At 44.5% G+C, this 144,179-nt stretch overlaps 1 protein-coding gene across 1 annotated transcript; it reads left to right on the top strand.

The window, feature by feature from the left end:
• The first annotated feature begins 59,839 nt into the window (after positions 1–59,839).
• On the top strand, positions 59,840–143,717 carry LOC144257725 (pyroglutamylated RF-amide peptide receptor-like). The gene is made up of 6 exons (XM_077805811.1): positions 59,840–60,182; positions 129,200–129,358; positions 133,131–133,192; positions 136,593–136,828; positions 138,352–138,449; positions 143,311–143,717. The coding sequence occupies exons 1-6, from the start codon at positions 59,840–59,842 to the stop codon at positions 143,715–143,717; spliced, it is 1,305 nt and encodes a 434-aa protein (XP_077661937.1).
• The last annotated feature ends 462 nt before the right edge of the window (positions 143,718–144,179 follow it).

Genomic DNA, 144,179 nt, shown 5'->3' with positions numbered 1-144,179 from the left:
AGGTTCTCTTGTTTGTTACTTCTTTAATGTTATTTCTTTCATTAGCTATTGCAGATGTTCCAAGTGGAGAACTGTTTCTCTCAGCCTTCCCAAAATAAAATACGTATTCCCTCGCATTAGCATGCCCGCTGTAGCATGGTATCTCAGCAGACCGTCCATTATGGCATTAATCACCCGATGCCGTTACTTCGCCAGATGTTCCCTGCAGATAACAACTGAATTCCTGGGTCATATTGCTTCATTAATCCACAAATTAGTAATTGCAATAACAGACCTGATAAGATTCAGGCCAGAGAGTCATGAAGGAGTAGGAGGTTTTGATATATGGAATGGGGCAAGAGGCTTCTCAGACCATGAGTAGAGGAATGAAATGGATAATAGCAGAGATGCTTTCAGTGCTTTCAGTGCTGCATGCTTTATTCCACAGGAACCGCACATAGCAATAAAAGATATTAGATCCATTAAAACACACCTCAAAAGAGCCCCCAGATTAAGCCATTATATTCACAAGCTTTTTGCATGCATTTTTTACCATGATACTGTATTCACTTACTTATGGGAGGCAGGCAGCGGAGTCTAATGGTTAGAGAAAGGGAACTCCTAGTTTCTATTTTCATCCTTTCCACAGATGTTCTTGGGCAAGGCAATTCTGTTCTTTGTACCTCAGTTGCCCTAGTTCTAAAGCGGGGATCCCACCAGTTTTGTAAAGTGCCTGGAAGTAGTCGGATGAGAAGTGCTACATATCAATTGGTGGATGGGCACGAGTTTGAGTTCTCCTGGGTTGGATCAAGAGGGAGCTGGCTGGCAGGGCGTTCTCCACGAAGCACCCGCTGTTGGAAGCAGACATAACTCTCCCCTCCCTACCATCTAGCAATTGTCCCATGGGCACCTCAGCTCTGATCCAGAAGAGCACTTAAGCATATAGACTCTGAAATCAACGGGACTACGCACATGCTGGAAGTTGTGCATGTGCTTAAATGCTTCCCTGGACCGGGGCTGCTGCTCTCCAGCTGAGGAGATAGAATGGGCGAGCCCAAGGTAAGGAAGGGAGGAGCTGGGGTGCATTTTCCCCTCCCACCTGCACTGCAAGTTCTGGGTCCAAACTCGGCTCCGTTGTGCTTCCCATTTCGGTGGCTCCCGAACCATAACGAAACAAGCCACCCACAGGGTCACAAAGCCATGGGGTCACAAAGCCAGTCCCCAGCACCCACCCTGAGCAATGGGACTGTGTGCTGGGAAATTCCACAGGAGTGGGAGAGGGAATGAAGAATCCTACCTCTCTAGGCCATCCATGCATAAATCCCTGGCCTTCCTTTCTGGTATCTCAACCTTGGCCCAGGTCCTCAGCTCCCTCTAACAGGAGTTAGGCACCCAAATACCTTTGAGGAGCTGAGCCCTTCTCTCTTCAGGGGGTAAATGTCTGGCAGTTCCATGCAGCCACTGATCAACCACCCCTAGGCCTCAATGCACGGCAGTGAACTCTGGTGCCTGGCAGGGCTCCCCAGATCCTCACAACATCCCTGTAAAGCTGGAGTGAACCCCACACCTCCCAAGGCAACGATGCTGGTCCCCTGCCTGGGTAATCCCCGCAGGTGGGACCATCCAACCTTGCAGCAGACTTCCCTCCCATTGCCTGGTATGCGCTCCCACCGCATGGAAGAAGGAACATATGGGGAATCAGGCATGAAATGCTAGAGCCAGTGAAGTCAAATATTGGGTTTATTATCCCCCTTTCAGGAGGGCAGTATCAATAGGGGAGTTTATGCAGAACTCCATTTACATCCCTGGGGTGGAGTTTTAGGCCTGGTCTTCACTGTGGAGTTAGGTCAACTTAAGGCAGCTTATGTCGTCCTGAAACGTAGCTCCCGCCGATGTAACTCGCCCACGAAGCCCCCTGAATTAATAACCTCACCTCCTCAAGCCCTTCAGTCGACGTAGTGAGGTCTACGCACTGTCAGTGCAGACACTGTGTTGCTTCCATCGACTGTTGCTGCCTTTCAGAAGCTGTCCCCCAATGCCCCACGCTGGCAGTTAAATTGGGGCAAGTTCTCCTGGTGACGGCGTGTACCGCTGACCCAAGGAGCGTAGTGTGGACATGCAAAGCCATTTAAGTACTGCGGTGGCTGTACGTAACTTAGGTTAACTTAATTCTGCAGTGCAGACTTGCCCTTAGTGGCTGGCAGTTTCCCAGCACTGGAAATCTGAGTGCTTTCAGTGGTACGAGGTGATAATGAAACAAGTCTTCTCTGGGAGCTTAAGACAAGCAGCAAAGAATTGTGTTAATGCCTGTCTGTCTCCATGTAACAGATGCCTGCCAGGGGAACATGAGAACCATGTACCCAGTGTAACATTGCTCAAGGCTGGCACTGACGGGATGCTCCAGTGAGTTTGAACGGCACAGATGAACTCGGTGTGGGGAGAGTGCCATCTGCTGGTGAGCAAGGGCATGCTCTGTTACAGAAATCAGATTTTAAGACCAAAAGGGACCAGTTATGATTATCGACTCTGACCTCCTGCATGACATAGGCCATAGAAGTTCACCCTGCACACACACGTTTATTCTATCCCCAATGTGGGCGCATGGGGCCCAATCCTCAGATGCTGTATTATCAGCATTACACGACAAATGCAGATTTGGTTTGACTGAAATATTTTGCAAACTCACGTTAAATTTGCTGAACATAAGAACGGTCACACTGGGCCAGACCAAGAGTCCACCTAGCCCAGTACCCTGTCTTCTGACAGTTGCCAGTGTCAGGTGCCCCAGAGGGAATGAACAGAACAGGTCATCGTCAAGTGATCCATCCCTTGTCGCTCATTCCCAGCTTCTGGCAAACAGAGGCTAGGGACACCATCCCTGCCCATCCTGGCTTATACCCATTGATGGATCTATCCTCCATTAATTTATCTAGTTCTTTTTTGAACCTTGTTATGGTTTTGGCCTTCACAATATCCTCTGGCAAGGAGTTCCACAGGTTGACTGTGTGCTGTATGAAGAAATACTTCCTTTTATTTGTTTTTCAGCATACACACTCACTACAGTGACAGGAGAGGCATTAGTCAGGTCGCCGGAATAATTCTTATCTCAAACAAGTGCTGTCTACACCGGGGTTAGGTAGCTTAACTATGTCACTCAGGAGGGTGGATTTTTCACACCCCTGAGCAACATAGCAACATAACTTTTTAGTGTAGAAATTTTGTGCTGATTCCCACTGCACACGGATGAATGTCACCACATAGGAATGTGCCTATGATTATATGATTAATTACACAATCCTATTAATTAGTGGGAATGGCACACATTACTAAGACAATACTTCTCCCCTAGTTTTTCATAATGGATTTGTTCAAGTTTCCTTAGGGGGAACGCCTTACCCCAATTTATTATACAAATCAGTAAACCGAGCCACAGCTGGGAAAACAATTTTCAGCCAAAAGTTTTTGTGGCAAAATGTTTTGCAAGTTTATGTCAGTTTCTCCAAATTCTTTAGGTCAGAAAAAAATTAAAATGTTTTGTTTTGGCATTTTCAAAACACAATGTTTAGATTTTTCAGTTCAAAAGGACTTTTCATTGCAAGTTTCCTGTTTTTTATTTTAAAAAATCATCAAAAATATTTTAACGGAATGTTTCAATTTTTGTCTAAATGAAATATTCTGTTTGACCCAAACTGAAATTTTTTGTTCGGGACAGGGAATAAGCAATGTGAGTATAAAGTCCATTTCTACAGGTATAACTGGGTGCACACTGGCGATTGCACTGGTATAACCATTTAGTACATAATTACAGCTCTAACCAAAATAATTATACAAAGTCCATCCATGGACCTCACAGCGCTTTACAAAGGGGCGGGATCTGTATCATTGCACTCATTTTACTGATAGGAAACTGAGGGACAGGGAGGGGACTTGCCCATGTTCACCCAGCAGGCTAGGGCAGAACAGGGAATAGAACCCAGGTCAGTGCTCTATTCGTTAGGTTACACCCCCTTCACTTCACAGTGGTGCTGATAGAAAACATTCTGGCTCTCGTTACTTGCAGCCTCACAAGTATTTAGGGCCGGATCCCAAGATGGTCTAAACTGGCCCGCACTGATTTACACCAGACGAGGTCTGGCCCTTAAAGTCACTTGGGTTTACAGATGGGACTCTTCTGGCAGGGTTTCTGTTGTCAGTGAAAGACGGCTGTATTTGTGTATTTTGTAGCCTTCTTTCCTTTTCCCTATGCTACCTGCCCCTTCCACACAGAATATCCATCCCAGACCGTCCATTCAGATCACCAGCTTAATTCACACCCACTTTTAGGCCCTTTTAAGCTGCCAGAAAGGGCTACAGGGGCCTTATGTGACAATCGAGCCCCTAGAGTGCAGCAGAGAACTGCCGAAGGAAGCTCTGTTGTGAAGCATACTGCACATTTACTTGCTTTGGAATGTTGAAACTCATTAGGTCGTGCTGTCTTGTCCCATCAGTAATACCCAAACTTGTCCAACCTGAGTGCCTAAAATGCAGTTTGTAACTCTGTATTTTGGCACCTAAAATTAAGCCCTTCTTCTCAAAGATGCTCAGAAACCTAGGGCTACCACTGAGATCAGAGAATTCACTACAGTTTTTTGGACAGTGAGTGGGAGGCAGTATTGTCCAGTGGAGCAGGCCCTAGACTGGGACTCTGGACCTCAGTTCTTTTCCTGGCTCTGCCAGTGACCTGGGGTGTCACTTTGGGCAAGTCACTTCCCACCTTTGTTTGTCTTACCATGCTATGTATATTTAGATTGCAGGCATCCTGGAGTGGGGATAGTCTTTCACTATGGGTTTGTACAGCACCTAGCACAATGGGGCTCTTAGGTGACACTGGAATACAAATAATAACAATAAAGTACAGTAGTAAAAACACACCTAAGAGATAGATCCTCGTGTCAGTTACCCCAGGGCCCTAGACTTCAAAAACTCAAGTACAGACTTTCATGAATTAATTGCAAGAGACGCAATTTTAAAGTAAAATGAAGCTTGGCTCATGATCTTGCGATAGAACTCTCAAATATCAGGATTTTTTTTTTCAGCTGGCTGTACTAGAAAAGTAACATCTAGCCTGCCTGGTTGCAGATGAAACATTGAAAATGTGACCCGAGAGCACATGAAAGGCTCTGGAACCAGAAGGGAAATAAACAGAACCCACATTTCATTAATAAAAAAATAGCCTCATTATTAAATAAGCCAATCTCATTATTTTTTGGGGGGTCTCACTCGTGATTTTCCAGTGGCGAGGGTTGGCAACACTGCAAGTACATATGCAATTGAATCTCCGGTCTGGACTCCGATGGCAGATGGGGATCTGGAGAACGCCGATACTTCGGCTCCCCATGCATCACTGTGACCACACCCATATAAGCCAGAGCTCTTCTTAATGAGCTGTTTACTGAAGACGGGCAGCATCTGATTTATACAACGTTAACTCTGACAAACCCCAATAATGAAATGTGTCATGCAAGTGATTAAGGGCTAGATTGTGACTTGGGTATGTTTACACTACACACTAAGCCCGGGGCTTGCCAACTCAATGTTTCCAAGGCTGTGCTTGAGTGTCCACACTGCATGGTAAACCTGGGTTTACAATTGCTGGGCCTGGGTCTCTTCGTTGTACTAATGCGTCCATATTGTACTATGTAACCCTTCTGACTCTGTCTGTGGCTTGAGCCACGTCAACACTGCAAAATGACAGGGCTTGGACCCAAGCCATAGCTCTGACCCATTCTTCTATCATGGTCCTAAGACCTGGGTCCTGAGTGCTTGCTAACCAGAGTCAGACTGATCTGTGTGTGGATGGAAGGGCTCAAACTGGAGCCTGAGCCGCGGCTTAGTGTCCAGTATAGACATACCCTTGGACTCCATGTATATGCAAAAGAAAGTAACAGCTCCCCTTGGGCCTCTGCCTGGGCTACCCAGACCTTAGTTGTGGTGCAAAACTCCATGCTATATGGTCGCTTACTCCCACTGTGGAGCAAGTGGATGGGGAGGGGGCAGGAAGGGGCAGGAAATAGGCAGAGTCTTGCCTCCACCTCTTGACTTGCTAGTCAGCATAACTGAGCCAGCTTTGGTCTGGGTATCATAACGTATTGCTGGAATAGGCCAGCAGCAAGTCACTACATCTGGGGGACGGGGGGGAACTCACAATAAGGGGTGGCTGAAACTTCAGAGTGGAGTAATTTTGACAAAAAATGCCAGGTGTTGAAAATGAAATGTTTTCCCAGAAAGATCCTGCCTTCGAGGACATTTTCCATTTGTCTGACAAAAACCAGGAGAGGCCAAAATGTTCTGTGCATTTTTTCGGTTTTGGGTAAAATAACAGAAGAATTTGGTTTTCAAAAACAAAAAACATTTTAATCGAACACTCAACATTTTACTGAAAATGGTTTTCGAAAACCAGACATTTTTCTCAAAAAGAAAAGGAGGACTTGTGGCACCTTAGAGACTAACAAATTTATTTGAGCATAAGCTTTCGTGAGCTACAGCTCACTTCATCGGATGCATTCAGTGGAAACATCCGATGAAGTGAGCTGTAGCTCACGAAAGCTTATGCTCAGATAAATTTGTTAGTCTCTAAGGTGCCACAAGGCCTCCTTTTCTTTTTGCGAATACAGACTAACACGGTTGCTATTCTGAAACCAGACATTTTTATGTTTCAGTTTTTCCCACGAAAACCAAACATCTTCCTGGGACATTTTAATGAAAATCAAAATCAATAAATAAATAAACTAGAAAAGAAAATTGTACGTTTCCCATGAAAAACAATTGGCATTTTCCAACCAGGTTTAGTCAAGGGGCATCCTGGGCTATCCCTGGATAAGTTCAGCCTACGCAGACCTGTTGCTCAGTGACACGCAGCTGAATGCAGCCTGCTTGAGAATATGAATACATTTAAGGCACACTACGTTGATGCTACACACAATCTACATTGACGCTACAACAGCCCGCCTAGATTTTTTAACCAATCCTAAAAATATCCTTCTGTTCACTCTGCGAGAGATTCTGCTTTCATACCGCAGTCCATCAGCCAAATTCAACAGCCATGAAGAAAAAAAGGAATCATTTCTTTACCTTGTCAAAATCTTCTCCATTCCTGAGGCCAGGCAAATCATAGGGCTGTCCCCTGAGGACATGTGTCTGTCTTTGGACACATTACGACATGGCCTCCTAATGCGTGGTGTAACAATGTCACTAAAATACTCCTGTACTCTTGGGAATCAATATGATGTCAAGCAATCTTCTAAATAATGCAGTATCCTTTCCCTCTTCATAAGATTACCTAGCAAATTAAGGCCCTTTACTGATTTTTGCCTTGTGTCTGGAGCATAATGAGGTGCTTGTTATGTCCATTTCCCCGGCAAGTAACATTGCTGGAAACCATTTTGTTGCACAACATTTCCCCTCAAAGTCAATGTGGTTAATGGACTTTCTAGAAGTTTAAGGGCCTGATTCTCATTCAGGGACCTTTACAATGTGCTAGCAGTAATTTACTCCCTTTTGAGAATCAGGCTCTGAATACATAATCACAGTGACTAAAAAGAAGTTCAGTCAAAGTAACCCACAAGGCCTTTCAAAATGTTCCACAATGTTCCACTGCTTCTGGGAGCTGTGCCGGGAATTGTGGGATACACACCCAGAGGGCAGTGGAAGATGCTTACTTCTCTAGTGTAGACATGGCCTAGGAGATTTGCTGGAACTCCCGATAGTAAACTCATTCCCCTATAATTCAGTGTGAGTTCTTCTGGAGAAAGGCTTTCAAGATCTGACTCAGTGAGTTCCTATACATTGCTTATGGACGATTGCAATTTTGTCCCATGGCCCCATTGCCATTGTACTATGCTGCACTTGTGCCTCCCTCTGGGGCTTTATCCCACAATATATACTTTTCTCCAGGAGTGTCGTGAGGCTTACTCAGTGCCCATAAAACACTTTGAGAGCCTCGGATGAAAGGAGTGTAATATATTATTGAAAAGTATCAATGAGCGCTATGCACACAGATCTGGGGCATTGTACACTCCTTGGTTAGACTCTTCCTAGAGTTTTTACATTTTATATATTGGGACTGAAGTATAGGGAGATAGAAGCTGGGATTTTCGAAAGTGCCTATGGGAGTTAGGCACCCAACCGCCCATTGGACTTGGATGTCTAACTCCCTTCGACAATCTCAGCCCAAGTGACCTGTCGTGGATATACAGGGTGTCTGGAGCAAAGCAAGGAAATCGAACCCAGATCATGTGGGTACTAATACAATGCCTTTACCACAAGGCCATCTGTTCTCCAAGCTATGCCTATTACAGACCACAGCCTGTGCAGGGAATTATTTTGATACAGGAATAATATGGTGTATATTTTTGCTTTGCTCTGAATTTGTTCTATAACCTTGAAGGGTTGATATGAATCTATAATCACACATTAACACTTACTTTATATAGTCACATTTTCCTATTTGGAATACATCATGCTATACTTCAAGGCAAGTTACTGTGCAGATCCTGAGAGCATACCTGACATAAACTAAATTAAAAAGCATTGTTAAACTTGGACGAGCACCACTGACTTCAGTGGAGTTACTTCATGTTTACGCTGGGATAAGAATCTAGCTCTTTGTCCTTATTTTGTCATCCATATTCAGTTGAGCAACCAGAAGTTTCAGTTCCTATCATAAATCAAAGTTTGCCAAAATCTTTATTAGCAGGTTTTTAATTTAACATCTGAGGTCTGTTGCAAATGACCAAGGAATGATTCAACAGCAACCGACTGATTTTCAATTGTACTTTTTTTTTATTTTTTCTTTAGCCTAGATTTTCACATCTTTTACTCAGTATGCAGAGAGATAGGTGGGATCTACTTGCCATAAACTCAAGTGAATCATAGTAGTCAGAGATTTGAAGCATCAGTGGCAACCCATTTAACAAACAAACAAACAAATAAATAATACCTAGCTCTTATATACTGCTTTTTATCAGTACATCTCACAGTATCATTCACCCCATTTTACAGATGAGGAAACTGAGACATAGACAATGGGAAATAACTTGCCTAAGGTCACCAGGAGAGGGTGGAATGGGTCCCAGGCCAGTGCTTTATCTTCCACACCCCACTGCCTCCCCTCCCCTCTTCCCAGGGCAAGATTGTTCCCAGTAATATTTTCCAACACAGCTTTAAGTAGATCAGATTCAACCCTGGTGTAAGCAGGAGAGCTCTCATAGACTTCAAGCGATAGGTCCGATAACATTAGTGATGGGTCTTCCAACTAGAACGGGCTGGAGAATGAGGGGTGAGTGTCTCCACAGAAAATGTTGAGTTTTTGGTGAAAAACAAAACAACCCCCACCCCCAAAAACCAGAAATATTTTACACCAAACTGAAACTCTCCATGAAAGGACATGGTCCCGCATGGCAGTCACATGACCATGGTGCATCATGGGAGATGTAGTCTGGCAGAGGAGCCTGGCCCAAATATGAGAATGGAAGCGTGAAGTAGCTGAACTACAAATCCCATGAGGCATCATGGCCGCATTTCAGAATTTAAATATGTAGTTTTTGGCCAAAAACTGAACATTTTTTGGTTGTCAGGCATTCCGTTTTTCTATGAAAAGTTAAAATTTCTGCAGAAAAGAAAACACTTTTTGGAGAAAAAAAATCATTTACACAAAATTCCAAGTTTCCACTGAAAAATAGTTTTAACAGTAAACTTTTGACCAGCCCTACTTCCAACGTTTTCCAAGGGGGGGTTCAGATACTACAACGAGTGCAAGATAGATAGGTCAGTAGCTAGCTAGATGCCTAAATAAATAGACAGATTGACCACGTTATCAGGGAATGCTTCCTGATATTTAACTGGTAATTTTTTCTAATTCAGGAGTTCTCAAACTTCATTGCATCATGACCCCATTCCGACAATAAAAATTACTACCTGACCCCAGCAGGGGGGACCGAAGCCTGAGCCCACCTGAGTCCCACTGCCCCAAGTGTGTGTGTGTGCAGGGGGGCAAAGCCGAAACCCAAAGGCTTCAGGCCCAGGCAGGGAGCCTGTAACCTGAGCCCCGACACCCAGGGCTGAAGCCTCAGGCTTCAGCCCCAGGTAGTGGGATTTGGGCTTTAGCCCTGGGTGGTGGGGCTCGGGCTTCAGCTTCAGCTCCAGGCCCCAGCAAGTCTAAGACAGCCCCGATAACCCCATTAAAATGGGGTCCGGACTCACTTTGGGATCCCGACCCGCAGTTTGAGAACCCATGCTCTAACTATATCCTATTACCCTTAGTGGTCACACTTTGGATTCAGGGTGTATTTTTATATACAGTTTATTAAGTGTTAATAAAATGATTAATAGGTGTTTTGGTAAATGGTTAATACACGGTATCAAGTCTACCATATTGATATGTTGTTGATAACTATTTAACACCATCTAGTGATATGCTGATAACTATCAGTAACACATACAACCATGTCTGTAGCATGTTTGTAACATCTATTAAGCAAAAAGAAAAGGAGTACTTGTGGCACCTTAGAGACCAACAAATTTATTTGAGCATAAGCTTTCATGAGCTACAGCTCACTTCATCAGATGCATCCAAAGCTTATGCTCAAATAAATTGGTTAGTCTCTAAGGTGCCACAAGTACTCCTTTTCTTTTTGCGCATACAGACTAACACGGCTGCTACTCTGAAATCTATTAAGCATTTATTCACCCTTTATAAACTACTCATAAATGTAGCTATACTATAAAGTGCGTTCTTCTTAGTTAAATGCCTTTGTGCCATAAAACAATTCATCTCCATTCTTGGTGTCTTTAGCCTTTAAATACCTCTATGGGCAAAGTGTAAAAACAGACAGTTTTTATGTTCCGTTAGTGGGAAAACTGGCCCGTTACCTCTGAGAAACTGTAGCTCCAGGAAACATCTTCCCATACTATGGCTTGGCATTTCCAATGAGAAGACAAAGGGTAAAATAAGGCACAGAAAGGTTAAATGAGCCACCCAAGACCACACAATAAACCAGTAACAGAATTGGGAATAGAACCCAGGGGTCCAAATTCCCAGTCCCCTACTCTAATACTTAGAGAATCTGCTGGTATGGACACAGCATTTCAGAAACATTTGAACTATGGTTATTAACATGAGTCACATTAATACAAATCAGCTATAGGTAGGCAGGGTTTTATCACAGGTTAGCTAATGAGAATTAAACACATACCATTTTCCCTAGTGAAGACAATGTGTGGGGGTGTCCTGGCAGAACATCTTGGTTGAGATAACTGGGCAGTTTGTGACAATCCTGAACTCTCTCTCTCTCTCTCTCTCTCTCTCTTTCTCTCTCTCTCTTTCTCTCTGTTGTGGATAAAGAGAGGTCATCAGTTTCCAGAGCTGGCACCTGCCACAGGTGTTTAAAATAATAAAATAATAAGAAAAGTTTTCCAAAGAAATTACAGCCTTTGTAAATGCCAAATTAGAGAACTCCGCTAGTGGTGTCATTTATACTGAAAGAAAAGGAGGACCTGTGGCACCTTAGAGACTAACCAATTTGTTTGAGCATAAGCTTTAGTGAGCTACAGCTCACTTCATTGGATGCATAAGCTCCGATGCATAAGCAAAAGCTCACGAAAGCTTATGCTCAAATAAATTGGTTAGTCTCTAAGGTGCCACAAGTCCTCCTTTTCTTTTTGCGAATACAGACTAACACGGCTGTTACTCTGAAACTTGTCATTTATACTGAAGATGCTAATAGCCTGCTTTAGCTAATTGGGTTCAGGTTGGAATGGCAGGTTTTATCTTTCTCTAGTGGCTTTTCCTATACTTCATGGTTCAGTAGACATTTTGTTTAATAGAATCATTTTAAGTGCCAGATTTAATTGAATTTATGTTAATTACCCAGACGTCAACTGTTCACGCTTGGAGAACGGTAGAACTAATTGCCAGATTGATTAAGTATGTGTCTAGAGCTCTGGCTAGTTTTCGAGAGCCGGTTCTCCTCTCTGAGCACGGCTCATGCCTCTTGACAATTTCCTGCAATATCCTGAAAGAACTCGACTGCATTAAGGTAAACCTTATTGAATTAGGGCTAATACCTTTGGGGGTCCATTGTATTAAAAATGCAATTGTGTATGTGTTACTGGGGAATTATATGCATCTCTCTAGTAGGAAGGGGATGCTAATATACTTCCTCTGTTAGCAGCTCTTTAAGTCCCCTCCCTCCCCCCCACCCCCCCACAACCAGGGAGAGGTGCACTGGGACCAACAGCCAAATAAAGGGTTTTTGGATAAATGGCCTGGTTTTAAACAGGCTCATGGCCTTCTTCCCGACCCAGCAAATGGACAGGACCCCTGGTCCACAGAGGGCCCCAGTTGTTAGGGTATGGTTGGGCCTGCTGAGGCCCCATAAAACTGGGTGCTTGTTTTGAGCTGAAATTGAACCTGAAACCACCAGGAATCCCCTTGGGTGGCGATTTGAAGGACTGCCAGAATCCATGGTAGGGCTGGGGTGAACCCTGGTAAGCTTATTAGCAGGAGTCTAGGTTCTTGTATTGTTTTTAATATGTTTTCTCTGTAATGCTTTTACCTTAAGAATCAAACAGGCTTGCATAGGAAGAGCTCTGTGGTAACTTGTAAGTGTTGACAATCACTCTCTTATCAGACTCTGAAGAGAAAGCAAGCAGGTGTGCTTGGCCAGCCTGTCTCTGCTGGGAATAAAACAGTCACGGCAGGGAATGGTGCAGCTTGGAGACACCCCAGTGTGAAGGGAGCGAGATGTAGGTCTGCACCCAAAAAAGGCAACCTCTGGGGAGCTGGCAGCCTGAGAGACGGAGCCCTTGCTGGACCAGTGAGGCGAAATGTAGCTACAGTTGTCATGCTTTCTAACACAGCCAGGCAGCTGAGAGTATCTTCCTTGTAAGTATGCTGAAAGCTCTGTACTTCAGGAACCCAGAGCGAGACCAGGGACATAAAGCTTAAACCACCACACGACAAGACGGCTCCAACAGACACTGCCCGAGCAGATCCTGTGTGCGCTCGAATCACAAAAGAGAACCTTCCCAACAGGAGGCCCTCAGGTGACTAATTTTAAGGAGTACCACAACACACTACAACGCTGGACCCTCTCCTCTTGTTTTCACTCAGGCTGAACAATTCAGTGAGGCTAGATCATTTCCTTTCTGCAACATGATCATTTAGGGCCAGCCCTACAACTAGTGTGACTTCATTGACCTCCATGGAGCCACACTGATTTGCACCAGCAGAGGATCTGGCCCTTAAAGAGGCACCCTTATTATGAGGCAATGGAGATGTGGAAATTCATGGACTGGGTATGCTAAATAGTTAGGTTTCACTTCCGCAGTTTTCAGGGTCTATTCATTGACGCTTATGCAAGAGACAAGAAGGAGTGTTACGTTGCATTCCTCATGAGACATCTTTGCAATAGCTTGGCACATCATGGTCACGAGTCACTAACAATTGGGTAGCACCGTTAACTAGCCTTTCCATGATGGCTCAGTTCAGAAAAGGACTTTGGGAGACATTGTTTGATGACATTTGCCGGCATAGATCGGGAGCTAGAGAGCCAAAGGGAAGCACAGAGTCTGTCCTGGGCCAGCAGCCTAATATTGAAATTAACAAAACAAATGTCTTTAGATGTTGACCTTTTAAAAAAATTACCCTGGTTTTGAGTAAAAATTAACACAAATTTCAGAAAGCCAGGACTGTTCCTCACCCCTGTGTGGGAAGTCAGCTGGGAAGAAGCCAGCTCATATCAGTGAATCCTTCTAGACAGGGAGACCAGTGGAAAGAGACACACTACTAGTACATCATGGGGAGTTGTAGCAGACAAAATCTAATAACATGACTGGCCGCACATCCTCTCCCCACCCCCCATGCCAGATGAGGTCTCCTCTTTTGTGGCCCATTCCTGCCAGGTGCCCCTTGAGGGGTGCTGTATCTCTTCAGAGTCTACTGAAGTCAGTGGGGGCACTTCAGCATGCCCCAGAATCCGGCCCTATATTTGCAAGTGAGCATTTCTATTCAGCACTGGGGAAAGAGGTGAATTAAAAGGCATCCAAGCAAGAGCAGGACTGCAATGCAGGAAACTGAAAGGCGCCCATGAGCGCCCAGAGCACGGGGCTAATGGAGTTTAGAGACTCATTAAATGAACAGTAATGGGGTCAAAGCCTTATATCGGGGATTCCAGTATCGAAACAGTACCATGGAAGGGCAGCAGTGATGGCCATATGGTGAGCAATAAGGCCCTGAAGTCAGTTTGATGAAGGCAGTGAACCAAGTCAGATGAAAGAAGAACCAACACAAATGAGCTTTGTCCCCTCGCAGTTCAAGCAGAAACTGAAACAAGCCCTTTTCTGCCTCTTTTAGCTCGATTTTTTTATGAATTGGAAATTTATGAATTGGAGAACTAGGGCAGGGATGATCTCTGTGCTGGCAAGTAGTGTGGTCCAGTAGTTAGGGCACTGGACTGGGAGTTGGCAAACTTGATTTCTATTCCCATCTATGCTACTGGTTTATTGTGTGACCTTGGACAAGACACTTCCCCTCCTACCCATTGGCTGCTTAGACTGTAAGCTATTCAGGGCAGGAATTCTCTTTTACAATGTGTCTTACAATGAGCAGGGCCCTGATCTCAGTTGTGGTCTCTAGGTGCTACTGGAATATAAAGAAGTAGAACAATGTCTGTACAGCAGCAAGCTACATGAGGCCTCAATCCCATCTGGAGATATTAGGTCCTCCCTTAATACAAAGGTTTAATAATAATATTAGAGCAGAAACTAACCTATTCCATTCCATTATAATACATTCTGGCTACGTCCAGCCCAAGTGCCATTAAGTTAATACCTGTCTAAATCCTTTTTATCTCTAGAGCTCCTACTGCTGCAGAATCAGCTTCCCTGTTTAATTTCTTGCAGAATCAGCTTCCCTGTTTCATTTCATGACAATGCTGTGTAAAGTTCACTAAAGTTCATTCTCTGTGTAAAGCTCATTTCATCTACGTTCATTTTCAGGCCTGACCCTTTTGTATTCATTAGAGCCAGGGAAAAATCTCAGACCACCTAGTCTTCCAGTTCCCAGTGGTTTTCAAACTGGGGTATGCGAGCTCTCATCAGGGGGTACATGAGAAAAATCCTGTAATGGCAGACAACTCACTTTATTTAGTAAGACTTGGCAATCTATATTATGACCCTATTTTAGATGGGTGTTTACAGTGGAGTACATTATTTGGAAGGGTACACAGTCTAAAAAGTCTGAAAACCACTGCCTTAAAATATTTGCTTCTCTCACACACAGCAATAGCAATGCTGAACGCTAATAATACAAAACCAATAGCAGCAATGATCCTGCTTTGCAACAGTCTCGGTACTTGTTCCAGATCAGACATTTCACTGTATGGTGTTGACTGAATTCTGTTAAGGCATCAAGCCACTCAAGGTGTTTGTGTTTCAGAAAAAATGTCTTAAATTCCTACTTACCCCATGCCTTGTTCTCCTCCTACTTTAGCTGATGTGAATCAAGTTTCTGCACTGGAAAAAACCTGCCAAATTCTGCTCTCGGCTAGGCTGGTGTAAATCTGGAATAACTCCAATGAAGTCAGGAATTGCTATCTGAGGATCTAGTCCTCTGAACGTCTGGGCATTGAATCGTGGATGGGGATATGTATCACATCATCACTGGTTTCACTTAGCCACTTTTCAAACTGACTTCCTAGCAACATTTTCTGGAGTAGATCTTCAGCTGGTGTACATCAGTACAGCTCCCACTGATTTCGATGCTGATATACACCCACTGAGGACCTGGGCTTATGGCTTTTTACAAGTGATGGATAAATCTGCACGGGCTCAAAGTTTGGCTTCAGATGAGATAAGGATCCAAAAGTCTGCATGCTTTCCTGAACCTTGACCAAACTCCCTTGAATGTGGAGGGTGAAATCCTGGCCCCACTGAAGTCAGTGGGAGTTTTGCCATTGTGACTTCAGTAGCATCAAGATTCACTCAAATACCCAAGATTCAAATCCTCATCTGGAGTAAATTGATGGAACGCTGTTGCATTCAATAGAACTATGATGATTTACACCAGTTGAGGATCTTGTCCATCTAGCTTTTGAGGTGGAGTCTGAAAAATAAAGAAACAAGGATCGAGATAGATTTCACGGGCTTGAATGTCCATTGCCTTGCACAGTCATCTACAACCACCTATTCTGATCTGATAGCACTTCCCAACCCCGTTGCCCAGATAAAAATCTAAGTTACTCATATGCCCCCCCACCACTGAGCTATAAATGCCTCAGGCTTTAAGGGATCCTCTTTTGACAGACGGGCTACTGAGGCACAGAGAGGTAAGTGACTTGCCCGAGGTCACCGAGGACAGCTAGGAACTGAAGCTGGGTCTCTCAAGTCCCAGTCTAAATGGACTAGCCAAGTTACTGGAGAATCTGGTCCCAAGACTCCAGAAGAGGATTCCACCAGAGACCATCTGGAGCCATGTCCTAATTAACTCCTTTGTAAGGATTATGCTAATAGACTTTCTTATTACAGGTGGATTTCAACCGTGAGACTACAAATACCAAACTTCCCTGTTTGCGGATTCGGCAATGAATCCATCAGAACCCTCTTCCATAAATGAATGAGGGGCTGAGAAACCTCACAACGAACTTTCCAATCATGAATCCTTTCAAGTCTTCTCAATATTTATTCAGTGGTGGTTGTACTTTAATTGGTGGTCTTGGAAGGTTATTTCAGAGACCTGCAGGAAACTTCTGCTTCACACACCAAAGGCCTGAATGATTCCCAGGTGGTGTTGATTACCTTGGACTGCTTTGTGCCTTGCAGGGAGCATTCACCACCTGGCAGGACTGGGGTCCTGAATTGCTCATAAATTAGGACTTAATTGTGCAGCAGAATTTCTGGCCACTGACCAGGCAATTTGAGGTCTGTTTACAGCATGCCCAAGGGAAATCAGACTCCACAGAAAGACTAGAGTGAATTAGCATTTGGTTTCTGTATAACACATCCCGATTTGCACAATATATACCCATGGCTGTTGAAAAGAAGTGAAAGCACAGGCTATACCATAAGAGTACGGAGTAACTCAAGCTCCATAGGAGCTAGTACATGTGGGAGTGATAGCTTTTGTGAGATGTGAGACCAGATACTAGTAGTGCTGTAGCTAAGGCGCAGAGGTGGCTGCATTTCAGTGGCAGGTGGAATGACTCCATTACTTAGAGGACCTGATCCTGAAAATCTTCCATATGCACAATCCTTATTGTCGCCAGTGGGAGCCACAGGATCAGAAAGTTGGGAGGATTCGTTTTCATGCTTTGCAAAGTGGGTAGAGATGCATTGAGACGAAGTGCCTAAATGAAATGGTTACTTTTTGTGACTGCGTTCTGAGACAACTCTGCTGGAGAAAAAAAACAAATGGACTGAAAGAGAAAGGCGGGTTTCTGTTAAATAGAATCTATCCAGAAACCTACTGATCAGTAGATAAACCCATTGATCTATCTGCCTATGGAGAACTCAGCACTGTAGTGACAAAATAATCCTCATCCCAATACAGAAGTAACACATGGGCTCAGATCTTCTCTCCTCCCCAGGAAGCAGCTGGGGGATTCTTTCTATCTAAGCCATTTACATGGCAACCATCACAAGAGTACCTGAGCACCTCACAAAGCTTAACATGTTTATCTGAACACCCCTTGGAGGTAGAGCAGTGCTATTATCCCCATTTCACAGATGGGAAAGTGAGCCACAGAGAGGCTAAATGATTTGCCAAAGGGAATTGAACGCTGGTCTCACAAGTCCTAAGCTGGTGTCTTAACAACTGGACCATCCTTCCTCTCTGTCACTCGTCCTCCTCTTTGTTGTGAAGCTAGGAAAGCGAAGCTGAAGGCATGAGGTCTTCACTTTGTTCTGAACCTGGTGAGATCTGTGGCTACATCCACGGCAAGGGAGTCCTAGAGCAATGTCTAGACTACAGGCCCTCTGTCAGCATAGCCCCTTCATATAGGCGCTCTGGCAGCCAGTGGAAGGAGTTCTTCTGCCCACACAGTAATAGCAACGCCACCTCCCTGGGTAATATTAGCTCAGCCGACAGAAGCACTCTGTCGCCTTACTTGCATCTAGGCTGGGGGTTCTGCTGGCAGAGCTATGTAGCCGAGGGGGTATGAATTTTCGCAATCCTAGCCTACATAGCTATGCTGGCACAACTTCCTAGTGTAGACCAGGCCCTATAGCCTGGGCCATGCTGCTGAGATGCATTGTAAATGAAAAGAAGAGGAATCCGATCACCGCTGGTCCCGGTGGGGTCTCTCTCCCTGCCTTTGTTAGCACATTAATTGGATCGCTAGGGAATTTTTCTGGGTCCTCGTCTAAGACTGAGACATGGGAAATGAAATACCAAGTGTTTGGCTAATAATGAACAGTTAAATAAAATTCACCAGTGTATTAAGTTGCCAAACCTGACCTTTCGTAAATAGTGACCTGGCATTTGCATCCAGTCCTTTGTTCCAGGCTCTACAGAACCAGACTCTTCTGTGGGATTGAGACTTAGCCAGGGTGGGTTGGTTTTTTATTCCTTGCTGTTTGCATAAAGATTCAACTGTCATCAGCGTTACTGCAGTTCTGATTCAGACTCATTTCCAGGCTTATTTCATCCTGGCTGCCTGCTGTTCTCCCTGGACAGCAGTAAATCAGCTTGATTGGTTTTATTTTATTGGTATAAATTTATGGGATTGATAATTTTTCCCCAAGTTTTTTTTTTATTCGTGTGATAAATGCCCGTCTTATGTAACTGATTCCCTGGAAAGAGGAGACAGGAAATAAACACTCAGCAAGATCTGTAAGGCCCTGTTCCAGCAACTCCCTTAAGCACATACTTAACTTTAAGCATGTGAGCCAGCCCACTGACTTCCTCCGATTCATTGTGGCAGTGAGAAAAGTAAGCTGAAGTTGTGAGTTCCCCACTTGACTTCAGTGGGATTGCTCATGTGCCTAAAGAGAAGCATGTGTTTAACATGGGAATGTACTGATTACAATTTATAGTCTCTGGGGATGGATGATTCCAGTCAGTAGCCCTCCAAGGAGGAGGAAAAGCTCATCTTTAAACAATCAAGGATGGTAACAAGCATTTCCTTTCTATATTCCAATTTCCTGATCCAATTTCCATTAAAACAAATGATAAACCTCTGATCGACAGCTGTGGACATTGGGTCAGGTCCTCAGAAGCCAGAATGGGCTCCTGGAGTTCTTTTGTTGGCTCCCCATTCTGGATTTCCTCTAAACAGAGGGATCCCAGGGTGCATTATGCACCAGGACATGCAAAAGTGGGATACAGCAGAGTCAGAGGTCATGAAATCCCATCTGTAAGAGCCTAGATCATCTTCTCCCCAAAGAAGGGAAGATTCTTCCATGTGGCAACTCTTGTGCTTGGCACCAATGTACCTGCATGCCACTTCTTCTGAGAGCACTCACTTTAGACTCCCAGTGCCTGATTCTGATCTTACTGACACCGGTGTGAATCAGGAGTGACTCCTGTGAAGTCAGTGGAGTGACTGATGTAAGGGGGAGGAGAATCGTACCCAGCCCCATATTCTATTTGCCAGATAAGTCTAATGGAGTTTGATCGCCAGGTGTTATTTCCAGAGGGCCGATATCAAATAAGGAAAGGTAGGGTGGATAATTTAACAAGTGGAGCTAAAAGGAGAATGAAGCCAGACCGTCACACACAGCCAGGGCCTCAGCTGGTGTAAACCAGCATAGGTCAATTAAAGTCAGTGAGTTACACCAATGGAGGATCTGGCCCCTGATTCTTAACTGACACCAGAGGGAGTTCTGTGCATAGAATAATGGCTTGTCTACATGGGGAAATTAGTGTGCAGCAAACTTGGGTGTGAATTAACAGAGCACTTGCTACTCCACACTAGTTCCTTGTATGGACACTTTTACTGGACACTTAGGTATGTCTACACCGCAATGAGGCACTCGCAGCTGACCTGTGCCAGCTGACTCAGGCTTGCAGGGCTAAGGCTGCAGGACTGTTTAATTGCAGTGTAGATGTTCTGGCTCAGGCTGCAGGCCGAGCTCCAGGACCCTCCCACCTCGCAGGGTTCTAGAGCCCCAGCTCTGGGGCTGTTCCACTTCACAGGGTTCTAGAGCCCCAGCTCCAGGACTCTCCCACCTCACAAGCCTAAGTCAACTGGCATGTGCCAGCTGTGGGTTTTTAATTGCAGTGTAGACATACGCTAAAGGGGCAGGCCACCCTGTTACACTGCCCCACTACATGCTAGCTTTAATCAAAACAGTGCAACAGTATTACATGCATCAAGACTGTGCAGTGCAACAAACCACTCCCTAGTCCAAGTGCCTGAAAAGATACTGCCCAGCAAGACTGAACACCTGTGGCTCGGTGTGCTTCAGAAAGATGAGCTGTCACCAGCGGGGATAAAAATAAACTGTAAAATTAGGGAGGAAAAGGATTGCTATTTAATTAGGGGTCTGAAATATTCTCCTTGGCTGAGAGCCTCGTTAATGAAATACATGCAATCCCCTCACACTGTTCTCTCAACTCAGATGTCCTGACACAGTTCTCCTCAGTCAGGTTTAACTCTGGCTCATGTCAGCGGAGTCACATCCCAGTGTAAGTGAGAGGAAATTCTAGCCACATGCACCTTTGGGGCTGGTCTACACTGGGAATGTCTATGTGTCTCTCAGGGGTGCGAAAAACCCACACCCCTGAGAGACGAAGCTATGCTGACCTGACCCACAGTGTAGAGAATGCAAGGTCGACGCAAGACCTAGTTCCCACCTCTCTGGGGGAGGTGGATTACCTATGCTAATGGGAGAACCCCTCCCATCGGTGTTTGCGCTTACACTGCGCCTCTGCAGCATTTTCAGTTTAGATGTGCCCTTAGTAAAAGAGATCTGGCCAGCTATACCCCTCAGGAGGAACTCCGTTTCCTTTAAATCCCTAACTCAGCTACAGCAGAAGAGCAGTCCGTGCAAGCTATCCTGGCACTGTCTTGCCAAGAAGTCTCAGGGTCAGTTCCTATCCTTGGTGTATTTGCTGCACGTGCCAGCTGTGGAGAAGATTTCCATAACCTGACCACCTGTACAAGAGGCCCTGGATTGTCATCCAGCAAATAATCTTTTCCCCTGGGCTGTTGAACAGCTGTCAGACAGCGGTGACTTTCAGACACTATTGAACCCGTAACCTACAAGTGAAAGGATCCATCTCATTCACAGGTGCCCTCAGCCATCTCGTCCTCTAGCAGTATCACATTTATGTTTTCAAGGCTTATGTGAAATGGCCACAGCCCAACATTCATTTTGTTTCTTTCTCACAAGCTGCCAGCGGAAAGACAGCTGAAGATGTTCAACTTTTATTTGCTCGGCAAGTCAGCTATTGATTGGCTTAAGCCAGCGAAAAGTGTTCCATAGAGTGCACACGGAATCTGTGTGATGCATGCTACACATCTTCATGTGCAGCGAGGACCCATATAAACGCCACTAGCCTCAGAGAAATCAAGACAAGCAACCCCATTACCCCTCAGACACAGCATAATTAGAGATAAGCAAAACCCTGCATCCCTGAACTTTGGGTCTGGATGTAGTCTTTGTGCCTCTCTCTTCAGTCATCGTTTCCTTTGAATAGCTGCTTGTTTGTGGGGCTGGTCAGAACACAGATCCTATCTAAGGTACTTACGTAGCCCCGCATCACCATCGCATCTGAGCCTCTCACAACCTTTAACGGTTCTATCCTCACAATATTCCTGTGAGGTACGGCAGCACCATTATCCCCATTCTGCAAATGGGAAACTGAGGCACAGAGGCTAGGAGACTTGCTGAAGGTCCCACAGGGCATTAGTGGCAAAGAAGGAAACTGAACTACTGCCTCCCTCATCCCGGGCTAGTAGGTTAACCACTGTAACACCCTTTCTCACCCTTCCACTGTAAATAGGTATAAGTTGGCGCTGGCCATTGATTTCAGCTGAAGCCCACTAGCTGGCCAAATCTCTTGCGTTGTCTCCACAGCCTGGTAACAGAGATGGGTCCTGACTCTGCTTCTTAATTGCATGGGTGTAAATCCAGAGTGATTCAGGGGCTTCATTGGGGTGACAGAGCACGTCTACAGCACAGCGGCACAACTCCAGTGCCCTAGTGCAGTACATCGACAGAAGGGGTTTTCCATGGATGGCAGGAATCCAACTCTCTGAAAGGCAGGACCTAGGTCAAAGGAAGAAATCTCCTGTCAGCCTTGCTGCGTCTACAGTGGGGTTTAGATCAACCTAACTATATCTCATAGGGCACACGTTTTTTCACAGCCCTGAGCAATGTAGCTAGATTGACCCAAACTTTGGCAGTAAACCAGGTCTTACATGGCTGTGACTCAGATCAGAACCTACTCTGTTTGGCCTGCTTCGCCTCTCATTCACACCCGTTTTAGACCACTATATCCTGGTGGGCATCCATGGAGTTACTCCTGATTCACACAGCTGTAAGTGAGAAGAGAGTCAGGCCCATTACTTGAACAATATGGAAGTAATCCCACTTATGCAGCTTTCTCAGTGTGATTACTTTACAGATCTCTAGTCGGGGTGCGATAGCAGGAAAGTATATGATGTGGAGGACTTAAGAGGAGATAGTATTAATAATATTCTATTACATTATATAGCAACTATATACATCCCAAAGCACTCTTAAAATTAGAAGCAAAAGTTTCCAAAAAGGTCGTGCCAGCAAAAAATCCTGACTCCCAAAAATCCTCATTTGAATCTAGGTACTTATTACCCTAATCTTAAAGTGTTGACTGACATTTGCATATGCAACAGCTGAACCCATACATTGCTAATTGCTCATATAATTAGCTGATGTGCATAGCCAAATGGCAGTCTGTAACTAACTGTAGTATGCAAAGGCAGATAAAAGATACACTATACACTTACAAATACAATGTAAGTAAGGCAGAGCAGCCAGTAGTCCTGTAGGGTATAATCCAAAGCCCATTGGAGTCAGCAGAAAGACACTTGAGTTCAACAATCTGTGGATCATTGATATGATTTATTATTGTTTGTGTTCCACTAATGTTTAGTGGACCCAACCAGGTTGGGGCTCTGAAGTGAGCTGTAGCTCACGAAAGCTTATACTCAAATAAATTTGTTAGGCTCTAAGGTGCCACAAGTCCTCCTTTTCTTTTAACAAAGTCTGTGTCACAAACAGCTTGCAGTCTCAAAGATAAGGCAGGGATGCAGAAAGACACAGAACAAATAACGAAATAAGCGCGCCTGTGAATAATCCAAATGACTAAAGCTGTACTGATTTACACCAGTGGAGGATCCGGTCCTTAGAACTGTAACAAATTCATTCCAAATACAGGAGCCTAATTCTCTTTTCATTCACATCAGTTTTACACTGGCGTAACCCTCCACTAGTTTGAACTGAGTTACTACTGATTTACACCAGTGCAGATGATATCAGAAGCAGGGACAATATGCTTTGCTTCAAAGCATGACTGTCATTTTGTGGATACAGTTCGAACCAAGAGACATCTATATATAAACAGCTCATTTGATCAATATATATTTTCTTTCTGTTGCTGGAGATATGCCAGAAGAGTAACATTCTCCACGACTAAGCCTCACCTGCTGATGGATCATGCAGGGAAGACAAAAATCCTTTGTTTATGACAGAACTGACTGTTGTGTCACTAATCCAGAAGTCTGGCATCACAGCAGGATAGAATTGGAACAGAAGATTATTAGAAAGGAAGCTGCTATTAAACACAAAAGAAACAGATCTTCGGCTCCAATGAGAATCTAGCTCAAATACCTTTGATCATTAAAAGCCAAACATAAGTATCATGTGACTGTAAGTGGATGCAAATTTCAAGCCTTGTCTGGCTGGAAGATTTTCTTAGGTTTTGTCTACACTGCACTTTTGTCATGAAAACTTTTGTCAGTGAGTGGTGTGAAAAAAAACACACCCCTGACCGACAAAACTTTTAACAACAAAAAGTACCGTTGCGGACAGTGCTTTGTCAGTGGGAGATGCACTCACGCCAACAAAGTTACCGCCCCTCGTTGCGGGTGGTTTTATTTTGCAGGCAGGAGAGCTCTCTCCTGCTGGCACAGAGCGGCTATACTGTGTACCTTACAGCGGTACCAGTGTAGATAGAGCCTGAGAAGAAATATGGAAGATTCCATTTAAGAGCTGATGGGAACTTTTCCCACCAAAACACTTTTTGAAATAGAAAATGCTGTTCTTGTCAAAATTGATGCACTTTGAAAAACACGTCAGTTTTGATGGAATTTCATTTAGAAGCAAACTAAATGAAGCCCTGTGATTTTTCATTTCAAAATCACGTTTTTGAAATGAAATAAATTGTTTTTACATATAAAACAGCACTTTAAAAAGTTTTAGAAGGTCCAGATCAGAAGGAAACATTGCAGTTTTGTCGAAACAAAACATTGGCCTGAAACAACTTTTTTTTTTTTTTTTTTTTTTAAATTCAGAATTTCATTTCACAGGAAATTTTCAAGTTTTTTTGGTTTTGTCTTGTTTTGGAATGGTTTTAAAAAAAACCCCAAAACCCATGCCATTTCCCATGAAATGCAGAATCTCTTTCTTGCCCAGCTCTGTTCCATTTTAGCCCGTCGTCCAAAGTGAGCTCTGGAGTAACCAGTGGTGATTCCGAATGAAATCAACAGGAAATGAAATCATTGGCATGCCTTAAACTCCCTTTTCAGATGGATGCTTATCTATTTTTGTTCATACCTCGGAATTCTTATTTGTAAGCTTTTCTCTCCTCTCAGCACCAGTAGCGTTGATTTAATTTGTCATTTCCATGTCACTTTTAACAATGCCACATAAGGTTACCAATTCCCTGTAGCTGCTTAAAATTTAGATTAAATTTTCCACTTACCATCCACGCAAATGAATAGTAAAATAGGCTTGTTTTCCTTTGGGGTTAGAAACAGTGAATAGGAAGCTTGCCCTCTTGTTAATTCTTATTTTTAAAAGGTGGAAACATCATCCAATTTCGTTAACATTTCATAAATGTTATCAAGACCTAGGGACGAATAAAAAGAGGTTTTTGCCTTTTTTTTTTGTTTTCCTGTTTTGTGATTAAGATGACCTGAAAGTTTGTTGGTTTGTTTTAAAGTTTATAAATTGTTTGTTTGTTTACATTATAAATTCATGTCTCATCTGTCCAGTTTCTCCTGGAAGACTCTGTGGATGACTGGAAAATTAGGAGGTTTATAACCTCGATAACATGGGCCCTGATCCAGCAAAGTACTTGAAGTGTGTTTAATCACAAGACTCCAATGGACTAACTACATACTTAAAGTTGAACACATGCTTATGTGCTCTGCTGGAACAGTAAGCAAGGGGGTAGAATCTAGTTAATGCAGAGGAGAAAGGATTTTCAGTAAAAAATGTTTAAAACTGTTTCTTGTTTGTTTTTAACTCGAATGCCTCACAAGCAGCTGGAAGAAAAGCTGTGTGTGTCCATGATTCATCAATTCCACCCCTAGACCATCCAGTCCCCTTCGCTGGGTCATTCAAAGAGACCTCCAGCTAAAAGAGGGAGGAGAAGACTTGTCCTGATATTTCTCAGGTAAACAAAAAAGGCAAACAAACTTTAAATAAAGCAAATTCTTTCTACCCTTTATACAACACGGAGGGACAAAAACCTTTTGTTTTCCTATTAACTTTCAACGTACAAAGCCACCTTTATAGATAGACACAAACCCTTTCCCCTGAGTTGTACTGTGCACGCCTCAGCTTTGGCTGAAGCTCAGGATCATCTGAAACTATATTGTCACCACTGGAAAATGGGATTAAGTGTGGAGTCCTTGAATACTATCGAAAACAGGCAGAGTCAGCTCTCATACTCATGCAGTCCCAATGAATGAATCTTTCCCTAACCACCCCCAAGCAGGCTGTAGGAATTCAGTGCAGACCTGGTTCTGAGCTATGGGTTAGAGTTATGTCCTATGCCCTTCTGCACCCTTTATATGTTGACTTTGGACCATGTGTAAGCACGGCTCCTGTGATCTTTCTCTTGGCTTACCCTCCAACCATGCTGGCATATTTAGAGCCAGTGAAGAGCCCCCCCCACACACACTATCTCTAGTGCATCAGGAGAACAGAAGCCTCCCTCTGCAGCTGATTTGCCTGTGCCCACTCTGTACAGCTTTGGCATGGGGCATGCGCCAAGTCTTTGCAGGGGGACGAGTGTCGCATATCAGGTATGTTCTGTAAGATGCCAATGCAAAATAATGAAGACGCTGAATGAGGTTCCTGCTGCGACATACAAACAAACGCGATGCACTCCGGGCTTGCTCCACTACTGGCAAGCACAGCACAACTGGCTTTTAGTCCCTGTGGAGACACGGTTCTTGCAATTTTCATTAATGTCAGTGATTGTCACAAAACACAGATACAAGTGAATGGACATGAATTCTCTGCTAAAAGGCTTCATTCTAAAATTCTCGATGTAGCTGTTAATAGTAAAATGGGCTGATAATTAACCGCTGTAGTTGTTTATCCTTTAAAAAGCTTAGGTCAGTAATGAGTGCTCTAAATAGATAGACAAGACTAGGTAGGGGGACAAAAGGCTGACTGGCTAATTAGGTAGGTAGACAGAAGGCTATCTCTCTGGCTAGCTGGGCAGATAGAAGTCTAGCTTGCTGCCTAGATATATGGATGGACAGATGAGAGATGGAAGTCTACTTTACTGGACAGATGGATGGAGACACGTCTAGCTCATTACGCAGATGGATGGATAAATGTCTAGAAGTCTAGATGGATAGCTAGAAGGTCCCTACATTGATGGATGGATAGAAAGGTACCTCGATAAACAGAAAAGAAAGACAAAGATGGTAGCCATATTATTATATTTGTCTGTTTCCTCAGGTTTAGATTAAATCTGGACCACTTTTATTACCAGCTGACGGCAGCTCGCTGAGTATCCAGTTCTCTTATCCCACTTTCTGCTAGGGTTTTTGTACTGCTGCCCATATAAAACCAGTAGCGAAGACCCCTAATCCCAGGCTGAGACCTCTTTAGTGCTTCCCTCAGAAGGCATAATGAATAACAATAATTGGTAAGCCAGTAGGAGGGCCTGTGAACTTGATCTCCTTTCATTAAAGTAACTCACAAAGATTGTTCAAATTTTCAGCCCCGTAGTATTGTTCCTAACATAAAACCAAAAACTCACTTCTGAATCTGCTTGGGAAAGGACAACCTGCTTGTAATGCAAACAGCCACATTTTGCCCCAGTTAAAACACAAGAAGTGCCACCACACCAATTAAGCTGCCGCGTAAGGAGACGTATTGCTGACTACGAGACAGCGAGACAGAATGTGTCTCGGTTAATTAATGGCTTAGCCTTTTCTGCCGTGCTGTATTTGGTTGTTTAAGTTTCTTATGGATAGAGGGAGGAAATTGGTAGGGAGCCAGTGCCATGAGTGCTTAAATAAAGTAAGAGAGCCCTTTTAGATCAGGTTGGTCTAAAAAGACTAGAATCATCATGTTTATTATTGCAATAAATAAGGGCCCCAGCTGTGCCATCCTTATACTGAAATTACCTTTGTTCTAATAGGACCAAGCTGCCCCATCCGAGATCAGGATCTCATTGTGCTCAGCTGTTCATACTTACTACACACACAATGGGGTAAGGTACTGTGAATCATCACCTTGATGGTTAGAATTATGCATGCATACATGCTAGGAGGCACCGTGGTCTACCATACAACTCACACCGTCCAATGAGTAGGCCAATGGTCTGGGATTCAGGAGAGATCAATTCTATTCTGGGCTCTGCCACTAAGCTGCTGCTTGATCTTTGTCAAGTCACTTTCTCTCTCACTTTCCCCCTCCTACTCTTGTTTGTCTCGATTATTTAGGCTGTTTGGTGCTTGGAGCAGGGACTGTGCCTTACTATGTGTTTGCACAGCACCTAGCACAATGGAGTCCTAATCTCAGATGGAGCATCTAGGTTCTATCAGAAGAAAAAATAAGTAAATAAGCAATAGCAGCTTTCTATGTACCCAGTACCTTTCATTAGAGGATCTCCAGTCATACAAGCAAGCTCCTAACCTTTCCACTAAGGTTGATATATTATATATAAAATATAAAAATATTGATTAAATATATCCCAAGACAACAGGAGAAAAGCAAACAGCAGCATTTTCTAACACATTAAATTTTACCATGCAGTCTAGAGGCTGTAACCCAGAATTTATTAAATAGAGTACCTAATCTTCTAAGATTCTTTGGACTCTGCGCCCAGCTGTGATGCAGCCAGCCAAAGAACACTAGTCAGGTAAACATTCTCTTGCTGCTAGGCAAATCTGAAAAACTTGTGCAACTCTGAAAACAAACTTCTCATTAAGAAGTTGACAGAGCTCATTAGCCTATCACAGCAATACAAATTGCTATTCTTTCTAATAAGTTCTGGTGGAATCCTTTCCAGGGATGAGTCAGGATGGAAACAGCTGTTTATTCTCCGAACAAGAAGGTTCACCTGAAAGTGATTAATCAAACACATAAAATGATTCTGACAACTAATGCAATGGGGTAGTGTTTTCACTCCTGGGGAAAATTATCCTCTCAAGATGTGACAGATTATAGGGCCCACCTGGAATAACTGTAAAGCTGGTTGAAAAATTTCTACTGAAACTGGGTTTTGATGGGAAAATTGGGGTGGGTTTTTGGGGGGGACAAAAATGAAACTTTGTGCGAAAAGCATCTGCTTCCTGTGGACAATTTCAATCTTATGTCGAGAAACTGAAAACCAAATACTTTGATCAAAACCTGGAGTATTTCGATTCAAATTGGCCCCACAGTGCCTCATAGGGGTTGGAGTATTTTTGCTGAAAAGTCAATTTGCTGCAGAAAAAAAAAGAAATTTTGTTTTCTGTCAACAATTGATCCTATTCTCCTATGTGCTAGAGCCATAAAATCTCACCTGCCCTGTCAAAAGGCAGTGTCTTTATTACGGAAACTCAGTGTCATTCCATGGAATGGGCCACACAGGACAAGAAATCCCCTAAAAGACTGGTGTCTTATAGTAAGCAATCACAGAAGGTGAAATTCACTCCTGTGCAGAGGGGACAACACAAGCCACAAACACCCACTTAAACCCCAGGCAAACCTTCAAATTAGGATTTAAGTGGTACCTAGCCCTTGTGTTGGTCTTCTACACAGGACTTAACTTCATCCATAGTCCTCAACAGTATTTACACATGTAAAACTCCCCCGCACCCCGGCAGATCAGCTATGCATTTATGTAGGCTGCCTGTGAACGTTCTTTGATCAGCGTGAGGCTGAGTTTTGTACAGACAAAATGCAGTATCAGTGTAATACCTGCTGTACCTTTTGTCGGGAGCCTTGTATCCTGCCCTGGCAGTTAGATGGGTATAACAAGCAAAGATCTTTTCCATTTCTAATTACTAGAGGATCCTAATTAATTTCCATTGCTAGGAGATCTCAGGCTGATATGCCGGGTTCCACATCAAGTCCAGTCCTTTATTGATACCAACAACAGACACCTTTGCCCATGACGGTGACTCTCAGTATAGTTTAACTTGCTAATCTTTCAGGGGACAAAGGCACCAGACCCAAGAACCTGATGCTGAGAGATAATGGTTCTTTTCTAGTGTATTTCATGACACAACATCAACGGAGAGCGTACATTCCAAGCTGGTTACCCACAGCAGGTTCTAGTTAGCAGCAGTGGGCACAGTCACCAGAGAACACTGGGTAGCTTTAGTCTCAGCTGTACCCTGTACGAGCACACAGCATAACAGGGTACGGTGAGAAACAGAGGTGCTGAAGTTACGGGCCCAATCTCGCAGTAACAGAGTCACATGCTGCCCCTCAAGCACGGTGGAGGCCCGGGAGCTCTCACTAAGACGGGTACACTGACAAAATGGCTGTGGAGGAGACAGAGGCTTAGTGCACCCTCTTATATCAGGAAAGCTTTATCTGTACTTGCCCAAATAGAGGAGTTTCTCAGGCCGTGCAATGGTCTTCCCCATGTAGGGTCTGACCTAGCACCCACTAACATCAAAGGCAAAACTTCCACTGGATGGAGTGCTGACACTTATTATTATTTGCATTACAATCCAAGAGGCCCCAGCTGAGAGTGGGACCCTGTGGAGCTAAGAGCTGTACATGCAGGAGATAGTCCCAGAGAGTTTACAGACTAAACACACTCAGGGCTTGTCTACACTTACAGAGCTGCAGTGGAGAGCTCCTCCTGTCGGCTCCCCGAGGAGTGGTACCTGTGTAGACAGGAAAAACCCTACCATTGACATTGCGCTGTCTACACTGTGGGATAGCTCTGTATAACTATGTCTCTCAGTGATGTAGTTATGCCGAAATAAGACGGTAGTGTTGACCAAGACTAAGGAAAGGAAAGGAAAGGAAAGGAAAGGAAAGGAAAGGAAAGGAAAAGTCATTACCCCCAATTTATAGATGGGATCTGAGGCCCAGAGATTGAGGGTAGGATTTTTCAAAAGAGTTCAGTAATTGCCTAAGGCCTGGTCTACACAACGAAGTTAGGCCGACGTAAGCTGCCTTGAGTCGACTGTTTGTCCATGTTTCTACCCTCAGATTTGTCCCCAGTTGATATAAACCCCTTGTTACCGCGATGCAATAACGCCACCTGCCTGAACAGTGCCGGGCCATGGTTGACCTTCTGATGTTGACACAATTCAAGTGTAGACACTGCGTGACCTGTGTCGACCCTAGCAGTCCTCCAGTAGCTGACCCACAATGCCTGACAATAACTGCTGTGGTCACAACTGTGAACTCCACTGCGCGGGGGTCATGGAGACTGGAAGCTTCCCCCCCACATGGTGCACTGCATTCGGCATCAACACATGCACTCCTGGTGGTAGACCAACTGTGGCGGCTTTACACCTATGTATCTTGTGTCGACGAAAGTTGGTCTGATTCTACTCCCATTGATTTCAGCACCAAGTGCTTTGAAAAATCCCATCCTAGGTGACTTGCCCAAAAATCCCACAGGCAGTCTGTGATAGAGAGAGGAATTGAACCCACAACTCTTAAGTCCCAATCCCCTGTCAGAGCCACACACCACTCCTTCCTCTTGCCTCCGGATGTTGGGACCTGTAAGTAGTTTTACCACTTTTTTTTTCTGCACACTAGGATCATTTATTATTCCTTTTGCAACTTTTTTGTTCTCACCAGGCAGCAGTCTACACTGTTAAGGAATTCTCCTATTTTCCTCTTGCTGTAGCAGTCTGTCCCCAGGCAGGTAGTCCTGCAAAAACTATAACTGGAAACTTGGTCTCTGCAGCAAAACGAATTCGCCCAGTGAGAGCCTCTCTCTTGTTCTCTGCAGCGGCACAGAGTATGAAATATGTAGCTATGAAGAGAATTAGATGAAGCAATGTTTGGATAGTATTTGGAGCTGCAGTTTCCTAACTCTAGTATGTTACCTTTAATTCAGCTAATGGGCTTCAGGGTACAAACTGTGCCACTTCAGGTTATTTTTGCTGTCCTAGACTCTGAGGGCCAGATGTGTGAAGGTACTTAGGCACACAAAAATGTCCATAATTGCTTCTGTATCTCTCACTAGGCGCCGACATGAGTTAGGTCTCTAACTCCCATAGGCTTTCAATGGGAAGTTAGGCCCTAAATTGCTTTGGGCTTTTGGAAAATCTCAGTGGGCACCTGTCTGCAGCTAAATACCTTTCTAACTCTGGCCCTACCTTGTCTAGGGGAAAAGTCAGTTTCCACAATCTCAGTTTGAGCGTAACATCATCACCTGACTCCTGGTTTCCCTGCCTACTTTCCTAGTGAGTTCAGAGCCTGATCCTGCCCTTGCAGAAGTTCACGAGAGTCTTTCTATTGATTTCAGTGGGAACTGGATCAAACCATTTGCACTTACGAGAAGTGCCACGTTGAAACTGGAGAGTGGAGAACTTTATCAGCACAGAAGCAGCTTTAGGCAATGGTGGTGCAAGATGAGGACCTCGCCCACTGCTAATAAGTATCCCAAGAAATAGGCAATAGGAGACCTGCCATGAGAAAATGGCACTATGCTGATTTACACCTAGATGAGGATCTGGCCTTGAAAGTCTAGGTTCAGATTCTGCTCTCACTTGCACTGGATGGATGTAAATTAGGAGTAACTCCAATAGTACAAAAAGGATGTAAGTGAGAGGAGAACAGCCTACAGTCCCCTATTAATGTATATTTCCCATCCCGTTACAAATCAGCTATTTATTTGGCCCCTGAGTCTAAGAGAGTCTGAGCTGGTGTAAGTCCAATGGCTGGAATGAGAGAAAAGTGTAGCAAGAAGAATAAATAGCAGGAGGTTGTAAGAAGGTGCGAGGTTAAAGTAGGCTACTTCCTATGGGAGATTTGCCTGAATGAACTATGTGAGGACCTCAGGATCTGGCCATTACTTTGACCTGACCTTGAGTCACTGCTATTCACACTGCCTCGTTTGGGTACTTGTGCAGCTTGAATGGTTATACTTCACTCTATGTCTTGTTAGCATGTTTGTTTGTTCTTCTTTATCTTACTCCTGCAGCAGAGTCAGCTTATCCTTTCTCTTTATTTACTCATCTTTTCCCAGATTTCAGCCTCTCTGGGTTTTGTCCATCAGCCTGTGGATGTATTCACCACATAGTTCCGTCTACTGGGCTTTATGACTTGGTTTCACTGCTCCTTGCCCTGGGGAAGTCTGCTATAGCTTCGTGATGAGCTCATATGCTATAGCTTCGTGATGAGCTCATATGCGAGGTGTGGAGATTGAGTAGAGACCCTTCTGTGTCTGAGAGCAAAAGCAAAACCACAAAGCCTCTCACTCTATCTAACTTTTGGCAGCCTCTACAGCTCCTGACAGTGGATGGGGAGCTTTCCTGGACCTACTCACCTTTCACTTTCTTTGACCCTTGAAGTCAGCAAGTTCTGTAATTGGGTCCCTCGGCACCTCTCTTGACTAGATAAGTGGTGTTGCTTCTTTCTGGCCTGAGACAAAAATCTGCACAGATCTTCTGCTGCCTGTTTCTCAGGATGCTCGTTAACCATGAACCAGATCCTCAGGAGATGTACATGAGCATTGTTCTAGTGCAGTTCATGGAATTACACCAATTTACTCTGAGGTTTTGGTTCAATATCTTAACACCTCATTACCCTATCTCATTATTATGGATATCAAGTTTATCCAGAAATGTTATAATTAACAACAACAAAAATTGTAAAATATTGTAGATCTTAAACCTCATGCTTCAGGACTTTAGCCTGTCTCCAACTAATAGAAACCAGGACAAGATGCCATGTGAGGGCTGTGTATCCCATATCTGCCTCTGCTGTGTTCTTACACCTGCTAAGACACCTGGTGCTGGCCACTGTCCAAGACAGGATAGATGCTCTCCTGGTCTGATTTATTATGGCAGTTTTCCCGTCTAGACACTCCAGGAGAACGGGGGTCTGAACCCCAGAGAATAAGCAATTGAATCAACTGATTGTGTACAGTATTCTTGTACTATACAAGTGAATTGAGTAAGTTAGCATAAAAAATGGTGACATGCTAATCATGAAATCATTGTGTGATGTGCATATGGATGGTGTGTAAAGAGTTGTGCGTGTACTGAAAATAGGTTCCTAAGATATATTCTGTGGCCAGACTTGATAAACAAGTTCGTCTAGACAAATAATATTGTTTTGCTTATGTCTCCAGTGTAAATTGAACAAGGTGATTCCAGAGACAATGGAAGTTACATTTATATACGCATCACCAGGGGGATAAGACGTCAAACAGGAAATGGCAATCAGCAGGGGAGAAGAACTTTATCTGGGGCTATCCTTCAAAAGACTACATTTCAAAGGTTTGTTGAACAGAATGAGGTACACTTGTGCAAAACCAGTGTAAGCAAGAAGAGAATCAGACTCTGCTGTCTCTCACACTAGACAACGGATGTGTATTTTTGTCTGAAATATTTTCAGAGCTCATTGCTGTTTGAAAGCCTCTATCTATATTTTAATTATTGCTGATGGAACATGTAGTGGTAGCAACACATGAATTGATGCTTAGCAACCAGGCTTCTTTGTAACCACTGTCCACCTGCTCTATTAATTAATGGGAAGTCTTGTTATTTTAGAAGATTTCCTTGCAGCAAGAGGATTGAGTAATCTCTCTCTATCACTAGCCATAACAGACTAATTAGAGCATTGCTCTATCCAGTTCACACTGAACACGCAAGCAAGACATCTTTGCCTTACTCAGTGGCAGGCAAGAAAACTGGGCATGAATGGAAGTTACTTTGCAGTCAGAGAGATTTTTTAGAAAGAACATATACGTTTGGGAAGTGGGTGTTAATACAGTGGGTTTAAACTGATTGGAGCCAAATTGGTACCTTGTGTTACGCGGCATTGCTCCATTGACATCAGTGGGCCAGATCTTCAGATGATGTAAGTTAGTGTAACTCCTTTGAAGTCAATGAACGAAGTGCTCAGTTGATGTAAACCATCACCACTCTACTGAAGTCAGTGGTTTGATTTACCCTAGCTGAGGGTTCGACCCATACTTCTCTAATTTCTATGATTCTGTTCTATATAGGAAGTGCACACTTCTCTGTAAGGCTATATTTTCTACAGATTTTGCCAGCTTTGGAAAAGGTTCCCACCTTCTAACAGCTTATGAATTCTGTGTAAATCATAGACTCATGGAAGGGACCTTGGGAGGTCATCAAGTCCAGTCCCCTGCACACATGGCAGGACTAAGTATTATCTAGACCACCCCTGACAGGTGTTTGTCCAACCTGCTCTTAAAAATCGCCAACGATGGAGATTCCACTACCTCCGTAGGCAATTTATTCCAGTGCTTAACCACACTGACAGTTAGGAAGTTTTTCCTAATGTCCAAACTAAACCTCCCTTGCTGCAATTTAAGCACATTGCCTCATGTCCTATCCTCAGAAGTTAAGAAAAACAATTTTTCTCCCTCCTTCTTGTAACAACCTTTTACACACTTGAAAACTGTTATCATGCCCTCTCTCAGTCTTCTCTTTTCCAGACTAAACAAACCCAATTTTTTCAATCTTCCCTCATAGGTCATGTTTTCAATCATTTTTGTTGCTCTTCTCTGGACTTTCTCCAATTTGTCCACATCTTTCCTGCAATGTGGTACCCAGAACTGGACACAATACTCCAGTTGATGCCTAATCAGCGCAGAGTAGAGCAGAAGAATTACTTCTCTTGTCTCACTTACAACACTCCTGCTAATACATCCCAGAATGATGTTTGTTTTTTGTGTTATTTTATGTTTATTGTGTTACAAGACTCAGACACTTCCAAGAATCCATTCAATCTTCATACCAGCCAATTATTTGAACAGGAAAGTTGTATTTAGGTAGGCCCCATAGCAATATTATTCCAGTAATTATTTCTCTGAGCAGGTGTTGACATTGTGAGGTTTCTTTCCCGAACCTCCTTTTTTAACTTGGAGTGAAATTAGCATCTTCATGGAGGGTAGAAAATTGTTAACATCAGAGAGGGCCAGGCTTGGGCCTGATTCTTCTGTCACACTTGCTTTACACCACTGTAACTCCACTTGGTCAAATCCTCCATGTAAGTCAGCGTAGTTTCAGGGCTCATTGACTTCAGTGACGCTAAGGAGAGTTGCAGCCCCTTGCTCTTCTCACTTCAAAGACCTGATTTTCCTCTCACTCTGTGTTCACATCATCACCTATAGTGTGTGTTCCTCCGATTTATACCACTGCATGTGAGAGAGGAGAAATGGGCTCTAAGGCTTTGCCATCATAGAAACACTGTTTGAGTCTCCTTTCTCGCTGACTCCAGTATAACTCAGGAGTCACTCCACTGAAGTCATCGATGTCCCCTAGGGCTTGTCTACACTGAAAACGCTGCAGCAGTGCAGCCGTAGTGTTTCAGTGAAGATGCTACCTGGCATTAGAATCTATGAGAACAAAACCAGGAACTAAAGGCACGCTAAATGTACCAGAAATCACCCAACATCCACATGGGGGAGTCTGGCAGGCCAAAATCCTTCCAACCCATTCACACCATTTGGGACCTCCTTAGACAAAAGGTGCCATCCGTTGGCTGAATCAGAAAAGAAGACCCGGAGTGCATTCAAAATTCAGCTTTTTATACCAACCATCTTGCTTTATCTCTCGGCTTCCTGAAAGCAGGTAAAATCAGTCATTGTCCCTTTTTCCCCAGGAGGTCAAGCTTTATAACTAGCCTTGAGATTTTGCATTAACCATTACCTAATGATTCCAGATTCTGCAGGTAATCTCTCACTGAGCCAGGGACACACAAATACATTAACATGCATTGGTACAAAGGGATATGAATATTTCATTGGCTCATACCATCTCAACATAATGGTCTTCAAAGTCTTCACGCTTTAAGTGTAAAATACAATAATGACAAAATAGGCCTGTGTTCATCATATCTGTTACAACTACATAATTCCATCTGTTCTTTAATATCGGCCATCATGGGGGTGACTTTTACAGAGATGGGTCTTACTGGGAATACCAGGGATGATGTATAATTGCAATTTGAAGGACCAGTTCCTCAGCTGGTGTCAATCAGCATAGCTTTGTGGATCTATGACAGCTGAGGATCTGGTTCAGTGTGTGCAAAAAAACTGTGGCCAGTAACAATGTCTCAGGGCTAAATGCAAATATCTCAGAGCAGTGGCTCCCCAGGCAGTGATCCATGAACCAGTGACGGTCTTTGGAGCAGTTGCTAGTGCTCTGTGGAGAGCTGTTTCTACAGGTCTCCAAGCAATTCTTCAAAGAAGAGCCTGGAAGTCTGTAACTGGAAATGGAAACAAGTGGGTGATGCTGTCTCTAGTAGGGCTGATGGTGATGAGAAGGAAAAGGAAGAAAAATCATCTTGTGGTCAAAGCACTAGATTGGGACCAATTAGAGATCTGTCCGAGACCCTTGGCCAAGTCATTTAGGTCACCTATTTTCTTCCATGGGCTTTGGATCGGGACTGACTGTGACTCAATCTTTGTTCCTAGACGAAATGTTTCTCTCTCTGCATCATGGGTGTACAATAAATATTTGTGAAATGGTATTTCACGTCAGCTAGCAATTGGTGATCAGTTGTTGAATGATGTATATCTTAATACATATGCACATGGGGGAATGGCTACCCTAGGAACTTTATCTTGTAGGTTTTAAACTTTTGTAGATTTTGGATCTCAGAATTAGAGTTCTCTTGAAGTTGCAGGTGCTAGTCCCACAGGCTGAGCTAGCAGGGAGTTTCCTTATTCCACAGATGCCAGCTTTTTAATTTTCCCCGGGGGTACTTAACCCCTGCTCAGCCTCAGGCCCCATTCCCCCTCCACCCCTTCCCCAAGGACCCACCCCGCCTTTTCCTGCCCCTGCTCCACCCCTGCCCTACCTCTTCTCCACCTCTTTCCACCCCATCCCCTGAGCACACCCCATCCTCGCTCCTTCCACTCCCGCCCAGCACCTCCTGCATGCCATGGAACAGCTGAGCTATGGTGGATGGGAGATGCTGGGAGGAGTTGAATCAGCTAGCAGATAGGAGTGGGGAGGTGGGAGGGGAGCTTGGCTGCCAGTGGGTGCTAAGCACTTACTAATTGTAATTCTCCAGAGCTGGAGTTGGTGTCTATGCTTTACTCCCACCCATAGCCAGTTGAAATGAATTGGGCTCCTCATGGGTGCAGTGGTCCCTCAGCACAAATCTGTTTGCAGGATCAGGGTCACAGTTCATTTCAGTTTAGACTAGGATAATTATTATTGGTGATCTGCTTACTCCCAGCATGATACTGTCTACTTTACAGGTATACAGGACACAGGGCCCACAGCTCAAAGAGACCATAGTCCAAAGGCTGGATTCAAAAGCCCATTGAGCATAATGGGTATTGTTTCATTGGCTTGAATGGGTTTTGGATTAGCCCACAAGGGCCCAGTCCTGCAAACACTTCTACCAGCAGCAGAGCTTACTATCATGACTGTGGACTGTTCCATAAGACAAATAATAATATAATACTTGAAGTGCCTAGATCTCAGTGAGACTATGCACTATACAGACAGAGAAAAACCATCTATGCCCCAAGGAACTTACAAGTTAGATAGGTAGGAGAAACAAAGGGGGAAAAACAGAGGCACAGAGAGGTGAAGTGACATGCCCATGGCCACACAAATGAATACATAGTGGCAGAACTGGGAATAGAAACCAGGTTTCTAGAGTACTGGTCCTGAGCTCTACCCACTAGCCCATGCTGCCCTCCTAGGTGCCTGGTAATAAGTGTTTACAGGATCGGTCCTAAATAATAGTAATTAATTATAGGAGGGTGTCTAATTTAATAACCTCTTTTGGTTTTTGATGTGGGTCAGCAGTATAAAGAGTTAGATGAATTAACCTTTTTGGAATGTGGAGCATAAAGAAAGGCCCCAGTCTGGCAAACACCAACGATCCCATGCCATGCCTAGCAGGCTTGCAAGCAGGTCCATTGTCTGATTGAAAAGGGGCACGCTGATTTAGCTGTTCTATAGCTACCAAAGCTGCCATCATGACAAAGCCACGCCCTTTCCAACTAGTTGGGAAAAGCGTTTTGGAAGTATTGAGAGAAAGCAGATGGCTCTGTCAAAAGTACAGGAGGTTTGGCTGAAAACCAGAGTGTGGTTGTTTGCCTTTAAGAACAGTGTGGGGTTGTTGTTTTTAACTTCCATGGAAGTGTTTTGAATGAAAGACAGATGTTAATGTTTTTTCATATGCTAATTCAAACTTCGTTTCCCATTGTTTCTTAAATGAGGCACCATCCCTTCTTTTTTCAGTTCTTTAGTGTTGCTAAGTATGTCAGAAATAACATTACAGCAATGCAGCATGTCAGGGCCTATGGATCCGCCTGTAATGAAAGGAACAGAGGTATAAAAACACGTGCCTGAATCTCCTCTCATTTACACTAGTTTTATCCTTGTGAAACTCCAGTAAAGTGACTCTCACTAGTGTAAATGAGAGGAGAATCCATGGTAATAGCTGTGTAGTACAATGGGCCTCATTCTTATCTTATACAGATGTAATTCAAGAGAAACCTCCCTGAGGTTAATGCAGTTACACACTGGTGTGAAACTGGTGTAAATGAGAGGAAAATCTGGCTCAGCACAGGTACAGATTGTTGTTCCTCAGCTGGGGAGCAGTACAAAGTGACCTTAAAGCTGTCCTAAAAGAGACACCTGAAGATTTCCCAGGTACAAGTGAATTCTGGCATGTGGAAAGTTTGTTATAGTCATCTGTATGGTAGCCCCTCTGATGCAGGAGGGCATTGGGGACTACTGGGAAAGGGGAGGCAATGCTGGGAGTAGGAGAGGGTGGAGCTAAAGCACCATGCTCTCCTCAGCCAAAGGAATGATCATTGTCTAGCGCAGTGCTTCTCAAGCTATCTGATGTGGGGGACCGGCAATTTTTTTCCCCAATGTGCGCGCAGACCAGCAGCCGATGGCTCACGGACCGGCACCAGTCCGCGGACCACTACTTTGAGTAGCACTGGTCTAGAGGTCCCCTTCTAGCCAGAATAGGTTACAACAGCCCTGTGGCTGCTCTTATTTGCTCCAGGAGCCAGTTCAGCCCTGGCTGCCCCCAGATCAGAGGAGGTGTAAAGGTAGCTTTGCCTCTCCCCACCCCACACACACACCTCAGACACACAAAGCATGAGATAAGCATGCCCTAGGTCTTCCAAACATAAACATGAAGATGTGAGACTCAAAATCAAATTAAAAACTGGATGAGCTTCTTGTGGAAGGGTGCTATAAAATTAATGGGTTTGATATGAGTAGCTTCCTGCAGAAGCAACCAGCTGTCCAAGCCACATTAATAGTTACATGGTCACAGCTCTGCCTATCAAGAGGAGGATAGGATCTTTGGCAAGGTTCCAGTGTCCATGTCTGAAAGCAGCCAAATATCTGCAGAGCCAGCCACACAAGCAATGCTGTGTAACTAATAAACATGATCTTGTATGGGGGTGTCAATGTTCCCATCTACTGCACAGTGAGGAAAAGCCATCATGGGGCTGTGTGGGGTGTTGGGAAGGCTGCTAAGTCGGGTGCTTTCTACCCACTCCCCCTGCCTGCCGAAAAATCTGCCCAGCTAGCAAGACTCATGACTCATAAGGCCAGAAAGGAAAGTCAGGGCAAGTTTCTTCTTCCAAACAATGTACCCCTAAATAACGTGGCATTAAACAATGCCTCTCTGTTCCAGTCACTGCCATCAAGGGGGTCCTTAGACCTGGTTCTCCTCTCACTCATACCAGGATAACTCCATGGGTTTCAATGGAGTCTTTTCTAATTGACACCTGAGCAGGTGAGCGGAGGAGGGGTGGGTCATCAGAATGCCACCACAGGTCCTCAGTTTTGTTGCCATTACAAGAGGGACCCTTGGAAGGGTGTAAAGGGAAAGATTCACTGTAATGTCTGGATGGGTATCTGCACCAAACCTCAGCCTTAGCTGCAGGGATTCCCAGCTCCAGCTGCTAGTCAGAGCCATGAATCCAGGCTGGTCTGCATCCCTGCCCATTCTAGAGTGAAACATGTCTCCCAACGGCTGCACTTCAAAACCTGCATGGATTCTGAATGAATGTATTTTCTTCTGTGTGTTTTGACAATAGAAGGGGAAATATGGGCCATGGTAACGATTACTTCAATACCTAGCAAGTGTAACTATCAAATATTTTTCTAGAACATAACTATCATGTAGTTAAGTAGCAGAGGAGTAGCTGTGTTAGTCAGTATCCACAGAAACAACAAGGAGTCTGGTGGCACCTTAAAGACAAACAGATTTATTTGAGCATAAGCCTTCGTGGGTAAAAAACCCACTGAGAATCATAGAATCTCAGGGTTGGAAAGGACCTCATAGAATCATAGAATATCAGGGTTGGAAGAGACCTCAGGAGGTCATCTAGTCCAACCCCCTGCTCAAAGCAGGACCAATCCCCAATTAAATCATCCCAGCCAGGGTTTTGTCAAGCCTGACCTTAAAAACTTCTAAGGAAGGAGATTCTACCACGTCCCTAGGCAACGCATTCCAGTGTTTCACCACCCTCCTAGTGAAAAAGTTTTCCTAATATCCAACCTAAACCTCTCCCACTGCAACTTGAGACCATTACTCCTTGTCCTGTCCTCTTCTACCACTGAGAACAGTCTAGAACCATTCTCTCTGGAACCACCTCTCAGGTAGTTGAAACCAGCTATCAAATCCCCCCTCATTCTTCTCTTCTGCAGACTAAACAATCCCAGTTCCCTCAGCCTCTCCTCATAAGTCATGTGTTCCAGACCCCTAATCATTTTTGTTGCCCTTCGCTGGACTCTCTCCAATTTATCCACATCCTTCTTGTAGTGTGGGGCCCAAAACTGGACACAGTACTCCAGATGAGGCCTCACCAATGTCGAATAGAGGGGGACGATCACGTCCCTCGATCTGCTCGCTATGCCCCTACTTATACATCCCAAAATGCCATTGGCCTTCTTGGCAACAAGGGCACACTGCTGACTCATATCCAGCTTCTCGTCCACTGTCACCCCTAGGTCCTTTTCCGCAGAACTGCTGCCTAGCCCTTCGGTCCCTAGTCTGTAGCTGTGCATTGGGTTCTTCCGTCCTAAGTGCAGGACCCTGCACTTATCCTTATTGAACCTCATCAGATTTCTTTTGGCCCAATCCTCCAATTTGTCTAGGTCCCTCTGTATCCTATCCCTGCCCTCCAGCGTATCTACCACTCCTCCTCAGGAGGTCATCTAGTCCAACCCCCTGCTCAAAGCAGGACCAATCCCCAAATTTTGCCCCAGATCCCTAAGTGGCCCCCTCAAGGATTGAATGCACAACCCTGGGTTTAGCAGGCCAATGCTCAAACCGCTGAGCTATCCCTTCCCCCTGCATGCTTCAGCTGCATGGAGTTATATACTACAGTGGAACCTCAGAGTTACAAACACCAGAGTTATGAACTGACCAGTCAACCGCACACCTCATTGGGAACCGGATATAAACAATCAGGCAGCAGCAGAGGCAAAAAAAAAAAAAAAAAAATACAGGACAGGACAGTTTTAAACATAAACTACTAAAACCCGAAAAGGGAAAGTTTAAAAGAAAAGAGTTGACAGCGTAAGGAAACTGTTTCTGTGCTTGTCTCATTTAAATGAATATGGTGAAAAGCAGCATTTTTCTTCCGCACAGTCAAGTTTCAAAGCTGTTGTGACACACTGCTCCCCATATTCATCACAGTGGCATGATTATAATGAGCTTGTGACATACCTGTGATGCACCTTGTACATTCACTCGATTACAGAAGTGGCAATTCTTCAACAAAAAGACTTCAGAAACAGACTCCAACGGGAGACTGCTGAATTGGAATTAATTTGCAAAATGGATCCATTTAACTTAGGCTTGAATAAAGACTGGGAGTGGATGGGTCATTACACAAAGTAAAACTATTTCCCCTTGTTTATTTCCCCCCTCCCGCACTGTTCCTCAGACGTTCTTGTCAACTGCTGGAAATGGCCCACCCTGATTATCACTACAAAAGGTTCCCCCGCACCCCCCGCTCTCCTGCTGGTAATAGCTCACCTTTCCTGATCATTCTTGTTACAGTGTGTATGGTAACACCCGTTGTTTCATGTTCTCTGTGTATATAAATCTCCTCACTGTATTTTACACAGTATGCATCCGATGAAGTGAGCTGTAGCTCACGAAGGCTTATGCTCAAATAAATTTGTTCGTCTCTAAGGTGCCACAAGTCCTCCTTTTCTTTTTGCAGATGCAGACTAACACGGCTGCTACTCTGAAACTTGTACAGAATGTGCCCTGGGAAGTGTCATTGGAAAAGTGATGATCTGCTAAATATGATTATCCTCTTTGTGTGCATGTATCATTTTTGTATCTGGAGTTATAAATATTGACTATGTATCTGTATGTCAAAGGTGGTTGCAACTGGGTGACACCCACTAGGAAAAATGCTTCCAGTGAGACAGCTGATTGTGAAGGGCCGATTCAAGGTAATGAGCCATTAAGGGAAACAATAGGCCTTAGGAGATCCTTATCCCCCTCCTGGACAGCCTTCCTGGGAACACTTCAGAAAACCTATGGATAATGGCTGCTAGGACTCAGCAAGGCATGCAAAGCCATGTGACCAGACCACATGATACTGTACTCCATTTTGGTACCTGTATTTTTCCACAAACTGGGCTGGGAACTTGGCTTGAAACAAAGGGGCTCCTGCCATACGGAGAGACTAAAATAGATGGGGAGTGACATCATCTCTGGGCCTGACTCCCCACACAAGAGAACTCCTAGAAACATCCGAGGAAAAAAACTGGGGGAAGTGCTGGTCCCATGCTAAAGGGATTTCCCTGTGAGTCTAGTCCTGAAAGGTGCTTAGGTCCCACTGGCATCGATGTGAATTGAGGGCTCTCAGCACTGTGCAGAACCTGACCCTACTACCCGTTCAACATGTGCCTCTCCTCTCAATTCTCACCTAAGACATCACTCTCCTGGTCTTAATTTCTCTTGCTTTCTGTTATTGGCTTCATTATGGCTAAATGCCTTATTTATTCATCACACAGTCTCTTAAAAGAATTATTTTCTTCTAATTATGCTGCATGCCGCCCTGCTGTTTTGCTTTACATTTGCAAAGTGTTTTGGATTACAGTTTGCCTGAAAGACAGTCAAGCTGAGTGGTGTATCATCCTTTCTGTTGTCCACTGGAGAGTGCACAGGATTTTGGACTCGGGAGATTGGAGTTCTAATCCCATCACTGGCACCAACCTTTTGGGTGACCTTGTGTAAGACTTGCCCAGCAAAATGGGGCCCTGATCTCAACTGGGGTCTCAAGATGCTACTGTAACCTGTAACATGGACTACCAGGGGTTACTAAAATCCCAACATGCCATAGCAGGAGTAGATGGCCCAGCACTAAACTGGCTCCAATCATTCCTCTCAAACAGAACTTGGAGAGTAGTGATGGGTAACTGGTCTCTGAAGGCTCTAAGCTCTGGGCCCTGCAGGGATCCATACCATCCTCTCTTCTTTTCAATGTTAACACGAGACACCAGGGGCTTAGCTGCTAACAGTATGCCAATGACAATCCCAACTGATGCAACCACCGCCACTACTAACCCATCAGAATACTTGCAGGAAATCAGCTCTTGGATGAAAAGCAGGTGGCTCAAGCTGAACCTAGGAAAGATCAACGGGATGCCAGTTGGAAAAAGGAAACACTTTGAAGTGTTGGCCAAGTCATTACGTTCCCCCCTTCTATCAAGAGCTCACAGACCCCATTTGTCCAAGTGCTGCTAAAACTCATTAAACTTGGATGACCAGGTAGCATCTGTTTCCAAAACTGCCTTCTGTCACCTCCAGATAGCTCGGAAACTTCTTCCCTTCCTCCTGGAGAGAGGCCTGGCCACAGGGATCCCTGCATTTGTCACTTCCAGGCTGGATTCATGTAACTCATTCTAGCTGGAGCTAATTGCAAAGAGGAAGGACAGAATCCAGCTGGCCTAGAATGGGGCTGCTCACCTTTTCCATTGCTCAGGCCACCATGACCACTTCAGGCCTGGGCCCAAGTTCTTCCACTGGCTTCCAGGCAACTTCTCATGCCAGTTTAAGGCCATGGTCCTAATTTTCAAAGCAATTAATGGATGAACCCCCCGCCCCCCAGCTACATCAAAGATGGAAATTTGATCTATGATCAGCTGAGACAGCTGTGTTCCACTGGCAGCAATGCAGAACACTGAGTGCAGGAGGAAGCGTGTGAAAGCCGGGGACAAAGCATTCTTTGGGGCCGGGATCTGCATATAGAACAGTCTTCCAGAGGAGACCAGGCAAATCTAGAATCTGACTATCTTTAGACTATGTTATCTAAATCATCAGTGATTTAGATAATGGCAGAGAGAGTACACTTATAAAGTTTGCAGACGATACCAAGCTGGGAGGGGTTGCAAGTGCTTTGGAGGACAGGATTAAAATTCAAAATGATCTGTACAAACTGGAGAAATGGTCTGAAGTCAATAGGATGAAATTCAATAAGGACAAATGCAAAATACTCCACTTAGTAAGGAACAATCAGTTGCACACATACAAAATGGGAAATGACTGCCTAGGAAGGAGTACTGCGGAAAGGGATTTGGGGGTCATAGTGGATCACAAGCTAAATATGAGTCGACAGTGTAACGCTGTTGCAAAAAAAACAAGCATCATTCTGGGATGTATTAGCAGGAGTGTTGTAAGTGAGACAAGAGAAGTAATTCTTCCTCTCTACTCCACGCTGATTAGGCCTCAGCTGGAGTATTGTGTCCACTTCTGGGTGCCACATTTCAGGAAAGATGTGGACAAATTGGAGAAAGTCCAGAGAAGAGCAACAAAAATGATGAAAGGTCTAGAAAATATGACCTATGAGGGAAGATTGAAAAAATTGGGTTTGTTTAGTTTGTAGAAGAGAAGACTGAGAGGGGACATGATAACAGTTTTCAAGTACATAAAAGGTTGTTACAAGGAGGAGGGAGAAAAATTGTTTTTCTTAACTTCTGAGGATAAGACATGAGACAATGGGCTTAAATTGCAGCAAGGGAGATTTAGGTTGGACATTAGGAAAAACTTCCTGACTGTCAGAGTGGGTAAGCACTGGAATAAATTGCCTAGGGAGGTTGTGGAATTTCCATCATTGAGGATTTTTAAGGGCAGGTTGGACAAACACCTATCAGGGATGGTCTAGAATACTTAGTCCTGCCTTGAGTGCAGGGGACTGGACTAGATGACCTCTCGAGGTCCTTTCCAGTTCTATGATTCTACGTTGCAAAGCCTTTCTGCCATAAGTGACACAATATGAACATCCCTTTTATTCCCACCCCCAAGCCCCAATAAAACCAAACAGAAAAACCTACCCCAAATAGAGTTCTGACCCTGTCAGGGGAACAGTGCCAGGGACTCCATGAAGTGTACTAGTGACTTCACTATTGCTGTTGATTTTACATGGAAAGTGCTCAGATACTATGTTGATGGGCAATAAAAACGTTAGATAACTAAGTAAGCTGATGGTCAATATCAAAATCAGCTCCCAAAACAAGCATTTAATTAGTATTATTAATGATTCTTAGCAATTACCAGTAAAATTTTTATCTGAGGATCTCAAAGCACTTTACACAGGAAGTATTGTTATCCCTGTTTTACAGCTGAGGAAACCGAGGCATGGAGAGATAAAGTGACCTGCCTCCCCAAGTTCCACAGTGAGACAATTTCAGAGTAACAGCCGTGTTAGTCTGTATTCGCAAAAAGAAAAGGAGGACTTGTGGCACCTTAGAGACTAACCAATTTATTTGAGCATAAGCTTTCGTGAGCTACAGCTCACTTCAATAAATAGATCAAATAAATTGGTTAGTCTCGAAGGTGCCACAAGTACTCCTTTTCTTTTAGTGAGACAATGGCAGAGCTGGCAAAAGATCCAAGGAGTCCTGACTCCAAGTCTGATGCTGAGGCCACTGCACCAAGCTGATGAAGAGAGAAAGAGAGATAGACAGTGTGTGTGTGTGTGTAGAAGGAAGGTGGAAACAGAGGCAGACTGGGCACTCTGCTTCTGGAGTGTCATGGAGCACAGATGAACATCAGACAGGATCTAAAAGGCCTCCCCCGTCTCCTGAAAAGCAGAGGCAGTATGGCCAAGTATACAGGCCAATGGAGTGGGACTCAGGAAACCTGGGTTCTATTCCTACCTCTGACATTGACCTGCTGGGTGGCCTTGGGCAAGTCACTTCCTCTATTTCCCCACCTACCTTCAGTCAGACTGAAAGTTCTTCGGGGCAGGGACAGTCTCTAATTATGTGTATGGACAGTGCCTAGCACAATGAGCCCTCCTATCTCCATTGGCACCTTTAGACACTATTACAGCTAATCAGAGATAGGTGGAAGTGAGGATGTGCAGTATCCTGGAGACAAGGGGAAGGCTCCTGAGTTTGCCACAGTAAGGACACAGACAATCTCAGGTTTTTTTAATGCCAGACTAACTCTACTGCCTTTTTGTCAAAGCTCACACACAGGCACTTGCTGTTCTGCTGGTGCTTTATGTCTGACAAACATAAGAGGTTCTCAGGTTCAGCTTCTGACTGATAAATATATTTATTTTCTTAATCTCCCCTCTCCATATGGTATTAAAGAAATGTAGTGATGCAGAGAAGGTCACTCAGCTGAGAAAGTCTATTGTTCTGAGGAATGAGGGAGGAAAAAAGCCACTTGATGCCTTCAGAAAAGCAGTAAGAAGAATGCTATTCCTGTTACACTACTTCATTGATTTCAGCTAGGTGGCCAAGGGGACTGGCAATAATGAGGTCTAGGCTGCCAATTCAAATCCAGGCTAGGTAGGGAGAGGCTTAAATTTGATGACTGTTCTGTGGCCTATGTGAAATGAGTCTGGTGGGTCTCTGCCCGGTTCCCAGTGAACACGTGGCCACAGCACAAAAAACGAACTGCAGAATTGGCACCAATTCTTAGTCAATAGGACTGAAAACGCCGTGGTGACTAAACTCTCCCTCTAACCCCAGGTCAAGTTTGGGCTATACTAGGAGGGCAGTGCAAGGGAAGCTCGCCTTGCTGCTACCTACATGCTCTGTCTGACATGAATAAAGAGCAGAGAGGCTTGCCGTCTGGTGCCTTCCACCAGAAATCAAATCACACCAAGAAAAAACAACAAAGCAAAGTCCAAACTCTCCCATTCTAACCCTGACAGTTGGAGGCACTCCCCTTAAACACCCGCAAGGCTACCTCGCTGTCCTCCTTCAAATCCCTTCTTAAAACTCGTCTTTGCTGTGAAAACTACAAAAAATAAATAAAAATCTTGACAATGGTTAGACAGCTGGCGTGCTGAGACCACAGCCTATCATGCTGACCAATATTGACCCTCTGTTCCATCCATCTGTCTATCTCCACCTGTTGTCTCTTCTCTTATACTTAGATTGCAAATTCTTAGTGGCAAGGATCTTATGGTGATGAGCGTGATATAAGAATCTAAGTAGAATAGAATAGTGTAAATAGAAAAAGGATCATCTTTTGTTTGTACAGTGCCTCGCACAACAGAGTCCTCGTCCGTCCCTGGGGTGCCTAGGTACTACTGTCATAGAAATCATTAAAAATAACACTAAAACCGTGCTGGGAATCTTAGTGTTGCCATATGGATCAGATCAATGTTTCATTTTACCTGGTACCCTGGCTCCAAAAAAATCATTAAGGATGCGATGCTTCTGAAGAAAGTGTGAAAGTCCAATAACGTTCACTTGTGAAATAACATGCCTATGGGGGAAGGTTTTTTTTCCAACCACAGAGAGTTAGTGATTGGGTTATGCCCTGAACCATGAGAGTCAACAGTCATAAGTATTAATCTTAGCTAGCATTACCACGGAGAATATTTGTATTTATAGAAATGTCTAATCTTTTATTGGCATTGGCTAAACTGCCTGCTTCAGTAATATCTTGTGGCATTGAGTTCCACAGGTTCATTGTTTACAAATAAACATTTTAAATGTGTTGGGTTTTAATCTGATTGTGCATTCCCCCTATTCTTTTACCATAAAAATGGTAAATGGAAGCATGTGAATGTCATTCTCCACACCCTATTACATACATTTATCATGTTTTTTCTTATTCATCTCTTCTCTCATCAAAACAGTCCTAGTCTCTGCAATCTCTCCTCAAAACAGAGACTTCATGCCTCTCATTATTTTCAGTGTCATTCTCTGGACCTTTTCTATTTATACGGTACCCTTTCTGAGCTGTGATAAACAAAAGAGAGCACAGCATTTAAGTTCATGTCATAACCCCAGCTGATACAACTGAACAATAATATTTCAGCCTTAGTGTCTCTCTCTCTCTGTCCTTATACAGTTTAACTTGTTTACTTTTATGACCAGAGAAGAATGTTCAGCAGATGTTTCACTGAGCTGCACATAACAATGCCTGCATCATTTCTGGAGGGGATTTAAGAACTCCTTGTTATTAGTTCAGATTGTTCCGATGCTCTGCTAAAGGGCTAAAACTTAAGATGTTCAAAGGAGCTTTAGGGACCCAGGACCCCAAAGCCAATAGGCTTTGGGAACCTAATTTCCTTAGGGACTTTGAAAATCCTACCATAACTAGTTAGAACTGTTATACAATAGTGACATAGTGTCTTGTAATTTCAGTTAATTACTAGGGGCAAAACTTTCAAATTTAGGTGCTTAACTTTAAACACCTAAGACTGAAAGTGTTGGCATTAACTCACTTTATATATACACACACATACACAGAGAGACAGAGAGAGAGAGAGAGAGATACACACACACTATATTAGTGAAGTCTAGCTCTCAGTACATTTTGCGTGCTGAGAGATTATGGCACGAACCGGACCTCTTTTCTTAGAAACACTATCGTCCTTATTTAAAATTTTTTTTTTTATTTTTGTATCTCCATTGTAATTCCCTTCCCTTCATGGAACTATACGGACACTCTCCAGGAGCCAAAATGACACCTTTACATTCCTACCGAGTGGGCCAGCGAGTGAGTGGGCCAGAGAGAATGACTCTATAGACTGTGGTTAGAGGACTCACCCAGGATGTTGGGTTTATGCAGGGATGGCCAAACTTACTGACCCGCCGAGCCGCATATGACAATCTTCAGAAGTTTGAGAGCTGGTGAGTGTCTGTCAAGGTTCGGGGCTTCAGCCCCACTCCCATTGAATCCCCGAGCCCTGGTAGGCACCTCCTGCGGGGCTGAAGCCCTGTGACCCCCCCTGCTTGCTGGGCAGAAGCTCCTAACCCCACCACCCAACTGCAAGACAGAAGCCCCAAGCACCCACAACAGTCTGGTAAGTGGAGAATGCGGGGAAGGGATGTGAGGGGCTCTGTGGCCCACACTTTCACTGTAAAAGAGCTGCATGCAGCTCACAAGCTGCAGTTTGGCTACCCCTGGGTTTATGTGTGGGTGCAGGATGGGGTTGGTGGCCGGTGACAGAAGAGATCAGACTATATGATCTTTGGTGGTCCCTTCTGGCCTTAAACTCTATCAGGACCCAGCCCCTCTGTAACAATAACTCTTTAACTATTTATCCATACTGGAACCACTACATCAGGAGACTGTGAGGGAACTCCACATCAGAACGGCCCAATGGTTACGGTGGCAGATCATTGTTCAAGTCCCTTCTCCTTATTAGGTGGCAGGGGGATTAGAACTGGGGGCCTCCAACATCCTATGGGAGTACCCTGACCTCTGACTAAAGGTTATGGGGGAGTTCCTTATTGCAAAAAAACACCTTTGGTGCCTAACTCCAAAAAGGATGCTCAGCTGTGAATCACTAGCAGAAATAGGCCCCTATTGCCATGAAAGGGGCAGGGCTTAGCACACATCCTTCTCATTGTGTTTTCCCACTGGCTAGTTTAGGAAGCTTCCTGCCTAGCATGCTTGCTTTTGTTAATCACAATCAAAGGTGCCTCTCTCTCCCCATAATGACAGGTTTCAGAGTAGCAGCCGTGTTAGTCTGTATCCGCAGAAAGAAAAGGAGTACCTGTGGTACCTTAGAGACTAACAAATTTATTAGAGCATAAGCTTTCGTGAGCTACTGCTCACTTCATCGGATGCATGCAGTGGAAAATACAGTGGGGAGATTTATATACACAGAGAACATGAAACAACGGGTGTTACCATACACACCGTAACGAGAGTGATCACTTAAGATGAGCTATTACCAGCAGGAGAGCGGGGGGTGGGGAGGCGGGGGGGAACCTTTTGTAGTGATAATCAAGGAGGGCCATTTCCAGCAGTTGACAAGAATGTCTGAGGAAGAGCGGGGCGGGGGAGGGGGAGGTGGATAAACATGGGGAAATAGTTTTACTTTGTGTAATGACCCATCCACTCCCAGTCTTTATTCAAGCCTAAGTTAATTGAATCCAGTTTGCAATTAATTTCAATTCAGCAGTCTCTCGTTGGAGTCTGTTTTTGAAGTTTTTTTATTGAAGAATTGCAACTTTTAGGTCTGTAATCGAGTGACCAAAGAGATTGAAGTGTTCTCCGCCTGGTTTTTGAATGTTATAATTCTTGACGTCTGATTTGTGTCCATTTATTCTTTTACATAGAGACTGTCCAGTTTGGCCAATGTACATGGCAGAGGGGCATTGCTGGCACATGATGGCATATATCACATTGGTAGATGTGCACGTGAATGAGCCTCTGATATTGTGGCTGATGTGATAAGGCCCTACGATGGTGTCCCTGAATAGATATGTGGACACAGTTGGCAATTGGCTTTGTTGCAAGGATAGGTTCCTGGGTTAGCGGTTCTGTTGTGTGGTGTGTGGTTGCTGGTGAGTATTTGCTTCAGGTTGGAGGGCTGTCTGTAAGCAAGGACTGGCCTGTCTCCCAAGATCTGTGAGAGTGATGGGTCGTCCTTCTGGATAGGTTGTAGATCCTTGATGATGCGTTGGAGAGGTTTTAGTTGGGGGCTGAAGGTGATGGCTAGTGGCGTTCTGTTATTTTCTTTGTTGGGCCTGTCCTGTAGTAGGTGATTTCTGGGTACTCTTCTGGGTCTGTCAATCTGTTTCTTCACTTCAGCAGGTGGGTATTGTAGTTGTAAGAATGCTTGATAGAGATCTTGTAGGTGTTTGTCTCTGCCTGAGGGGTTGGAGCAAATGTGGCTGTATCATAGAGCTTGGCTGTAGACAATGGATCATGTGATGTGGTCTGGATGAAAACTGGAGGCATGTAGGTAGGCATAGCGGTCAGTAGGTTTCCGGTATAGGGTGGTGTTTATGTGACCATCGCTTATTAGCAACGTAGTGTCCAGGAACTGGATCTCGTGTGTGGACTGGTCCAGGCTGAGGTTGATGATGCAACGGAAATTGTTGAAATCATGGTGGAATTCCTCAAGGGCTTCTTTTCCATGGGTCCAGATGATGAAGATGTCATCAATGTAGCGCAAGTAGAGTAGGGGCATTAGGGGACGAGAGCTGAGGAAGTGTTATAGGGCCTAATCACATCAGCACTATCAGAGGCTCGTTCACCTGCACGTCTACCAATGTGATATATGCCGTCATGTGCCAGCAATGCCCCTCTGCCATGTACATTGGCCAAACTGGACAGTCTCTACATAAAAGAATAAACGGACATAAATCAGTCGTCAAAAAATTATAACATTCAAAAACCAGGCGGAGAACACTTCAATCTCTTTGGTCACTCGATTACAGACCTAAAAGTGGCAATTCTTCAACAAAAAAACTTCAGAAACAGACTCCAACGAGAGACTGCTGAATTGGAATTAATTTGCAAACTGGATTCAATTAACTTAGGCTTGAATAAAGACTGGGAGTGGATGGGTCATTACACAAAGTAAAACTATTTCCCCATGTTTATTCCTCACCCATCCGCTGCTCCTCAGACATTCTTGTCAACTGCTGGAAATGGCCCACCTTGATTATCACCACAAAAGGTTCCTCCCCACCCCATCCCCACTCTCCTGCTGGTAATAGCTCACCTTACCTGATCACTCTCGTTACAGTGTGTATGGTAACACCCGTTGTTTCATGTTCTCTGTGTATATAAATCTCCCCACTGTATTTTCCACTGCATGCATCCGATGAAGTGAGCTGTAGCTCACGAAAGCTTATGCTCAAATAAATTTGTTAGTCTCTAAGGTGCCACAAGTCCTCCTTTTCTCTCTCCCCATTCATTGTTTCGGGAACCTAGGTACCTAATTCGGACTTTGGGAATTGCAATGCATTCCTGTGGCTTTCTAAGCACTTAGAAGTCAGTACCTTTGTGAATCTAGGCCTAGGTCAGTGGTTCTCAACCGGGGTAAACATACCCCTGGGGGTATGCAGAGGTCTTTCAGGGGTACATCAACTCATCTAGATGTTTGCCTAGTTTTACAACAGGCTACATAAAAAGCACTAGTGAAATCAGTACAAACTAAAATTTCATAAGGACAATGCCTTGTTTATACTGCTTTATAGATTATACACTGAAATGTAAGTACAAATTTATATTCCAATTGATTTATTTTATTATATGGTAAAAATGAGAAAGACATCAATTTTTCAGTAATAGTGTGCTGTGACACTTTTTTTTATTTTTATGTCTGATTTTGTAATCAAGAAGTTTTTAAGCAAGGTGAAACTTGCGGGTACGCAAGCCAAATCAGACTCCTGAAAGGGGTACCATTGTCTGGAAAGGTTGAGAGCCACTGGCCTAGGTGATTTCCCCACAGAACAAAGAATTGAACTCAGGCCAGGCTAGCACCATAATCACTGCACCATCCAGTGTCTCCATAAATTCAATGAGATTATTTGCATAGTAATGTACATATCAACATAATTAAGCATGGAAGATCAGATCAGATCATTCAAAAATGCACCATAGTTAAACATACATAAACACTTATTGCAGAAAAAAAAAGTACAATAAATGTTAACCCTTAAACTTCTGACATTTTCTAGGCTGCCAGTCACCTGAATTCTTAAAAGGACATTTGTGTGTGTAAAGTCATCAGAAAGATCTCAGTTTACCATGAAACTGTGCATAAGAGTTATGTGACTCAAAGCATCCATGGCCTGTTTATTTCCATTATACATACATTTAATTAATAGGTGGTTTTAATTGCTCATCATCATGCATGGAATACAATACCAGGAATAATCAATCAAACAAAATCACACCAACAAGAATAAGATTTTCATTATCTTTTTGGCTGCCCACTCACTCAGATAGATACAACTGAAAATCAGAACTCGGGTGCTTGAGCAAGATGCTCTCAATAGGTAGCCAAGTAGCAGCTACCTTGAGTGCCCCACGTCCGCCAAGGACAGAGGAAAACAATCAAAGAAAACAAAATCAAATTTTTAATGGGACTAAACATTCTCAGCATAGATGATAAATAATTTCACCAATCTGATGAATCCCACATGGGGAAATAGAGGAAATTCAAGCCTACTATTCAAGAATGCTCTTTATATTTCTGGATTCTTCCTCTAGTCATGCCATGCTCAGATGCCTTTTTCTCCAAGACGTCTTCTCTTTAAAACTTATTTGATAAAGGCATAATAAGGAGAAAAATTACAGTCATAGACTAATACTGGTTTAACAAGACTGTAGCAGATTCTAACTTCTCTTTGGCAGTATAAGTGCTTCCAGACATCCTTGAAAATAATTGGCTTTGTCTGATTTTAGCCCTACAATTTCCTGTAATTTTTAATTATATCATTTAGACTAGAATGAAAAAAGGAAAAATATTTTTTTTCCAACAATGCTGTTGAAAGGCTAAGTTCACCCAATATTTATGGCAGGGTCCACTGCAGAGGTACACTGAAGGCTGCACAGGTAAAATGCAGATGCAAATTCCCTCTCACTGGGGAACCTGACACTCAGACACCATGGTGATGGACTGGGCTCATACAGCTGGGTGAAAATTTTCTGATGAAACAGTTTTTCCATCAGAAACTGCCAATTTGACAAAATCAAAATGGAACATATAGATTGTCAACATTTTGGATGAAAGATTATTGAAATTCTATTTCGATAAAGTGGAAGCCTGTCATTTCAAAATAAGGCAAAGCAATTCTTTCCCACTCTCCTTTTGATTATAATGACAGTAGATGCCAAAATGATAATGTCAAAAGGAAGTGCTTCAATTGTATTGAAATAAAAGATTTCAATAAGGTTGTTTCAGTGTTCCTGAAATGAAGTTGGGGAATGTTTGTTCTGAGGGACCTTTCAAAATTTCAACTTTTTGTTCAGAACTGAGAGAAAAGGAAATGTCAGAATTTCCCACTAAATGGAAATTCTTAGTTTTTACCGACCACAATAAGAACTGGAATACGTTGAAACCAGAGAGAACACATCTCAGAATATGAGCAAGGTAGGCCTTTTTGGAGCTGTAAGCATAAGTAACAGTATGAATCAAAGGCTGTGAGCCAGAATAGGCCTGGCTTTGGCAAAACAGCACCAGGTGTCAGCTAACCAAGTAAGGACATTCCTGACCAGAGAGGATGGGAGAAAAAATAGTTATTTGAAAGAGCCATGTGAACATATTCCTAAGAGATGGTACAAGAGCAAATCAACCCTTTTCTGTGGAAAAGGACCTGGGGTGACAGTGGACGAGAAGCTGGATATGAGTCAGCAGTATGCCCTTGTTGCCAAGAAGGCCAATGGCATTTTGGGATGTATAAGTAGGGGCATAGCGAGCAGATCGAGGAACGTGATCGTCCCCCTCTATTCGACATGGGTGAGGCCTCATCTGGAGTACTGTGTCCAGTTTTGGGCCCCACACTACAAGAAGGATGTGGATAAATTGGAGAGAGTCCAGCGAAGGGCAACAAAAATGATTAGGGGTCTGGAACACATGACTTATGAGGAGAGGCTGAGGGAACTGGGATTGTTTAGTCTGCGGAAGAGAAGAATGAGGGGGGATTTGATAGCTGCTTTCAACTACCTGAGAGGTGGTTCCAGAGAGAATAGTTCTAGACTATTCTCAGTGGTGGAAGAGGACAGGACAAGGAGTAATGGTCTCAAGTTGCAGTGGGGGAGGTTTAGTTGGATATTAGGAAAAACTTTTTCACTAGGAGGGTGGTGAAACACTGGAATGCGTTGCCTAGGGAGGTGGTGGAATCTCCTTCCTTAGAAGTTTTTAAGGTCAGGCTTGACAAAGCCCTGGCTGGGATGATTTAATTGGGGATGGGTCCTGCTTTTGAGCAGCGGGTTGGACTAGATGACCTCCTGAGGTCCCTTCCAACCCTGATATTCTATGATTCTATGATTCTAACCCCTCCGAAGATAAGGAGGGAAGGACAGGATAACGGATGAGGATATTTTGTTCCAACTAGCATAGGGATGGTAATTAACAACATCTGGAGCATAATACACAACTTGTTTGTATCAACATGTACAAGGAGAAGTCACAGGAGGAATATCTCCATTCTTGCCGAGGGAACAGCACCCTGGTGTGCTGATTGAGCTGGTACCATTGTCACGAGCATACACACACGAGTGTACTGTCACCACTGTGAGTCACTGGCAATAAACCTGGCCAAGCGCTTACGCCACCAAACCAAGCCTGTGGGCTTTACGAACAACATCGAGGTCTGCTGAATCAGCCAGCTTCACTGTCTGCTAGTGCAGCTGACGTGGGAGCTCCAAGAACAGCAACACTTCGCATCCTTGCAGCGCTACCCACAAGCGGCACTGGCCAAAGAAGGGGGTTGGTTCAGGCCAACAGAGAGCGTGCTGATTCAGTGACTCTTGGGACTGACCCACCATTGTGTGACTCCAGGTTAAGAATAGCATCACGCCTTTGAAACCACTGGAGTTACTGCAGTGACTCTTTTGAACAGCTTCCACTACTGGGCTTTCTATGGAACTCTAGCCAGCCTGTGAACCTTGATAGGAAACTGGGAAGGAAGCTGGAGATGTGTATCAGTTTATCCTCTTTGGAGTGGACCCCAGCCTGCAAGGATGAAGGAACCTGATTGGCATGGGGAAGTTTAGTTTACAAGCCTTCCTGTGCTAGCACTAGTGAAACTGGCCCAAAAACTTATTTCCCGAAGGAAAAGTCAACCTTTTATCAACAACAATTCATATTCTAACAGGGCACTCCCCTCCAGAGAATCTCAGCGTGGGCAGAGGTGATCCTGCAGTTCCCTGCCTCTGTTTCTCTTCCTCAGAGCCTTTTATGACCCCCCCCCCACATACACACACACACCCATAAAATCTCTTGTAGCTGCCCCATCCACCCCTGCCTGGGGCCAGTTTAGTAAGTGCAGCAATTCAAAAATAATTCTCAAAGTCCCACAAATAATGTCCATCATCATAACACAAAGATTCAAACTCAACTCCGGGGCACCTCCCAGACACAGAGATATTCTCCTGTCCCAGCCTGCTCTTCACAGAGCCAGCACTCCCAGCCCTTTTCACCTGGAGGTCAGCCTTCTGACTCCAGCTTCCTTCTCCTGCCAGCATCTCCCCTGTTTGGAGAAAGAAGGAAGCATATACATTGCCCATCTTGGGAGAGCTCCTCCCACTTGGATTCTTTTACATGCGAACTATACCGGATCAATAGGTCAGAGTGCTTAAGGGAGATTTAAAAGCAAACTGCCGTGGTGTCATATGATTCTTAAATGCTCAAGGTGCCTGTGTTCCCTTTAAGTGTCCATAATTTTAATGAGCTGACATGATCAAATTCACACCTGTGATAGGAGGATTCAATTCCATTCAGTAGAATGTCATTGGCTTACACCAGATCTGAATTTGACCCATAATGGCCAGAAATTGTGGGCTAAATCTCAGCTGCTGTAAATTAAGTTAATTTAGGGCCTACCTCCTGTTCTGCTATGGCTGTCAGTCAAAACAACAATGAACCCTACCAAAACAAACCACTCTACTGCGTATACTACCCTCCCCCTGGGGAGAGAATGAACCACACGTTACAGATATTAATCACATTGCTTTATGCATGACTGAAAGAAGCTCAAATGCTACAATGACCAGGGTGGCATAAGAACCTGTATAGAACAGAATCTTTTATTCTGAAATCAGAAAAATAATTGAAATATTATTTTAACATAATTTTCAATATTTATTTTGTAAAACCTTTAAAATAATAATCAACACTTGGGGCTTGATTCACTACAGCGTTACTCCAGTTTTACACTGGTATAACTCTACTGAAGTCAGTGGAGATACATCAATGTAAGTCTGGAATGAAATGGTGGTCCTGCAGTGCCCTGCCTCTGTTTCTTTTCTGCAGAGCCTTTTATGACACCCCTCCCCCAGATGCTCAGGGCATCTGGGCAAACTGTTTTGCATTCAGTGTCTGTAGGCTACACCTGACACTAGCTGATAAAGAGGACTGAAAGATGGATTTGAACATTTGGCTTTATGCAAGCTAATTATCTGAATTATTTAGTGGGGAAGTCATTAATAAATCTTTCAGATAAAAACAAAACAAACAAAATCAATGACCATGCAGGGATTATTCATGATGCAGCTTGGAAAATATTGTCCCCATTGCCTTTTTCTTAAAGGAAGTTCAAGGCTGGAGACTTTAAAGAGGCTTTTAAGACTTTTAATTTGATGCCCTAAAACTAAGCTGTGCAGGCTTTTGTTAATTCTGGGCTTGGGCTAGAGGTTTCAGTGAACAGTGAGGTCTCCCCCAGGGGTTCTCACAACAAAATTTTTGATGGCCTCAGAGTGCAACCACCAACTCTTGCTGATGGCCACTCTGACAATTTTCCCTAAATACTTAATTAACTTTAGGAAAAACAAATAAATATGTACCTATACATGTCTAAATCATTCTAATTGATCTATGTAGGGTTGTTTTTTGCAGACTCAATAATAAAAATTATGTACAGTTATCTCTATTCTTTACTGGACCTAAACAGAATAGAAACACAAATAAGGTGCTTTGAATGTTCTTGTCTTTTTTCTTTTTGTTTTATATATATATACATATTCTAGCTATAAGTAAGTCTGCTGTGAAAAGTGAGATTTGTATGATTGTTAACATCACTTTTTGCAGCAGACAAGCCCCGGCAAGCCCGTTCCAAGGGCGATGGGGCACTGTGGGAGGCAGCTGGACCCAATGGTGATGGGGGGTGAGCTCAGGCTAGAGCCCACCACCACACAGCCAGGGGACAGAGCCCAAAGCCCCGTGGCTGGAGCCTGCCACCGGCCACCCCAGGGCTGAAGCCCAACCCCACTGCCCCCGGCAAGGTGCGGAACTCACTGACTGCCTGCTCCTCTGGCTTGTGTGTCTCCAGAGGGGCCCAACCACGGCTGGTGACCCCTGGGGAGGGGCTGATGCTTCATCTCCCCGCCCCCCAATCACTGCCCAGGAAGCTGTGGCCACAAGAAAAGCCCCCTGATGGCTGCACGCGGCCACGGTGGCTGCATTTGAGGTTAATTGAAAGGAGAGATTATTCGAGCCCCGCTTTCTTTTTCTGATTAGAGTCTAGCGGTCTGCAAGTTTAATGAGCCAGGATTGACAGCCGCCTACTCTGTCATTTGCCTGTGATCTCCTCTGCCCCAGAGGAAACCCCTAGTGCCACCAATTTACCAATCAGCCCAGGGCGCATGGAAATACCATGGAAATGTGTCATGCAGCAATTTCTGTTTAGGGATGGGAATGCGGCTTCCCCTGTGTCTCCCTACTCCTGGGAGGAAGAGAGAAACTGCTCTGCCAGAACCGGAGTGATAAGCCATCACTCACCTCTTCAGATCTCAGCAGCGAGGCTACTAAAGGAGAGGGAGACGCACAGAGACAGAGCAAAGCGGGCTGCAGAGCACCCAGACAGTGCCGGGTCCGGCAGCACAACTCCCTAGCAAGCTGCGGCTGCTCGGGAGCTCGTCTTCGCCTGTCATTATTTTTGCCCAGGGGGCAGTGGCAGGAGGCGCTGTTCCAAGCCCAGCGCGCACGCTGCGTCCCTGGAGCGGAAGGCAGGGCGCTTGCCCTTGGGCTCGCTGGCTGCGCGGAGCGCACCGTTCGGCAGCCGGGAGCGACGAGCGAGCGGAGCTGCCAGGGCTGGGGCACGGAGCCACTCCAGAGGTCAGCACCGCGGAGAGCGCGCCGGCCCTGCCTTAGGCGGCTGAGCCCAGCCCAGGAGTCCGCGCTGCAGAGCGGGCCCCGCGGCGAGCAGAGCCCGGAGTCGCACCTCGTGGAGCGCAGCCGGAGCGCAGCGACCCGAGGCTCCAGCACCCTGGAGAGCGCGCTGGGTGCCCGGGGGCCTGGGTTCAGCACCAAGGACAAGGCTCCGGGGTGAGCGCCCCATGCCCCGGGCTCCCACCAGGGACCAGCACCATGGAGAGGAGGCTGAACGTGAGCCCGGAGGCGCTCGACAGGCTCCTGGAGGAGCACAACATGACCAGGGAAGAGTTCATTGCCGCCTACGGCCTCAAACCCCTCGTCTACATCCCAGAGCTGCCTCCCAGTGCCAAGGTTACCTTCCTGGTGCTCTACATCATCATCTTCACGCTGGCTCTTCTGGGCAACAGCCTGGTGGTCTACATCATCATCCGGCGGAAAGCCATGAGAACGGCCACCAATATTTTCATCTGCTCCCTGGCGTGCAGTGACCTGCTGGTCACTTTCTTCTGCATCCCTTTCACTCTCCTGCAGAACGTCTCCTCAGAGTGGCTAGGTGGTAAGTCTGCCCAAGTGGGCTCATTCCCACCCTTCCCTTTTCTTCTTTCAAGTACATAAAAGGTTGTTACAAGGAGGAGGGAGAAAAATTGTTCTTAACCTCTGAGGATAGGACAAGAAGCAATGGGTTTAAATTGCAGCAAGGGAGGTTTAGGTTGGACATTAGGAAAAACTTCCAAACTGTCAGGGTGTTAAGCACTGGAATAAATTGCCTAGGAAGGCTGTGGACTCTCCATCATTGGGGATTTTTAAGAGCAAGTTAGACAAACACTTGTCACAGATGGTCTAGATAATACTTAGTCCTGCCTTGAGTGCAAGGGACTGGACTAGATGACCTCTTGAGGTCCCTTCCAGTCCTATGATTCTTTCCCCAAGACTTGAGATCTGCTACAGGTTGGCTACTGTCCATTAACCAATCGTCCCTCCCGTGCCTTGTAGCGAGCTAGCTGGCTAAGTTATAGACCATGTCCATACTTTGTTCTTTCAAAACCAGATATTCCTCCTCTTGAGCTGAGTAAGTGGAATCATTTTAAAAGCTGTTGGAATAATTCAGATCCTTCCACACTTAACAAATCATTCCATCAGCCTCTGGGTGTGGGAGGGAGTTGTACTCCGGTAATTGCTTTTGCAAACTCTATCACAACACTGTCATGTTGCGAACAGCTCAATAAATTGGGGCTATTTCCAGTTTTTGAAAGAAATTAGGGTCACATGCAGAAAATGAACCTTCATAACCTTGTAAAAAATAAAAATGCAATAAACTCACACAAGATGGTTTTGTGTTTTGCTAACAATTTGCAATCTCCACCTCTTCGTTTTCTGTTATCTTTGTCAGCTTGCATTGTTTTCTGAGTCTCTCTTTGTAGTTACAATTCAGAACCTGTCACTTAGACTGGGAAACATGTTATTGGCTCACAAATGAGTTACGAGTGTCCCTTTATGCTGGGTATGAAAGGTAATGCTAATATCCACATTTTATCATTTAAATTTGCATGTATGTGGCTCTGGTGTTGTTATATTATTATTTATTTGTATTACCAGTGTGCCTGTGAGCCCTATTTATAGATTAGAACCCCATTGTGTTATGTAGTACCTAGTTATACAAAAGAAAATGTGGCATGTTCTGACATTCAGAGAGGAGGAGTAAAAATCACCAGGACACTAGTCAAAGGGTGTTTAATACCCACTGAAATCAAGCTATGCGCTTAGAGCTTGACAAGAATATGATAACTGAATCAATACATCAAGACACATCACACTGGGATCTTCACAAATGGCCCTAGAAGTGAAGTTTTTATTAGGCAAGAACAGAGTGAGTTCAGTCACATTGCTATTGGCTCTAAGTGGCATTCCCACAAGCAATAATCTTTTCAGTTGCTGCTTACTGTCAAAAAGTATTTCCCTCTGAAAGCAGGAGGGAAAACCAGAGGAAATGTGGCCAATCTGATTGTTAAAATCTGAATGCCCCACTGGTTGGACTGAGGGGCAAAATAGTAGTCATAAAGTTAGATAGATATGTAACTGAATAATCACTACAGGATGTCATCACTAAAACCAGACTCCAGTGCATCCCCTTAGATTCATAGGCCTGCTCTACACTACAAAGTTAGGTCAACATATGCCGTGTTAGGTCGAGTTAATAATGTATGTGTCTACACTACCGAGTCCCTTCTCCCGACCTAAAGGGCTTGTAAAGTTGACTTCTGTACTCCACTTCCGTGAGAGGCATTGTGCTTCAGTCAACAGCCACGCATCAACATGGGGATAGTGTAGACACTGTGCTGTGTAATTCGAAGGAATTGGCCTCCAGGAGGTATCCCACAGTGCTCTGCTGTGACCGCTCCAGAGAGCACTTTCAACTCCACTGCACTTCTGCCAGGTACACAGGAAACAACCCCCACCCATTGAAGCCCGGGGAACTGTGGAATTTTCATTTCCTGTTTGATCGACATGGAGAGCTTGTCAGCACAGCTGACCACGGATGCTCAAGGCTGCAAACGCACTCCAGCATGGAGGACACAGGAGACACTGGATCTTATTGCTGTGTGGGGAGAAGAGTCTGTACAGGCAGAGCTCCGAACCAGCAGAAAAAAGGCTGACATCTATGCCAAAATCGCGGTGGGCATGGAGGAGAAGGGCTACACCAGGGACACACATCAGTGCCGTGTGAAAATAAAGGAGCTTCAGCAAGCGTACCAGAAGACAAGGGAGGTGAACAGCTGCTCTGGTTCTGAGCCACAGACATGACGCTTCTATGAGGAGCTGCATGTGATTCTAGGCAGCGACCCCACCACTACCCTGAAACACTGTGTGGAGACCTCCCAGGAGCCCCGGGTGACCTCGGGCTACAACAAGGAGGGCATTGTTGACGAGAAAGAGGAGGATGAGGAGAATGCTCAGCAGGCAAGTGGAGGATCCATTATCCCCGAAAGCCAAGAACTTTTTTTAAACTCTGGAGGCCATCCCCCTCACAGGACCAGTTGGTGGTGGAGCATGATGCCGGGAAAGGCACCTCTGGTGAGTACACGTTTCCAATCAAACTGTTGGGGTTACATATTATCTTTAATGTTGAATCTGATTTAAAAAAATGGGATAGTGGCTATCGGTGGCCACTCCAGCTACGCCGAGGGTGCGCTCTGAAAAAGACTATTTATGTGCCCGGGGATGGCCCTGGAATCCTCCATGGAGCTCTCTAGGAAGCTTTCGTGGAGGTACTCTGCAATCCTTTGCAGAAGGTTTCTGGGAAGACCTGCCTTATTTCGTCCACCATGGTACTACACTTTACCGCGCCACTCCAGTATTAACTCTTCTGGCATCATTGTGGCACACAGCATTACAGCATAAGGACCAGGTCTGTACCCAGATGCTTGCAGCATCGGCTCCCTTTCTGCCTCTGTTACCCTCAGGAGAGTGATATTGCATATGGTTACCTAGGGGAAAAGGGGGAAGTTTTAAATGCTAGCCCTTAAACTGAAAACAATTTGATAAGTTTGGTGAATTCTGGGTCACACAACCATGCTTTCCTGAATCTGTCCTGGCTGTGGTTGGAAGGGATCACCCCGTATTGCAGCCAGCATTTAGAGAAGGCGGGGGGTGACACTTCCTGTTCGTCTCCCTTCCACCCCAACCCAGGGCTGCTTTTGTAACAATGAAACTATTTGTGCGGCTTTACGCTGGTGCCTGTCCTCAAGCACCATCCTGGTTGCTATGGGAAAGGGGTCTGGGCTGAGGTTGGAACCACTGATCCCAAGGATGTCTTATTAAAAGCTGCAGCACAAGATCTCTTCCCCCGCCTCATGGCCTTACTCACTATGGCTGGAGCAGCAAACCGACTGTTGCAGTAGCCCGTGGTTGTGGTTACACTGTGGCTTGCAGGAAAGTGCATTGAGGGGTGTTACTTTTTATACAAAGATTTAGCCTTGCACCAGAAACAATTTATGCTCTGTCAGTGCTACCCTTGTGCTTTGTACTTTTTGCAGCTGAAACCTTGTCCGTCGGTGCATCCTCCACACCAGGACAGAGACTTTCCCTGATTAGAAGGCTGAAAAAGAAGACTCAGGAGGACATGTTCAAGGAGTTAATGTGCGCCTCCGAGAGTGACAAGATGGAGCTCAGGGCACGGAGGACTGCACTGTCCGACAGCCTGCACAACGACCACGAGGACAGGAGAGCATGCAGGGAACATGAGTGTGACACGCAGAACGAAATGGTGCAGATTATGAGGGAGCAAACAGACATGTTGAGGCATCTGGCTGAGGTTTAAGAAAGGCAGCTGGATGCTAGCGTCCTGCTGCAGCCTATGCTGAACCTGCTGCCATTGTCGCCAAGTTCCACATCCTTCCCTCCCAGACATTCTAGGATGCGGGGGCAATGGGGGGAAAGTCCAGTGTCCCTTGCACTCTACTCCAGGGGAGGGTACAAGGACCAGAAGGCGCCCATTCCCACACTTTTGATTGTTATTGCAGGGCAGTTGTAAGCAAGTTGTCCTTGTTTCTCCCTTTTACCCCACTCCCACCTCGGTGTTATCAGCCCCTTAGCCCTAGGTTATCATAATTTTCTTTGACATCTCTCTATGTTTGTGAGCATAAAAGAAATTAATGGATTGAGGAGAAACGGCTCTTTATTAATTCAGCACACAACGGTTAGTGGGGGTGTAGTTTACAGGGGGCTAAATGCAATGAAGGGAACAGCTAGGTAAGGAACAACACACATAAGTGTCACATTACTGTGGGGCATTGATTAAACTAGTTTTCAAAGTCTCACAGAGATGCAGCACACCTCGATGTGCTCTTCTTATTGCCCTGCTGTCTTGCAGCTCAAAACTGGCTGCCAGCTACTCTACCTTAATGCCCTACCCCACCGGAAACTTTTCTCCCTTTGTTTCACAGATATTATGGAGCACACAGCAGGCAGCAACAACAGTGGGGATAGTAAGGCACTGAATGGGGATACTGCTTTCACTGAGGTCTAACCTAATAAGCAAACTATGCCAGTGGGCTTTTAAACATCCAAAGGCACATTCCACCACCATTCTGCACTTGCTCAGCCTATGGTTGAACCGCTCCTTGCTGCTGTCCAGGCTGCCAGTCTACGGCTTCATGAGCCATGGGAGCAAGGAGTAGGCTGGGTCTCCCAGGATCACGATTGGCATTTCAACATCACCAATGGTTATTCTGTAGTCTGGAAAGAAAGTTCCTGCTTGCTACTTTCTGAACAGACTGGAGTTCCTAAAGATCCGTGAGTCATGCACCTTTCCGACCATCCCACGTTGATGTTGGTGAAGTGGCCCCTGTGATCCACCAGTGCTTGCAACACCATTGAGAAGTACCCCTTTGGTTTATGTACTCTTTGGCAAGGTGCTCTGGTGCCAAGATAGGGATATATGTTCCATCTATTGCCCCACCACAGTTAGGGAACCCCATCACGGCAAAATCATTCACTATGTCCTGCACGTTGCCCAGAGTCACTACCCTTCTTAGCAGAAGTCTATTGATTGCCCTGGCAACTTGGATCACAGCAGACCCCATGGTAGATTTAACCACTCTGAATTGGTTCCCCACTGACCGGTAGCAGTCCGGCATTGAAAGCTTCCACAGAGCTATCGCCACTCACTTCTCAACTGTCACAGCAGCTCGCCTTTTAGTATTGCTGCACTTCAGGGCTGGGGAAAGCTCTTCGCACAGTTCCATGAAAGTGGCGTTGTGCGTTCGAAAGTTCCGCAGCCACTTCTCATCATTCCATAGCTGCATAACTAGGTGGTCCCACCAGTCAGTGCTTGTTTCCCAGGCCCAGAAGCGGCACTCCACTATGTCAAGGTGATGCACGATTGTTGCCACCATCTGCAAATTGCTCCGCTCCCAGGCTTCCAGCAGGGCTGCTTGCATGGCATCATGTTGTTCTGCGCAGCGGCTCCTGCTCCAGCTGAGTAAATACTGCAGGATAAGGTGCGAGGTGTTTGTAATGCTCACAACAACAGTGTACTGCTGAGCGGGGTCCATGCGTGCCATGCTATGGCATCTGCGCGGGTGACCCAGGCTGAGGAAAAAAGGCGTGAAAAAGGCTTGGTTTGTTTGCCGCTGAGTTCAGGGAGGAAGGGAAGTAAGTGCATCATGGGAGGCCAGTGCCATGTTCCCATAACCACCTGTGCAAATAAATGTTTTGGTCCCATGAAGCATTGCAAGCCCAACCCAACGTTCCATTTGGCTACGTGCACTGTGGGATAGCTACCCACAGTGCAGCGCTCCGTGAGTCAATGCAAGCCCTGCTAGTGAGGATGTGCTCTGCCAACACCATGAACATAGTGGGGACATGCAAAATCAACTTGCTTAAATTGGAGGCTCAATGTCGACTTAAACAAAATGGACCTAATTTTGTAGTGTAGACATACTCATATATTCCATTGTGAGTCTGACCTCCTGTAGAGCACAAAGGATAGAAATTCCCTAAAAATACTTCCTAGAGCATATTCTTTAGGTTATAAATGTGATCAAGTCATGATCATTTGTACCTAAACTACGGTTGATTTTTAGTTCCTTAATCAGTTTCTCTTTATCTGTTAAGACAAGATCTAATAAAGAGTTCCCCCATGCTGGCTGCACAACTTTTTGAGTTAAGAAATGGTCATCTATCATTTCTGCAATTGTAACTCATTAGCCAGAGTGTGTTATACATGTACTCCTCTGTATCTGATCCACAGACGATATGGGCTGTTACAAGCCCAGAGCTACAGAGCCTGGCTCTTTGGCTACAGCTGTAGAGGCTAGGGATGGCTGGCAAACAAGAATTCCATTTCATGAACAATGCTGAGCTTTTGAGATCTGTTTTCATTCTGATTCAGAACAAAACTGAGACCTTTTGAAAGTTATGGGAAAAAATGTGAGAGGGGGAAAGAGACCCCAGCAAGCTCAGAATAGCCCATAACCTGGTGGTAGGGCATTCACCCAGGATGCGGAAGAAACAGGTTTATGTCCTAGCTCTGCCTGATTTGAAGCAGGAACTTGAAGCAGAATTTTGACATCCCCAGTGAGAGCTTTAACCACTGGGGTAGAAAGTCAGTCTCTCCTATTGGAGCTGTTCCACTTTGTATAAATAATGAACTATTCATTGGGGCAGACTTAAAGACTGATGTTTAGGGCATTCACCCAAGATGTAGGAGACCCAGGTTCAAGATCCTGCTCCAAATCAGAAAGATCATGTGTATGACTAGAGCAACTCCAAATCAGACAGAGCAGAGACTTGAATCTGTGTCTCCCCACAACCTGCATCAATACCCTCACCACCAGGCTATTAGCTATTCTGGGGTCCCTCTCCTTCCCCACAGAAATTCCATCCCGGATGTGAGAAACCTTCATCATGAACATTGATGGAAAGAGGTATGTTCTTGTTTTGACAAATTGGCATTTTCCAATGGAAAAAACACTCAGTCAAAAAAATCCCAGCCACTCCAGTAGATACTCATGTCCATGGTCCCCAGTTCATCCCCACTTTTGGGCCAAGATGCCAGTCATCCCTGGGGAATGCCTTGACACAACGTTCCCTGTTCATCTCTGCTTAATAGTGACAGTGTAAATTGCCTTAAAGGGCCTGACGTACACAAGTTTACTTCTGCAACTCCACTGATCATAACTGAGCTATTTCTGATTTACTCCAGTGCAAATGTGGGAGAACTGGGCACAAAACAGTGCCTGTGTTGGTTATCTTTCCACTCATTTTGTTTCAGGGATGTATCACAGAGAGAAAAACTGGATTCGTTTCTTTTGTCCAGGCAGTATGGGAAGTGAGGACACATTTTATGTTTACGCATCATTCACTTTCACCTTTCATTTTAAGTTGCTGCCCATGTGAGCAACTCACTACATCTTTTTATTCTATTCTGGGGTTTGATTCATTCGCCAGAGTGATGAATTGATGATTCTGATCTGGCGACATTTTACACCCATGACAAGGCAAGCAAGAATTAGTCTCAGATTCTTGTCCTAGAGTTGCATAGATCTCTATGACTAATTTACATTGCTTGTTTGCCAAATCTTCCCCCATTTCTAGTAGTTGTTTCAACATGGTCAGGATTTTTGATTTCTCCCTGGGCTTCCTGCTGATCCATGTAATTGTTTGGTGTTACTGCTGTTTTTTTTTTGCTGAAAATAATATCCCCTCAATATTTCCTTTGGATAAGCCACCAGGGCTTTGCAGCATTGTAGGTATGGTAACAGACTGGTACCACTTTTCTATATGCCTATATTCTATTTTTATATTTTCTTTTAATACCAGATTAAAGATAGATAATTAAGAAAAGTCCAAGATGTTGTGTGGATTTAAATTAATGGGACTATTTACATGGGTGAGACAACAGAATTTGGCTGCTGATCAGCATGAAGAGGGAATTCTCACATGTGGGTCCTTATCATAGTCCTGAATTCAGCAGTCCATCGTTCAGCAAAGAGCATAAGCACATTTTGAACCTTTAGCTTAATTGACTTCAATGGGACTTAAGACACATGCTTTAGTGCTTTGCTGAAAGGGGTGGACTTAAGCCCAAAAACGTTTTGCTGAATTGTGCCATAATGTTTAGGGCAGCATCCATTGAAGTCGTCCCCAAAAGTCCTTCAGCCCACAGTTCACAGGGTGAGTAAGACAGACAGAAGCTGTCCACTCGCACTTTAACAAAATGCTCATCTAACCCCAGGCCCTTGCTCCATGTTTAACGTGGCTCTCTGCCATGGCTGCCTTTCCGAAAAGGAAAATGATTAACCTCCATGACATGGTCCACTTGTTATATTTGCCCTATATTGCAAAAATTATGAACTCCACTTAGGCCATCCTGTGTACTTGCCTGCCCAACTCAGTATACTCATCTCTACTTGAAGGGTACCTCTACACTGCAGTTGGGGGTGTGAATGGCAGCCCATGTCGATGTACCCAGGCCAGCTCTACTCTGGCTAACTCACTAACAGTAGACGTGAAGATGTCACACCCTGGCTGTATAAGCCCACCTGGGTCTCCAGGTACGTACTCACTTGTGCAGCCCACACTGCTGCCCGCACTTCTGCAGCCTCACTTCTATTTTTAGCAAGTACAGCTAGCACAGGGACTTCTACATGAGCTGCCATTTTAGACCCCTGGCTGCAGTGTAGGCATAATACCTTGACTGAGCTCCTCACTTTCTCACCCAAGCTATAGCAAAGCCCCGTGGGTGAAATTCAACCCCCTACAAAAATCTATGCACCACCTAAGTCCTTACGCTGGCCTTCTGCACAGGAGTGAATTCCACATTCTCAGTACCAGCTCAAGAATGCTTTTGTTCTCTGGTGTTTCCTGAAGTCCCATCCATCAGCTTTAAATGGTTTCTCCTCTTTCCCTTAGTTCTCTGCTGAACGTTTTCTTTGTGTTGATCTTAAGCTGAAGTGACCTGCGCCAAGCTTTTTGCCGAGGTTTCCTGCTGCAGAAGAAAGACTCCGCTGTTTTCTCTCGCTTTTAATATCTTTGATCAATGGTGCAGTAGTTTCAACTATAATAATGCTCGGTGCTATGATCTGTTCTTTAGCAACTGGCAAAACAGTTTCTCTTGTTTTCATTATCAGTTCCTTCATCCCTTAAGGCACATAGAAATATCACAGAATCCTTATATTTTAATCAGGGCTTTGTGGCCTTCTCTACAAAAGGTATATGGGTGAGATCCCCAGGTAGGGTAAATCAGTGTACTCCAATGAAATCAATAGTATAATGCCAGTTTACCCCAGAGAACCATCTGGTGTGTATGTGTAGCTAGGCATTTTATTGATCTCTGTATCTATATATATTATATACACACACACGCACACTTTTCATATGAATTCAGGAGTGGGGAAAAAATGGAGACAACCTAAAGAAAACCATGTCTCAGGAGAACATCTTAAAACATCCATTGTATCCCACATGCTGCCTGCTCATCCTCCAGTGCAGAAAGGCCCCAAACACAACTGAACCACTGGGGCAGGATACTAGGAATCCATTCTCTGAGTTTTGGCACCCCCTACGCATATGGGGGATTGCTCCTCGAAAAGCTCCTTTAATGACCATGTGCTGGGCTGGAGGTTCTCCTGCCGTCGGGGTCTCTGCTCCTGTCCTCCGATGGAGGGGGCTCTAGGGCTGCAGAGACCTCTCCTTCCCCAAATTTGAGGCTGGAAAGTCCACAGGCTGTACTTGTTCTCTTCTATAATTTGATTCAAATTTCGAGTTTTTTCTCCCTATTGCTCTGAGTGCATCATCAGAAAGTAGCTTCTAGCCAATTTGTTCTCTGTTTATTACTACCTGAGGTGATGCAGCTCATAGGTGGAAACACAGCTCTCTCCTGTTTCATCATGCCAACCAGGTGCATTTTTAGGGTGGTAAATGTGCTTGTGGAGCTGGTGTTTCATCTGAATCATCGCAAGTAATGCTCTAAATGAGCAAGTCCTGGAAATCCTCTCTGATCCTTATAACTAAGAAGAATGACTGAGGATCAGTTACATTTCCCACAATCAGAAACTCTTATTCTGGTGCCATCTGGGGAGCCCAGCTGTAGACTGTGGCATGCAGAGCTGTTCCATCCCATGATTTATCTAGTCTGATTTTCAGTGACTCAAGTGTTGGCGTTTCTAGCACTTGAGAAGAAGAAGGGTAGGTAAGGCACAGGACTAGGAGTTCTGTTATTTGCCTAACCACAGATTTCCTGGGCCTAATCCACTATTACCCTGCACTTTGGGGGGTCATTCACACAGTGCAAAGTGAGTAACACAGTAGCAAATCAGACTGGCAGCATTTTAGCTGCACAAGGCACAGGGCAAGGGTGAAACACACCCCTTGTGAGGTCAAGTCACATCATCTCTTTGTGCTTCAATTCTCCCCTCTGTAAAATGGGATACCACCTCCGTCTCTCACAGCAGTGTTGTGAGACTAGATTAATTAACGTTTGCCAAGTGCTCTCAAATCCCTCCTGCACTGTGCTAGCACTCACTGCAAACCAAAAATAATATTATTCCCTTGGAGAAACTATTCCACTCTCTAACTGATCTAGATTCTCTCCAATACCTATTGCAATGATACAAGTTATTATAAAACTCTTAGCATAGTTGTAATTAGAAGGGAGTCTTAAAAGGGATCTCAGCGTTCAAAGGACACCAATCGTGACAGCCAGAGCATGAAACGTTGGCAGGAAAAGAGGCCAAACCCAATTTTCACTGCCTTGAAGATATGCAGCATGGGACATCTGATGCAACTAAAGTTTCCCCAAGCAATAATACCCAGGGCCTCGCTTGTCAGGGTTGCTAAGCACGTCGGCTTCGACGGGAGCTGCCAGCGGTCAGGAATTCTGAAAAAAGCCCTGCCCCAATTGAGAAAGAACGAATCGCCAGCTCTCTCACTGGGAGAAACCGAAGAGGAGAGTCCCATATTCTAAGAATAAAGGATGAACCTTTAACTTTGCACAGTACTCGGCTACTACACTGGCAAGTGCCATTGAAAGAGGGAAGAGATGTGGCTGTAAGAAAGGCTGCAGCTCAGCGAGATGTAGCTCAGCTTGTCTTTCGCAGAATGCCAAGCTCAGCGTCTCGATCAGTTCTTCAGCCTGAACACACTCTCCGCCCTTCCTATCTGCTTCCCCCTCCTGCCCAATCACGCACCCAGTGAAGATGCACACCTGCAGTGCCTTGAGCCTCAGCCCCCTACACCATACGTTTAGTTATAGCACATGCATGGCAGCTACTGTTTCATGAAAGAACTTACTTTTGATTCCTCCCCGACTGGTAAATCTTCTCCCAAACCATATCTTGTCCCCACTGAGAACAATTTGTGACATCTTTTCTAAAACCCATAAAAAGCCACTTCGTCCCCATCTTCTTTGGCAAGGGTTCACTCGTGCAATTAGTTTGTTTTCTCTGCGTGAGAGAGACAGAGAGAACTGTTGCTGGTAAAGTCTGCTTGCAAAACTACTATTTCCCCTTCATCAAGGAGGGAATTGAGAAGGTGTCCTTGGGAAACAATCTAGCCCTAGAAGAGTAGCAAAGGCAGCTGGTCCAGCATCCCTGGAAGGCATTGTTATTTCTCCTGACCTCTTCAGGTTGGCTCCAGCTAGTGTCTCAAGCAATATCCCCTCCAGCCCAGCTCTGGCACTAAGTGCCACTCAAGAGCCCTAATACAATAAATATTAGTTCAAGTTTGACTTATTTAATTATTGGGCTGAGCCAGAGATCCAGAGGCTCTGAAATTAATTTTATACAAATCCCAGGTATTATATTAAAAGTACATACTATTTTTGGTTGGTTGGCCAAATAGATTAATTTAAAATGTCTAGTGCCTCTGAAATATTCTGTCTAGGTTCAGCTGAGCAAGGGGAAATATCTTTTTAAAGCAGCAGTGGATGTTTTATAGAAATGTTTTGGGGGGGGAAATGATGATGCAGGAACAATGCTGCTTTCAGTTATGATATATTTTCTTCTGGGTCTTCATATTTCTCTTCTCTGTCTTAGGGCTTATCTCCATGGGGAAAGTAGTGCAGAATAAATTAGGGTATGAATTTAAAACACAATAGCTATTCCAAAGTGGACTAAACTAAACAGAACAAAGGCGCTCAGTGCAGAATAGTGTGTCCATAAGGAGAGGCAATGCAGAATAGCTATTTTGGGCTATCTCCCCATGTAGACAAGCCCTTAGAGCTGTATAACTATCCCTCCGTAGGAAGGAGAATAAGCTGAATAAGCTATGCTGGTATAAGGCACTTTTATACAGGCATAAATGCATCCACACTAGAGTGTTTACTGGGTTAGCTATATCTGTAAAAAAATCATACCCCTAACTGACATAGTTATACTGGAATAATTTTTCTAGTGTAGACTAGCTCTTAGGCTGAGGGAATCATAGACATGTAGGGCTGGAAGGACCTCAAGAAGTCATCAAGTCCATCCCGCCCCCATGCTGAGGCCAAATTAAGTATACCTAGATCAGTGATACTCAGACTGAGGCTTATGAGCCATAAGTGGCTCTTTAATGTCTCTCCTGCAGTTCTTTGCAGCATGTATTAAAACACTGTGTGATTGAATTATTAACCAAAGTTATTAACCAATCAGGAGGCTTCTGCTATGTTATTAACCAATTGTCCTTGATAAAATATTGGATCAGTCATTTTGCTGCCAGAATGAATATATATAGGTAAATGAAACAATGAATTCACACAACTGTGGTTCTTTTGGGTAATGCTGATTGCTAATTTGGCTCCTGAACCACTGAGGTCTGGGTATCACTGACCATCCCTGACAAGGGTCAGTCTAACTTGTTCTTAAAAACTTCACAAATTCCCAACAAAGCACAGCTTCATGGTTCACAGGATCCCTCCTGTCCTGGTACTTCCATGAGCTAACAGTACTTATACCCCATCCTCTCACTTAACATCAGAACTGCCTGAAAATTTTTGCAATGTCAAAACTAGTGGCGCAGGGGGTTACGATCGGAAAAAATACCTATGACATTTTTGTGATTTCCCCACCCTTTTTTTTTTTTTTTTTTTAATATGAGCTGGCAACATTTTGGAAAATGTCATAAAAAGGGGGAAACAGAGAAAATTATCACAATCCCCTCCCTCCTCTTTTCCGAGCAACTTTACTGAAGATTCTCTGGGTGTTTTGCAAAAAGAAAAGGAATACTTGTGGCACCTTAGAGACTAACCAATTTATTTGAGCAAATAAATATTTTTTGAAAATAAATATTTTCAAATATTATTTGAGCATAAATATTTATGCTCAAATAAACTGGTTAGTCTCTAAGGTGCCACAAGTACTCCTTTTCTTTTTGCGAATACAGACTAACACGGCTGTTACTCTGAAATCTGGGTGTTTTGTTCTTCACATCAAAGCTAGGAGAAGTTAACACCAACTTTTATCTCAACTTTACATCCAGCTAACTCAGACTCCGCGTCTTCCCTGATTTGCATTCGCAGAGCCCAGCACTGCCATGTAAATGGTGAGCCCTGAGCCCGTCCAGCCACCTCCCACACCTGACAATCAATCTGTTTCACACAAATGCCTGAAACTGAATTTACCAAGAGGAGCTGCAACGATTGCCCATAAGAGGACCCTGAACCTTCAGAATGCACTCTTTCAGGGTAGGTCACTAAGCTCCAGGTTAGGTGGCCATCAGGTCACACGTATTGCTGCTGACGTTGGATTAGTTTATTTCCTCTTTGCGCGTTCACCTTGCCTTTGTGTTGCTCTGGCTGGTGATATTGTAAGGGATGCAACAGTGAGAGTAGTTTTGCAGTCTTTCAGAGTAACAGCCGTGTTAGTCTGTCTTTGCAAAAAGAAAAGGAGGACTTGTGGCACCTTAGAGACTAACCAATTTATTTGAGCATGAGCTTTCGTGAGCTACAGCTCACTTCATCGGATGCATACCGTGGAAACTGCAGTAGACATTATATACACACAGAGACCATGAAACAATACCCCCTCCCACCCCACTGTCCTGCTGGTAATAGCTTATCTAAAGTGATCATCAAGTTCGGCCATTTCCAGCACAAATCCAGGTTTTCTCACCCTCCGCCCCCCCCCCCCACAAACTCACTCTCCTGCTGGTAATAGCCCATCCAAAGGTCACTTTGGATGGGCTATTACCAGCAGGAGAGTGAGTTTGTGGGGGGGGGCAGAGGGTGAAATGGCCGAACTTGATGATCACTTTAGATAAGCTATTACCAGCAGGACAGTGGGGTGGGAGGGGGTATTGTTTCATGGTCTCTGTGTGTATATAATGTCTACTGCAGTTTCCACGGTATGCATCCGATGAAGTGAGCTGTAGCTCACGAAAGCTCATGCTCAAATAAATTGGTTAGTCTCTAAGGTGCCACAAGTACTCCTTTTCTTTTTGCAGTCTGTGACCTTGTATACACCTAAAACTCAGACCGACCTAGCTATGTCGCTCAGGGGGGTTAAAAAATTCTCAGCCCCAAGAGACATAATTAAGGGGACCTAGGCTCTAGTGTAGACAGCGCTAGGTTGCAGGAAGAATTCTTCCATCAGCTTAGCTACCGCCTCTGGAGGGGGTGGATTTACTACAGCGATGGAAGAAAACGTTGCATTGCTGAAGCAAGCGTCTAGGCTGTGTAGCTGCAGCTGCACCACTGTAGTGTGGACACAGCCTGTGTCTATTTTAGGTAGCTTGCCCCTGCTTGTAATTCAGGTCAGTGGGAGATACACATTGTAGGATCTGGCCCTTTATACATTGGTTTAAATGTCTGAGCATCTCAATGACATTTTAAAAGTGGAAACTGACACAAATAAATAAGCCAACTGATCTTTGCCAATATAATATTTTTGTTTCCCTGGAGGCAACAGTGGCTGTAAAAATCTATACTGGCAACAGTAACTTCACTCTGTCTGAACCTTTCCCAGCTTGATGAGAGCATCAGTTAAAATGTTTGGATTGGCCACAGGAGGAGGGTCATGAGTAAAATGCAGGGGGGTAGTAGATCTGAGCTGTTGAAGCTGATTAGTACTTTTGGACTGGGAGCAGCGTTTTTTTATCCAGCGTTTTGATCCTCTTTGAACCAGACTCGCTTTGCGATTTGAAGAAAAAAAAAATTGTCAGCAAATTGCTTTGCTGGCCAAGGTATTTCCGGCCATGAAATCCAATTTAGGGGGAGTATTAGAGACTTTGAAAGACTTTGAAAGTATTAGAGACTTAGACTGTAATCTGTTATATCAGAGTAAGGACAGACAGCACGAGTGGTCTCTAACCCTCTATTCTGTGGAAAATTTAACTCAACCTTTGGGGCAAAGGATCAATCCACTTTGGTTTCCAAGGCTCCCATTTAAAACATGGCCTTACCTGGAGTGGGAAAATGCATTACCTAAACCATTTGAAATAATGAGGTTAAATACGATTTTGCCTTTTGTGAGAACAAGGATAGTTGCGTTTCAGCGTGGTTAACTCCAGAGACCCACAATCAGCCAACACATTTTTAAACGCAATGGATCCCTGCCTACACTAAGGATATGTCTACACTGGACAGAAAATCCCACACTGCCTCAGAGCCTGGGTCAACTGGTTTGGGCTGCGGGGCTAAAATTAGCAGTGTAGATATTTCAGCCCGGGGGAAAGTCCAGTCTCTGAAACCCAGCAGTGAGCATCAAGATCCCTGGGATTCTATTCCCAGCTTGGCCACTGGCCTGCTGAGTGACCTTGGCAAGTCACTTCCCCGCTCTGTACCTCAGTTTCCCCATCTGACAAATGGGGATAATGACACTAACATCCTTTATAAATCATCTGGAGCCCTACTGATGAAAAGTGCTATTTAAGAGCTAGGGATTCTTATAACATTAAGCACAGGAGTAGTGCCGGTAAAGTCAATGGTTCTGCTCATGTGCTTAAAGTTAAGTATGTACTACAAGGCTTTGCTGGATTGTGGGGGAGAGTGGAAGGGTCCATGAGCCAGATTTTCAAAAGTATTTAGGTGCCTAAAGATGTAGAAGGGCACCTAGTGGAATTTTCAAAAGCACTTAAGACCTTCCATGGGGAGTTAGGTGCCTAACTTGCTCTGACGCTCAGGTAAACCCCTCTAGGTGCCTCTCTGCATCTTCAGGCATCTAAATATCTTTGGAAATCTGGCCCCATATGACCAAGGGTACATTATTTAATTGCTCTGTGCCTCAGTTTCTCTCTCTGGAAAGTTCTACATCACAGAGGTGTTGTGAAACTTAATTAACTGCCTATCATGCTGGCCACTATTGTCTTGATTCCTTGTGGTCCCCCATTTGTCTGCACCCATCTGTTGTCTCTTGACTTGTACTGAGGTTGTAAGCTCTTTGGATCAGGGAAGGTCTTCTGTTTTGTTTGTACAATACCTAGTGCAACAGAGTCCTGATCCATGACTAAGGCCCCCAGATGCTATGATAACACCATTAATTGTTTTCAAAACTCTCAGAGATATGTAACAAAAGGTGCCAAAGATATACATAGAATATCAGGGTTGGAAGGGCATCTAGTCCAACCTGCTGCTCAAAGCAGGACCAATCCCCAATTTTTGCCCCATATCCCTAAGTGGCCCCCTTAAGGATTGAACTCACAACCCTGGGTTTAGCAGGCCAAAGCTCAAACCACTGAGCTATCCCTCCCACCCCATACAGGTTATTATGAATACAGGTTATTATGATTTATAGGTTATAATACAGGTTATTATGAATTTATAGTTACAATATTATCAGCATTCATAATTCTCCAACTCTGTCAGAGGGTTTTTTCCCTTGTACACTGACAATGTGTTTTTATTTCATCTTTTAATTTTTTTCCCCCTCAAATACAAAAAGGAACAAAAAAAGCAAAACCATAAACAGCACACAGGGAAAACTGCCTGAGAACAGGAGATGGAAGACAAGAGTACAATTCAAATTTCCGGTGCACAGTTAGAACAAATGAGGTACACCGAGGACAGCTCTAAAGCAGAGATTCCCTAACTTTTTTCAACACTGCCATTTGGAGACCCATGCCCATGCATGCTCTGCATCCCCCCCCGCCTGGCACTACCCAACCCCCTTATTTCCCCAACATGCCACCTCCTCCTGCAGCTCCAGCCAGTCTCCCTCACCTCGCAGCCAAGCCACAATCCCCACCAGACTGCACACACTGCCCCCAGCTGCCTCCTGCTGCCACTGACCCAGCATTCGGAGTGGAGTGCAACAGGCAACCATAGGGGCTGGCCTGCTCCCCAACGACTCCCCGCCAGATACCCCCTGCCCAGCATCAGGCTGTCAACAGGGCTGACTTGCCCCCTAGCCGCTCTGCTGGCTGCCACTCCCCAGAAAGCAGCAAGGACATGGAAATGCTCCATCCTATGCTTGAGTCCTGTCAGCCCCAAGTCTCTTTACCCGGGCTAGGAGGTTCATGCCCAGCTGCAGTGCAGACACACTCATACAGGCCCAGATCCAGCAAACGTTCTGCATGTGCTCAACTTTAAGCCATTATTAATATATTACTATAATGCCCAGGGACCAACTAAAAACTGGGTTCTATGATGCTAGGCATTGTGATAACATAGTCATAGACAGTCCCTGCCACAAAGAGCTTACGATCTAACTGTCTGAAACCAGATAACTTTTTTTTTTTAAAAACAGCTTTCTAGCTGGAACAATCTTTGTGTTAGCAGCTCCCAACACAGCACCTCTGTGTCTCATTCTCTCTCTCTCTCTCTGTCACTCTCTCTGTGTGTGTTTTAAACTGACACTGAGGAGTTGAAAGTCATCCAGCTTCTCAGCCATGTGGGTTTTGTTGCAATGTATATTTCCATGCTAAACCCTTTCATAAACCTGCTCGAAGAATGCACTTTAGCAAATTTAGCTGGATGTAATGGACAGAGGAGACTAAGGATAACAAAAGGTAAAGGAGGGAAAGGATAAAACCAGGATCTTGGGGTTAATTTTTCATGAACTTGGCAGGGAAGACAGGGTACAGTTTATAGGAATGGTAATACCTGTGGAGTGTAATGACACTTGAAGGTGGCTCCCATAAAGATGTTTATTTGAGATCAGGAAAAGCAAGACCCTCAGCAGGTACAAATCAGCTTAGGTCAGCTGAGCTATACTGATTTACACAAGCAGAGAATCTGGCTCTAAAGTGTTTTGCAGAAGTTCAGTGAAAATTCAATATGTGATTCACCCCTCTTCTTCCTCCCTCAGGTTATCTTGTTACTACTAAAAGTGAAAAACAGGTGTTTCATTAAGTGTTTGAGGCTAGGGATTAAGGGCGGGTGCAACTGCAGAGGCGGTGGGAAGATTCTGGATTTACAAAGGCATAACTGTGCTCAGGATCCAATCCCTGCTTCTGCAGCATTTGCCCTGTTTCTTCAGAGCCTCGGCTAATTGTACATGATCCCCTGCGTTTAGAAAAGAACCTGTAAGGTACATAAGTATACAGTGAGGGCTCTGAGTTTTATGGAGAACACAGAGGTTAATAACCTTATCTCTTGTGCTGCTTCCCAGCCCTGAATCACACACTGGGTTGAAAGTATGCTATTTATACAGTGCTTGGGGCAATAGATATTTGCTACCTGCTGCAACTTGGCCAACAAGATTCTCTGCTGGTAACACTGATTGTTATTTTGGGGGCAAGAGTAGGTGGCTGTGTCATTGGGGTGCCTGGCCCACTGCCCTGCTCAGAACAATGCACAGAGTAATACTTCTGTTCCTCCCGGTTCCACGTACTTGTCCCAGCTATTAACGTTAGCTGTACAGTGCACGTGGCCCCAGGGAGCTCCCAAGCAGCTGCAGCTAAACTCCAACAAACAGTCCTAGGAGCAGAGCTGTGCTAAGCCAGGAATCTCAACACTTTAAACCTTTGCTTTCATTCCAAATCAGAATTAGATGTCAACATTCGGTGTCTCCCACAAGGTGAAGTCATCCCAGTGATTGCTTTTGGGGTCAGTTGAATCATTTTGTTTCGACATCAGCAAAACATTTTGCTTCGAAGGAGACTTTTTATAGTGCATTATAAAAATGATATAAATGATCATATAAATATTAAAGTCGATGCTAAAAAGTCATTTCAAAATGGAAAAAAATGAAAACGTTAACGGTTTTTCCCCAAAATGAAATTTCAGTAGAATTGACACATTCCCACATTCATCGAATCAGCTTTTTCCCATGGGAAATTTTCAACCAGCTCTACCTACTAGTAGATGATTGAGGGGCATTTCCAAAAGAACCCTTAACTCGGGACAGATTGCACCCAGCCTCCATGAAAAGTGGGGTGGAGCCTTCATGCACCTGCCCTATTGCAATCTCTGAACTCCCCTGAGTACAAGGACTGCTCTGAAAAAAGGGGTGGGACCACAATGCCCACCTCCACTACACACTTGCCAAGACAGCAGGGCACACTGGGCCCCTGGTGCCCCCAGCTACATGATTATACATGAGAGCTAGTTTGAGTTTGCCTCTGCGAGCTGGGAATCCCAGTCTTAGCTCATAGTGTAGGTGTAGCTGGTACAGCAGGCATGCTCTCCGAGAGCTCTAAGTGTCTCTAGGAGGTGTTCGGCTTGCTGGTGGCATCATCCCTCCTGAAGATCACCCTAGGGCAGTACAGCTTCATGCCACCCACAGGGAGGGGCTGTTCATGAATGTTACAAGTTGGTCCTTAAGGTGCTTCATCCTCGCATCGAGGGAAAGCCAAAGATGTCTGCCAAGGGGGTTCACGGTGAGTTTTTAAGTGGCTGAAAAGCCCAATTCTTGCCCTGCAGATTTTCCCACAGAAGTGACAGGTGTAATCTTGGAGGGGACATAGTTGTTGGCTGGAGTGTTGTGCCCTTTCTTTCCTTCTTTGTCGCATCTCTGTCTCATGAGCATGTCTGTTCTCCTCAAAGTGAGCTGTGGCTTGGTGTCCGGTGTGGTGCGTTACCTAGGGAGGTGGTGGAATCTCCTTCATTAGAGGTTTTCAAGGTCAGGCTTGACAAAGCCCTGGGTGGGATGATTTAGTTGGGGATTGGTCCTGCTCTGAGCAGGGGGTTGGACTACATGACCTCCCGAGGTCCCTTCCAACCCTGATATTCTATGATTCTGTGATTCAGTCTCTGAGCCAATGGTGGCAGTCATCCCATCATGGAGTAGTCTGGTGATGGAAATGAATTTCTGTGGACAGACACTACACAGCACCTTCCATAGGGCATCATGATCGATAGAGAGTGAAAGGCCTTGGTTAGATCAATGAATGCTATGAACAGTTCCTGGTGTTGCTCTCTGACTTTTCCTGAACCTGTTGTGCCATGAAGATCATGTCAGTTGTGCCATGAGATGGCCTGAAGCCACATTGTGATTTAGGGAAGAGTTCCTCAGCAAGGGGGAGGAGGCAGTTGACTAGGATCCGGGCAAGAATCTTCCCTGCGATGGAGAGGAAAGCAATACCTCTATAGTTCCCGCACAAAAATGTGTCCCCTTTCTTGAATATCATAACAATGTTGGCCTTCTTCAGGTCAGGTGGAATTTCTTTGCAGGTCCAGATTTTGTCGAGGAGTTGGCAAAGTTTGTGTTGGAACATTGTTCCACCAGCTTTAAAAGCCTCAGCTTAAAGAGCACATGGACAGCTAAAGCAAGTATGTGTTCCCATTCTTCTAGCATAGCACATACACACTCCATTAACCTATCAAGATACACCTAAGCTTTCATCAGCGCTTGACTGTTCCTCAAAAGTTTCCCGTGCAGGACCTCCTCTATCCTGGTCACTTCCTCCTTCTGCTTTGGAAAGAGAAACTGTTTTAGGCACTCAAGTTGGATCTAATAGGACGTACCTGTTCTGACTGCCAGGGTGAATCAGCAGAGCGCGAGCGGCTACGTTACAGGTCCCACTCAGGCTGAGTCCCATTGTGCTTTGCACTGAATAAACATATAAGAGGCAGCCCTGTCTCCAAAGAGTTTAGACGTCACGGTGAATTGGCTGAATAGCTCCACAGCTCTCAGGAAGGTCCAGGTATATAAAAGGCTGTTAGAGCAAATTATTGCTGCCCTCTGGTAGCAAGTAAAATAATTAATCCATTTAGACACATTTTATGCTATGCTCCTATGACTCACACACACAGTGTTTGACTTACAGTAGAAAGCAAATGTGGCCTGAAACTATGTTGACTTAATGCGATAATCGCATTTAACCAGTTAAGCAGCCAAACAATTTTCACTGAACAAAGCTTCCCAATTAAAGGACTGTATCAAAATACTTCTAATTACAGATCCAGAATGCACAGAGCTTGCTTAATTCATGACAGCGTGTCCTGGGAATGCTGGATGATGCTTGGCACTACAGGACTGACTATGCCCACTCCCTGTTTGTTAGCCCAGTGATTAGCAATTTAATGTACAAAGTTATTAATTTTAGACGAGCCCAGTTCCGATGGTTCTCTCACATAAGTCTCACAACAGTGTAAGTCTATCCTCTTCAGTGGTACGATGGTAGCAAAGAGACTCGGGTGCTGTATCTCCAAAGGCTCTGTTTTATTTTAATGTGGACCTTTCTCCAAAGTCTGGGGGTATTTGGATCCAGGGTTTGGGGCAACCTCTAATTGTCATAAAAGCGGCCAGTAGAAATATCCCCCAAGTCAATGGGGGCTAGGCACCTAACGTGCTTTGGCATTTGTGAAATCCCCCTAAGTATCTCTCTGTATCTTTAAGTGCCTAAATACCTTGGTCAGTCTGGCCCTACAGCTTTTCTTGATCGTGGATTGCACTCAGTAAATCTAACAGAATTTTCCCACCTCCACCTACTCTGATCTGATACTGTCAGATTTCTCTGGCACATCCTAATGTGACTGCCACTGGTATGATTACACAGGGAACCTATACTGCTGCTCACGGTTTAGATCCTTAGCTGGTGTCAATCAGCATAGTTCTATTGACTTTAGTGTGAGTCTTGAGGTTACAACAGGGCAAGAATTGTCTCGCAAGTTTGGGATGCATTTAATCTATAACTTCCAGAAAAAGAGAAAGAAGTCACTCTCTGTTTCTTTGGCAACCTAGTTCCCCATGGCTGAAGATTAAGCTTGGCTTCAGAGCCAGCAGAGTTCAGATCCACTCTCGGCATCCTTGCTGCAGTCTCATTTAAATTTAAATGTACAGAACGCAGCTCTCCAAGAGAAAAATAAAAAGTGGCTGTACAGTTTCTAAATGTGCTTGTTCTAATACTATACACTTGCCACTTCATCACAGGCTTTAAAAATGGTTTACAGCCATTTCCTTTTCTCATTAGTGCATTGCTTGCCATTAAAAAAAGAAGCATTATACTTTTGCTGTGGTAGAAACATAGGCGATCCCATACTGCAGTATTTGCAATGATTCCCACTGCTTGTGTTTCAGGAAAACTGTATCAAAGCCAGCAGCCTTATGTCAAATACATAAGATGTGGGAATGGGAGCTGACTGGAAGGATGGTTTTGTAGTTAAGGCACTATACTAGGACTAAGGAAATATGGATTTAATTGCTTATTTATTTCCATGCTGATTGGTGCAAAGTCATGCACAGTAGAAAACATAATCCTAACAATACAGACAAAATGATGTGGTTTAAATTAGCTGTTACCATACAAGAAAGAGACCTTGGATAGCCCTCTGAAAACATCTGTTCAATGTGCAGCAGCAGTCAAAAAAGCAAACAGAATGTTAGAAACCATTAGGAAAGAGAGAGATAATACAACAAAAAATATCATAATGTCACTATACAAACCCACGGTACACCCAGACCTTGAATACCGCATGCAGTTCCAGTCGCCCCATCTCAAAAAAGATACATTAGAATTGGAAAAAGCATAGTGAATGTCAACAGAAATGATTATAACATCATGAATGGTGTGGAGAAAGTGAATAGGGATGTGTCATTTACCCCTCCACAAAACACACAAAAGACACAAAACAGGGGTCACACAATGCACAGTCAACCTATGGAACTCGTTGCCAGGGGATGTTGTAAAGGTCAAAAGTATAAAGGGGTTTTAAAAAGAATTTGCTCAGTTTATGAAGGTTAGATCTATCAATGGTGATAAGCGAAGATGGTCAGGGATGCAACCCCATGCTCCGAGCATCCCTAAACATGTGACTCTCAGAAGCTGGGACTGGACAATGTGGGATGAATCACTTGATAATTGCACTGTTCTGTTTATTCCCTCTGAAGCATCTGGCACTGGCCACTGTTGAAGGATGGGATGCTGGGCTAGATGGACCATTGGTCTGATCCACTATGACCATTTTTATGTTCCTGGCTCTGCCACAGACTTTAAGATGGACACCCGAAAAAACCAGGCATCAGAATCGATAGCCACTTCTGACAATGTGCACCTGTCTCTCTCTCTCTCTGTCAAATGGGGATGATTCCCAATTTCCAGGGCCAGAAGGGTGCACTGTGATCATCCAGTCCTGGATAAGACAGGCCATGGAGCTTCCCCACTTTTGTCACTCATTCAAGGACTTCGGACGAAAGCCATTATAGGTGTGCAAAGTAGCACTGAGCTACTAAAGGGTACCAGGAAATGCATCAAAAGGTGACGAAAACCACAACTACTTCCTACTACTGGTTACCGAGCCCTACCATTACAGAATGGGGGAAAATACCTTCCCACACTACTCAATTCATCTTCAAAAAGAGAAACAAGCTGTCCTTTCAAGAACGGGTGTCAGCTTGAGCTATCTAACATTAAGGCAAACATTCCCAGAGCGTGCCTTCAAATCCTGACATGGTGCCATCAAAGCAATGTAACATCAGCAACTCCGGGCCTCAAGTTGTCACAGAGGTGGACAAGATCATTCTAAATGAGCCACAGACAATGCCTCCCCACACTGTCTCCCAGGTCTACAATGGGAACATCTGCCCTGGCTGGAGTCATCCATTAAGGTCCCTGCATCCACATGGCACTGATGGTCTATAAATTCTTTGGGGCATCTCTTTCTGTTTGTTCAGGACCTAGTGCAATATGACCTGTTCTCATGGGTGCCTAGGCACTGTCATCGCATATAATTTTGTGTTTCGTGTTGACCTTTAAAAATCTGATATGCAAACATTAAATTGCAAATACGGGGCCTGATTCTGATCTAGCTGCTCTGGTGTAGTGACTCTATTGGAATTAGACCTGAGTAAGTGGGACCACAGATTGTAAATTTTTAACCAGCTTCTCTTGTCCTGTCTTGCCAATGGTTTCTTAGTAAGAGAAAAGTGCTGAAGAACTCACTTGGCAAATGCTTTCTGTCTCCATTCCATCGAACGAGTTAAAGATCAAGTCTCCTAGAGGCAAAAATTAAAAATTTAAAAAAAAATACATACCATTATTTTTATCACATTTCCAAACTGTAATCCGACTAAAACCCTTGCCACCCAGCTCCTTTGATAATAAGCTGTCACAGTGATCTGTCCTACATGCAGTTCCAATTCTCTCTTCCAGCCTGACAGGCGCTGACCTGAGTTTTAAACCTCAATTTGTAATGAAATTTTGGTTTCCCGTGACAGTTCTCTACCTCTATAATGTGCAGCCTTTTAGAGCTGGCTTGGCACTGCTCTTCTCCACTTACTCTCTCACGGTTGAATGAACTGAATCTGTCCCATCTGTTGCTGAAATAAATATTGCCTTGTTTTCCATTTGCTTAAGGGGAATGCACTTAATACTGCTAAACTGAGGCAGCTAGGTACTGAGTGCAACTACTGGCTTCATTGGCAGTTCTCCTGATTTCCCAGAATCACAGTAATGTAGGGCTGGAAGGAACCTCAACAAGTCTTCTGTGCTGAGGCAGGACCAGGTAAACAGAGACTATCTCTGATGGGTGTTTGTCCAACCTGTTCTTAAAAACCTCCACTGATGGAAATTCCACAACCTCCCTTGGTATTACAGAATGCAATTATTCTCCCATTTACACCAGTGCAAATTCACGGATGACACCTCAACTGTTGTACTGCATCCAATTCTGGGCTCCACACTTTAGAAAAGGTGGACAAATTGGAGAGAGTCCAGCTGAGGTCTCACCAGTACTAAGTAGAGTGGGACAGCAACATACAACACAACATACAACACGCCTGTTAATACATCCCAGGAGATTAGCCTTTTGCACAGCTGCATCACATTGCCAGCTCATAGTCTATCTACCCCGGATCCTTTTCAGCTGTACTGCCGCCTAGCCAGTTATTCTGCATTTTGTAGCTGTGTGTTTGATTTTTCCTTCCTAAGCATAGTACTTTGCACTTGTCCTTATTGGAATTTCATCTTGTTGATTTCATATCAACTCTCCAATTCATCATGGTCATTTTGAATTCTAATCCTGTCCTCCAAGTCCTTGCAACCCCTTCCAGCTTGGTGTCATCTGCAAATTTGCACTGGTGTAAATGTGAGACTGATGACACATTGTAATACCAAAGTATCTCTAACTACTTTCAAACAGTAGATATGGCTATTTGTAACAGTAACCACTTGCATGGAACATTGTGCCTACTCTATTTAATGTGCGCGTTGCCTTCTCTCTGCCTGCAAGTGTGTGACTGGAAAGCATAATTGGGAGTGGAAGGCTGTAAGAACCATTCTCGGCTTATGGAGAGTTTAGAGAGAGAGAGACAGACAGAGGATGAAGTTCCTCTGACACATAACACCCAGGGCTATTGACGTGAAACCAGGGTGTAGTAGAGAGGGAGCCTGGAGCATTGGGTCTGGTACAAGGCCTGAAGCCTGAACCAGAGGCTGTGAACCAAAGTCAGGTCACAAAGCAGATCCTTTCAAGTCCACTGTCCGATACATGACCTTGGCGAAGGTCCTGCTAGTGTTGCTAAAACACAGGCACTCCTAAGAAGCAACAGACACTGCGTATGTGTGTGAATACACAGCAAAAGATTAGCCCAGGTATATCCTGACCTACCAACAGATAAGAGGGGTTTACAGAAGTGATGAATTGGGAAGTTTTGCCTGAGATATTTAGAGAAAGATACAAGGAGAGGTAACAAGCAGATGTCATGAAACACATAAGGTGGTACATAAGTTGTTTGTCCCATTTTATACCTCGCCTTAACCCTTTGTCCAGCCGAGGGGGCAGTGGAATGTCCTGCTGACTGAGCTGAGTCCATTGTCACAGGCATACACATGTCAGTGTGCAGCACATATAGGGCACTAGGACCGTGTTTCATTGACAATAAACCCAGCCGGGCGCCTTCACCACTGAACCTTGTCTGTAGTCTTTCCAAGGTGTGCTGAGCCAGCTACCTGCACAGAGCTGGGCCAGCGCACGGAGAGAATGCACGCACTCCAAATGACAACACGGGGCAACATTTCCTCTGGTCTAAACCCAGAGTAACTCCACTGCAGTCAATGGAGTTCAATGATGCATGAATTTTCTCCCTGGTATCTAAAACACAATAAAGTACCGTTCTTTTTCATATCTTTCAGCCACACCAGACAGCTCATAACCCAGACAAGAAAACTGAGTTATCTTCATCAGCACTGATGTGTTTTCTTTAGCAGAAGCAAACCAAAGATCCATAAAGGAGGATGTTTGAAATACTAAACAGAAATCAGAGTTGACAGATTTTTATTAGAGACAGGAAAAAGTCACAAAGCAGATTCAGCAGCCTTGCCGGTTTAAGAATCTGAATCGCTGCATATATGAAAACAAATTGTGCAGAATCATTCTACGGGGCCTTCAGTACAAATCAGTCATCAGCATGCAGCCGACATAGCTACCAGTGTAAAGAAAAGTTTTAAAGTACAAATCAAGAACATGAGGCATGTATTAAATGAGGCTGGCGAGACAGAAGGGGATACTGGTGGCTTAATTCAAAAATGCTTGTAAAGTGCTTGGAGAACTTTCATGGGAAGGAGCTACAAAAGTGCCTAGCATTTACATATTTCCACCTATTTGCATTTTTTAGGGCCTTGTCTATAGCAGAAAACTGCACCGGCATCAATAAATTGATTTAAAAATCAGTTTAGTTTAAACATTTCAGGTTGTTTAACCAGATCAGTTTTAAATGGATTTTAGTGCATAGGCTCAGATTTTTAGTACAGGTACGGTCAAAGGGCTGATCTACTCTAAAGCCTTGCAACCTGACCTGAACCCAACAAGACCCAACTACAACTGTCGGGTTTCAGTCTGGTCTGAAAGCAAACCAGACCTCTCAGGTTTGGGTCAGGTCATCTCTGATCACCTCTTCCTGCCCGTAGGGTCGGCATGATTGCAGCTGCATGCCCCACTCATACTGGCTGCTACCAGCTCACAGCCCTGTGAATGCTGATGAGTCGCACCTTTCTGATGTGTACTGTGAATTCTCCTCCTTTGTAAATATATATATATATATGTGATGTAAGAAAATATCCAGTTATTAGGAAGAGACATGTATTAGTAATGGGGGATTCGATCATTAGAAACATAGATCGCCGGGTTTGCGATGACCGGGAGGACCGCATGGTGACTTGCCTGCCTGGTGCGAAGGTTGCAGATCTCTCGAGACATTGAGATATACTTCTGTGTAGTGCTGGGGAGGAGCTGTTGGTCGTGGTACATGTAGGTACCAATGACAGAGGGAAGGATAGGAGACAGGTCCTGGAGGCTAAATTTAGGCTTCTAGGTATGAGATTGAAGTCCAGGGCCCCCATGGGAGCATTCTCTGAAATGCTTCCAGTTCCATGCGCAGGGCCAGTCAGACAGGCAGAACGGCAGGATCTCAATGCGTGGATAAGACGATAGTGGAGGGAGGAGGGGTTTAGATGTATTAGGAACTGGGGAAACTTTGGGAAAAGGGGAGGCTATACAGGAAGGATGAACCAAAATGAAACCAAATTCCTGGCATTTAACATTTAAAAGGTTGTAGAGCAGTTTTTAAACTAAGGGCTGGGGGAAAGCCAACAGGTGCAGAGGAGCACGTGGTTCAGGCAGAGACATCCCTTAGGGGAGGATCTATTAATGGAGATTCTCTATGTCCTGGTAAGAAGGAGAGGATAGAAGATAAAATACCGGTAAGATCTGATGAGAAACAGTCAAAAGAAAAAAGGTCCATTCAATTACATCACATAATGGCAGAGAGCTAAAAAGTAATACGTTTTTAAAGCGCCTATATACAAATGCTAGAAGTCTAAATAATAAGATGGGCGAACTAGAGAGCCTCGTATTAAATGAGGATATTAATATAATAGGCATCACAGAAACTTGGAATGAGGGTAATCAATGGAACACAGTAATACCAGGGTACAAAATATATTGGAAGGACAAAACAGGTCATGCTAGTGTGGGAGTGGCACTATATGTGAAAGAAAGCGAAGAATCAAATGAAATAAAAATCCAGTGGATATAGTGTATATGGTATATTTAGATTTTCAGAAAGCCTTTGACAAGGTCCTTCACCAAAGGCTCTTAAGCAAAGTGAGCTGTCATGGGATAAGAGGGAAGGTCCTCTCATGGATTGGTAACTGTTTAAAAGATAAGGAGGACTTGTGGCACCTTAGAGACTAACCAATTTATTTGAGCATGAGCTTTCGTGAGCTACAGCTCACTTCATCAGATGCATACCGTGGAAACTGCAGCAGACTTTATATATACACAGAGAATATGAAACAATACCTCCTCCCACCCCACTGTCCGGTATTGTTTCATATTCTCTGTGTATATATAAAGTCTGCTGCAGTTTCCACGGTAACAAATAAATTGGTTAGTCTCTAAGGTGCCACAAGTCCTCCTTTTCTTTTTGCGAATACAGACTAACACGGCTGTTACTCTGAAACCTGTTTAAAAGATAGGAAACAAAGGGTAGGGATAAAAGGTCAGTTTTCAGAATGGTGAGAGGTAAATAGTGGTGTCCCCCAGGGGTCTGTACTGGGCCCAGTCCTATTCAACATATTCATAACTGATCTGGAAAAGGCGGTAAACAGTGAGGTGGCAAAATTTGCAGATGATACAAAATTACTCAAGATAGTTAAGTCCCAGGCAGACTGCAAAGAGCTACAAAAGGATCTCTTAAAACTGGGTGGCTGGGCAACAAAATGGCAGATGAAATTCAATGTTGATAAATGCAAAGTAATGCACATTGGAAAACATAATCCCAGCTATACATATAAAATGATGGGGTCTAAATTAGCTGTTACCACTCAAGAAAGAGGTCTTGGAGTCATTGTGGATAGTTCTCTGAAAACATCCACTCAGTGTGCAGCGGCCGTCAAAAAAGCAAACAGAATGTTCGGAATCATTAAGAAAGAAATAGATACTAAGACAGAAAATATCATATTGCCTCTATATAAATCCATGGTACACCCACATCTTGAATACTGTGTGCAGATGTGGCCATCTCAAAAAAGACTTGGAAAAGGTTCAGAAAAGGGCAACAAAAATTATTAGGGGTATGGAACCGCTGCAGCATGAGGAGAGATTAATAAGACTGGGACTTAGAAAAAAGACAACTAAGAGGGGATATGATAGAGGTCTATAAATTCATGACTGGTGTGGAGAAAGTAAATAAGGAAGTGTTATTTACTCCTTCTCATAACACAAGAACTTGGGGCCACCAAATTAAATTAATAGACATCAGGCTTAAAACAAACAAGAGGAAGTATTTTTTCACACAACGCACAGTTGTCCTGTAGATCTCCTTGCCAGAGGATGTTGTGAAGGCCAAGACCATAACAGGGTTCAAAAAAGAACTAGATAGGTTCATGGAGGATAGATCCATCAACGGCTATTAGCCAGGATGGGCAGGGATGGTGTCTCTAGCCTCTGTTTGCCAGAAGCTGGGAATGGGCGACAGGGGACGGATCACTTAATGATTACCTGTTCTGTTCATTCCCTCTGGGGCACCGGGCATTGGACACTGTTGGAAGACAGGATACTGGGCTAGATGGACCTTTGGTCTGACGCAGTATGGCCATTCTTATAGGTAATATTGTGTATATTTCTGTATATACAAAGAAAAATACCTAGCTCTTATATATCACTTTTCATCTGAAGATCTCAGAGTGCTTTACAAAGGAGGTCAGTATCATTATTCCCATTTTACAGATAGGGAAACTGAGGCACAGAGCAGGAAAGTGACTTCCTGTGCCAGACTTTCTGTCCAGTGCCAGACCCTGAACTAGAACCCAGGTCTCCTAGCTCCTGTGCTCTATCCACTAGGCCGCCCAGGTGTAACCTAACCCAGTTATGGGGCCAGATCCTCAGCTGGTGTAAATCAGCAGAGCTCCTATTGAGCCACATCAATTTAGGACGTGGCCTTATAACTTTGCACTGGCATTGGCGGGGGTGGGAATGCAGTGTTTTAGATCTGGGTTCCAACAAATAGCAGGAAGTGGGTAAAAGGGTAGACTGAAAGTTTAAGTTTTGCCCCATTCCTACTTCTGTGCAGCCCTGACATTGAACGGATATATTCTTTTCTCTCACACTTCATGTCACTGTTTAGAAGGAAGAAAATGCATATGCAAAGTGCTTTAAGTAAATGCACGGAGCCAGATTCAAAGAAAGACAGCATTCAATCAAGAAAAAACAAAGTTAACGTGCTAGAGAGGGTGAGTGGGTGGATGGATGCCACAGTACCCATGACAGGGAGAAGTTGCCATTTAATAGTGAGCACCACACACATAAGGCTTGATTCAGCCACTGCTTTGTGCCGTGGGAAGTCATTTATACCCTAGTTAAAGAGAGCACAATGTGGGTACAGTGTTCTACCAGTCATGGACACTGAGGCCAGAAGGGACCATCATGATGTCTGAACTCCTGCACGTCACAGCACCTCGCCCACCCATGCCTGTAATAGGCCCATCACCTCTGGCTGAGTCACTGGAATTCTCAAGCCTTGATTTAAAGACCCCAAGATACAGACTATCCACCATTTACTCTAGTTGGAATCAGTGAGCGACCCATGTCCCATGCTGCAGAGGAAGGCAAAAACCCTCCAGGGTCTCTGCCAATCTGACCTGGGGGGACATTCCTTCCTGACCCCAAATATGGGAAGCAGTTACACCAGTCATTCTCAGACCTCAGTGGTTCAGGAACCAAATTAGCGATCAAAATACCCACCCATTACATACACACACACACAATACTCACAGCAAAATGACTGACCAATTATGTCACAATTATGTCTCTAGTTGCTGGAAACTAAACTTTAGTTGCTGTTAAACTATCATCTTTGCTACGAATGGATTTTTTATTTTATCATCTACAATTGGTTAATAACATGGTAAAAGCATCCTGATTGGTTAATATATAAAAGACACTCTGTTTTAATATCATGTGGTGCAAAGAGCTCCAGGAGACACATTCTAGAGCCACTTGCAGCTTGTGAGCCTCAGTCTGAGTATCACTGAGTTAGACCCTGAGCATGTGGGGGAAACACCTGGGAAAGAATTCTCTGCAGTAACTGACTGTCTCATAGTGCATTTCACAGAACTCTGAACAAACATAAGTGATCACACAAGTACAGCCGTGCAAATAGCTGATATTTTAGTTTGTTTGCACTACCAAAAAAAAGGCCCCCAAACCCCCAAGCATTTCAAGTGGAATGAAACATTTTGTTTGACCCAGAACAAAATATTTTGTTTCGTTTTCAAGCTTTATCATTTTAGTTTTTTTTAAAAAAAAGATAAAATTGAAGTACATTTTCGAAACAAAAAGTCATCTTGAATTGAAAATGTTTATTTTTAGATTTTTTTGAAGGTTTTTTCCCCCCTGACTGAAACAATTAGACAAATTTGATACAAATTCACTAAGTATTTTGATCGACTCAAGTGTGCATTTTCAGCTACAAAAGTTTTGGTCCAACTTTACATAAAAGATTGAGCCCAGGAGCTGTACTTCGTGGGCAAGAGAATAAGGAAATTGAACAGATGACACCACAGGAACGGCCATCGAAACTGGAGTCAGTCAGGATAATACAGTTCATTTAGAAAAGGTCAATTACATGCTCAGAGCAGTGCTGCTGTGATAAATGTATGGCCACATCCCAGGGCGGCTGCCGCAGTAATGCACTGAGATAATCCGTCCGAGCAGTGTTGGTCTCAAAAGCACGCTGCCCTGACAATCATTACAGCCATGGCATGGCTAAAATGTACCAAGAAAATACAGCAGCAGGGCAGTGGAATTATTTATGAACCCCTGGGTGATTCCATTTGGATGAATTCTATGTTAATGTGCCATGGGCTTGACGACATTGGTAATGCTGAGCCAGTCAAATCACTGCAATTAGATGGGGAGTAGTAGTGATGGTGACTGAACTGTACAAACCCTAGTGAGTTTTGTGCAAAGCTGGGCAGCTAACTCTTTATTGGGATGCTACAGTTTAACATTAGACTCCAGTGACTTTAGCAGCATTGGGGACCTGAAAGTGGTCAGAAATAGCCCCCCGAGAATAGACTCTGTGCAGAACTGGTGTAAAGATTCTACCACTGGCTCTGCTCCCAGCCCCCAGCATAAGGGGTGAGACTAGAGTGCACTACAGTACAGTCAGTCTCTTTCTCAGGGGTGGTAGGCAGCAAAGCATAACTTAGAGTAGCCATAAGGCTGCTCTAATTTGCACCAGGATCCAGGCAGGGCATGGTCACAGAGTACCAAGAGCACAAAAGTGGCTTAAAGCCACCTTCACCTCAACCCCCTCCATCTCTGCCCCCACACAGGTGACGAATAAGTGGTGCCTTGTCTACACTACAAATGCAGTTATCTAATGTAGATGCAGCTCTTGCTGATAGACAGGTTTTCTGTCCTCAGAATAAGACCCCCTACATTAGCTGTGCCAAAAGAAGCATTCTACTGTCAGCATAGCTATGTCTACACGGGAGGTTTTGCTGGCATAGCTGTCAGCTAGGGACCGAGGGGGTTTTTCACACCCCTGATTGAAATGCTACACTGACAAAACTTTTGTCGCATAGACCTGGCCTGAGAAAGGGCTACCCCACCAAGAAAACACTGTCCAGGTAACTGTGGGAACTGTATTTGCAAATGTTCCCTGCTGTACAAAAGCACTCGGGACTGGTCTACACTTAAAAATTAGACTGATCTAGCTATGTCACTCAGAGCTGTGAAAAATTTCGCTCCCTGTGTGCTGCAGTTCGCAGTCTAATCCCCGGAATAGACACTGCTAGTTTGATGGAAGAATTCTTCTGACCAGGCGCCAGTTCTAGTTCTCTTAAAAGATGACTAGTAACTTCACGCTTGAGGGAATAAGCATTCTGCATGGAATTAATCAAGTATGTACCTTTTGGTCATTTCTACATTGCTGTGCTATGTAAAATCAGAGAAAGAGTGAGTTCTTTATTTCTTTGCAGTAGGAACAGTCTGAGCTCTCTGTGTCATGTAGACTTTAAAGCAATGTTAATTAGCTGGGAGTCATTTCTATTGTAATAACAGGACACATGTTCTATAGCAAAAGTGCTTCTAAATTTGCCAGCGATCCCGGCCCAAAATGTTCAGGTGCAATGATTCCAGTCAAACACAGATGCAAACTTCACAGTTATGTCTTTAGTTGCTGGAAACTAAACGTTAGTTGCTGTTAAACCATCGTCTTTGCTAAGAATGGATTTGCAGTTGCTGGACTCCAGCTGATATGCAAAAACGTGGGTATTGCCATCATCCCTGCATTTCTGTTTAGGCCCAGTACAGACTTCAATCTCCTGCATGCTCAAGCCTGGCACCTTTCATAAGCAATAAAACAGGCTTGGAAATATTTACAGGGGAAAAACAAATATCTGATGTTTTTCTAGAATCACTTTAATGAGATATCCAAGGGAGTGAAAGCAAAGTAAAGCCTTAGGGTCGAAATTGTATGTTTTGGTTTTGCTGTAGGAATAATCTGTTCCCCATCTTTAGAAATGCATTGTGTGTCAGTGCGGGGGGGTACTATAAACAAATGGACTTTTATTTGTTCTACTGCAAAATCATTGTACCTCGGTGGGTAAAATAGTCCCCTCTGTTGGGAGGACTGTAATCACTGTAATCTGCCCTGTGTTAATTTATTTATTTTTACTCTGTACATTACTGAACGATTTCAGAGAGTTGGCAAATTGCAACATCCAAAAAGCATGCATGTGCCCTCCGGCATCTCTCTCCTCCTCTGGGATTATTGCCAAATAGCATAATGATTAGAATTCCACAACTGCCAATCGGTGGTTGTTGCTAACGTTTCGCAGAATTTGGAGGATTCATAATCTGAGCTGGAGGAGATGACAGAAAGTTAGAACTCCCTGGTTTGTTTTCCTCTCTCACAAAGCCTTGATGCTTGCCAGAGAGCAGCGTGTTTTCCTGCCTGGTAAATGTCTGTGGTTGTTTTCTCCCATGTCAGTCCACCCCATCCCCATCTCCATGCCATTTTTCAATTAATTTGGTTTTAACTCCGCAAAGACATGAGGGGAGAAAAGACATTTCATCAAAGCACTGAAGTATCTGATTCTAAATCGCAGGGTGTCAAAGCAAGCATTCAGAATATTTTCATTCTTGAGAGAGACAAAGTGGGTGAGCTAATATCTTTATTGGAACAGCTGCTGGGACCAATACGACTACAACAACACGGCAAACAGCATTTTGAGAGTCTTTTCTGTAGTCTGCTTTAGACTTCATGTAAAGAGCAATCGAAAGGCTTTTTTAATCTGCAAAGACCAGGGATCAGAGCTCTGCATTTCCCCTGAAACAGATAACAGGGAGATGAGCTGCTCTGCAGTGGAAGGGACTGACTCCCAATCGTGCTGAGGGAACGTCTACACTGCAGTCACGGATGTGACTGCAGCTTGTGTAAACATCTCTGAGCTAGCTAGATCAAAGCAAGGATGGGTCTTGAAGCAGTGAAGTCACAGCTGTGCTGGAGCCCATGCTGATGTGCAAGCCTGCCTGAAACCTTGGGTAATTATTTGAGTGACTAGCCTGCACTGCAAGCCTAGATTAAAGCTAGCTCAGGTATGTCTACATGAACTGCGGAGGTGAAGGAATTATAGAGAAAAAAGAACCTACCCACATCCTAATAAACTGACTAGAGATCACCACCCCCACTCCCATCTGCACACGGGCAGTGGTTGGCATCAGTTCCTCCAACCTTTCGCTTAGGATTGGGGCCATGCCTTTGGACAGAAGGTCCTGTTCATTTGCTGGATCAGAAAGAAAGCCGGCAATCAGTTTAAACTCAAACTATGTATCCAAAAGTCCTTTCTTTGTCTGCTGGTCTCTGGAGAATCCAGTTTGAATCAGTATATGGGAGCCTCTGTGGGTGGTGGTACTTCTTTGAAGGGGTTACAACCTGAGTGAATTTGTCTAATCACCACGCACTGGTTTTAGCTCTTGAATACAAGTCCCTGGCCCACAATGATACATAAGCTTAATGCACTCAGATCTCCCAAAAATATTGCAGGAAATTGCCACATCTGTCACAGGTATCTTTTACAAGCTCTGAGGAAGAGCAAGAAATTACTGCCGTACTTTCCAGATGTAATTATCCATATGTACATCATCTGCGCTCTAATCTTTCCAAAGTACACTCCGGTCTGCATGGTAATTTGAAGGTTATGTCGCGCTTGAACAAGGGCTTTCTTGTTCCCTCTAGAAACCTTATCATTTGACACCGAACAACAGCTGTCCCTTTATGTATGAGCGCTGGTTAATATGAAGGCTGCCAATGTTTCCCCAACGTTACTGATTTCCTCTGTCAAATATGCCTAACAAGGCCTGTGGAACAGGAAGGCTGTTTTTAAAAAAGACACTGCTTGTAACAACAACATGGGAGAGATCTAACATTTTTCAAAGGATTAGAACAATGTTAAACTTCAGTGGTGCAGATTCAAACCTGGTGTAAGTGTAACCCACACACCTCCTGGGTGTGGTGTTCCGTCCCATCTAGTGGCACTGAGACCACTTGGAGAGAGTTAAATGAGTCTGCTCGACAGCCTTAGCTAACAGGCAGTTGGCTTTTAGCTCACACAGTAGAGGCTCATGCACTAAGCTCCAGAGATCCCAGGTTCGATCCCGGGGGTTGTTGGTGTTACATAAGCACATGCATCTTTATTGAATTACACCATTTAGCCCAAGGTCCTTGGCCTGGTCTATAAGCAAATTTTATACTGGCATAACTATTGTGATAAGGGGGGTGATTTTTTTTTTTTTTTTTACCAAAACAGTTCCAACAGTACAACCCCAATGTATACAGAGTTACACTGTTTAAAGGTGCTTATTCCACTTTCTGTATGTAGGTGAATACTGTTTTAGCTATACTGGTATAGTTAAAGCAGTACAACTTTTGAGTGTAGACAAGACCTTTGGCCCACTGTTTTCAAAGCACAGGCATACACTTATTATTTGTACCACTGTTCTGTGGCACCATATTGGAGGGGATGGCCTACAGGACAAAGCATTAGGTTCGGGAAGGGGTAGTCAATAGGTGGTCTGCAGTCCAACTCTGGACCGCCAGAGGCTCTTCAGCGGACCGCAGGATGTGCCCGGCCTTGGGGCTTCAGCCCCGCGACAAGCTGGGGCTGAAGACAAGAACACACCGCACCACACACACACACACACACACACACAGCTGTGAGTCCCTGTGCACCTCAGATGGGGCTGAAGCTGTAAGTCCCGGAAGGGATGAAGCCCAGAGGGTGTGCCTCCCGTGGGGCTTCAGCCGTAACAGGACACGGGGCTTCAGCCACACAGAGACTTGCACCAGAATGTGGGGCTTCCACCTCGGGGGGATGGGGAGGGGGTTGTCTTCAGTCCTAGTGCACCTCCCACGGGGAGGAAGCCCCACGTCCTGGAGCATCCCGCAGTCTGCTGAAAAGCCTCTGACAGTCAGGATTTGGACTGCGGGCTGCCTATTGATTACCCCTGCATATAGGACTATAAACATGAATTACAAGATTTGTGAGAGCAGGGGAGGGGGCGAGGAGGAATCATTTCTTTCAGTGGTTATTTTTCAATTGACGCATTGGGGAAAAGAAATAAGAAAAGTATCAGGGGAGTTTTTTTTGGGGGGAGGGGAAGAAGAGTTGTTTTTTTGGAGCACTGATGCAGAATAAATGGATTTTCGTGAAAGACAGAGTAATGAAAATCTTCAGTAGAAACACCGCAGCCAAAATAATTAAAAGTCAGTGTCATCAAGATGTGTTTGCTGGAGCTGCACAAAAAAATTCAAAATTTTCATCCCACAGGTCATTGCAATGTTGCAATATTTGTTTTCATCCCAGATCAGGACAAAAAGTTGAAATTTCCAAAATGGTCATGGAATGGAAACAGGACAGTGGTTTTACGGCTCATGACAATCATTTGTAACTAGGGTGACCAGAGAGCAAGTGTGAAAAATAGGGACAGGGGTCGGGGGTAATAGGTGCCTATATTCGAAAAAGCCCCCAAAATCGGGACTGTCCCTATAACAATCGGGACATCTGGTCACCCTATTTGTAACACACCCTCTGCCTGTTACCTGAGTTGTCTATTTCAGCCCCTTGATATGTAACAATCTGAGCCCCCATTTGCCCACTTCATTTCAGAGTGATCACCTGCCATGTGTGCTCCCTGTTCTACTCAACAATCTGCCCCAATTAGTATTTAGTCCTACGTTCTGCTTCCTCCCTCAGACCTGAAGAAGAGTTCTGTGTAGCCCGCAACTGTGGACCTTCCACCAAGAGAAGTCGGTCCAGTAAAATATGTTACCTCCCCTACCTTGCCTGTCTCAATTTTACCTTCTTTCAAATGATAATATTAACCATCAGGAATTAGACTGTTCAACTTTTAGTAATGCTTGGGTGCACAGGTGCCAGCTTTCGTTGGTGCCGGTGGGTGCTTGCGCCCCGCTGCCCACGGCCCCACCCCGACTCCACCCCCTCCCTTCCCCTATTGGACCCCACCCCAAATTCCCGCCCTGGCCCCACCTCTTCCCTGAGCACGCCGTATTCCTCCTCCTCCTCCTCCCCCCTCCCAGCGCTTGCTGTGCAAAACAGCTGTTTTGCAGCGCAAGCACTGGGAGGTAGGGGGGAGAAGCAGGACGTAGTGGCGCACTCAGGGGAGAAGGTGGAGGCGAGCTGGGGTGGGGGGGCGGGGAGCTGCCGGTGGGTGCAGAGCACCTACCAATTTTTCCCTGTGGGTGCTTCAGCCCCGGAGCACCCACGGAGTCAGCACCTATGCTTGGGTACAATTCATCCATATGCAAAGGGCAATGCGAGGTCTATGTGCTACTTAAGCCTACCTGAATGAGGCCCTAATTGTTTAAAATATTTCCCACCTAATAAAATATAACAAAGTCCATAAGCTGCTTGAAAAAGCCATTGGAACAGAAGTTGAATCTGCCTGACCGGCTCTTCCTTTGCTTTGTTCTTTTCCTGGTATGAAGTTCACAGCTCATGCCACTGGTACAGCCGCAGTTTTGTTTCTGAGTGATTATTAAATTAAAAAGGGAACGGCTTCCAACAAACCCCCCAGCCCCCATGCTGTCTCTGAGCAGCATTATTGTTTTGAGCCTATTAGGAACCAGAGCTGCTGTTAACATCACTTCACTTGGTTTGAATAAGAAGCATTGCTAATTATTGTGGTCCCAGCTCATCTCTACGTATTAATATTGTATGGGGAACATTACTGTCATCTGAGTGCTGAAGCAAACTGTTGGGGGAAACCAACCGTTAATTAATAGCTTTGCAGTTTCACTGTAATATTTGTCTCATTTTTTAAATTGCATAATCTGACATGCTCCAGTACTAGTTACAAAAAACAAACAAAAACTTGCTGAAATTCACTCCAGTGTAATGCCCTAGGGCTTCTAGGGTGCATAGATCTCATGCTGGCTCTGGTGTACAGGGATGAATTTAATTCATGTGAATGCCTGCAAAAGGTGCCAGACTGATAGGTCTGCTGACCAAAGACTTCTGTTTATGCCCAGAGTGGATGCTGCATAAGCCTCTCCTGAAATTATGGACCATTTACAAAGGAGAAAAGGGCATTTCAGTTTCATTAGAATTAGAATTTAAAATGACCTTGACAAATTGGAGAACTCGTCTGAATTCAGCAAAATGAAATCCAAGACAGGCGAGTGCAGAGTACTTCATTTTGGAAGGAAAAATCAAATGCACAAGTATAAAATGGGGAATAACTGGTGAGGTGGCAGTACTTCTGAAAAGAATCTGGTGGTTATAGTGGATCACAAATTGAATGAGTCAACAGTGTGATGCAGTTGTGAAAAACCTAATTCTGGGGCATATTAACAGGAGTGTTGTATGTAAGACATGGGAAGGAGTTGTCCCATTTTGCTTGGCACTGGTGAGGTTTCAACTATAGTATTGGGTCCAATTTCTGGGCACCACACTTTAGGAAAGATGTGGACAAATTGGAGAGAGTCCAGAGAAGAGCAACAAAACTGAAGAAAGTTTTAGAAAACCTGATCTGTGAGGAAAGATTAAAAAAGCTTGAGAAAAGATGCCCAAGAGGGGAGCTGACTGAGCGGGAACCTGGTAAAAGTCTTCAAATATGTCAACCGCTGTTATAAAGAGGACAGCGATCAATTGCTTTCCATGTCCACTGAAAGTCAGTCAAGAAGCAATGGGCTTCATCTGCAGCAAGGATGACTGAGGCTAGAAATTTTTTCCTAATATCTAACTGTAAGGAGAGTTAGACACTGGAATGGGCTTCAAGGGAGGTGGTGGAATCCCCATCATCAGAGGTTTTAAGAACAGGCTGGACAGACACCTGCCAGGAATCGTCTAGATTTACCTGGTTCTGCCTCAGCACAGGGGGCTGGACTTGATGACCTCTTGAGGGCTCTTCCAGCCCTACGTTTCTATGATTCCTCATTCAGTTCTCAGCACCTCTGTTGAGGCTGCCAACATGAATGATGGGAAGATGGGGACCAATTATGATCTAGACAGAAACTGGCAACTCCTTTCACACAGGACACTGAATAGCCATTGGTAACTCTCTGTCACTAATAATCTCAGGTTGATTCAGCCCAGCAACCTAGAGGCGAACAGCACTGTGTGTTACCAACAATCCCCTGAGCCACCCAGTCCCTTTGTGCAGCACTGGTGTATAAAGAAAACTGAAACTTGAGCCTAATTTTGCATTGCGCTGCACCAACAAACCCAAATGCTCCTAACTGCATCCTACACATAAATGCGAATACAGACATTGACTAGCAATACACATTGGCGGCCCAGGCTGAGACTGATCAAAGCTTCCAAAGGGATGTGGCTGTCCAGTTTTCAATGGGTAATGAGTGCCCAACTTCCCCAGAGGCAGCTTTGAAAATCCCACCCAAGATTTTTTAAAAGCTAATCTCCCCTTTTGCACCCACAAATTGAAAATACAATTATCATCCAAACCACTCACCTGTTGTATTCTAGTCTGTTAACGCTGCTGTGCTGAAGCGACTGCATATCATGCTCACCAAGATTGCCTTGTTGTTTCCTTATACTCCCCTGTCTGCCTGCATCTACCTGTTGTCTCTTCTCTTATACTTCAGTTGTAAGCTCTTTGGGGCGAGACCATCTTTGTGTTTGTACAGAGGCTGGCACAATGGGCTCCTGGTCCATGAATGGGGCTCCTAGGCGTTACTAGAATACAAATAAAGGTTATTATACCACCTTCATCGCTGTAATATCTGAGCACCTTCCAACAGGTCATGAAGTGCCAGGACCAAAACCTCGCTGTTCATCTTTCATGTACCGTTGATTGAACAGAGTGAGCTAAAAGCACCTCTGACCTAACCTGGCATATTCCAAACACCATGGACAACCGGGAGAGATTTCCTATCGCAGGACTAATGACGTCCCATGCTCAGCCACAAACATGGATGCTAGGCAGTCCTCAGAAGTCACCACCAACGCCTTAAAGGCTTCACTTTAACTTGGGATATTTTCTTGGGATAAGGCACTGTTATAGGTCACTTTATATTAGGGGCAAATTTTCAGCACACCTCCTTACCTATGCCTTCAATATTTGGAAGTGTATTCCCTGCCCTTCTCCCCCCTCCACTTTTTTTTTTTTTGCATGCAACAATGTTGCACTTCATAGAAGATGAGGGTTGGAAGGGACCTCAGGAGTCCTCTCGTCCAACCCCCTGCTCAGAGCAGGACCAATCCCCAACTAAATCAACTTGCCCATTTTGCAGGTGTAATTAAAGCAGCCTGCTGAAAATCCAGCCTGTAAAGTTATGGGACCTGATCCTGCAAGCTCTCACTGATCCAAGAAGGCTTTACTCAAAATATTGCTGAGAACACTCCCGTGTACTCACATAAGAACTGGCTTGCAGGACTGACGGAACCCTGCATTCTTTTGAAGCTACTGTCGTTTCCTTCTCTTCTCGGTTTCAAAGCCAGCTGCCCCTGCCTCAGACAGCACAGGCTGAGACAGGCTCTGAAACACCAGTTCCCTTGGTCAGCAACAGCAACAGGAAAATACATGTGTTGCTGCTAATTAATAGAGGGATTGGCACAGATTCATGCCTTTTCTTCAATCTGTCCTACTGAAGGTCTACATGCTAATGAGTATTAGCTGAGCACGTTAGAATTCACTCAGACCCCTGATCTTTTCAGTTTCTGCTTTATTTCTGATGCACATAGGAAAGAACGCAAACTGCCATTCCATAAATACACAGGGGCTGATGTTCAGCGGCTATAAATCAGCAGAGCTCTCTTGAAGTCAATGGAGCTACCCTGATTTACACTGTATTCAGGTTTCAGAGTAGCAGCTGTGTTAGTCTGTGTCCGCAAAAAGAAAAGGAGGACTTGTGGCACCTTAGAGACTAACCAATTTATTTGAGCATAAGCTTTTGTGAGCTACAGCTCACTTCATCGGAGGCATTCAGTGGAAATTCAGAGTGATTCATACGGTGGTAAGCTTTGAGGATCTAGTCTTGCCCATAGATGTGTTGACACATGTCACCCACATGCTTGTTTCATGTACCTCCAAGTTCCAGGCAGGTTGCCACAGTGCTGGTGGGTGGTTGTATATAGGTTACGTCACAGGGTGTGCTGACATTACTGAGGCAAATATCAAGGGCCTGATGTGCTGAGCACCTAATTAGAGGATTCATCCCTGATTATGTATCTCAGATACTTCTACAACTCCCATCCCCCCACTGAGCCCCACAGAGTGTTCAGTGCATTTATCTTCAAAACCCCAGTGGGAGGTAGGAGAGAGCTATTATCCTCATTTTACAGAAGGGGAACAGAGACATTAAGGCCAAGAGTTTCAAAAGTCATTAATGATTTTGGATGCTCAGATTTGGGCACCCAATTTGAGACACCGGAAAGGGGCCTGATTTTAAGAAAATCCTGGCTTTGTATAAAATGCATCAATTGCCCCTGGCCAGCTAGGCAGTAAGAATGACTTTATAGCATAGTGGTTGGGGAGAAAGACAAAAACCTGTTTTCAAATGCCTGTTCCAGAGCAGGGATTCAAACTCGGGTTTCCCCCAGCATAGCTGAGTGCCTCAACTGGTGATGTACTGGGTGAATAGTGCCTAAACTGCTGGTGAATGATTTGTTGCAACATTTCAGATTTTTTTTTTCCCTTTCTGGTTTGGACCAAAACATTTTGTGAATTCATGTCAGTTTGGGCAAATTGTTTTGGTCGACCCAAATCTGCATTTTTAGGGTTTTGGGTTTTTTTAAAGTTGTGATTGAAAAATTTCACTCAGTTCTACCTACGGGGCTTAATCCTGCTCCACTGAAAGCAATGGGGAGTTTTGTTGCTGGTTTCAATGGCAGAAAGATGTGGCCTGCAGGAAGGTCTGATGGCTACTACATGTCTTCTCTCCGCTCTCTCTCTGCACAGCCTGTGCTTGGAAATGGCAAAGGGAAATATTTATATTTTGGTGCTGCTTCTTCAACTGACGCCTTTGAGCTCAGAAGGCCCTTTGGCAGAATAAATCCTACAAGTGAATATACCGGATGGTGTGCTGCTTTGTGGAAGCACAGAACGAATGGAGGATAAAGATAAGAAGCACTGTGATCTGCAAATCAGTATTTAGGGGAAAATAAGCAACTGCCTAGTGCGGGGGAGATAACAGGCTTGGCACACAACCCTCCAACTGGACACAAATCTGTGATGCACCAGAAGATACAGTACCAGTTTGGGATGCAACGGGAGGGGTTAAATATTAGGTCATCCCCACCCCCTCTGAAATTAATCATGTGCTGTTCTGTGATACAGATTTTGTTCTAAGTTGCTGGGGATAGAATCTTTGATGAGAAGTGATTTAGGGGCATTATAACCAGAGGAAAAAATTATTTTTATTTCTTTAGATTTGAAAGAAAGAAAGATGCTCATACCAGAGTTCTAAGCACCCTGCCACTAATTTAAATCTAGAATGTAATACACCCAAGCAGCTTTAAAAAACAAGCATGCAAATAGGAATAAATAACTCAGCCAGCCCACTAGTTACAAAATAATTCCTCCCTCCATCATTCCAGGAACACACCCTCAGTGTGCCTTCAAACTCCTGCCAAAGAAATGGCTCTTTTGCATCATGTTTGGAAGGTCATCAAGGCCAAATGGGAGTGGACCTAGCTCCAGATTTATGGATCACTCATAGAAAACACCCTGCCAGCAGCCCCCTCGGTTTTATAACAAGAGGGTGTCACAGATCCACAGTAACGGTGCTATGCCCTCAGCTTTGGAACAGTCTCTGGGAGGAACCCCTTCAATGTGCCAGACCCCAAGGGGTCTCACTTATCTTCAGGGTAGGTCATGTGGCCACAGCACCTCCTGAGACAAACTCTGGGACTTCTATTCTCCTACTTCACACTGTGAGCTCTGCCCAGTGAGTCTAGCTGAAACACTCTTGGCAGAGACTTGTCCACTCTTCAGGGATGAATGCACCTCACCAGGGAGCTTTTCCAAAACAACAGGGTTTATTAGTTAGCTGGAGCAAAGCATAGGCAGTCCTTAAGGTTAGCACAGAGAAATACAAATTAAAGCACAGTCCATTCTGGTCAGCCCAGAGCCCCAGCCAAGCTTAGTGAATTCCATGGTCAGGCTCTGTCTATCTCTCACTCTGACCTCCTTAGTCAGTTCCTAGATAAGAGCTCCTAAGCTTCCTCCATATTCTGGTCCCTTGTTCTCAAGCTGGGGGCTCTGCTCTGCTTCCATGCTGAGAAGCAGTGAAATCCATGAGTCATTGGCGCTTGCATTGTCTCTCTGGCCCCTTATTGATCTGGGTCGGTTTAAATTAATCTCCTTGACGACTCTTCATTCCTCCCAGACAGGGAGGTGACCACCCACCTTTGTCTCTTAATCTGCCCTGAGAGCAAATTTAGTCCTTTCCCCCCACCCCGACTGGGTAGCCATGCAACATAGGGGAAACTGAGGTACACAGAAAGAATAGGAGCTGTAGCTCACGAAAGCTTATGCTCAAATAAATTTGTTAGTCTCTAAGGTGCCACAAGTCCTCCTTTTCTTTTTGCGGATACAGACTAACACGGCTGCGACTGTGCAACCTGAGGTACACAGAGGCTTCGTAAAAAATATTACAAAACTTCCCACTTCATCACAGACAGCTCCAGCTTGAGTGCTTTTGACAACTGCAGCTGCTCTCTGTACTTTGGGCAGAACTCCCCTTGAGACTTCAGCAGGAGATTTCCCTAAGTAAGTAAATCAGGATGGTGCCCCGACTCATGAAATTACCCAGCACTCTTGATTTTAAAGTCAGAAGGGACCACTGTCATCTTCTAGTCTAGCCTCCTGCATGACACAGACCAGAGAGTTTCACCCCGTGATTCTAGCTGTGGAGAGTGTCATTCTTGCCCCCGGCATAACTGAGCTCAATCACTTGTAATTAGGGTGACCTGACAGCAAGTGTGAAAAATCGGGACGGGGGTGGGGGGTAATAGGAGCCTATATAAGAAAAAGACCCAAAAATCACGACTGTCCCTATAAAATGGGACATCTGATCACCCTACTTGTAATGACAACGACATTCCACCTCATTTCACAGACTCCTAGTCATGATAATTTTCAATCCAAAGCAAGAGCCGTTCCATGTATGGACGATCTCTGGGTTAATTGCTTCTAAAGACTTGTAAAGTCTTTTTCAATGGGAGCTTACGAAATACAGCTTAGTGCAGCCCTATCACATATTTAACATCTCCGGTCAAACATGTGACGCTATTATGCTCAGACATATAGCACTAAGAACAAAGAGGAACATTGTTTTCGAGTGGAAAATTAAATGAAATGCTGGCAAAAATGTTGAATATACTCCGTGGCTTGCTCCTGGGTCACAGCAATTCCTTGAGGGGCTAATGCATAACATCCGGGCAAAGGGTTACCAACATCCAACATAGCATCTTCTGCCCAGGGTTAAAACTTTGCAGACGTTCATCAGAGCTGACAGAATATTATGTAGCTCAGTTCATGCCCAGTGGCTCGCCCTGTTGCAGCATTTTAGGTATAAATCATGTCTGAGAGTGTGTGAATCCTTGAAAACGCTACAGTGGCACAGCTGTACCATTTAAGTGCTTCAGTGTAGACACAACCTACAAAAATATGGGTGGGGTTCTCCCATCCCCATAGTTAATCCACCTCCCTAAGAGGTAGTACTATGTCCACAGAATTCTTCTGATGACTTGGTGGTGTCTACAACTGGGGTTATTTCGACATAGCTACATCTCTCTGGGGTGTGTATTTTTCATGCTTCTGAGGCCATGTTTCCACTGCCAAACTGAGTCAACCTAACTTACATCAGCATCCAGCCGCCGGAGTAGTCACATCATCTGTGCATGTCTACACTTTGCCCCTTGTGTCGGCGATATGCATCCTCACCAGCACTTGTCCTGTCAGTGTGGGGCATCGTGGGATGGCTCCTGAAAGCCAGTAACAGTCAACCTAAGCAATACAGTGTCTATATTGATGCTGTGTCAACCTATGTGTGTTGACCTTGACTCTACACTGCTCGTGGAGGCAGAATTATTAAGTCAGTGTAGGGGGGAAGTTAAGTCAGTGGGATTCAAATTTAAGTGTAGATCCTCCCATCGTTAGGTCGACATAAGCTGCCTTGTGTCAAACCTAACTCCGTAGTGTAGACCAGGCCTCAGAGATGTAGCTATGTTGATGTAAGTTCCCAGTGTAGGCCAGCCTTAAAACATGGATCTCAGAGAGCTGCTATTTAGCCTTAGGATGGCAACCAAGCAAGTGTTCCTATTCATAAATAAAACTTCTTTTATTCTCTTAGGCCCTGCTCTCATTGAAGTTGATGGCAGAACTCTCACAGGCTTTATTGATGCAGGATCAGGCCCTCAGTAGGGTCCACATTTGGTTTAATTCTTCCCACAAGGTCCCTGGGCTTGACTCAAATCTCCTGTTTCTCCAACAAGGTAGTTCCATTGACTTCAGTGGATTTACTCCTGTTTTACATCAGTTCATGTGAGAAGAGAAACAGGCCCAAACAGTGCTTGTCTATTAATATTCCCTAGCTCTTATACAGGGTTTTTCAGCAGTCAAGCTTAAAGTGCTTTACAGAGGTGGGCAGTACCATTATCCACATTTCACAGATGATGAAACTGAGGCACATAGAGGTGAAATGACTTGTGCAGGGTCACCTAGCAGGACAGTAGTCAAGCTGGGACTAGAACCCAGGTCTTCCGAGTCCCACTCCAGTGCTTTATCTGTTAGATTGCTTCTGGAGCAACATATCCAATATCAAGATGGTTATTCTGTTTACAGTATATGTTACGTTGAATACTTAGCTGCTCCCCTAACTATCACATCTAAGCACCTCACATCCATTAGTCAATTTATCCACAGAAGAACCCATTTTACAGCAGGTGACCTGAGGCACAGAAAGGCTAAGTGTGACTTTCTCAAGGTCACACAGGAAATCTGAGGCAGAGGAAGGAATTGCAACCAGACTCCTGAATCCCAGCTCTTGTGCCTTAATCACAAGGCCACCCTTTGCTCTCTCATTTTATATGCTTTGGGGCAAATTCACCACTACAATAAACAGATGTAACTGAAGAGTGGTTGTGTTCTTGAGAGCCCCCGAAGGCCAGATGGCATGTAGCAGTGAGCCTCAGCTGGCCTGAGCACCTCACACACTGTTACCATGATATTTATCCAAAAGGTGGCATATAACATATAATTGGAAAATAATAACTCATTGATCATTAATCCTCTTGCATGATGTACGTACAGTTAACCTACAAATAAGCACACAGATGTGCTGGAAATATGTGACTAAAATGTGTTTCAAGCAGGCACATCAGCGGGAGTTGGTACACAGGTTTTTTCCAGTCCAAGGAAAGGTGTCGACACCTCAAGTCAGGCATGGCCAGGGATGGTGGGCTATTTGGTTGTACTGGAGATTGCAGGAAGATCATTTGCATTGTAAAAATCACAAGTGGAGGATAAGTCAGCACAGTGTCTACACGATAACATGGGGTCTACAGCCAGCAGGGGAAAGGAACTTTATCTGGGGAGACATGTCAGAAGAATACATTTCAAAGGTTTCCTGGACTATAAAGAGAGGAGGACAGAACCCTGAAGTTATCTTTCACCTGAGGAGACAGAGAAACCCAAGCATTTTGGGCTCTGGAATTGGATCTTGGCTAAGGCCTAGCTAGAAATGCAGGAAAAATGGCTAGGGGGAGAAAACTTAGAACAAAAATCTCTAGTTTGTTAAGTTGGATTTTAGTTTTAGTAGCATATTTTCACTTCATTGTTTGCTTGTAACCATTTCTATCCCTATTACTTCTACCTGGTATCATTTAAACATGTGCCATTTTGTGAATAAACTTGTTCCACTATAAACCAGCTCCATGCAGTGATGGAAGGGAAGGCAGTGTGATAACCCCAGTTAATCTAAAAGGCTGCTATGTACTGCCCCTAAATAAACAGCAAACTTGATACGCTTTGGTGAATGCGACAGGTGAAAGTGGCTGTGTCCTGCAGAAAGATGTTTTCTGGAGGAGAACTCAGCACTGGAAGAGGCTGTTGCAAAGAGTAACTGAGCAGGGAAGCTAGAGTTGCCAACTTGGTAATATTTAAAAACTGACACTCCAGCAGGAGGACCGGAACCTCCTCTTCCCCACCCCTCCCCTCCAAGGCCCAACTCCTGCCCGGCCTATTCCCCCAAAGTCCCACCCCTGCCCCACCTCTTCCCCTAGTCCTCTCCCCTCCCCTACCCCCGTCACTCGCTGCTTTTCTCCTCCTACCCCCTGCCACCCAGGTCAGGAGGGACGTTTAGGTTGGATATTAGGAAAAAATTTTTCACTAGGAGGGTGGTGAAACACTGGAATGTGTTACCTAGGGAGGTGGTGGAATCTCCTTCCTTAGATATTTTTAAGGTCAGGCTTGACAAAGCCCTGGCTGGGATGATTTAGTTGTGGATCGGTCCTGCTTTGAGCAGGGGGTTGGACTAGATGACCTCCTGAGGTCCCTTCCAGCCCTGATATTCTATGATTCTCTGACTTGCCTGCAGAACCGGGGCTGGGAGCTGCAGCCACCTGACGAAGGTAGGAGGTAGCCCCAGCTGAGTAGGGGCTGGAGTGGGTGATGACCCAGCGCCTCCCCACCTTCCCTGCTCGCAGTAACCGGACTTTGGGTGTCCAGTCAGTAGATCTGACCGGACACAGTCAGGTCCCCTTTTCTATCAGACTTTCTGGTCAAAAATTGGGCACCTGGCCACTCTAGGGGAAGCCCAGATGAGAGCCATGGCTGTTGAATTCAGGGCTGCGAGCCACAGTGTCATGCCATTCTAGGCACTCAGAGTTGCAAAAGCAGGTGGTGACTGAGTCCCTTACTGCCTGGGTGAACCCCAAAGTGTCTCAGTAGCTCCAGTGATTAATTACCCTCCCTTTAAAAAATGGCTGCCTTATTTCCAATATGAATGTGTCTGGCTTCAACTTCCTGTCATTGGATCTCGTTATATCTTTGTCTGCTAAATTGAAGAGCCCATTATCACATTTTGTTCCCCATGTAGGCAATTATAAGCTGTTATCAAGTCATCCCTTAACCTTTGTATAGTTAAGCTAGACAAATTGAATCTAGCTGCAAGTGTTTTAATGTCACATACATGAGAAGTGACAAGGTGCACGGTCCCTATTATTAAGGTTGCCTGATGCCATTAGTTTTAGTCACTCATAACTTTACCAAACTGACAGTATTTGGGTTGAAATTTTACATTGCAGATGTCTGCCTCAGGTTGAATTTTTTTTGGAAAATGTTATTCCTACATAGAAAGAAAGAGTTAGATGATTTGCTCCCAGAACCCTGGAAGATTATGGCTGTTTTTGCTAATTGTGAAGTAATGAAGCACTAGCCTTTAAGGAAGAACAAAGTTATCAGAACAAGATGTGTGGGAGTATAGAGAAGGCCTGAAGGACCCGTGAAAGCCATGGAGTCTAGCAAGTGAGTAGTACGGCTATAAATGATTATGCCGGAAATATTTCTTCCCATAGGTCAGCAAAATAATGCGTTTTTTGGCTGCCGTTCTGTTCCCCTATTGGAAAACAATAATGAAGTCTACATGAATAGTCTGTGCTGCTTTCTTTAGCTTCAGAGCAGAATGATTGGACTGAAACCAGAATGGGATACAATTTGTCATCACTTTTGGGTGGAGACAAAAAATGGCCTGTCTTCTAAACTTTCACACAAAAAGAAGTCATACTTCTGACATTTGGAAATGTTTCAACTTCAATAAAAAACTGGAAATGTGGGAAAAAATAGTTTTTTGTGCCGTGATTTAGAAAACAGGCCATTCCTCTTCCCCCCCAACCCCCCCGCAAAAAAGAAATGGAAAGAAAAGAGATGAAAAATGTTATCCTTTTCTGGTCCCAGGTCAGCATTCTGCTCTTAAGCGCCATTTTCAGTTTACACCAGCTGAGGATCTTTTCCACTTTCACTTGGATCTTCCATGAGAATGGGCCAGATATTAATCTGCTGTAGATCAAGGCAGCTCCATTGAAATCAGAGCCACATTTGGTTCCTAGCGCACAGACTACTGTATCCAATATGGCTGGTGCTGGGGAGATGCCCAGCAAACCCAAGCTACTGAATATCAAGTAGGAATGTTGTGACAAAGTGGGAATTTTCTGTAATATTTTGATGAGTCCTACATGTACCTCAGTTTCCCCACTATAATTTGCATTGCTCACCCAGTTAGGGGAAAAGGTTTAAGTTTGCTCTCAGGGCAGACTAAGAGATATAGCTGTGTGGGTGTCACCTCCCTGTCTGGGTGGGGTGAATTGAGTTGTTAAGGAACTGATTGAAACTGACTCAGACTAACAAGGGGTCCAGAGAGGCAACCCAAGTTCCAATGACTCAGGAACTGACACGCAACAGAGGGAAGCTCCAGCCAGGGGGGCTGTGAACTCAGCATGGCCCTGCCTGGAGAATGAAGGACAGGCACACCCAGTGGGGAATATGTCTCTCTCTGCGCTAACCTAAGGACTTCCAATGCTGTGTTCCAGTTGACTAATAAACCCTGCTGTTTTGAAAAGGCTGCCTGGTGTCACTGCAAATACTTGCTGACAGGCATTAGTCCCTGAAGAGTGGACAAGTTTCTTCCAGCCATCTCTACCTGTCTCATCTGGACTCAGTGAGCAAAGAGCACAGAGAGAAGCAGGAATGCTGAAGTCCCAGCTGCGTGGCCTCCCCTGAAGGAAGAGTGAGATCTATTGGGGTCTGGCACATTGTAGTGGAGTCCCTCCAAGAGGCTGTTCATAAGCTGGGGCACAGCACCATTCTGGTGGGTCCGTGACAGACATCTAGGGCCCCAATCCTCCAGCAAACAATGGAAGTTAGGAGCCTAGATATCTTTGAGGATCTGGGCCTATGTGCCTACCCCCCTCTTCCATCTACATTACCGTGGATGAAATTCCTCCAGCCCCAGAGAGCAGCTCTTTGATGGGCAAGAAGGTGGCAGGGCTCCTTCCCTCCCAGAGGACGGAGGAGGCAGGAATTGGCTCTCTGTAAGCATATAGAGTAAGTGTGAAGAAAAGTCAACTCATCCCTTCAGAACTAAGCATAATGACAGATGCATCCTAGGACCTAGGACCTAAGGGTTACAGTGGACAAGAAGCTGGATATGAGTCAACAGTGTGCCCTTGTTGCCAAGAAGGCCAATGGCATTTTGGGATGTATAAGTAGGGGCATTGCCAGCAGATCAAGGGACGTGATTGTTCCCCTCTATTCGACATTGGTGAGGCCTCATCTGGAGTACTGTGTCCAGTTTTGGGCCCCACACTACAAGAAGGATGTGGAAAAATTGGAAAGAGTCCAGCGAAGGGCAATAAAAATGATTAGGGGACTGGAACACATGACTTATGAGGAGAGGCTGAGGGAACTGGGGATGTTTAGTCTACGGAAGAGAAGAATGAGGGGGGATTTGATAGCTGCTTTCAACTACCTAAAAGGGGGTTCCAAAGAGTATGGCTCTAGACTGTTCTCAGTGGTAGCAGATGACAGAACAAGGAGTAATGGTCTCAAGTTGCAGTGGGGGAGATTTAGGTTGGATATTAGGAAAAACTTTTTTACTAGGAGGGTGGTGAAACACTGGAATGCGTTACCTAGAGAGGTGGTGGAATCTCCTTCCTTAGAAGTTTTTAAGGTCAGGCTTGACAAAGGCCTGGCTGGGATGATTTAATTGGGGATCAGTCCTCCTTTGAGCAGGGGTTGGACTAGATGACCTCCTGAGGTCCCTTCCAACCCTGATATTCTATGATTCTGTGATCCGATGAAGTGAGCTGTAGCTCATGAAAGCTTATGCTCCAATAAATTGGTTAGTCTCTAAGGTGCCACAAGTCCTCCTTTTCTTTCTTCAGAACTAAGTGTTCCTCCGACGGTAACATGAGTGATAAGACACAGGAAGGCTCTGTTCCGCTTCTGTTGCTCAGCAACACTTAAGCGCATGCTGGAATTTCAGGCAGGGACCAGGCTGATAGGAATCAGCTTTTAATATCTTCTTTGTGTAATAACTGTTGCTTTCTCTCTGCTAATGCCCGCTCAGGCAGTTTGATGCATAGACCCCACTCTGCTACATCTTTCACTGTGCACAGAACATGCTGTATTATCCCATCCCAGCAGGCATTAGGATGGACTGATGAAAAAAGATATAATGATGAAGGTAAGAGAGAGCTATCCAGGGGAATTCAGCATCCCTAAGGCCACATCCACACCACAGAGCTTAGCGGAGTTCTTCTGCTGGCATAGTAACACCTCCATGAATAATATTAGCTATGCCGACAAAAGCACTCGTGCGTCGGCCGTTTTATCCACACCGACATAGTTGCTGTGGGTTTTGTCGGCATTGTTATGTTGAACATAGGAACATAAAAATGGCCAAAGGGTCAGACCAAAGGTCCATCTAGCCCTGTATCCTGTCTTCCGACAGTGGCCAACTCCAGGTGCCCCAGAGGAAATGAACAGAACAGGGAATCATCAAGTGATCCATCCCGTTACCCATTCCCAGCTTCTGGCAAACAGGGGCTAGGGACACCATCCCTGCCCATCCTGACTAATAGCCACTGATGGACCTGTCCTCCATGAACTTATCTAGTTCTTTTTTGAGGAAGTAGATGTTGGCTATAGGGTGTGATTTTTTCACATTCCTAGCTGACGCAGTTATGTCGCACAACTTTGTAGTGTAGACCAGGCCTAGGTTAAAAAAAAAAGTCAAAAACTCTACGATGAGGAGTGTTCTGATCCCCTCCTTTCCCTTGGGTTTAAATTAAACACACCCAGGAAACTCAGTCCCAACAGAGAATGCGGCTATACATCACAGACGTCAGAAACAAACTTTTTTTTTTTACCAGAAAACTCATCTTGACATAAAATTGCAAGAAACTGAACAGATGAGGCATTTTCAAAAATTGAATGATATTCAATGATAGGTGGTGAATGGGGCTGGAATCGACAAGAATGAATGAAGCCATCCAGTTACAGCCCTGGTTCACCACTGCCCTGCACCTTGTCTAATCGTTCTCACTTATGCCACATGTAAAATGTTCCCAGATCAGAATGGTAGCAGTATCACCAACCCCAGTTGTTCAAAATCCATGAGTTGGATCCCCCCAAAATCATGAGATGTTTTAAAAGCATAACATTGGGGTTCTTTTTATGTCTTCGACTGTCATCGTCTTTAGCTATCACGTTTTCAAGCTTCTCCCCACAGAAGTGTGGGCTAGAAACGTACTTTATTTTAAAATAAAAGCGATGGTCTCACCCAATAACAGGGCTCCAGGAGCTGGATCTTAGGAAAAGCACCAAATATTGGGTGAAAATCATGAGAATTGGTGGTAGTTCTTGGCACTCTCTTTGCACATGTGTGAATGATGATGCAAGCTTCACGGCAGAAGAGAACGAGGCTCAAAGAACCTGAACCCAGGTCTCCTCTTTGATTCAGCCCTCTCTTTTAGCCTGCACATCCTAATTGTATCCAAGTCTTGTCACTTTTTCCTTTGCCACATTTCCAAGACCAGATCTTTTTCCCTTCCATTCTGCTAAACTGCTCATCTAAGCCCTTCAAGCTATTTGCTGCACACACTTTTTGCATCTTGTCTTAACCTACGCTATAAGTGGGGAAAATCAGGAGTAAGGTGATGAGGTTTTAGACCCAAATCCCCTTTTCTCACTCAGGCTAGCTGGATGCTTCATATCTCTTTTCTCCACCTCCATATTTACTTTGCTACCATCTGGTTCTTTCAGGACTGTTTTCTATGCAGAATAAACCAGCCCCCACAAACGGGTTGCTACACAATGCACTCCAAAGCCTCTTGCAATAGGGGTCACCTCTCTAAATTTCTCGTATATGGTGCTTCCAGTCTCTGCAGTGCTGCATAATAAGTCAAGTTGGCACCCAAGTTCAAGAGCATTATCCTTGAACCACGCCAGAAGCAGATGCCATGTGCATCTCATCCTAAAAAGAAGCCTTGATTATTCCCTTGGCTTTCACTGCACATCATGAATCACAGTGGAGTCTCTTGGTGACCTTGTAGTCCTCCTTCAGTCAGAACTCCCATAGAAGTCAGGGCTGGTCTAAAATGCTGCAGTGACCTACACCTAATGCAAACCCACTTATTTCACTGGAATCACATGGAATATGGATCAGCCCAGAATTTGACCTCAGAGTTTTGACTGTGTGTTAATACAGACTCCTAAAAACAACCAGGCAAGGAAGAGAGGAGTATTTTGCTTTTAAGAGGGGCTAGTATTCAAGAGGGGGGATAGTTTAGTGGTTAAGGCATTAGCCTGACCTATAGGAGAGCTAGGTTTGACTCCCAGCCGCACTACAAACTCCTTGGGCAAGCTGCTATTTCTCTGCAGTTTTGAGACGTTCAATTTTATGAACACTTCCACTTCCATTGAGTTTATGAAATAGGGGTTCTGTTGTAGACAGACAGACATGAGGGAAGGATTTGACTATTTTTCAGCTATACACTGTTCACCACAGCAACATGTATGGCTTGGGGGATTTTAAATAACTAGGCATTTTAGCAGATGCAGCACAGGTAGGAGATGAAAAGTTAATGGTTGTCTCTTCTGTAGAAGTTAACATTTTGTGAGATTTTCAGAAAGTAATACAATCCATAGAGAAAGAGAGTGTACAATGCCCCTCCGGTGATACAACACAAGACAATGATTAATTCATATAGCCCTGGTCTACACTGGGGGCGGGGGGGGGAATCAATCTAAGTTATGCAACTTCAGCTACGTGAATAACGTAGCTGAAGTCGACGTACTTAGATCGACTTACCGTGGTGTCTTCACCACGGTGAGTCGACGGCTGCTGCTCCCCCGTCAACTCCGCCTGTGCCTCTCGCGGTGGTGGAGTACAGGAGTCGATGGGAGAGTACTCGGGGGTCAATTTATCGCATCTAGACTAGACACGATAAATGGATACCTGCTAGATCGATTGCTGCCCGCTGATCCAGTGGGTAGTGTAGACATACCCATAGAGTGCTAACCACCAGGCAATAAATACAGCTGACATTTGAAATACAGTCCTCTATCATTTCTCCTAAATCCAATATTTTACTGCAACTTATGGCAGAAACTTGAGTAAGGACAGACACTGAATGGAAATGTCATTAGGTTTTGTATCCGTATTCATTATGCAAATGTTTCATTTTCATTCTGAGAAGCTGTCATGGCCAGCAATAAACTTTATTGTCCCAGAAGAAAAACTCATGTGGTAAGAAGCAAAGGTGGGGAATGAGGAAGATAATGAAATTCTTCCTTATAGATGAAGAAGCAAAACTGCAGGGAAGCATCCCAAGAGAAGCAAACTGCAAAGGGCTGGTCCAGAGTCAAGAGCATAAACACTTGAGAAGACACAAGCGGGGCTAGGTGCTCAGCTCCACGGATGTCATGGAGCTCCCCTGAATTCAACGGACCTATGCCAGCATACCCCCACTGAGGATTTGAGCTGCAATTCCCAAACAAAAAGAAAAGGCACATGTTCAAGTTCAAAGACTGTGGAGACACTGATCTCTAGGGCCTTTACTTTTAACAGTCACTGTAGGGATCAGCAAAGGTTGCCTCCCACTAAGCCAGAGGTGGCCGACCTGAGCCTGAGAAGGAGCCAGAATTTTACCAATGTACATTGCCAAAGAGCCACAGTAATACGTCAGCAGCTCCCCCATCAGCTCCCCCACCACTCCCAGCGCCTCCCACCCACCGGCAACTCCACCAATCAGCGCCTCCCACCCCCTGCCCCCCAACCCCCCACACTTCCCGATCAGCTGTTTCGTGGCGTGCAGGAGGGTCTGGGGGGAGGGGGAGCAGCGAGGGCATGGCAGGCTGAAGGGAGGGGGCGGGAAGGGGCGGAGTGGGGGCAGGGCCTGTGGCAGAGCCAGGGGTGGAGCAGTGGGCGCCCCCCGGCACATTGGAAAGTTGGCACCTTTAGCTCCAGCCCTGGCATCTGTGCCTGTATAAGGAGCCGCATATTAACTTTGGAAAAGCCACATGGGGCTCCAGAGCCACAGGTTGGCCACCCCTGCGCTAAGCACTTATCCAACAAACCCAGGTCCTGATTTTTGTGTCAGGTACACTGGCATAAATCAAAAATAACTCCCGCAAAGTCCATGAAGTTACACCAATATAAAACCAATGTGTGAAGTGAATCAGACCCCTAGTTTGTCTCAGAGTTATACAGATATATATTTAAACACAAATCAATAATGCTCAGACTTCTACAGAACTTTAATCCAACTTTCAGACAAAGGAAACTTCCCAATTGTTTATGCTAAAAGATAAGCAATAGGGTTTTAAATTGTAGGGCCCAATTCTCTTCTCCCTCAAACTGGTTTGATGCCAGGGTAGCTCCACTGATTTCAATGATGTAAATCAAGAGTAACTCAAAACTCCACTGAGGTCAGTTGTATCAGTGATAATGAAAAGAGAATCAGACCCTAATTGCTAGGTGTTAAGACTTTTAGGATATACTGGCCAAAATTCTGCTCTCACGCTGATGTAAATCTGGAGTAATTCTACTCAAATCAATGGATTTATTCTGTATTTACACTAGAGTGGACACATCTTGGTTCTGTGGTCTCTTCCCTAACTTACTTTAATGTTCTCTTTCTCTTCCCAACTCAGTAAAATTTTGAGCAAGGTCACCCTGCCCTTCTGGAATTTTGGTGCATCTGTAAACTGTGGACTGTAATTAAATCATTCAGTGTTTCCTGTATTAATCCAGTGCTACCTAATGCAAAAAAGCCACATTAGTTACAGAAAGGAGAAATGTTACTAGGTTCCATTAGAAAGAGTGTTATTAGCAGCAGAAGTTCACTTTAGAGTCAGCTGGTAATTGAGTCCATCTAATGAAAACAAAGAAGTCTTACACTCTACAAAATGATAAGGGTCTTTATGAAGTCCAATAGCAAAATAAAATGAGCTCAGGACTAATTATAATGAATCACTGATTATATATTGTAAAATGTAACAGCTCAAAGTGGCTTTCCAGAGAGGCTGGTTAATTATTAGTAATATGAGAATTAGAAGTAAGAGGCCTGGTTTTAACGTCACCTACCGCAGCGTAAATCAAGAATAATTCTAATAATGTCAAAGGAATTACACGGGCGTACGTGAGATTAGAATCACGTCTGATGTCCTACTAGCTTTTTCATCATATGCCTGAGCTGCTTTGTAATGTTGGCGCCATTTATACTCCTTGAAACATGTACATTAAAAACAAATTCAGACTCAGAACATCGTTAGTGTTATTCTTCAGATAGGACCTTTTGTCACTGAAGTTTGGGTGGTGACATGGATTAAATGGAGGGAGTTGGCTTAGATGTCATCTCCCTTTCTTGTCTGGGACTGTGGTTTTGAGTCTGATCCCATTGGCACAACCCAGCCATCTAGTTACATCTGAATCCAAAGAGCCCAAACCTACAAATGTCCCACACTGATCTATAGAGGAGGCAGGTCTGTTACCACTCCCAGAAAAGGGACTTTGGCCTGCTGCAGCCTCCGGTGATGATGTATCATATAAAAAGCCCTAGAGAGGCTGGACACATGGGTAGGAAATTAAGAGAAGTTCAGAAGATCCCCTGACACCAAAGGGAGTTAGGCACATAATTACCTTTGAGGAGCTTGGCCTAAGTCCTTTAGCTGAGACCACTGCCTATCATGCCGACCAATATTATCTCATTGTTTCCTTACATTGCCCCGTCTGTCTGTCAGTACCCATCTGTTGTCTCTTGTCTTATACTCAGATTGTTAGCTTGTAAACTGTTGCTCCTTTGAAGTCTGTGGAAAAATGCCATTTTGCACCAGCTCATGATCTGATCCCAAATCTGTTTTACAGAGGACAAGCATGTCTCTAGATTGCATGGATGTACATCATTGCATCACGGTAGGTCTAGAACAACAATCATCGTCCATTTGAAAACAAAATGAGGAGTATTTAGGACTCCATTCCTGTCACTGAAACTTATTGAGATAGCCTGCATTACTGGAAGAACATGTTCTCTGTGCAGTACTCCAAGACAACCGTAAAGACATTGGGTAATGTGGTATATATCAGTGCATATTTAACCATTGGTTTCATAAATGGGAAAAGGACTCACATCTAAAGTATAATGCACCAATCATTTATCATATAACATCTATATTTGCCTAGCACCACGAGATTCCATGCACTGGACACATGCAGTACAAATCAACCTTCCTCCTATGAATTACCACATCAGTTTCAACAGGATACTGCACTTCTTTAATCATAAAGAAGTGATACACCCTTGCAAAGTGTTATTGAACAGTTGCAATATTCCACCCTAGAGGAACCCTGGTCTCCACCACATACACTCCTTTGTAACTTGTTTGTATATTTGGGGGCGGGGGTGGATGCTGCATAAATGCAATATCTCAGCAATCTAATCCCTATCAATTTGCAAGCTTTGGTCTTCTCTTAATTTCCTACCCATGTGTCCAGCCTCTCTAGGCCTTTTTATATGATACATCCTCACCGGAGTTTGCAGCTTTTCCTATTTTTGTATTGTTAGTTACGAGGCAGAATGGCCCTTTAAAGGAGATGAATTTAGCCTCACCTCTGACTAATTAGCTGCCTCCCCATAGTGGGATTTGATGCAGGTAAAAGGGAGTCGGTTCCACTGAGCGGAAGAAAGGATAATGAGACCTTCAGGGAGCAGACAGGCAGGAGGTGCAGTGTCAGGAGTTTTTCACACTAAGCGGCTAGAAAGGCCTGGCTGGAGCTACCTGCAGTGAATGGAAGGGGCAGAAGCCTTGAAGAGGGAAAGGACTGAGGAAACATTGGACAGCAGGAGCTGGGTCTGGGGAAAAATTGTTGGAACTGCAGAGTGGGACAAAGTTTTGTTCGGGTTTGAGTTAGTTGTTGAATTGGGATGTTATCGCTTACAACCAGACTTCAGAGTAAGAGGGTGCTGGTTTTGAGAACTCCAAGAAAAGGAAACTGAGGAGGGTCTGGGTATGAAAGCAGATTGGGTCTGACCCTATTCCAAGTAACCTCCATTAATATCTGTTAATTCATCTGCCATTCAGCACTTTAATGCAGTTGTTAAATAAGATCAAACCTACCACAAACCTTTGCAGTTCTCCACTAGATAGATGCATACACTCGCTTTTGTTTAAGAGGGTAGTGTGATCCAGTGGAGACAGCATGGCTCTAGAATTCAGGAGACCTATGTTCAATTTGCAGCTCTGCTACTGATGGGCTGGGCAAGTCACTTAACCGCTCTGTGCCTCAGTTTCCCCTTCTGTACAAATGGGGATAATGATACTTGTCCTCCCTTGTAAAGTGCTTCGCAATCTATAAAAGAAACTGCTATATAAGAGCTAATTATTATGGATTGCAGCCAGTTTTCTGTCCAAAAGGGAACAGGCCAAATCCTCATCTGATGTAATTCAGCATAGCTCCTTTGAATTTATGCTAATTTGCACCTGCCGAATTGTTAAACTCAGTTATTTTATCAAAGTAAATTTTAATTATAGTTTTGCAAGAAAAAATACATCAGTTGTTGTTCAAATGTTTTATTAAACCCCAAATATATTATGTCCACTGCTTCCTCTGTACCCATTAATTTTGTAAATCCATCAAGAAAATCATCACGTGTCTGGCAAGATTAGTACCTTAGAAATTAATTCTGCTTATTGCTCACAGTTCTTTTATGTTCAAGGAACGTTAAGAGGGTTTGTTTTCCCCCTGCCTCCTAATATTTTAGATTTGACAGATGCTTGTCAAATATTCAATGCCTGAAGGGTCAATCAGAACTCACCACCTTAAGTGAATTAGGCATGGCATTGTACTGTATTTCCACCTGCATTTTAACAAATGCAAGGTCAGTTTCAAGTGTTAAGTTCAGCATGTTGGTAGGAAATGAGATTATTAAATAACTCATCATTTTCCATTCCATTTGATCCACCCAGCCTATGAGGGGGTGGAAAGACACTGCTTCTGAATAAAGAATGCAATGGAAAAGGTTGAGATGGGATACGTAAAAATCCATTTGATGTATCTATCTCTTGCTGAGTAGGAGACAAGAAATGTCCCATTGCCTTTGAGTTAAGAAATTAGCCACGAGAGTAAAAAGTCCATTTCTCTTTCACAAACAGTTCCCCACTTTATTTAAACTAATAATACTTAGCTCCTGACATAGATCCAGTCCCCCTTCTGGTTACCCACTGCACTCTCTTTGGTCACTCGATTACAGACCTAAAAGTGGCAATTCCTCAACAAAAAACCTTCAAAAACAGACTCCAACGAGAGACTACTGAATTGGAATTAATTTGCAAACTGGATACTTGAATATAGGATAGGCTTGAATATAGACTGGGAGTGGATGGGTCATTACACAAAGTAAAACTATTTCCCCTTGTTTATTTCCCCCCCTACTGTTCTTGTCAACTGCTGGAAATGGCCCACCTTGATTATCACTACAAAAGGTCCGTGTGTCCCCCCCACCCCTGCCCCCGCTCTCCTGCTCGTAATAGCTCACCTTTCCTGATCACTCTTGTTACAGTGTGTATGATAACACCCATTGTTTCATGTTCTCTGTGTATATAAAATCTCCCCACTATATTTTCCACTGTGTGCATCCAATGAAGTGAGCTGTAGCTCACCAAAGCTTATGCTCTAATAAATTTGTTAGTCTCTAAGGTGCCACAAGTACTCCTTTTCTTCACTGCACTGCTGTGACCCTCTGTTCAGATCAGAGGAGGAAATATCTTTCCCCAGCTTGAGCACACCTATTGTTCATTCAAAGCACCATGGTTTATTGTTCTATTGTTCATTCAAAGCACCATGGTTAATATTAAGTATCTCCCCATTGTCCTCAGCCTGAGGAAGACATGCTTTTCAGGCTGGTAAGACACAGGGAATACACATAGAGAAGAAGAGCTCTGTGTAGCTTGGAAGCTTGTCTCTTTCACCAACAGAAGTTGATCCAATAAAAGATATTACCTCCCCCACCTTGTCTCTTGTTTATACAGACAGATCCCCGAATGATATATAGGCACGTTCCTTCCTTAGATCACAGAACATGTTACAAAGAAAAGTCAGGACCATTTTGCCCATGGGGAAACTGAGGCACTATACAGGGAAGCAACTTGCACAAGGTACCCAACAGGTCAGTGGCAGAACTGAGAATGGAAGCCAGGTCTCATGACTCCCAGTCCAGTGCTCCAGCCAGGGAATCACACTGTCTCCTCCTCAGAAAGCTTCCTTATGTTAGAATAATATTAAGGGAGAAGAATGGCAACCTTTAAGCTTCAGAGTAACAGCCGTGTTAGTCTGTATTCGCAAAAAGAAAAGGAGTACTTGTGGCACCTTAGAGACTAACCAATTTATTTGAGCATGAGCTTTCGTGAGCTACAGCTCACTTCATCGGATGCATACTGTGGAAACCTTTAAGCTGTAGCCCAAGACAGACTGTGTGACAGAAGAGAGGAAACTCAAGATGAGAGCGTATGAAACCAGCAGGGCACAGAATACAATGTATTCCTTTTTTATGATACATTACAATTAACTTGCTTGTGTGCATCTGACTGGCCTCTCCAGGATGAAAACAGAACCGCTGAACTGGGTGTCATAGGTCCTATACAGCCAGCAGAAAATGGAGATTTTCCTTTAGGCATTAGTGCTTTTGGAAGTCTATTTTTGCTGCCGTTACTGTGTGGTACTGCAATGTGGGTTATTAAGAAATGTGATGTCTTAGGTGGGCATGGATTTGTTACGATATTTTTATTATTATCTAGCTCTTATACAGTGTTTTTAATCGGTAGATCTCAAAGCACATTACAGAGGAGGTCAGTATCATTTTTCCCATTACAAATGGGGAAACAGAGGCATGGAGAAGGGAAATGACTTATCCAACATGACCCAGCAGGCCAGCGGCAAAGCCAGGAATAGAACCCAGGGTTTCCTGAGCCCCAGTCCAGTGCTCTAACAACTAGATACAATATTAAGCCATTCATAATTACTGGTGAGTATTTCCAGTCCAAAATCAAGAGATGAAATAAAGCAACAGCAAAAAAAAATATAGTAATTAAAAAACAAATATCATTAACTACCATATATCTGAGTCCATTTTATAAAATAAAATTTAAAGGATTTTATCTTTAGACCGATTGAAACAGAAGATCACTGTAATTTAAAAGAGCAAAAGATGTACCCAGCAGCAGTTTGGGGCCAGACCCTCAGCTCATGTAAATCAGTGGAGCTCCACTGAAGTCAAAGGAGCTAGGTCTGTTGACATCTGATGAGGATCTGGCCCATAGTTTCAGATCAATAGATGGCTTAATACTCTAACTGGATACCTGCCTTGCACCTTGGCGAGTCGCCTACACCAGTGCAAAGTGGAGGTAGATGGACGTGAGTGTGACGTGGTAGCATTTTACACTCACTCTGCGCTGGTGTAAACAGCACCCGGTGCAGTGCAGAGGAGAATCGGACCCTTTGGTTCAGATTCTGAACCAGAGTAAATCAGGAGTAAATCCAGTGATGTTAATGGCCCAGTTCACTGGGCTGGCGTAAATCAGTGTCGCTCCACTGCAGTCATGCACTGAGGATTTGGCCCATTATATATAATTCCTGGGCAGAGCTGGGGCCAGGCATAAGAAGATTAAGCAATTGCTTAGGGCCCCAAACAGCTCAAGGCAGCCCCTTACTCCTTTTTTATTATAAGAATTTGCCTGTTTTCGTATTGGGGGGGTGGGGTGGGGGGGAGGAGAATATATTCCTGCTTAGGGCCGCCAGTGGGCTAGCACCAGGACTGCTCGTGAGGCCAGATCCCCAGCTGGCATAAATCAGCGTAGTTCCAGAGAAGTCAAAGGAGCTGCGCCAATTTACACCAGCCTAGGATCTAGCCTTTGGGCTTTGTGGAGCTCAGCTGCTTATCTGCTTTTCTTCCCATCTCCTTTGATTCTCTTCTCCCCTTGCCTTATCCTCTCCCGTCCCTGTTTCCTGATGGGCAGACTGTATTCCCTGGCTTTGCTAACAACCCCCCCCCCCCCAAGGGAATCACTACACTGACAATACACGTGCCTAATGCTTGGATAGCCCTTTTCATCTTCAAAGCAAACCCCCACACCTCCGAATCTTCATAACAGTGGTGGAAGGGAGGCATTATCCTATTAAAATAGAGAAAGAAGAAACGCTGCAGAAGAATTGGACTGCGTTATCCATAAACATCTGGGTTCTTCACAATTAACTTTAATAATACATTTTTCTTTTCCAAAAGTCGTCACGTACATCTGTTAACCCTTGCAAAACCCCAGTGAGGTTAAAATATCCCTATTTTACAGATGGGGAAACTGAGGCACGAAGCGAGTGGTTAAGCAACTTGCTGAATATCCCAGTGATTATCTGGGAATGTAACTCAGGAGTTTCGGGCTCTTGATCTTGTGCTCCGACCACTAGATCGTGTCTTAGACCTTTTCTACACTGGGGACAACCCCTGGTGCAGACAATATAAACCCTTACAAGCTGCAATTTGCAATGGTGCAGCTGGCTTCTGTGTCAAGCAGGGGTGGTCGCCACTGGTGAAAACAGGGGCTTTCTGTGCTACAGTTCAGGCTGGTGCAGCTAGGCTGGTAGCTGGTCAACAATGACTGAAATCAGGGCAAATCTCCAATGCTGACGAGTTCTCAGTCTTGCCAAACAAGGGGAAACACCAGGTTTGTACAGGAAGGGGAAGATATGAAAATCTGGGAATAGCACAAGATCAAAGAAAGACGGGGACCACCCTTGCCAGAAATGGAACTGTGATTGCTTAAACCACAAATCAACTCTTGAACCTCAGGGATTCAGCTTCCCGACGGAACTTACAAAAAAGCCAAACAGGGCCTCAGGAACCCAATTCCAGACAGAAATGATGGGCCAGATTTCAGCTGATATCACTCCACTGATGTCCATTTACACCCGCTGAAGACCTGGCCTTTTAATTGCTAAATTACATTAGAAATGCTGGAGCAAATTAATCATTGGCACACCTTGTACAAGTGGATGGAGTGACACCAGGGATTTATTTGGACTGGAGCCTTCATAGGCTCATTAAAAATCAATTTGATTCTAGACAGCAGAATTTTCTTGTGTGAGAAAGGGGAGAACTGTATTGTTCACTTAACAGCTGACTTAATGCCTTACACCCACATGGCCAACAGTTACTATCCCTTCGTGTATACTCCCCATACTGAACAGGTCAAAGGCAAGCCACCTATCCCCAAATGCATCGTGGCCTCAGCCATATTGTCTGGGAGTTGGATCTGGCAAGCTAAGCAGGACTGGAGTGAGCTAGTTTGCATAATCACTGCAGGGTGGTCTCTAGCCTTTACCCACAGCTGGGCCAGCTAGCCTGGCTTTAAAGCAACACCAAACTTGAGCCAGAGGGTTTTGTGTGTGTGCGGATGAGGTGGGTAAGAGTATTAGGGATGACATCCAAGTAAAAGCCCACGTTAATGCTGCAGGGAAGACAGCCCCTAAGTAGCTTGTCCACGTTCACACAGCATGTACTATGGCAGAACAGGGAACCAAAAATCACCTCTCCTGAGTCCTAGCCCAGTGGAACTTCATCCATCTCCTTCCAGCCCGAACTATATTTTTTGTGTTGAGAGATGTCCCAGTGGCCTGCCCCCTTTCTGTTCCCCCAGGGTCATTTAGGGGACACTGTATGGCCTCTCTTCCTACAGGTTTCAGAGTAGCAGCTGTGTTAGTCTGTATTCGCAAAAAGAAAAGGAGGACTTGTGGCACCTTAGAGACTGACCAATTTATTTGAGCATGAGCTCCTATAGTGCAGCTTGGGAGACGTACCAGGTCAAGCCAACTCTCCTCCACAATGCAAAGGTTCTTCAGCATAGAATAGAAACCCCCTGGCTTTTCCAGCTCCAGCCACAGCAGGTAGTAGACTCTGTTAGCTCCTAACACACCCACTAGAGGGCAGACTCTCAAAGGTGCCCAATTCCCTTTGGCAATTAACCAGAGAAGAATATCGAATTCCCATTGGTGCCTTTGACAATCTCCTCACTGTGATTATCTTAGCCAGCGGCTTTAGGAATAACTCATCTCCAGATCCAGGGCTAGGAAAGGACTCCAGTTTCAAAGCCCAGATGTGTCCATGCTAAAACAATCTCTCCACCTCTATGTGTTGGGACTGTGCTCCAGAGAGTTTGTTACTTGAGAAAACATATATTCAGCCTCACGTCACCCGTTCAGTTCTTTCAATCTGCATCCACAATCTTCAAACCTCTATTTCCTTAACACTTCCACATAAATCAGACACAAGGGTCAGAAAAGGCAGCCTCATGTGTGCCCGTCAGTTGCTAGGGAGCCCAGCAGATGAGCAACAGATTAGATGAGCTCCCTTGAAGCTCTTTCATCTCGGGGGAAAAGGCTGTAAAATGAGCAGAAAATTGTTCAAACGCCAACAATTTGATTGTGCTCCAGGAAAGTCTCAGATGCAGATAAATCCCCAGTGATAGCATCAGACGCTGCTGCCAGTCCTGGCTCTAAGAAAGCAAACGGGCTGAGATGGAAACTCATCCTTTCCAAAGAGGTGGGGGGCGTTCACTATATTATTTGGCATATGCAATCCAGGAAGCCAAGCCACAGCGTTCTTATCAACAACGTTCAAGGCACAAAGACCTCCAGGAAGTTGAGTCAGTTAGTAGTCACTTGATGAAGATGTCTCTCAATATTCTAGCATCCTACTGGGAGTTTGGTAGTATTGTACCCAGCATCTGGCATCTGGAACAAAACACAATTTCAACTGATTCTCATGCAAAAGAAAACCAGATAAAACCTCCATCTACTGATGCCAGCATGACTGATCCTTGTGTCTGCTTTACACAACGGCCATGTGATCAGATAACTTCAGAAGGCCATTCATCGTTGACTGGCACGATCAGACTTCAGCATCCAACTTTCCCCTCTTCTCTGACAGAACTAATGCTCTTCAGAGCTTCTTATTCCACTGTTATGAAATGAAGGGTTTTGGTGTTGGGGAATTCTGCTCTGTTATACTGATGTAAATCTGAAGTCAAGTGAAGTGACTCTGGATTTATACCAACATAGCTGAGCAGAATTTGACCCCAAATCATCATCCTAAAACTTCGCCCTCAATCAATGGAGTGGCACGCTAAAACGAGATTTAGGAGCTGGGGAACGCTAACCTAAAAACAGTGTTATAATCCTTCAGAGTAGCTTGCTTAACATCCCAGCACGATGACTTTAGTGGCCTGATGAATGATGCATATTCCATAAATAATCCACCCTAAGTGCCTGATATCCAGTTGCTCTGTTCCTCCCTTTGGGAAGGGTCAGGGGGCATGGTGGAAGGTGGTTTTTAAGCCACCTTTGATATCTTATCACCCTGCTGCAAGTAAAAGCAGCCTCGGGGCTACTCTACCTTATGCTCTGCTTCACATGGTCCCCTGTCTGCCCTGAAAGGCAGAAAATACCCATAGCAGTTCTGATTGGCCCCAACACCACCCTTTGGGAGCAGGTTGGGCATAGAGACCTGGTGGCAGCTCTACAGTGGCTGTGAAGGCATTTGCAACAGGGGGTATTTTCAGGAGACTGTTTCTGAAAACAGTATGCTGCCAGAGATGCAGAAGGAGACTTTAATAACACACCACCTCTTGCTTATATAGCACTTTTTGCCCATAAATCTCAAAGCACTTTACAGAGGTGCTCAGTATCATCATCCCCATTCCACAGAAACTGAGGCACAAAGAGGGAGCATGACCTGCCCAAGGTCACCCCAGCAGCAGAGCTCAGATTTCCTGAGTCTCAGTTCAGTGTTCTATCCACTAGGCCACAGTGAGCTGAAAGTTTAGTGTAAATGAGAATCAGACCATAAGGCTAAAATGATCAGTCCAGCCCCTGGCCCGAGCACAAGGCAGGCCTTGCTCTTCCCAGTCTGTGGACCCCAACGGCTGGAGATAGGGTCAGGGGATGTGATCATTCCCCTCTATTCGGCATTGGTGAGGCCTCATCTGGAGTACTGTGTTCAGTTTTGGGCCCCACACTACAGGAAGGTTGTGGAAAAATTGGAAAGAGTCCAGGGGAGGGCAACAAAAATTATTAGGAGGCTGGAGCACATGACTTATGAGGAGAGGCTGAGGGGACTGTGGTTATTTAGTCTGCAGAAAAGAAGAGTGAGGAAGGATTTGATAGCAGCCTTCAACTACCTGAAGGGGGGTTCCAAAGAGGATGGAGCTCAGCTGTTCTCAGTGGTGGCAGATGACAGAACAAGGAGCAATGGTCTCAAGTTACAGTGGGGGAGGTCTAGGTTGGATATTAGGAAAAACTTTTTCACTAGGAGGGTGGTGAAGCACTGGAATGGGTTACCTAGGGAGGTGGTGGAATCTCCATCCTTAGAGGTTTTTAAGGTCAGGCTTGACAAAGCCCTGGCTGGGATGATTTAGTTGGGGATTGGCCCTGCTTTGAGCAGGGGGTTGGACTAGATGACCTCCTGAGGTCCCTTCCAACCCTGATAGTCTATGATTCTATGACCCATGCCTGCCCAGACCTCTTTGGGCAGCTCTGGTGGGGCTTTTCCATGGGGCTGAGCTCTGTGTACCACCCAAGCAGCATCCTGCTGCTGTTTGCCCATGGAACCATACTGACTCCACAGCTTGGCGGCATCCATATCTGCAGAGCCCAGGGCTGGATTTGAGCTCAAGATATGCTCTGGCTTGGTGCAGTCCATTTAATGTCTGAGTGATACTTCCCTATTACCATTACACTGGTGAGGTCTTGGCTGCTTCCGAATATTGGTCTGAAATGAAAGAGGCTTACTATAGCAGTGTCTAAATCGAAGGCGGTGCGTGTGTGGGACGGGTTTTAAAGATGATACTGTTAATTATTATTGGGTTTGGGGGGTTACCATAGTACCTATGAGCCCCAGTCGTAAACCAAGATCCAATGGTACATGGTGCTGCACGGCTCTGCAAGAAACTCCACCTTCCTGCATTGTGCCATGGACTCCACTGGATCGCTCTGTAGTCCCCATCCTAAGGGCTCTTGTGACATGCTGGCTAAAATTTCCCTTCTTTCACAGGGGGCTGGAAGGATTGTTGAGAAGTCATCACACTCAGCCCCTCGCTGCTTGTTTGTTTTAGCTCTGAAAAGCTGGGCAGACATCCAGCGGTCAAAAGTAATGTAATTGCACATTATCCTACACCGGCGTGCAGGAAAGAAAAGCATTGAATTCATTCTGCAATTAAGCGGAAGCCTGCTGGACACGTGGCTAGATTCTCTCCCCTGTTTTCCTGCCACTTTGCAATGCTCAGGTGGTGCCCAGAGTCTCTAACTGGCTCGCTGAGATTTTCCCAGCATAGGAATGCCTACATACTCCAACTCACCCCACAATCTAGTGTAGGAGCATGTCTAGGGGGTGGAGGGGTAGAGCACACCTGAGCTTGGCCAGTTCTTAGCTGATGCCTGGTCTCTTGGGGACCATCCCTACCTAGTGTATTTTAGAGAAGCCTTTAGGCTGCTCTGACTTAGAGCAGGGCCAGGCCAAGGCAGCTAGAAGGAATCAGGAAGTTACAGCTAGAGTTGTGCAAATAATGGATTTTTCTTTTTGCTGGCAAATAGAAACAAAAAACCAACAACCAACCACCACCACCTGAGGGGCGGAGGGAGCAGTGTTGTTTGGGGTTGAATGCAAAATGACATTTTTTGAAATGTTTTAGCAAATCCAAAAGTCAAAAAAAAAAGTTTTGGGTCAAACTAAATATTTTATTTTGACAATATCATTTTGACAGTTTTTAAACATTTTTTCTTTAAAAAAAAATCCAAACCACTTGCGTGTTCCAATTTTTTTCCCCCAGTCAAAACAATTTGGCAAAGCCTGCAGGAATTTGTGAAATGTTTTCGTGGTGCTGAATCTCCATTTTTTCACCAAAAATAAGTTTTGTCTGAAAAATTTCACCTAACTCTAGTTATCACCAGTTCTTTGACGGTCCCCTCCTCTCCTGGGCTAAGTAGATCTCTGTACAGGAAGGAATCTGGCTCAGGTTATTTGACAACCCCAAGATTAAAAAGAAGTCCATGCATAGAGGACAATCTGAGTTAGAATTGAGCCCCCCCCCCCCTTCCACCAGCTGAAATTTGCTCCCAGGCCTTAGGGTTAGGATTTATTTCTGCCATGAGAGCCAGCACACTAAAATGTGTCTTTCTTTTCTAGGCCCCTTTGTGTGCAAGATGGTCCCCTTCATTCAGACCACGGCAGTTGTGGCCAGCACCCTTACCATGACATGCATTGCTGTAGAGAGGTACCAAGGAATAGTTCACCCACTGAAGATGAAGAGACAGTACACAAACAAGAGAACCTACAAAATGCTAGGTATGGCTGAGTATATATGTAGGGTAACTGGTAATGGGGCATGGAGTTTTGCACCTCTACAGTATTGCAAACTCCAAATGTTCAAAGATCATGAGTCAGGCTCACCAAAAAACATGAGATCAGCTTTCAGATCATGAGATTATGTACAAATAATAGATTCAAAGTTTTTTTTTAATTTGCCCTCTATTTAAGGTTTTTTGAGCCTATAGGGTGCACTGAGGTCACATTTTTGAAGCTTTCTCCATAGCCACAAGGGCTAGAAACTTACTTGTTCTTTTTAAGAATGAAAGCTGAAATCATCCCATATCCACTTGACTCCAGGAGCTGGGACTTTAAGGAAAACAATAATCATCATGAGACTCATGACAAAATTGTGAGAGTTGGCAATGCTGTCTCTAGGACACGTTCAAATCCAACCCATGTTGGACAAACATAGGGAAACCCCCATGGAAGCTAATAAGGGAACCTTCCCATTAACTTCCATGAGCATTGGCTTTGAGCCATTCTAGGTTGGCTGGTTTTTCTCTTTCATGAAAAAGACAAGTCATTCAGACTGAAAGCACATGGTTTCTTTTTGTGTCTGGCTAAACACAACACTGGGCAGGCCTGTAACAGAGGTGAGTTCTCTCACACAAACACACCAGTGCATTACACAATTTAATCCCTCACTATTTTCTTGAGTCCACTGTGACAGTCTGATTCTGCTCTCATTTACACCATCTTTACATCAGCATGATTTCAGTGGAACTATTCCTGATCCCCCGCCTGCTCCATCATGGAAGTGTGGGAAGAATCAAGTTTTACATTGCTGCTTTCAAGCTCTACAGAACTATAAAGACAGTGGGACTGATTCTGATCCTCTTACTCACCCTGAATAGCACCTTGTTACATGAGTGGCCTCACTGAAACCAGTGCTGTAGGATCTGGTTTACTTTTGCTATTAAAAACCATCGGTTTCAAAAAAAGTCTCAGGTCAGTGACGTGTGTTTTTTGTTTTAATTGGATACATTTAAATCACATTTGAATCCCAGGTTCAATGATAAATGACACTTTGTCCTAAATTTAGTAATAACTTATGTCTGGGCAGAACAGGTCCCTGTGCCTTGGGTGATTTCAAACCAGATTGCACAAAAAGCACTGGGATGACACAATCCCTGGATAAACCTGCATGGATGGGATGGACTAGATGACTTGATTTTAGAACTGGTCAAAACATTCCCAACAGAGCATTTCTCCATTGGAAAATGCTCTTTCACTGAAACAGACATTTTCTGTAGGAAGGTATCCGCTGTAGATGAAATTTCATCAAGGAAAAAGAATTGGAACGCAGCATTTTGGTGGTGTCAGAATGGAACGTTTTGACACTCTCAGATTGTTCCATTTTGATTTCTCATTTCTAAATGACTTTTCATTTTGAAATGTTCATTTATTTTTAAAATCAAAATCAGACCGAAACTTTTCGACTTTCTGGTAAGAGGATGTTCTGATTGACCCCAAGTGAACATTTTTCAAAAATTCAGGTGGGCAGAAAATTTCCAAAAAGAGATGTTCGGTTTTGTTCCAATTGAGAACGAAAACAAATCTTCAATTTTTTTTTGTGGGATGCAAATTCCATTTCCTACAGATCTCTACGTAGTAGGACTAGACGAGAGGAATCCATAGCTAATGCCACATTAAAAGGGGATATGTTGCAGAAGGAGACCTCACGCAGGAAAGAGTCTGGCAGAATACCCCTGGGGCTACTGGGAGCATCAACTGCCCCATTCGTTCATAGGGGACTCCTTCAGCATCACTCTATCCTGCTCTGGGGTGCTTCGTACTAGTGATGAGTCTGTGCTGGGGGAAGATGGCAGGTGCTCTCCTGGGGGAATGCAATGGTTCCTTCTGCCCAGGTGAAAAAGATTGTGTGTGTGTGTGTGTCTGTGTGTGTTGTGGAGGTGTGAGCAGGGCTTCCCTGGCCCGCTCCCCAGTCCCCAAACAACCATTCAGCAGCAGGCAAAAGATAGCCCGGCAGCACTGCAGTTATCTAGTGTGATTTTTGGCTTTACAGTGTTCGGCAGCTTGGCTTATACAATGCTTGATCCTGCCTCCTCTGAAATCAATGACAAAGCTCCCTTCAGCAGGGCAGGGTCGGGCTCACTGTAAAGAAGAGCTTGTAGGTTCAGGACTTCTTGCATGCTTACGAGGTTTTCCGTTTCCTTCCCCTGCCTGCATAAAGGGCCAGTGTACATAATTCTGAGCATTACGTCAATCCTCAAAACTGGGCTTAAGTGGGACTTCAGGGTACATAGTCCTCATGCTGGCTCTCTGCACAAGGAAAAATTCATCTTCCAAGAGAAAAAGAATCTGCATTACCTGTGTGTTTGTTAAAGGAAAAGAAAATCCTTCAGCCTGAGTTACACCATGCTAGTGTGACCCCATTGATTTCAGAGGACATAAAAGGGAGCCGGGTATCTTCCTTTGTTTGCATCCCGCATCTGGCTTTGTGCAGGTGTCAGGTAATTTTTTTGAAAGATTGAAGAGTATTTAGCACTAGACCCAGGATGAAACAGAGAGATCAAGAGGTGGGGAACTTTGTGAGCTCTTAAATCCCTCTGAAATGAAAACATAATCCTGTTTCCTGGCACTAAAGTCATCTTTTGGATCTCAGAAACACACCCCCTCACAAAAGGCTGCAGGGAGACCTGGGTGAACTGCACAGGCTCCATTCATCTTATCTCAAACCCTACAAGGGGGGTGACGTTTCTTGAACAGTTGTACAGCGGGTGCAATTAACAAGAGAATGCCGCTTCACCACCCACAGTGGTTACACCTAAGGTTTGATCCGATGCCTAACGAGGCCAGTGAAAAGGCTTTTGTTGACTGAATTGAACATTTCCTCACACCCAGACAGTTATTTCCCAATATAAGCATATGGAATATTGTACAGATGAAACAATACAAAGTTAAACAGCACACTGAGACACCTTTTTAAAAAGGTATCCAATATATTGGGCCAAATTGGGCCATGATCTATAGTAGCTCCAATGGTATAAATCAGGGAAAAACTCATATTTACAAACACAGTGACTTTCCCCATAACCAAAATTCATTGCACGTGAAATTTGCCCCTGTGCAGAGGGCTAACCCAAGGTCTACATCCCATTTGAACCATACTTTGAGCACTTAAATGGTGCATAACCCACAGTAGAATTTCAGCCTACAGTCTTATTCTGCGGACTTATTAGTCTCCTTGACTCACACTGAGTAGTAGTTTTCTTTAGAATAGCTCCATTTAAATCAATGGAACTATTTGCAAAGCACGATATTACTAAGCATGAGCAAGGGAGGCAGAATGAAAGTATAGTGTGATTATTCGTTTGGAACAATTTCCTTACTCTGAAAATTTGATTTCAAGTGAACAACATCTGGAGTTGGCTGGATCTGGAGACTGAAATACTGTTCATTTTAAACCAGGAAAAGTGTAAAGGATTAGATATTAGATTCTTAATCTGTAACTGATTCACCTTGACAATGAGCAAAGAATTCTCTGCAGAGAGAGGTAGAAAGGCCAAGCGAGTCCTGCAGTTATGCATAATTAACAAAGTGAAAAAAACAAGATGCTTCTTGATTGGCAAACTCTCAGTTATTAGAAATCTAGAGCCTCAGCTCTTTCATTCTAGCCAATTCACTTGGCAAAAGTAAACACTGACAAATGCCTTGAGATAAATGTTGAAAAGTAACTGTCATAATTGAAAGAATTAATTTCTTCCTTTCTTCTCTCTTTAAACAGGATTCGTATGGACGATTGCAGTCATTGTTGGGTCGCCCATGCTGTACGTTCAGACTCTGGAGGTAAATGCCAGTCACCCATTCATGGAAGAGAATGCTTATCTGAAAACTGCCACTCAGTGTTATTGTTAGGGTATGTCCACCTGCAATAAAACATCCAGGGCTGGCCTATGTCACCTGATTTGGGCTGGCGGGGCTCGGGCTGTAGGGCTATGAAATTGTAATGTAGGCATTCAGGCTTGGGCTGGATATGTCTACACTGCAGCACCTGTAGACGTACCGAGCTAGCTTTGATCTAGCTGGTTTAACAATAGCAGTAAAGCCAAAGCAGCCTGGGCTAGCTGCTCGAAAACACATCCTAGTGAGCTTATGCAGTCCGTCCTGCCCTCGTTCCACTGCTATATTATTCGAGCTAGCTAGATCAAAGCCAGCTCAGATATGTCTGTGCAGTCACACCTCTGAGTGCAGTGCAGACAGGCCCTACGAATCCTTGTGCAATAGTCTGATGGCTTAACACACAAAATTCTTTGCCTGAGATCTTGCCACTAAGAAGCTTATGACAATAGGATTGGCAGGCAGTATATGTGGTACTGTTATCAGATAGAGAGGCCTGATTCTCCTCTCCTGCCAGTTTTATACCAGAGTAATCCCAGTGACCTCGGTGGAGTTACTCCCGATTTATACTGGTGTGAGAGGCAAATCAGGCCCAGAATGAATAGTAAAATTTTCCAGGGGGAAATCAGCAGGTCGTTTCAAAGAATGATGCTTCTACTGGATGTCAGTCAAGCCACCAGTGCCCACAGTTTGTCCCTGACAGCGACTTTAATCACAGTTAATTGGGGTGTCTGAGTGAAAAACAACTGGGGACTCCCCTCCTTCCCGGTGCGTCATTGTAGAAGTGGGTATTAGCCATGCTCAGTGGCACTGCACGTTGCTGTTCTATATGATAAGCAGAAGCAGCATGCTTTATGATATCGGCACTTAAAATCTCGTTCTGCGCCACATTTAACACAGCTTAGACAACGGGCCAGGTCCCCTGCAGTCGTATATCAGTATAGCTTTGTTGTCTTAAATGGAGCTCCACCAATCTACTCCCACCAGTCCCTTAGCTCTGTTCTTCTAGTGTGAATCAGGAGCAGCTCCGGGGGGTTGACCCCAGCCTAACTGAAATCAGAAACTGTCCAAATGCAGTTAAATCATTATTGCAAACGTCAAGTGTGTCAAACTAGAGAGTTTTCATAGAGGTGATGAACCAGTGAGCAGATCTTTGGGTCAGATGGACACTGTTACATTAGTTACATGCATAAAACATAATGGAAAAAAGATCCCATTTGCAGACACAGAGAACTATATCTCAGCTGTGCAGATTCACAGAAGGCATGCTCCGTTCCATACTTATGCCAATGGACCAATACCAATTTACAGCAGCTGATGAGCGGGCCCAGAGTGTTTTCATATTACCTGGCACTGACATCACACTTTTCATCTTCAAAGCACTCTACAAATGTAAATGAATTACATAGCAATTTAAATGTCCTGCTAGGAGAAAAGCTTTGTGTATGCTCCAAAGCACGTCTCTTTCACCAACAGAAGTTGGTCCAATAAAAGATAATATCTTGCCCACCTTGTCTCTGCTAGGAGAATTAACTTTACAGATCTGAGTGCTTATTTAAATACCTTCCTGCCAGAAGCCTTTAAAAAAGAAGGTATTTACATTTTCCAGACACTCTATTTGCTGACAGACAGCAAGGGTGGGCATGAAGTGAGTGATTAACTCCCATTCCCTCTGCAAAGCCAGTTTCTCTGCTGCATTTTGCATTGTTCCCTCTGCCTTTTTATAAGCATTGTGTCCTAGCAATTAGGGGCTTCTTCAGCAGTAACATTAATTTGTAAAGCAGCATTCTCACTGATAAACCATGTCAATCATTTTCCACTTTACATTGTCATCAATATATGCCAAGTGCCAGGTCTGTCTGAGTTTTATCTCACTATAACTCTGCAGCAGACAGAACTGTAAAACAGCTACTCAAGTCTGTAACAGAAGCTTCCAAGATGCAGTACGTAGTCAAATTAAGTATGGAGCCGGCAGAACTAAGCTATTGCTGTATTCATCAAGGGGAGACAAGGGATGTGACATCTAGAGCAGGGGAGACAGGGAAGCCAAGGTTCCTGGGTCTATTTCCTGATTCTTCTTGTTACTTTGAGCAAATCACTTGGCCCTGAAAACGATTCAAGGGCTGGAAAAAATATACTTTCCAGCAAGAGACTTAAGGAGCTCCGTCTGTTCAGTTTATGAACAAGCTTAAGAGTTGACTTGATTACAGAGTATAAATACCGACACTATAGGGCTCTTTAATCTAGTGGAGAATGGCATAGATAGAACAAGAATCAATGTCTGAAAGGCAAAGGCAGACCAATTCAAATTAGAAATAAGGCACATATTTTTAACAGTGCATGGGATTAACCATTGAAACAAATGGACAAGGTTCAAAAAAGGGCAACAAAGATGCTCAAGGGTATGGAATGGCTTCCATACGAGGACAGACTAAAAAGATTGGGGCTGTTCAGTTCAGAAAAGAGAGGAGAAGATTATAAAGGTCAATAAAATTATGACTGGTATGGAGAAAGTGAATAGCGAAATGTTATTTAACCCTTCACATAAACACAAGAACTACGGTCACCCGATGAAATGAATAGGCAGCACCTTTAATACAAACAATAGGAAGTACTTTTTCACACAACACACAATTAACACCTGTGGAACTCACTGCCTGTGGGGATGTTATGATGGCCAAAAGCATAACTGGGTTAAAAAAAAACCTAGATAAGTTCACGAATGATAGGTCCATCAATGGCTATGAGCCAAGATGGTCAAGGATGTAACCTCATGTTTGGGGAAACCATAAACCTCTGATTGCCACAAGGCAGAAGGGGAAAACAAGTATGGATCTCTCCAAACTGCCCTGCTCTGTACACTTCTCCTGAAGTTTCACTGCCAGAGACAAGATACTAGGCTAAGTGGACCATTGGTCTGACCCTGTATGTCAATTCTTATGTAAAGTGACAATTTATATATAAGCAAAAAAAAAAAATCTTAACTCTTGGTGTTTCTGGTTTGGGTTCAAATTTCAAGGTGTTGGTCTATCTACCTACCTACCTAGCTTGGGGTTTTATACCGCTGCCCATCACCATGGTATCTGAACATCTTCGACGTAAAATCACTAGCAATAGCAAAGTCCCTAGTGGACTACACAGAGTCTCTGGCACTCCTCCCTTCTTGGCTTTTTGTTGCTTTTAGATTTGATTCGTTTCCCCTTTTCTTATTTATTGTCAGTGTTGTGTCATTCTTGTTCATACTGATATTATTTTCTCTGACGCTCCCTCTCTGATGCACTGATCATCTCTTGTAAGTCTCTGACCTTGTATCTTTCTCCACTCCACGCCCCTCCCCCCCCACCCTTAGGTGAAATATGACTTTCTCTATAATATTCATCATGTCTGCTGTCTGGAGTCCTGGCATAGCATTGAGCTGCGCCGTGCTTATGCAATCTTTATCCTGGTGGCCTTGTTTCTGGTGCCACTCACGGCCATGCTGATGCTCTACTCCCGGATAGGATACGAGCTGTGGATCAAGAAACGGATTGGAGACTCTTCAGTATTGAACACCCTGAGTCGCCACGAAATGGCTAAAATAACAAGGTGGGTAGCCGCCTGTTTGACTGGCTTTAAATGGCACAGAGATAGGGTTGCCACCTTCGGTTGGATGAATTCTTGGAGGTTTCATCACATGGCATTATCTTTAATTAAATATGAATCCTTAAAACCTGGAGACTATAGGACAATCCTGGAGACTTGGCAGCCCTAGACCAGAGGAGAAGCATCACAGCTTAGGCATGAGTGCGAGAACTAGTAGGCAATGTTGGCAGGTGGTTAGAAGAGAGGACTGGTCGTCTGGACTCCTGGGTTCTATTAATTGTTCTGCCACTGACTTACTGTAGAACCTTAGGCAAGTCCTATAGGGCTGTTCCAACACACACTGAAGTCAATGAGAACTTTTCCATTGACTCCAGTAAGTGCGGAATCAGAACTTTCATTCCTGTAGTATGTAGAAGCCCCAGTCCTGGGCCAGGACCCTACTGTGCTGGGTGCTTTATGGTTCAGTTTCTCTCACCGTTGCATAGGCCTGCCACTTAACTCCCATGGCTGTTAGGAAGCTCAGCCCAAAGAACGTTCCCCAGAATTTTGGCTGCCGTTTATACCACACTTGTGAAATTCTTTCAGGAGGTCAGATTCCCACTCCCACCCTTTTCCCAGGAGACCTACAGAGTGATGCTCAAAGGGAGAGGCATGAAAGCAGCACAATCAAATGGAGAGCATATAGTCGTGGGCAGTACTAGTGGCCACTGATGCACCATAGAGGCCTATTCAGCTAACCCTGAAGAAACACAGGGAGAAGCAAAGAGCTGTCAGAGGGAGGGAGGAAATTTGGAGTGTCCCAAGAAGGAAATACCCAGAACCTGGGAAGTCTCTTTGGATTCTGCAATCCTGTTACGGCCCAAATAAACACATTGTCCCGATTCTCCTCCGACACCCGTTTTGCATCAGTGTAACTCCATTCACTTCCGTGGATACCTCCAGATTTACATCAGAGTCAGTGAGAGCAGAATTGGGCCCCTGAGCTTTCTGGGTGCTTATCCAACTGGAAGCAAAGCTGCAAACCTTTCGGGCATTATCCAACCCCTCTAGAAAATATAGCAATTTCCTGGCAAATGAAAAAATGTTAAGCCAGCTGGTATAACGGTCATAAAGTGGTTGTGATGCAGTCAGAAGAATTCCCATACTAGGAGTAGACCAGTGGTCAATCTACTTCAGAATTCTGACTCTGACAGGGGCCGGTATTAGCTGCTTCAGAGGCCTTTTGGCAATGAGTTCCACTGGTTAATTTTGCATTGTGTAGAAAAAAAGTGCTTCCTTTAATCAGATTGGTGGGGGCGGGGTGAGGGGGGTGGTATTTGCCACCTTTCAATTTCATTGACCATCCTTGTGTCCTTTTATCAGGAATGTGAATGCTCTACAGTGAATGCTTTTCACTCTCCTACCATCTGAACGCAACTAGCCTATTTCTCTCAGTACAAATGATCAGGTGCTGAATTTCTGCTTGCCTCCTGCTATAAATGTCTCCTTGTCAGCTCTCGCTCTCTGTCTCAAATGGCTTCCTCCAGGAAGAAGAAACGAGCCGTGATGATGATGGTTATTGTAGTGCTGTTCTTCGCTGCGTGCTGGGCACCTTTTCACGTTGTCCACATGTTGTTTGAATACAGTGAGTAGATATAAATTGAACTGATAAAAGACTCTGTGTGCATGTGTGTGTGTGAGAGAGAGAGAGATCCTAAAATTCCTGAAATGACCAATAAAAATAAAACAAGAGACATTCCCTTGAGAGAAAAAAGAAAAGGAAGACTTGAGGCACCTTAGAGACTAACAAATTAATTTGAGCATAAGCTTTCGTGAGCTACATTCAGTGCATTCAGATGCATTCAGTGGAAAAAGACGCATCTGATGAAGTGAGCCGTAGCTCATGAAAGCTTATGCTCAAATAAATTGGTCAGTCTCTAAGGTGCCACAAGTCCTCCTTTTCTTTTTGTGAATACGGACTAACACGGCTGCTACTCTGAAACCTCCCTTGAGACAGTAGCTCCACTGCAATTCCAGAATAGTCTATTAGCACCAATATATACTTAGCTCTTCTACTCATTCATCAAAACTGCATTGCTTAAGCCCCTTGATTTTTTTCATTAATGGTCTTCTCTGAACTCTTGTCCGTTTGCCCATATCTTTCCGATACCGCATTGTCCAGAACTGACTGCGGTATTGCAGCATTGGAGATGATAGCTAAAGGCTAATGTACACAAGGAAACTATTCTGCAAAAACTATTCCTGAATAACTCCCTATAAGGACATTGTGTTCTAGACTCACTTTATTCCAGTGTAATTACTGCATTTCCAAAGAGCAGTAATTATTCTGGAATAAAATCCCTTTAGGCTCAAGAGAAGGAGCAATCAAGTCCCTTTATTGAGTAATGACAGCTGGGAGGCTACTGCCCAAGGTTCTAGGCTGCATGCCAGGTTAGTGCTAAGTTGTGTAGAGTGTGGGGTTTCCCTGGCTGCAAACACATGGCTAGGATATGGGCAGCAGACTCTGTGTGTTGGAGCAGAAAGCCTGGGGATGGGGTTGTGAATGTGGCTCTGAGAGGAAGCAGAGAGACAGAGCTTCTTGGGCAGAGAGCTCATGAAGTTGGCAGATTTGGGAATTTCTGAGCAAGAAAACTGCCTACTATTGTTTGTTTCTAATGTGTCCGGGGAGATAGACTGTGTACATTTTTTGTAAATAAACAAGATGACACCAAAAGTAGACCTGACTTGCAGTAGCAATTTCTCATCCTAATGGAAAAAATCCTTCAAAGTCCTGAACTTTAGCTAACAGCTTGGGCCAGAGGGGAAACACTATTATCTAAATTGGGTAGAATGCCTGACCCATTTGTTTTTGCCTGGGATATGACCTTGAGGACAGCCAAGAGCACCCACTGTTTTGGAGTTGCCTGCACTATTCCTTGTATTTAGACATGAGCTTGAACCAAAAACCTAATTCCAGATATTCTTACACTCTTTGGGCAGGCTGAAATCTAAATCCATTTGCAAATGTTTCAGTTTCTATAATGGGCAGGACCCATACACTGAAGCCAAGATCAAACCAGATCCAAATTTTACAGCTTGGGTCCAACTCCAATTATTTTATAGGGGAGGTCTCCAGCCAGAGTGGCTCTTTTGCTGTCTTGAAAAAACAACAACAACAACGCTATGGCTAAGGACTAAATACACCAATTACACCCACACACACTAGCTTCTCAGCAGAATTCAACATAAGAAATGAATGCAGCAGATGAATGAATATGATGGATCATTTCTGCTCTCAGATCCACCATCCTAAATCCAAAGTAATTTCCTCCCCCCACACCCCTGCAATCAGTGGCGTTATTCTGGCTTTGTGCTGACGAGAATGAGATCTGAATCTAGCCCAGGTTTACAAGTAATTGAAAGCAGTAAATCACAGGACAATGAGCCAGATGGTGTAAATCAGTGTATCTTCATTGAAGACAATGCAGCTATGCCATGAGAGGAGGAACTGGCCTAGTATTTGCAAAATTTGTCTTCCTGTATGCCCAGCTGAGTCCTCCTTCCATCCCCTTGGGGATGTTGATTATAAAAGAGAAGATTCTCAAATAGCCGGCAAAAGAGGCATCCTTGCCTCAGTACAGTATATAATTCACTGATTAGTGCAATGTGAGCGTAGACAGCTCCTCAAAATCCTGCCAACTCAACAAGGTCTCACTCCACACATGAATGATCAGAATGTCAACTGACAGCGTCTGTTACACAAAAGCCATTCCAATTCATAAATGCAGCCTATCTCCATATGTAAAAAAATTTATTCAGGCACATTAGTCAGTCTGTGGTGGCAAGGCAGCGATGGGTGGTTTTGTAACAATACCCATGCATGCTGTGCTATTAAAGTTACTTGAAAAAGTGGCCTGAACTTAGAGATGGAAGCCAGGGAGTCTCCTGCAGCCTAATACTGGCTCTGTCACCGATTCACTGCATAGCCCTAGTCGAGTTCTGCAACTTCTCTGCCTCATTTTCTCCAGCCGTAATATTGTGATACCATTTTCCCAGTGTACGTGGGGTGTTGTGGAGATGATTTGGGGTGAAATTAACACTATGCAGACAGGCAGCACAGTCCTATTTTGAGGGATTCAGTGGGACTTCAGTAGAGCATAGGCCGGCTCTTAACAGCCCTGCCATAAACACTCCCTGGAAACTCCAGTGGTGATGCAAGTAGTGTGATCAATGGGGGGGGGTGGCGGGGAAACAGCAACATTTCCCCAATTTAGCCCTCAATGTACTCGGCTGGGCCTATGGTCAGTTTCCCAGTTCTCTCCAAATACCAGCATTCCTCACCTCAGCACAGTACAAACATAGGGCCTGATCCTGTAAACCTTTACTCAGATGAGAAGCTCAGACCGTGTCAATGGGACAACACATACTTGTAAGGGCTCTAGTCCTTGTTTTGTATACCACCTCACCTAAAAACTACATGAAAGTTAGGGCTGGCCAAAAGTTTGGCAACAAACCTAGTTTTCAGCAGACAAGTGGGTTTCTGACTAAACAAAGTTGTTTCATGAAAAGTGTCTGCTCCGCCGTGGCAATTGCAACTTTTTGTCAGAAAACAGAATGCTCTCCCAAAGCCCAACTCCAGTGCCCCCTGCTCGCATTTTCCTCCGTGAGCCACGCGCTCCCGCTCGATTTCATTTCCCATGGTTCCCCACCTCCCCTCACCAAGAGGAGACCATGGTGCATCATGGGCGATGTAGGCCAGCCTCTAGAGGAGAAGGGGATCATGAGCCACCTGAACTACAACTCCCAGGAGGCACCACAGTGACATTTCAAATTCGGGGCTGAAATATTTCAGTTTTCAATTGGTCACCAAAAGGAAAAAAAAAAAAAAAACTGTCAATTTTCTGTGAAAAATGTTGACAAAGAACTATTTAAAAAAAATTCCACTGGTGCAGGGAAGATATTTACCAACTAGCTCGAATCAAAATGCTGAAATTATAGCACAGCTGCAGGCACAAATAAGAGCAGCAATGTGGGAGAGGAAGAGGATTCGTGACAGTATTCTTGCCAGCAAATTAAAGAAGTATGGATTAGATGAATGGACTATAAGGTGGATAGAAATTTGGCTAGATTGTCGGGTAGTGATCAACGGCTCGATGTCTAGTTGGCAGCCAGTATCAAGCGGAGTGCCCCAAGGGTCGGTCCTGGGGCTGTTTTTGTTCAACTTCTTCATTAATGATCTGGAGGATGGGATGGATTGCACCCTCAGCAAGTTCATGGATGACACTAAGCTGAGGGGAGAGGTAGATATGCTGGAGGGTAAGGATAGGGTCCAGAGTGACCTAGACAAATTGGAGAATTGGGCCAAAAGAAATCGGATGAGGTTCAACAAGGACAAGTGCAGAGTCCTGCACTTGGGACAGAAGAATCCCATGCACCGCTACGGGCTGGGGACCGACTGGCTAAGCAGCAGTTCTGCAGAGAAGGACCTGGGGATTACAGTGGATGAGAAGCTGGATATGAGTCAGCAGTGTGCCCTTGTTGCCTAGGCATATTGGGCTGCATTAGTAGGAGCATTGCCAGCAGATGGAGGGAAGTGATTATTACCTTCTATTCGGCACTGGTAAGGCCACACCTGGAGTACTGTGTGCAGCTTTGGTCCCCCCCACTACAGAAGGGATGTGGACAAATTGGAGAGAGTCAAGCATAGGGCAATGAAAATGATTAGGGAGCTGGGGCACATGACTTATGAGGAGAGGCTGAGGGAACTGGGATTGTTTAGTCTGCAGAAGAGAAGAGTGAGGGGGGATTTGATAGCAGCCTTCAACTACCTGAAAGGGGATCCAAAGAGGATGGAGCTCAGCTGTTCTCAGTGGTGGCAGATGGCAGAACAAGAAGCAATGTTCTCAAGTTGCAGTGGGGGAGATCTAGGTTGGATATTAGGAAAAACTCTTTCACTAGGAGGGTGGTGAAGTACTGGAATGCGTTACCTTGGGAGGTGGTGGAATCTCCATCCTTAGAGGTTTTTAAGGCCCATCTTGACAAAGCCCTGGCTGGGATGATTTAGTTGGGGATTGGTCCTGCCTTGAGCAGGGGGTTGGACTAGATGACCTCCTGAGTTCTATTCCAGCCCTAATCTGCTACGATTCTATGAATTGGGGAGAGAGGTAGTCACAGGGGGGTAAGATTTGAAAAGGGACAAACTGGAGAGAGGTCGAATGGCTATTCCAGATTGCAGGTGCTGCAGAGCAGGTTGCCTCACTGCAGGTGAAATTCACCCCAGTGAAGAGGCCTTTGCAACCACTTAAGTCCTGTCTGTAAGAGCGGCATAGGCCTCATGCTCAGGGGTGAGCTTCAACATAGTTGCAGTGGGAGCATGTTGAAGGACTGGAGAGGAGGCTGGTGAATGGTAAGGCAAGGGAGCACATAGTGTAGCAAACAGAAAGATGTGGGTCTAATAGGTAAGACCCTCTGGTTGGTTCTTTCTAATCTATTCCCTTGCTCCCCAGATAACCTGGAGGAAAGCTACGATGATGTCACCGTAAAGATAATCTTTGCCATCGTCCAGGCCGTCGGGTTCTTTAACTCTTTCAATAACCCTGTGGTCTACACTTTTATGAATGAGAACTTCAAGAAGAGCTTCGTGGCTATTCTCTTCTGCAGTTTGCGGAGCCCCGAGCCAGCCGACAAGCAGGAGAGCCAGCAGCTGGAAAGGGCCAAAATGGGACCCTCGAACTGTGGCATCAGGAAGGAGGGCAGAAGCTTGCACAGACACCTGAGTGCAGAGAACCTGGAACTGAGACTCTGTGAGCAGGTGCCATCCGCAAAGCTGGAGTCAGTGCTTTCAGTGGCGGTCATTACCTACCCCATGGTGGCCACCCATAAGGAGATACTGCCCAACGGACAGTCAGCATGATTGCTGCTGACTTCAAGTACACACTGTGCTTCATGGATCAAAATAACTTTGCTTTAGGGAGCAGTATCCACTTTAATGAAAACAAGCCACACTGAGTGCTTTAATATTTCCAGTGTTCTCTTTCGTCACTGGTTTCTATATTTCACTCTAATTTCCAGCTGCCCAAGTCTCCATCTCAAATGTAACCTATGGAATATGGGACCAGGTATGGATGAGTTTCAGAGGATAAAAGGCTGCCAGTTTTCCAAAGGGATGGGGAGAGAGGGTGGTAGAATGTTCCTTTTTTAATTATTGCTATTTTATTCATCTTCCCTCTTGAGCTGATGGTTCCATCCAACCCCAAACAAATCAGGTTAATTGGGGCTGAACCAACAGCCTCCTTGTCTCCTTATCTTCAGTAGGTGTTGAAGGTGCTTTGCACCTTACAGGATGAGACGCGCACCCCCGTAAATTAGAAGCTGG

Source organism: Eretmochelys imbricata, chromosome 26, assembly GCF_965152235.1.
Source record: "Eretmochelys imbricata isolate rEreImb1 chromosome 26, rEreImb1.hap1, whole genome shotgun sequence".
NCBI lineage: Eukaryota > Metazoa > Chordata > Testudines > Cheloniidae > Eretmochelys > Eretmochelys imbricata.
Note: the sequence above shows the minus strand (reverse complement) of the source record. Positions and strands in the feature narration are given on the sequence as shown.

Coding starts and splice junctions, on each gene's coding strand:
- LOC144257725 (XM_077805811.1), top strand. CDS start 59,840: ATGGAGAGGAGGCTGAACGTGAGCCCGGAGGCGCTCGACAGGCTCCTG. Junction 129,359..133,130: donor GAGAACCTACAAAATGCTAG/GTATGGCTGAGT, acceptor CTCTTTAAACAG/GATTCGTATGGACGATTGCA. Junction 136,829..138,351: donor GAAATGGCTAAAATAACAAG/GTGGGTAGCCGC, acceptor GGCTTCCTCCAG/GAAGAAGAAACGAGCCGTGA.